Source organism: Cervus canadensis, chromosome 30, assembly GCF_019320065.1.
Source record: "Cervus canadensis isolate Bull #8, Minnesota chromosome 30, ASM1932006v1, whole genome shotgun sequence".
Classification (NCBI taxonomy): Eukaryota; Metazoa; Chordata; class Mammalia; order Artiodactyla; family Cervidae; genus Cervus; species Cervus canadensis.
This window is the reverse complement of record NC_057415.1, coordinates 21101047-21245225: the sequence shown is the minus strand read 5'-3', so window position 1 is coordinate 21245225 and position 144179 is coordinate 21101047.

Below are 144179 nucleotides of genomic sequence, written 5' to 3'. Positions count from 1 at the left end.
CCTATTTCTCTCATTCCCTGCCCCCCCAGCCCCCACCCAATGCCCTAGAAACAACCTGCTTATTCTCTGATCTGTTTTGCTTTGTTTATTTGTTTTGTTTTCTCAGTTTAGTTCAGTTCAGTCGCTTGGTCATGTCCGACTCTTTGCAACCCCATGAACCACAGCATGCCAGGCTTCCCTGTCCATCACCAGCTCCCGGAGTTCACCCAAACTCATGTCCATTGAGTCAGTGATGCCATCTAACCATCTCATCCTTTGTCATCCCCTTCTCCTCCTGCTCTCAATCTATCCCAGCATCAGGATCTTTACTAATGAGTCGGCTCTTTGCATGAGGTGGCCAAAGCATTGGAGTTTCAGTTTCAACATCAGTTCGTCCAATGAACACCCAGGACTGAACTTCTTTAGGATGGACTGGTTGGATTTCCTTGCAGTCCAAGGGACTCTCAAGAGTCTTCTCCAGAACCACAGTTCAAAAGCATCAATTCTTCGGTGCTCAGCTTTCTTTATAGTCCAACTCTCACATCCATACATGACCACTGGAAAAACCATAGCCTTGACTAGATGGACCTTTGTTGACAAAGTAATGTTTCTGCTTTTTAGTATGCTGTCTAGGTTGGTCACAACTTTCCTTCCAAGGAGTAAGTGTCTTTTAATTTCATGGCTACAATCACTATCTGCAGTGATTTTGGAGCCCCCAGAAGTAAAGTCAACCACTGTTTCCACTGTTTCCCCATCTATTTGCCATGAAGTGATGGGACTGGATGCCATGATCTTAGTTTTCTGAATGTTGAGCTTTAAGCCAACTTTTTCAGTCTCCTCTTTCAATTTCATCAAGAGGCTCTTGAGTTCTTCTTCACTTTCTGCCATAAGGGTGGTGTCATCTGCATATCTGAGGTTATTGATATTTCTCCCAGCAATCTTGATTCCAGCTTGTGCTTCCTCCAGCCCAGTGTTTCTCATGATGTACTCTGCATATAAGTTAAATAAGCAGGGTGACAATATACAGCCTTGACGTATTCCTTTTCCTATTTGGAACCAGTCTGTTGTTCCATGTCCAGTTCTAACTGTTGCTTCCTGACCTGCATACAGGTTTCTCAAGAGGCAGGTCAGGTGGTCTGGTATTCCCATCTCTTTCAGAATTTTCCACAGTTTATTGTGATCCACACAGTCAAAAGCTTTGGTATAGTCAATAAAGCAGAAGTAGATGTTTTTCTGGAACTCTCTTGTTTTTTCGATGATCCAGCAGATGCTGGCAATTTGATCTCTGGTTCCTCTGCCTTTCCTAAAACCAGCTTGAACATCTGGAAGTTCATGGTTCACGTATTGCTGAAGCCTGGCTTGGAGAATTTTAAGCATTACTTTACTAGCGTGTGAGATGAGTGCAATTGTGTGGTTGTTTGAACATTCTTTGGGATTGGAATGAAAACTGATCTTTTCCAGTCCTGTAGCCACTGCTGAGTTTTCCACATTTGCTGACATATTGAGTGCAGCACTTTCACAGCATCATCTTTTAGGATTTGAAATAGCTCAACTGGAATTCCATCACCTCCACTAGCTTTGTTCATAGTGATGCTTCTTAAGGCCCACTTGACTACACATTCCAGTATGTCTGGCTCTAGGCGAGTGATCACACCATCATGATTATCTGGGTGGTGAAGATATTTTTTATACAGTTCTTCTGTGTATTCTTGTCACCTCTTCTTAATATCTTTGTTTTTCAGATTTCCCATATAAGTGAAATACACAATATTTCTCTTCCTCTGGCTTCTTTTACTTAGTATAATAAACTCTAGGTCCATCCATATTGTCAAACCAGCAATATTTCAGTGTTGATGACTGAGGAACATTTCATTGTGTGTGAAATATGTATACATATATATACAACACACTCTGGCCTGTGTCCAGAATAAGAAGGACCTTGTCTAGCCTCTAACATCCTCAGGATGCTTGAGCCCCCTACTCAATTGTTTTCAGCCAAGGATTTGTCATCTTCCGGCCACTAAGGTGGTTCTCTCCCTGTGTCTAATACCAGGCTGACCCTCCTGCCATGGTTTGTCCTGTCAGGCCTTAGGGAGCTGAGCAGATGACCCTGCAGGTCTGCTCTGTCTCCTTGCTTTCCAGTTGGCCATGTTCTTGTTCCCTGCTGGCCTGCCTGTCTACATTGGGTGCTTGGGCTGCATGTGTGATGTTTCCTTCATGGCAAGGTGAGCCATGTATTGAGGGTCCATCATGTGCTGTGTATGGCTCAGAAAGCCCTCCCTGTGGCCCCTGTGTTCTGAACCATGAAGGCAGGGAGAGAGCTGTTCCATCCGGGTTGAGAAGACTAGATGACCTTCTTGCAAATGGAACTCTGCTTCTTCTAAATGCAGTGTGAAGTTCCCAGCATCTGCTGGCAATACAAGGATTTCATGTCATTTCAGTATAGTGAGCATAGGTATGCACATTTTTAGAACTGGTCCTAGAAGTTGAGGGGCTTCCCAAGTGGTGCAGTGGTAAAGAATCCTCCTGAATGCAGGAGCCCCAGGAGATGTGGGTTCAATTCTTGGGTCTGGAAGATGTCCTGGAGTAGGAAATGGCAGCCTACACCAGTTTTCTTGCCTGGAAAATTCCATGGTCAAAGGAGCCTGGTGGGCTGCAGTCTATGGGGTCACAGAGTTGGACACAACAGAGTGACTGAGTGTACATACATACACACACAGACATACATACACATACACACAGACACATACACACCACACCTTCTTTATCCATTCATCTATTTGGCAGTTAGGTTGCTTCCATATCTTGGCTCTTGTAAATAGTGGTACAATGAAGATGGGATGCATATGCCTTTTCACACTAGTGTTTCCATTTTCTTTGGATAAATACCCAAAATTGGAATTTCTGGATCACATAACAGTTATATTTTTAATTTTTTGAGGAATCTCCATACTGCTTTCCACAGTGGCTCTATGAAATTACATCTCCACCAACAGTGCACAAGAATTCTCTTTTCTCTATATTTTCAACCACACTTGTTATTTGTTGTCTTTTTGATGATAGCCATCCTGGCAGGTGTGAGGTGATATCTTTTGCTATTTCGATTTGCTTTTCCCTGATGATTACTGATGTTGAGCATCTTTTCATATGCTTATTAGTCATCTGTACTACTTCTTTTGAAGAATATCTATTTAGGTCCTTTGCCCATTTTTTGATAATCAGTTGAATTTAAAATAGAGAGACCATCCTGGGTTATCCAGGTGGCCCAATGCAATCCAGTCCTTATAAGTGGAAGAAGACAAAATAGAGAGAACCAGGGAAATGAGAGCATGAGAGAGATGACCCGACATCACTGTTTTTGAAGATGGAGAAGAGCATCATGAGTCAAAGGATGTGAGTGCCCTCTGGTAGTTGGGAAAGACAGATCATCCCCTAGAACACCCAACAGGAAGGTGAGCCTGCCAACACCTTGATTTTAGCCCAGTGAGACACATTCCAGCCTTCTGGCCTCCAGAAGTGTGAGACTGCAGATTTGTACCCCTGTAGCCACTAAGTATGTAGTTGTTACAGAACCTTAGGAAACTAATATGAGTGTCAAACAGGTGACCTTTGCTTTAACATGAAGAAAGGTAGAAAAAGAAGAGCAAATGGAATGCAAATAAAGGGTAGAAATGAAGCAATGAATATAAGTGGAGAGATCAATTAAATTGAAAGCAGAAAGATAATAGAGAAAATCAATGAAAATAAAATATGTGTTTTATAAAAGTTTAGTTACATTGTTATTAAGCCAATGGACCATTGCTCAGCATTGCTGAGCAATGCTCATTGCTCATGCCACTTTGAGTTGTATATTCTGTTCCTTGCAGCCAAATGCATCTAAATTCAACATATTATGAGACAAATGCCAGCTCTCACAAAGAGGGTATAGAATGTTAACAAGCTATTTCTATGTGTAATACACCCAGGGATACCTTCCCTAGATAAAGTGCTGGGTAACTCTTGCCTCTGATGGGCAAAGCAATCAGGGTTCTTAAAATCTTTGCAACTGAGAATTCACATCTCCCCAAACATTATATTATAAATAGCCATAAAGCATGGTTTAATGAAACCCTGTGTATACAATACACTGAAGCTTCCCCAGTGGCTTACCAGTAAAGAGTCTGCCTGCAATGCAGGAGATAAAGGAGATGTGAGTTTGATCCTGGGTCCAAGTCAGGAAGATACCCTGGAGGAGGGCAAGGCAACCCACTCTAGCATTCTTGCCTGGAGAATCCCATAGATAGAGGAGCCTGGTGGGCTACAGTCCCTTTGGCTGCAAAGAGTTGGACACCACTGAAGTGATTGAGCACATATACAGTGCATTTAAAAAAAAAATTTGCACTAAATCAGAACTCCAGTATTCAAAAAAAAAAAAAAAATCCAGACTCCAATCATCTTGTATTACCCAGTTACTATGCTACAAAGAATTTCAAGTTATAAAATACAGGGTTCTTAGCAAATTTTTGGAATACAATTTATTTTCACTATGTGTAATATTATTAAATGAGAAACACTTTATAGGATTATGACAGAAAGACTCCAAGGAAGAGGCCAGTCCCTCAAGAACAAGGGAAAGAAAGAAACTGATTGCTATCCTAACTTGGTTTGTTGGTGGGAGGGATGATAATCATTCATTAATATTGAGAATTCTGGAAATGATTACATTTTCAGAGAGTTGATGAGTTGAGTGTTGGACAGGTGTTTGCAATGCTGGTGGTATTTAGTGGAGAGTGGGGATAACCAGGACTGGGGCTAGGGGAGAAGGTCTGGACTGAAGATTCACATCTAGACATCATGAGAGTAAGAGGGGTTAAAGATACTAACCAGGGTGTACGTAGAGGACAAGGACTGGACAACTGGGAGAATGTCTTCATTTATGGGGGAAGCAGAGAAAGATGCCAAGGGGACTGAAAAGGAAGTCTAAGAAGGATGACTTCATGCAAGTCAGCAGGAAAGGAATTTTGGGAAGGAAGCAGAGGTGGCAGTGCTGAATGCCAGGGAACATGAATTTCCATGGATTCAGATCAAGGTCTTGGACGGGAAAAAGACAGGTGAGCACAGGTTTCGGGTTGGACATTTGGAGTGGTGTGTGTCTGTGTGTTGGGGAGTGGGGTTTCCATGGTATGTGTGTCCAATGGTTCAGAGTGGAGATCACTCTGGAACCACAGAGAGTACGTGGCAGGGGAGGGAAAGATGTGCTTTGGGCTAGTGTGCAGTGACTGGGCCTGGGAGGTGCTGGGGGACCTGAAGGCTGGGCTGGGCAGGTGACAGAGAGGGTGGGGAGGTGAGGGCATGGAAGACTGAAAGGACAGGCAGTAGAAGGGACAAGCAGGTGGCGAGACCCTGTGTGACATGGTAAGATGGGCAGCCGAGTGGTCTGTGTCAAGAGCAAGGTAGAGAAATTAACTCTGAGCATGGAGGAACTACTCTTTCTTTAAGAAAAGAATGAATATGGGGTATCAGGGATGGTGGCAGACATGGCTTGGGGGTGGCATGGAGGTTTGCTGGCACATTCAAAATAGCTGGCTTTTAGATGCATCTCCCAGAGATTCCCTCCAGACCCTCAGAGGCCTGCGAACGGAAGGGGTCCATGGCGGGCTGGGAGAAGTTGCAGCCCCTCCCTCTCCTCCTGCCAGTTCTGATCCTGAAGTGCTCAGCCATCAGAGTTAATCTCCAATGACAGTCCCTTAGAATCATTCTTGCAGGAAGAATGCTTAGTCGCTTAGTCATCTCCGACTCTTTCCAACCCCATGGACTACAGCCTACCAGGTTCCTCTGTCCATGGGCTTTTCCAGGCAAGAATACTGGAGTGGGTTGCCATTTCCCATTCCAAGGGATCTTCCCGACCAAGGGATTGAATCCTTGTCTCCTGAGTCTCTTGTATTGATAGGTGGATTCCTTACCACTGAGCTACCAGGGAAGCTCCTGCAGGAGGAATAGTTGGTCTGTTCATTTCTGAAACTTCTATTTTTATAGAAGTTTGGGGAGAAACTGAGTCCTGGAGACTTCAGATGACCTATGGGGCAGCCAGGGCTCAGTTTGAGTCATCGTAGGCGCTCCTGACAGATCGCCCGTGTGTACGAACTGCGTTTCCCTGACTCATGTGGCCAGAAGATGACTTCTCCCTGATGTGTGTAAGTGTTTACGCATGTGGGTGCCTGTGTGTATATCTGTGCACATGTGCATGTGTGTGGGTGTGATGGTTATCTTTGTCCTTACGAAGGGCTGAGCCTCTTGTTTCTGTAGCCAGCACAGAGCAGGTGCAGGAAGAAACGCCTACCCAGGTCAGGAAGGTGGTCTCCGTGTCCCCAGACTCCCACTGACCTCCCAGGCATGTGTGAGCTGGGCAGGGGAGCACACAGCTTCTGCAGGAGCTTTTACACTAGTGTGGGTTCACACACATCCCCACTTTGGCCAGAACCACTTGGTTTGGGGGCAGGTTTGCTTTGACAGGTCCAGACCACAGGTTCCAGACTTCATGGCCTGGAGGAGAGGAGATCCTGGTGGATAGGGCAGCTGAGGCATGCAGATCCTTCCCAGGGTCCCAGCAGGTCTGAACTCAGGGCCACTGGTGTCCTGGAAATGCTTTACCCACGGGGGCATTTGCTCTATATTGTGCCAGGGAGACGTGGGCTTTCCCTTTCTGATGTTTTTGGGGCACAAGACTTCTTGCAGAGAATCAAGTCTGATTTTTCTCTATTCGAATACTAACTTTTCTTAGATTATATGTGGACTTTTTTCGTGTCAGGAGTGTGGTAGCGTCGTCCGCCATGCTGAGACCCAGTCCGTTGATACAGGTACACCCCTCAAAACATGCTTCCTTCCCTCTCCCCAAATGAAAACATGTAACTTTAAAAAAATCTTTATTGAATTTGTTACAGTATTGCTTCTGTTTTTTATGTTTTGGTTTTTTGGCTTTGAGACACATGGGATCCCAGCTTCCCGACGAGGGATCAAACCTACACCTCCTGCATTGGAAGGTGGAGTCTTGATCATTGGACCACCAGGGGAGTCCCCACATGTAATTTTTAAGAGAGAAACGTCATCCAGTCTAAGGGAGTCAGCAAAAGGTTGGGGGTATGTAGTGCGCGTGCCTGGCTTTGAGGCTGTGAGAATGGAAGGGCTCTCCAAGGGGGAACCTGTCATCTAGTCCTGGGAGGGGCTGTGGGGATTTCTTCCAGCCCAGAGACCCCACCCCTGCCCCACCCCACTTCCCATGTGCTTCACAGAGGCTGAGAGCAGATTGGGGACTGGTGGGAAACTCCAGAATTCCTATTCTTTGCCACCCTGAAGAGCTGCTGGAGGGACTGGCAACCCTTCCCCATACAGCTGAAAAGTAGCTGATGAGGCCAGGAGGTTAGAGCAGGGATCCTCTAAGCGTGGCTCCTGGACCAGCCACATTGGCTTGTGGGAACTGTTTAGAACTTCGGGACCTCAGGCTGGGTGGAAGCTCCAGCCGTGGAGAGTGCTTTAATAAGTCCTTGGCAGTCCTGAGGCAGCTGCAGTTTAAGCATCACCTTAGGGGCTGAAGTTTGGGCTGGAGCTGTGTCCTCATCAAAAAGCAGAGTGGTGCAGAAAACCTCAGGACTTCCTCTCCCAGGGCCTCTCCTCCCCACCAGTCTCTGCTGGCAGGGCTGTGGGTGGTGGGCAGGCTGGAGGCTGCCCTGCCAGACACTCCAACTGCAAGAACATGTGTCTCTCCTCCTCCAGGCCTCAGAATGCCCATCAAAGTAGACACAAGTTACACTCTGGTGGCGGGGAGGGGGGGTGTCAAACTCCCAAGAGGCCAGCCACCAGCAGAAACCTTTTCTCTCTTTTTGAAGTTTTGTTCATCTTCAATTGTGGGCACATTTCCAATACTCAGTCCAAACACAGGCCTGTATGTGTGGTGTGTAGGTAACACTTGCCTTGATTTGCCACACAGCAGTCCAGGGTGGATACTTGGTTGACGTGCTCATCCCTTGGAGTAGGGATGGCTTTGGGAGAGTCAGGGTCCTCTAGGCCATTTTTTTCCCAGCTGCCTACCTGACTCTTCTGCGTTGAGTGTTTTAGCCTCAGCTATTCCCACCATGCTGTCTACTGAGCACCTACAAAGAGCAGAATCCTTCTAAAGCCTCATTCAAAGGATGGTTAGGGAGTTTGGGATTGACATGTACACACTTCTGTATTTAAAATGGGTAACCAATGAGAACTTACTGTATTGCACAAGGAACTCTGCTCAATGTTATGTGGCAGCCTCGACGGAAGGGGAGTTTGGGGAAGAATGGATATATGCATGTGTGTGGTTGAGTTCCTCTGCAGTCCTCTTCAAAGTATCACAACGTTGCTGATCAGTTATACTCCAATACAAAATAAAAAGTTTTTTTTTTTTTTTTTTTTTTAAGTAAAGCCTCATTTGATTCACTTCTTATGCTTGGTGGGGGTACTGTGAGGTATAGCACAAATGGAGGGCCCAAGTGGAAGAGCCTCTGGCTGACCTTGACTGGTGGTTCCCAGATACAGTCCTAAAAGAACTGGCAGCATCCCTGGAGAATGTGCTAGAAATCGAAATCCTCAGCCTCCTCCTCCTAATGGAGAGAGGAATTCCAGGGTGGGCCCACTAGGCTCAACCCCGAGAAGCACTTGCTGACACCAACGTGTTCAATTCAAAGTTTTCTTTCTCCCACGTGTCAGACACGTGGACCCCCACTTCCCCCTGCCCCAGGGAGCAGCCCTGCGGGATTACAGGTGGGCCTTGCCATCATTACTCAGAAATTGTCCCTTAACAAGTATGGCCCCTCCCGGTCCTGGCCTGTCTTTTTGAGAACTGGGGAAAGAAATACAGGAATGAAGTAAGTGGAAGGGATGGAGGAGGAGAAAACACAGTTCCTGGAGCAATAAAACCTCAAAAACTGCTGTGGGAAAATTACCCAGTCATGGTGGATTAAAAACACGCGTCCAGATGAGCCGCTCTAAGTAGCAAAGAGTGGCTGAGAGCAAAGCGGAACATTAGGAACTCTGGCTGCAGTTGGCCACCAAGGTCTCCTCACACATCTGTCAGGACTCCTGAGTTGATGTGGCCTGCATCCAACCTGCAAACTGCATGTGCACGCCACACACACACACACATGCATACAGACACATAAGCAAACTCACATACAGATGTAGATACACACATGCACACTCAGATATACACAGGCACATACATGTACACACAGAGACACACATGCACACACACGTGCAGGCACACACATATATTCAGATACACACAGGCACACATGCACAGACACATATATACACACACGTGCAGGGACACATACATATACACATGCACACTCAGATACACACAGACACACATATACACACACATGTGCAGGGACACATACATACACACATGCACACTCAGATACACATAGACACACATATACACACATGTGCAGGGACACATACATACACACATGCACACTCAGATACACACAGACACACATATACACACATGTGCAGGGACACATACATACACACATGCACACTCAGATACACACAGACACACATATACACACATGTGCAGGGAAACATACATACACACATGCACACTCAGATACACACACACACATATACACACATGTGCAGGGACACATACATACACACATGCACACTCAGATACACACGGACATACACATATAGACACACACATGTGCAGGCACATATATACACACACTCATACACACAGACACACACACATAGGCACCTACACAGACACACAGATGCACACACACAGACACACAAATGAGCAAAGACCAGATCTGGGGCTCCCTTTCTAGCTCAGCTGAACTGCCTTTTATCAAAGCGAATGCTGCCTCTCTTTGTCCTTCCGTCTTTGCCCAGGCTCTTCAGCACCCAGGGCCACAGGGGTGGGGGTTTACAAGGGAAAATCGAAGCAGGACGCTGTGTGCAGTGTCATCCGTGGGCTTGGTGGCACTCTCTCCAGGAGGTGTGGTGACAGAGGCCAGCTGTCACCGGAACTCAAGAGGCGGCAGGAAAGGTGCCTTGTGTGTGATGAAGCCTGGAGTCCGTCCTTGGGAGCGAGAAATCCTGGAAATTCAGCAGCTTCCAGGGGATTCTGGGTGGTGAAAGAGCCCCACACTTGGGCTGGTCTCTACAGAGCCTAGTGAGGGCATTTGGGTGGCAGGCAGGCTTTTTTGGTGTCTGGGAAGGTGGTGAGCTCACACCTCCTACAGAGCCCATGGGGTGCTCCAGAGCAGAGGTGGCAGCATTTGAAAACTTCAAGAAAGAGCTTCGCGGTTTCACGCAGGCAGCTGGGGTTGACAGTGGTGGGAGTGCATGCTACTTACAGAAGACACAGCAGGCGGTTGAAGCCTGAATTCAGGCCCACGCTTCTATGTATTCCTCTGGTCTCTGTGGTTCTGCATATTAGATTTTAGATTCGTTTAAGTGGATAAAACAAGCAGGCTTAATATTAACTGGGGGTCTTGAAATCCTCCAAAGGTTTCTGTGGGGTGTGACTATCAGTAGCTGACTGTTACAAGGTTGTAATTTTCAGTTCTGTGTGAGGGAATACTCCTTCCCCTTCTGAAGGTTCTGCTCTTCACACAGTGAGGGAACTCTCTGAAGGAGCAGGATGCCACCCTGGCACTATCTAGACTGTGAGGCCATCCCACCCTGAACAAGGGCAGGGCTAGAATTGGTGAGGACCAGGTAGGGTGGCTGAGGGCTCTAGGGTGCCCGGAAGGCCTTGTGAGCTAGAAGCCAGGCCAGGATCTTGAGACCACGGGGTTTTGCTTTCTACTCAATTGATGTTGAAATTTTGGAGAGGATTCCAGAATGAACCATTAAGATTCTTTCTATCTCCTTCAGCCAGAGTTTCCTGTGATAACAGTCATGCCTGTCAGGGGAGTGTATTCTCCTCAGTTCTGTCTCGTCCCAACAAAAATCTGAAGCGACATATGTTAGAGCCCTCGGCGTGTCATAGCTCTCTGATAGACCATGTTATAGCTCTTGGGTCTTGGACAGACCATGTGATAGCTCTTAGACTGATCAGTGTTACAACTCTGTGTTACAGTTCTATTTTATTTAGAAAATAGTGGGAACCCATCCTCGAGGCGCGAGGGCATGCCTACCCAAAGACGCAAAGAGAGTGCGGGAGTGCACTGGGGGGGGACGGGGGAGAGAGAGAGAGACTCCTGGCCCTTTGGCTCCTCTTTTTATATGTCCCCCCGCCCCCCAACCCTCGGGCCTGCCCTATGTAAATTGGGCTAGCCAGGAGTGCTGTTTGTTCTACCTGAGGTTCTCACTCCAGTCCTTGGACCTTCCTTTGTTCTATTTCCATGGGCTTTTCCCTTCCTTATCTTTTAGCCACTGCCATTCTGGACTCCTGTTTCCTATTCTAACTACCTAACATGCCCATGAAAAAAGTGCAAGAAAACAGGGGTCTTGGTTCTCAGAAGCCTGGGGTCTCAGCCTGGCCGTGGCTGTGCTGCTCCATCTCTGAGACAAAGTCTCCAGCTTCTCCTAGTTTTAGAATGTATGGTTCTACAAACACAGGGGTTCCATGGAGCCCCACAACCTCAATTCTTTCTGAAATTCAACTCCTTTATGTGGAGTGTCCAGTAATTGCCCTGGGCAGAGTCTGGGAGGAGTCTTAGTTTTAGTCTTATTCTAAAACTTCAGTTCAGTTGCTCCGTCATGTCCAACTCTTTGTGACCCCATGTACGGCAGCACACCAGGCCTCCCTGTCCATCACCAATTCCCAGAGTTTACTCAAACTCATGTCCATTGAGTTGGTGATGCCAGCCAACCATCTCATCCTCTGTCATCCCCTTCTGCTCCTGCCTTCAATCTTTCCCAGCATCAGGGTCTTTTCAAATGAGTCAGTTCTTTGCATCAGGTGGCCAAAGTATTGGAGTTTCAGCTTCACCATCAGTCCTTCCAATGAATATCCAAGACTGATCTCCTTTAGGATGGACTGGTTGGATCTCCTTGCAGTCCAAGGGACTCTCAAGAGTCTTCTCCAATACCACAGTTCAAAAGCATCAATTCTTCAGCGCTTGGCTTTCTTTATAAGTCCAACTCTCACATCTATACATGACTACTGGAAAAACCATAGCCTTGACTAGACGGACCTTTGTTGGCAAAGTAATGTCTTTGCTTTTTAATACTCTGTCTAGGTTGGTCATAACTTTTCTTCCAAGGAGTAAGTGTCTTTTAATTTCATGGCTGCAGTCACCATCTGCAGTGATTTTGAGTTAGGGTGCTCAATTTGTTTCTTTGACTGCTTTTGTTACTATAATCACACATAATGGCCTGCTTCAGAGAATCCCGCTCCTCTGCCTGACTGTTAAGCTTAAGTGCCTTTGTTCTGAACCCTGAACCCTGAACCCTATCCCCCTGCCTGAGACTTGCCATTCTAGGAGATACTCCCAAGATTAAATGGCCTTTTACTTTGTTTCCTCATCTCCCCTCATCTCTGATCCATAAAATAACTTGACATCCAGACCCCAACAAGATGCTTATTTTAACATTTTAGTCTGCCATCTTCTCTTTCAGCCAGCATTTCAAATAAAGCTGTATTCCTTGCCTCAAAACCTTGCCACTCTGATTCATTAGCCTCTCATGCGGTGAGGAGAGTGAGCTTGGACTCAGTAACATTAAAAGTAAAAATGACTTGAAGAGTCATGGAGTACCCTGAATTTAGTTTTATTACCCACTTGAGATGATGGTTTCCTACCTCACTTTGCTGTTGGGGGCATACGCGCTGGATCATTTAACCCGACTTCTTTGGCCGGAGTCCTCCAGGCTCACACACAGTGCGTGGCTGACTTCAGGGTGGGGGCCGTCAGTCTGCAAGTCATCAGCACAGCAGCTGATGACTCATCCACATGGACATCTTGCTGGGAGAGAAGAAAGGACTCAGCCCGAAGGAGGTCAGTGTTGGGTGGTGGGTCTGCTCTGGTAACTCAGGACTGACTCTGCAGCCTCCTTCAGAGTCTGAAGCAGAATTGGGTGTCCCTGAACTGAGCTGAGGTGGGCCTTCCAGACGCTGCAGGTCTCAGGGCTAGGTGAGCAGAGCGTGTAGTCGCTCAGTGGGCTTCAGGAAAAGCTGAGTCTGATGGGAATCCCAGGGGTGGGTAGTTCTGGCAGGGGTCTGGAGAATGAGAAGTTTGTGCTGCCTTCCCCTTGGTAGATTTTCCTGTTTCTACCAGGCCCGAAGTTCCTCAGGGCCCTCCCTGGGCCATTCTGGAAAGGGGGATGTGTTAGGCTGTCATAGCAAAGCACCACAGATGGTGTGGCTTGAATAACAGAAATGTATTTTCTCAAAGTCCTAAAGTCTGGAAGTTGAGATCAAGGCATCAGCAAGGCTGGCTTCTCCTGAGGCCTCCCTCATTGGCTGAAGACCGCTGTCAACCCCCTGTGTCCTCACATGGTCTTCCCTCTGCATGTCCTCGTCTCCTGTTCTCATAAGGACACCAGACATGCTGGATGAGGGCCCACCCTAATGTCCTCGTTTTACATTAACCCCCTCTGTAAAGGCCCTGTCTCCAGACATAGTCACAGTCTGAGGTCCTGGAAGTGAAGACTCCAACATATGGATTTTGGGGGATGTCCTTTCAGCCCATAATGGTGAGTGGGCCTGTTTGAGAGGGTGCCTGTCCCCTCTCTCTTCCAACATTCAACCCGGCTCTCAGAAACGGCCTGCTCTAAATCTCCCCAGAGAGAGGGAGACAGTGAGAGACAGAGACAGAAAGACAGGAGTGCCAGGCCTCCACCCCGTGCCACGTGCTCAGCAGAAAGCCCGTTTAAAGGGAGGCAGATGCTCCCTGCGCTCCTGATCTCACACCGAGTCTGTTTAATACAATTGACCTTGGCTCGTGCACTCGCCCTTAGCCCACCATGTCACTCAGCCATGGCTGAGGCTCTTACTGATCTGACAGCTCCTCAGAGGGTCCCCAGCAGGACGCAGCTGTGTTGGCTCAGGGCTCTCACCTGCTCTTTCACATCTGCCTCCTGGCCTCTGGCTTTCCTCTCTCTCCTTCCCCACTTCCCCACTTTCCCCAGCATCCAGACTCCTGTCTCAAAGGGTTTTCGGGGAATCCAAACTAAGACGCTGTGGACGCTGTGGACATGTACCCCCATCTTGGCTGTGAACTATGGGGAAGCATTTGTTTATGTCCCTCACTGGTAGTATCCTTTGGCCCCCAGGATACTATCCGTGTATCCATCACTGCTGTGTTAACTGCCTCTGTGCCCTGCTATTGAGGGTGACAGTGAGTGGTCACTGTGGTACTAACTGGAGTTTTAACCCATACGCAGCACACGTGCAAAATGCCCAGAGGGGCCACTGACAGCAAATGAGGCAGAATGTGCTTCCTCTCTTTTCTATTTTCTTTTTTTCCCAATTCATTTTTTAATATCAAAAATGTGATAAAATATACATATCATAAGATTTACCATCTTATGTATACAGTTCAGCAGCACCAAATGCATTCACATTGTTGTGCAATGGGGTGATGGCCACTATTCATCTCTGGAACTCTTTTCATCTTGGAAAACAAACAAGTGTCACCATTAAACACTAACTCCTGACCTACTGTAAATACTCAGTATTTTGTAATAACTTATAAGGGAACAGAATCTGAAAAGGAATTCAGATTCCTTTTGTGTTGTATCCCTGAAACTAGCATGATACTGTAAGTCAATTATATTTCAATTAAAACAAAAATCACTAAATCCTCCTTCCCTCCTCCCCCCAGCCCCTGGCAGCCACCATTCTATTTTCTGTTTCTGTGAACTTGACTATTCTATACCTCTCATATTAGTGGTATCATATAGCATTTGTCCTGTTTCTGGTTTCTTTCCTTAGCATGATGTCCTCAAGCTTCATCTATGTTGGAGCGTGTGTTTTTAAAGCTGAATAATATGCCATTGTGTGGATATACAACATTTTGTTTATTTATTTGTCCTTCAGTGGATGTTGGGGTTGCTTCCCCTTTTTGACTGTTGTGAATAATGCTGCTATGTACACTGGTTGTTCAGAGAGTTCTTTGAAACCCTGCTTTCAATATTTTTTGGTAAATACCTAAAAATAGAAATATTGGCTCATATGGGAGTAAAATGTGCTTTTAATAATTTTCAAAGATTGTAAATATCAACAGTATCTGCTGGGTCACAAATACATCTTCAGATAAAGGATCTGTGGACAGTGGTATAAGAAAAGCCACTTGTCCTGGTTTAGTTTCCCGCAGAAACAAACCCAAGATGGTGGCTTGGGTGCAGAGGTGGGATGTGATCCTGTGACAGTGGAAAAGTAAGCCCCCCACCAGGGAAGGCCCAGAAACGAGGTGGGTGCCCACCACCTGATTACTCTACTGGGTGCAGTCCTGCCTTTGCTCTGAGTTTGGGTGACCTGGGGAGACTTCCTGGGTGACCAAGGAGAGGTGCTTCCCCCAGGCAAGGAGGGCTCTCATTGTCTCCGGGAATCCTAGCAAGACCAACCGTCTGTGGGCTGTTTATTGTCACCATGCACTGAGATTCAAAACAGCGCAGTGACAGATACCGCTCCCCAGAAAAACATGTTTGTTCCAAACAGTGGCTCTGTTTGCTTTTGAATCATAATCATATTGATGCCAAATTGACATGCAATATTACTTATGCTTTAGTCAAAATCATCTTCTACATGGAAGTTAATTTGAAAGATTCCAGTGACACAGATGACCCAACAAACATTTCTTTTAAAGGGAAGCTCATAACGGCCCAGAATCATTTCCATTCCATTCTCCTGAGGTGCATGACTCCCACAGTCATACATGACCTTGTTTTTAAACAGTCGTTTGAAATAAACAATGATAACTCAGTGGTTTAAAAAAAAAAAAAAGACCAAGAATCAGCTCTAGAGTTATCACAGCTTTGTCCTTCTATGGACACTTACAGCAACAGTGAACTCTTGGGTATAAGGGCAGATTTTAGTGGATTTGTTTCATTTCATGATTATGTTTGGTATTTTTATCATAGAAAGTGAAGTGAAGTCGCTCAGTCGTGTCCAACTCTTGGCAACCCCATGGACTGTAGCCCACCAGGCTCCTCCTTCAGTCCATGGGATTTTCCAGGCAAGATTACTGGAGCGGGTTGCCATTTCCTTCTCCAGGGGGATCTTCCCAACCCAGGGATTGAACACAGGTCTCCCGCATTGTAGGCAGATTCTTTTACTTTCTGAGCCACCAGGGAAGTCTTATTATAGAAAACATACCTGTGAATATACATGTTGTCATACCCCTGACTCATGTTCTCACTCTGAAACGGGTCCTGGGCCTGGGCAGAGGTGCCTGGTGTCTGATGTTTTCTCGTGTGGAGGATGAGCTCAAAGCTGCGGCAGCGGGAGGCCTGGCTATTAGCGACGATTGCCTCAGGGTGAGATGAAACCGCCCCTGCCTCGTAAGGACACTTCTCCCTGTCTGTGAAGGCAGATAAGGGGACTGCCTGTGTGAGGGCACCTGGGAGCAAGTCAGGACCCTGACACCCCAGAACTGCCCACCCCAGGGTGGTATTTTGCTGATGATCCAACCCAGATATTTTTATGTGATTATATTTGTTTCTTTGAGAAATGGATTATTTCCTGCCATTCTTGTAAACAAGAATGTCACAGTCATCAGAGACTGCAGCCCTCCAGTGTGAGCCACCTGTATCCTCTTAGGTCACAAACAGTTCTCAGTCACTTTCGGCCGCAAGCACAATTGATCTGGAAAGATCGAGCACGTGTGGCTCAGGATGATTGGACTGTAAACTTGAGGTAGCATCTCATCTGATCCTGGCTAAGCTGATCCTCCGCAACCTCTGAACTTGCTGGAAGGTTCCTGTATCTCCAGGGTAAGGGTGGCTGGAGAGAGAAAATGGATGGAAGAACCCTGCTGGGGTTCGGGGGCTCTCTGCTATTCCATCTCTAGGCCCCCTGAATGTGCTCTGGGTAGATTTGGTTTCCAGGGGCTCCTAGAGCCTCTGCAGTATAGGTGACCTGTGGAATTTCAGGCCTCTGTGCCCCTTCCCTTCCACCAGTGTGGAGGACCGCCCCTCTATCTCTCACCCTGTAAGTTTCCTTGGTGGGGGACTCAGACCCAGGCCACAGGGTCCTGACTGTAGACAACGCTTGTCATGGTCTCAGAGTGGTGCCTCTGGGCCTAGGATCTGGCAGTGTCACTCTCCGTCACCCATCAGGCAGGCCTAGGTCTCCTGGACCAGATCTCTCTGTGCTCAGAGTTGGGGAGAGTCTGCGGTGGCCATGATCCAGCTTCATTACTGCTTCCTTGACTTTGTGGGTAGGTGCTGGGTATGTCTCCTGGCCCATGTGTTTCACACCTCTTACATCCTGATGAATGGGATGAATACTGAAGTGTTACCATCTCATTTTCACAGAGACACCTGGCTGTATGTGAATGATGATACAGAGCAAGAGCCAGGATAGACAACACTTAGTCCTCTGAAAGCATGTGAATAGAGGCAGGACAGTTGGCCTTGGAGATGGGAGGCCCTGGACATGCAGCTGCCTAAAGGAGGGCCCAGCAAAAGGAGGTGGGAACTGAGAACTGTCGGGAGCACTCAGGCCCAGGACCCCAAGGCCGAGGCGGGTTGTTGCAGGGGTGGATGGGTCACAGTGACTTTAGCCCAACAAGGTAACTAGGAGCAAGGCCTGGCTCCTCTGCATGGGTTCTGAACCCTGTGTTTCCCAATGGAATGACTGCAACTTCCTATATTTTTTTTAAAGTTCCTGAGTTATTCTGAGCTCCTCGGAGTAAAGAGGTTACATAAACATAGCACATTCTACTTTTATTGTAGGGATGAAATGGGGTGGACACGCTCATGGGTAGACACCTCAAGGCATTTCAAATTTGACTTCCACAATTTTAATAGCATAAGCCATTTTGGAAAACAAACAAACAAAAAACTTTACCCTTGATCTTCCCTTCCGCTTATTTTTTATTCATTTAATTTTTTTTTTTTTAGAAATCTAGGGAAGGGCTTTGAAGTATCCTAGAGCCTTGAGGTGGGAAGGGGTGGAATTCCTCTGTCTGGGCTCAGCAGGCTTCTCTGTCAGGAGCAGATGGATTGGGGCCCCCGCAACAATAGCAGCAAATGCAGCCCAGTCCTCTCCTTTGATGTGTGAAGATTAAACATCGTGTCAAGTGAGCGCTGGAAGCTGGACTGAAATGTGATAATATGGAAGCCTGATACCTTAGGGCCAAAGCCTTATAAAGATAAAAATCAGATTATTAATGACAGTTTCCAGTTAAGAAAAAAAAAATGTCTTAAGATGTGTTTGATCAGCAGGTTCCAGGCAGACACCCCTGCTTGCAAACACATGCAGACCACATGCTTGCAAATGGAAAGGACCCAGTGTGGAAAGCAAAGGCGTTAGGAGCAGACTGGCCTGGAGAGCTGGGAGTCCTCATCGCCGCCACAGGAGGCTTGGCGAGAAGCCAGGGCCACTACCAAGAGGCCACCCCTCTAGGCTTGTCACTCTCTGAGGGTGCCTGTGCGTTGTTCCCAGCTGTGGGGGAATCTCTGTGCAGAGATCTGGGTCTGGCTGCAGCCCCTGTCTGGAGGCTGTGGGGGGTGAGGGCAAGCATCTCTCACATGGGGAAAGACAGGTTTCTGCAAATCCCCTTCTGTCTGATGTGTTCTTCTAGGAAGTCTATCTGCAGTGGATGGGGGGATTGAGATTTGGGGAATTCCCCACAGGGTGGGGTTTCATTGGCTGCCAGGGACCTAGAAAGCCTGTCCAAGATGTGTTTGCAAGAAGGCATGTTCTGTTCTCCAGCTGAGATGGTTTCAGTTAGGTGCTACATGAGGCACGTGGGGAAAAGGTCTCTGGAACTGTGACGGGGAGGGGTAGACTCCAGACTGGGTGAGGTTCCCAGTGGGCATGTGATGTGGGCCCCAGTTTTCTCAGCTGTAACTGCAGAGGGTCAACCCACATGATGACCCTGGTCCTCTGCCATCATGGCCATTAGTCATCAACACCTCAGTGTACATAGTCCCTAGGATCACTTTTGGGGGGTGAGACTTGGTGCAGACACTCAGATTAAAGAAAGGGATTGGAAGGGAAGTTTCTAAGTACAAGGATCTGCCTGGGCTGCACATTTTTGGGAGCCCTGGTCAGGTAACAGGATGGCAGGAGAGGGGTTGGGAGTGAAAGCACAGGTGTGTGAGATGCGGGAGGTGGTTTCAGGTGTCAGGGTCATTACCATTCTCTGGGTGGGGTGTTTCTCCACTGGAGTTTCACCACAGTCTCAGGGGATATGCACACTCTGTCTTGTTTGTCTTGGATGAGTAAACCGAGGCTCAGAGAGGTTGGATATCTTGAATCAGAATGTGTATCCCAGCCTCTTGAGTCTAAGCTAGGTTTGTGACCACAGAGCATTTAATTTATCACTTGGATCAATCCAATTGCAAAGCCCACTCCTGGTGTTGGCCACTGGCTGCCCTTTTCACTCTTGGTGGTGGTTCAGTCGCTAAGTCGTGTCCGACTCTTGTGACCCCATGGATTGTACCCCAATAGTCTCCTCTCTATCCATGTGATTTCCCAGGCAAGAATATTGCAGTGGGTTGCCATTTCCTCCTCCAGGGAATCTTCCTAACTGAGGGATTTTCACCATTGATGGTGTGCAAAGGCAGCTTGGCCAAATGAGGGATTTGAGAGACTCCTGAACAATCTGTCGGCTTCCCTGGTGGCTCAAATGGTAAAGAATCTGCCTGCAATGCGGGAGACCTGGGTTCAATCCCTGGGTTGGGAAGATCCCACACCAATATTCTGGCCTGGAGAAGTTCATGGACAGAGGAACCTGGTGGGCTACAGTTCATGGGGTCGCAGAGTAGGACATGACTGAGCGACTTTCACTTTCACTGAACAATCCATTCACTCAGAGGAGATGGTACTGGCCTGTCAAGGCCACCTGTGGAGATGTAGGGGCCATGGCAACAGCTGCATGGTGGTTCCAAGGACAGATGATAGGATGCTGCTATGGCATCATGGATCAGACTCAGAGGCTGCTTCCCAGTGTTCAAGCAGGTCTTCCTTCCTCTGTCTCTCCGCTGGTCAGTGAAGGGGGGCAGGGAGCACACTTCCTCTGGAATTGCTGGATGGCTTGAACTAAAGTATGATTGCCGAGTTTCGACCTGATGGCAGAATGCCCTCAAATGGTGGTGGCTACTGAATACCCATCGATTGTATGACAGTTAGTGTGTGGGCTGGAAAGCAGAGAGCAGAGGTGTGGATGTTGGATTAAATGCTTCTTGAGCACAGAGCAGAGCCTTCATACCTTGCAGAATTGTTCTCAGGTGGGTCTTTATTGTGAGTTGGAGGATGATGGGCAGTGGGTGATGGGCACGCCCAGACAGGGTCCTCCATGGAGCCTGGGCAGAAGCAGGCTGGGCATGGATGATCTCTAGCAACTGCCCACACCCGCATGTCACAGGAAGACAGGCTGGTCCTTGAGGATGTAGGAGGGTGCGTGGGGTGGAGAGCCACTTGATCAGCAATGATGACTCATCCTAGGAAGAAATGGGCCAGGGATGGAGGATGGACAGTGTCGGTCATCTGCATCCTCTTGGCTGGAATGTAAGTGATGAGAGTTCAGCCTGCTTATGCACTTGATGACTGTTCTTGTCCCCGTGAAATCACTGTGCAGCTGAGAAAGGGTAGATCTTTTGCTCCTCTGGGGAATCCTGCTGTCAGCTGGACTTGAGAATCTGCTCCACAAATGTGATATTCCAAGTCCTGAAGAAATCTATATTGACCCATTTCTGCCTGTCACTGTCACATTGCATCCTAGCATGCCCCTCTGCACTTACAGCCCTCAAGGTCTCCAATCCACCCTTGAACGCTGGGCCTTGAGCAATCTGGTCCTTTTCAGAGGTCTGGGCTCCCTATGAGGGCTGTGGCTCCTGCATCAGCTCTCTGCCCATATCCTGGCAGTGCTTTCTCAGGAAGTGTTGCTATTTCTGGCCCACGGTGGATCACACATTCCTCCTGGGCAGATGGATGTCACAGGCCTCACTTTAAATGGGCCAGGTTTTATTACTGTATCCCGTGTGTGATGCCGACTTTAGGGAGAGGTCTTCACATCTCTTTTTCAAAGGTGAATGAGGAGGGACTTCCTTGGTGGTCCAGTGGTTAAGACACTGTGCTTCCATTACAGGGGGTACTGGTTCGATTTCTGGTCAGGGAGCTAAGATTCTGCATGCCATGTGTCACAGCCAAAAATAAAAAGGTGAATTAGGAATGTTCGTAAACTCTGATGCCCATTTACCCAGAAACACACACATCAAGCATGGAGATCCATGACTACACAGCAGCTTCACACGGTCTGCACTGTTTTCCCACAAAATGTTCATAAGGAGTGGGGGTCTCAGCCCAGATCCTGGACCTTCTCACAGCACAGGGGAGGGGAGGTGCCTGTCTCTCTGCTTTGCCTGCCTCCAGGTTTTCACATTCGATCTGCAGCCAAGTTTCTTCCTGTGTTGAAGAAGGGCTGAAAAACTATAGCCACAGTCACATTGTCACAATAAATCATAGATGTGGATCATGCCTTGGGACAGGTAAACAGGGCCACAGTTCACACTGGCACTAGAGCTAGCTGGCCCTGGGTGAAGCTTGCATGATGAGACCTGACCTCACCTCCCACCCCACACCTCAGGGTCATCTGATAGGATACTCTCCTCTCATCCGGGCTCTTCCTATCAGGCTACATTTCAAAAATTGTGCTTATACACTTCATTCGATAGCTTCGTCTATAATAAAAAAAAGTGAGGGGTGGGTGGAGAGGAATAAACTAAAATGTAGGGATTGACATACATAATACCATATATAAAATAGATAATTAATGAGAACCTGCTCTATAGCACAGGGAACTCTACTCATTACTCTGTAATGGCCTAAGGGAAAAGAATCTAAAAAAAGGGTGGATATATGTATATTTACAACAGATTCACTTGGCTATATAGCAGAAACTAATATAACACTATGAATCAACTATATTCCAATAAAAATTTTTGTAAAAGTTTTTTAAAAAGTGGATTTCCAAAACTCAGGTCAAATGGACTCAGATGGCCTAAAAATGTGTCTAAGAATGAACAAAACTCCATATTCCTTAGCTATAAAATTCCACCTATCAGCCAAGTTATCCATGTTATTGTTGGTGTTGGAGAAGACTCTTGAGAGTCCCTTGGACTGCAAGGAGATCCAACCAGTCCATCCTAAAGGAGATCAGTCCTGCGTGTTCATTGGAAGGACTGATGTTGAAGCTGAAACTCCAATACTTTGGTCATCTGATGCGAAGAACTGACTCATTTGAAAAGACTCTGAGGCTGGGAAAGATTGAAGGCAGGAGGAGAAGGGGACGACAGAGGATGAGTTGGTTGGATGGCATCACCAACTCAATGAACATGAGTTTGAGCAAACTCTGGGAGTTGGTGATGGACAGGGAGGCGTGGCGTGCTGCAGTCCATGGGGGTCACAGGGTCGGACACGACTGAGCAACTGAACTGAACTGAACTGATGGATAGTAGTCTGCCAGGGTCCTCTGTCCATAAGATTTTCCAGGCAAGAATACTGGAGAGGGTGGCCGTTTCCTTCTCCAGGGGATCTTCCCAGTCCAGGATGGTGCCTGCATTGGCAGCTGGATTCTTTACCATTCAGTCACCTGGGGAGCCATATCCTATAACAAGAAGGTGCTTCCAGGCCAGCCAACCACAGAGCCCTCCACACACTTTCTGCTCCAGTCTGGCTTCTCTTTTTCCTTCTCTAATTTGAGTCTGGTGGGTTAGTTACAGGATCAGTATTGATCACAAAGTCTCTCCTGCTACTAAACTGATGCAATACACTTGCCTCTAACCGTGAAGGGTCTAGTGAAGCATCATTTAATTTCCACTACCCTTATTTGAAAATACCCTGATTCTGGGAATGATTGAAGGCGGGAGGAGAAAGGGACGACAGAGAATGAGATGGTTGGATGGCATCACTGACTCACTGGACATGAGTTTGAGTAAGCTCTGGGAGGTGGTGATGGACAGGGAAGCCTGGTGTGCTGCAGTCCATAGTGTTGCAAAGAGCCAGACACGACTGAGTGACTGAAGTGAACTGAACTGACCCTTACTTCAGTTTAAAATTTTCTGACTTTGACATTTAACATTATTAGATATCAGCTGCAAAACGTATGACCAAAGATAGACTATCTCACGAAATAAAAGATAGCATTCCATGTATTTCAACATAGTAGCATTTGCTCTGTCAACCCATGTTTCTGGCTAAATACAGAAAGAGTGATGTGCTTTGCCAAAGCTGGTTTGGGCATTTGAATAACACTATTCTTGTGATGAGCTTCTGTAAGAACGTGTTCTTCGGTCAGACTGAGCTGCCTGGCTCATGTCTGCACAGCCTTTTCATGTCCAAGTCTGCTGAAGCAATTGGCAAGCACCCTCTTTACTGTGCTCTGAGCAGGAACTGAGGATGGGCTTCCCAGATGAAGGAGCATCAAGAGGGTGGCAGGCTGGTGGTCAGGACGCTGGCCCTGGGGCCGGAGGAAATAAATGCAACCAGAGTCAGAATCACATAGGGGCAGCTTGTGATTGGCTACATAGGGGCACCCTCTCCCTCTGCCTGGGCTCCCTGGGTAATCAAGAGGCAGCTGGAATCAGAGAACTCGCTTGACACTGGGTGGAATCAGAGATTCATGTCCCGGCTTGAGTGCAGAGTGTCCTGTGCAAAGCCTGGGTGGTCACTGGGCATCTCTCCACGGGGCAATGCCATGCTTCCTTTCAAAAGCTAATTAGAGACTCCCCTCTTTTCGAAAGGCATGGAGCTATTTCATGTGCTGTTTTCAATTTGTCCATGATATGCCTCCAAAGAGCCTGTGACTACGAGAGGGTGTGTTTGTGAAACTGAAGGAGTCTCCCAGACCACAGTTCTGTGGACAGCGTCTCACTGGGCTTGGGATGCAGAGGCTGGGAGCAGACAGCAGGGCACTGTTTTCAATTCTCAGCCTGGCTCTGCATCTGAATGCGGGTGGTGTGCACCCTGTTCTAGGAGGAGCTGAAGGTCAACTTTGATGCTGGCTTTTAAGAAATGGGGAAAATCAAATACAGATTCCTGAAATATTAGCAACCCTGGGGCTCTGGGGATTTGGAAAAGAGGATGTGGGAAGACCTTGGACCTGACTATCCTTCTCTTAAAATTGATTAATTTCTCCTCTCTCACTCCTTCTTCCTGCTTTTCCACTAGACACCTGGTCAGGCATCTTTGCTGCCCTGGGGCGGGCAGCGTCACAACAGCAGTTGCCAGTTGGTTAGACCGGTGTGAGTACCGGAGCCCTGGCTCAGTTCCCCCACTGTGCTCCTGCTCTCCTTCTCCCACTACTCCTCTGGGCACCGAGGGAGAGAGTCCTGGGTGCCTGCGTGAGTCTAGATGGCTGCAGACTTCTCTGTTTATTATATTGTATTATATTGCATTGTATTGCGTGTGTGTGCTCAGTCATGTCCGACTGTTTGTGACCCCATGGACTGTAGCCTGCCAGGCTCCTCTGTCCCTGGGTTTCTCCAGGCAAAAATACTGGAGTGGGTTCCCATTTCCTACTCCAGGGGATCTTTCCGACCCAGGCATCAAACCCAGGTCGTTGGGTCTCCTACATAGGCAGGCAGATTCTTTACCACTAGCACCATCTCTTTATGCTGGTGTCCTAATGCTCTAGCCCCACATTCTCCAGGTGTAAACACTGGACAACTTTCTGCCTGTTTTCACTCTCGAATCCCATCACCATAAAAGCCACGACTGCAAGCCACATGGCAGAGCAGTCCTTCTGGGTTCCCTTACCCTCCTGCTGGGCACCTCTTCCTAATAAAGTCTCTTACTTTGTCAGCATGTGTGTCTTCTAGGACAATTCATTTCGAGTGTTACACAAGAGCCCATTCTCAGGCCCTGAAATGGGTCCCCCTTCCTGCAATAGCTCCCCTGCTGCCTCATCTATTTCAATGTCTGCATGGGTGAGTTTGGGATCAGCTACCAAATAATGTGAACAGAGAAGGGTAAGTCAGGATTCAAAGATAAATATTGCCTTTATCCATAGCTATTGTTTGTTTATCTTTACTTGGAGTCACAGTTTTTATTTTTTTTGTTTCTCCTGCTTGCACAAGTGCCTGATACAGTAGGCATTCTCATTAGACACATTTAATTGTTCAAGGAATAGAGGCTCAGACAGGTGGAACTCAGATTCCTTGGGACATTCCACATATCACTGGCCAAGTGAGAGTCAGAATGAGATAGAACTCAAATTCTCACTATTCTTTCAAATGTGTTCTGTAACTGAAAGCAAAGTTCAGACCTTTTCCCTATGCATTTAATACCTTAATTATGATGCCAAGAAGGGGCCTGTGGGGCTCCTGGGAACAAAGACTTTGGTGTCCCCCATTTCTTTGATTATAGGGAAGAGCCTTCATTCAGTCTCCATGACCTTCCTTGAGTTCCAATGGACAGATTCAGGCAACTGCAAACTAGGGGAGGGAGGGGATGCAGAGACAAGAGAGGCAAACAATCAAAAGAAACAACAGTGATGGCTTGGGGCAAGGTCTTGGTTCTCATAAAAGGATATACACAGCAACATTACTCTTCTGCGAATACTGAAACTCCCTCTAGGTGGAAGAAGTTAAAGATCAACAATGGTGTCTGACCATAAGCAGGTAGACCTCCAGACCACCTGGAACCTGAAGGTTGATGATGCTGACTCTTTCCTCACCACCAACCCAGCAGAAGAATGCAAGCCCATCACAGCTTTGATCCTTCTGACCTACCTGCCTTTAAGACCTCTCCCTATTCCCCAGGGAGGGATGACACAGTTCTTGAGGGCCTAACCTACTGTGCTTCCTCTTTGACTGGCAAAAAAATAAAACCACTTTTTCTTTCTTCTCCAAAACTCTGTTTCCATATTTCTGTTCAGGATTGGTGCACAGAGAATCAGGATTTTGGCATCAATTACAGTGATACTTCAGTGTATAACCCAATTCTTAAAATCTATCATAATGCAAAGAGCATATAAGTCATCATCAAGAATCTCAGTGAGTTGATCTGCAATGTTCCCATTTTTGGAAAGATGTAAAGGGCAAAGAAGAAAATTTCCAGTGATATCCCACTCTTGTCATCCACCTCATGCCTTCCAGAGCTCTAAGATTACAAAATGGAGATTTTTTTCTTTCAATGAAGAGGCTCTGGGGTTCCTGCAAGTTCCTTGGATGCCACTGGAAATACATTTAGGTTCAGGACATTCTCTTCTGGCATAGTTTGGAGCTGATTTGGACAGCAAGGATTGAAACAGAGGAGTTTCTGCACAATTTTCAGTTTAAAAACATAATGCATTCCTGGAGTCTGCAACGGTTTGCAATTATAATCAGATCAGCATCAGTTTCTGGAGAACAGCTTTTTGGAGGGAAGTGCTGTTAGGAAGTGCACATATTTTGAGTGTTGTCTTTGCCAGAAGGTGTCATATCTGTTGTGATCTTTTGCTATTTCCCCACGAGACTATAGAGTTCTGCTGTGTTGGCTTTACGGGGCATGTGGAGGTTTTCCTTTGTGGAGTGGCATCAACTGATACCCTTCCATGATGTCTGCTATGGAAGCAGAACTGACTGTGATTCGAAGATTTGATGGAGAATTATACAGCAAAATCTTATTTGTGGTTGATGGCAACAAACCTGAGACATTGGCACATCTTTTATTTCATGGCAAAGATCTGTTATCAAATGCAGGTTTGAGTGCCTGAAACAGTGAAACCAAACAAGTGAAACGTCAGCATTTGGAGCAGAGAAATGTTACTGTAAGACCAAGCAAGGAGAACTGGTGGCTCATGCTCAAAATACCCTGAACACTCTGATGCTTTTCACAGGGTTTTCATAGGCAAAGTTTGGGGCGAAGGGCCACAGGGGTATGTGACTTTCTTCTGATTGGTTGGTGGTAAGGTAACGAGGCAGTGTTCCAGGAATCTTGTGCTCAGCTTGAAGTTACCATCCATCACCTGGGTGGGGGCCTTAGTTCCAGCAGAAGAACTCAAAGATATTGTTATGCATATTATTTCAGGAGGAACCAGGACCCTGCCCCATTTCTGCACTATTGTTTCTTGACCATTCCTCCTTTGTTTCTGCATCTCCTCCCTTCCTTGATTAGCAACTGTTAAAGAATCTGCCCTGCAGAACTCCGAGAAGGTCAAAGAGGCAAAAGAAACCTATAGACAGGAACATGGAAAGGATTTGTACTTAGGAGGGCCTTCACAGTGTCCTGCTGGGTTTCAGATTCATGCTACAAAACAGATTAAAAAGGTGTTTCTAGAGGACAGTTCAGTTCAGTTCAGTTGCTCAGTCATGTCTGACTCTTTGCGACCCCATGAACTGCAGAACGCCAGGCCTCCCTGTCCATCACCAACTCCCGGAGTCTACTCAAACTCATGTCCATCGAGTCGGTGATGTCATCCAACCATCTCATCCTCTGTCGCCCCCTTCTCTTCCTGCCTTCAATCTTTCCCAGCATCAGGGTCTTTTCAAATGAGTCAGCTCTTCGCATCAGGTGGCCAAAGTATTGGAGTTTCAGCTTCAACATCAGTCCTTCCAATGAACACGCAGGACTGATCTCCTTTAGGATGGACTGGTTGGATCTCCTTGCAGTCCAAGGGACTCTCAGGAGTCTTTTGCAACACCGCAGTTCAAAAGCATCAATTCTTCTGTGCTCAGCTTTCTTTATAGTCCAACTCTCACATCCATACATGACTACTGGAAAAACCATAACCTTGACTAGATGGATCTTTGCTGACAAAGTAATGTCTCTGTTTTTTAATATGCTGTCTAGGTTGGTCATAACATTCCTTCCAAGGAGTAAGTGTCTTTTAAAATTTCATGGCTGCAATCACCATCTGCAGTGATTTTGGAGACCCCCCAAAATAAAGTCTGTCACTGTTTCCACTGTTTCCCCATCTATTTGCCATAAAGTGATGGGACCGGATGTCATGATCTGAGTTTTCTGAATGTTGAGCTTTAAGCCAACTTTTTCACTCTCCTCTTTCACTTTCATCAAGAGTCTCTTTAGTTCTTCTTCACTTTCTGCCATAACGGTGGTGTCATCTGCATATCTGAGGTTATTGATATTTCTCCTGGCAATCTTGATTCCAGCTTGTATGTGCTTCATCCAGCCCAGCATTTCTCATGATGTACTCTGCATATAAGTTAAATAAGCAGGGTGACAATATACAGCCTTGACGTACTCCTTTTCCTATTTGGAACCAGTCTGTTGTTCCATGTTCAGTTCTAACTGTTGCTTCCTGATCTGCATACAGGTTTCTCAAGAGGCAGATCAGGTGGTCTGGTATTCCCATCTCTTGAAGAGTTTTCCACAGTTTGTTGTGATCCACACGTCAAAGGCTTTGGCATAGTCAATAAAGCAGAAGTTGATGTTTCTCTGGAACTCTCTTGCTTTTTCGACGATCCAGCAGATAGTGTCAATTTGCTCTTTGGCTCCTGTGCCTTTTTGAAATCCAGCTTGAACATCTGGAAGTTCACAGTTCATGTACTGTTGAAGCCTGACTTGGAGAATTTTGAGCATTACTTTACTAGTGTGTGAGATGAGTGCAATTGTGCGATAGTGAAGGAGGAAACAGACAGAGCTGGACTCCACCTTAGGCCAGGCTGAGAACATTATGCTACACACATGGTCACCCTCCTAATGGACTGTGAACTTTGTGCCCGGTGTCTATAGAAGTGGCATACCGATGGAAAACCAGAGCCCCTGGATAAAAGAGCCTCAGGACTTGTTCTTGGACTCTCCGTTGCCTAAAAGAATATGCTAATTATCTCTGTAAGAGAACAAAGTGGTAAATTCCATTATGTTTTTCGGGATATGACCACAGGCCTTTTGATAAATATCCACTGTTTATCTAGTCTTGTGACACATGAATCATGGGTTAACTTTGATCGTATCTCTCTTTTACCTTGTCCAGACTAGTTTCAAGGGATTTGGGGAGGTGGGTATGAGCAAGTACACTTAGGGTATATAAGGTTTTCACAAAAACTGGTCGGGGTGCCCCGCTAAGAGAAGACTATGCCTTGGGCCCGCCGGTGTAATCTGCACTCCGCTATCTGCATTGTCCTTCTGAGTGAGCTTGTTTCCCGGAATGCATGGCTACAATAGTAGTTTGAGCATTCTTTGGCATTGCCTTTCTTTGGGTTTGGAATGAAAACTGACCTTTTCCAGTCCTGTGGCCACTGCTGAGTTTTCCAAATTTGCTGGCATATTGAGTGCAGCACTTTCACAGCATCCTGTTTTAGGATTCGAAATAGCTCAACTGGAATTCCATCACCTCCACTAGCTTTGTTTGTAGTGATGTTTCTTAAGGCCCATTTGACTTTGCATTCCAGGATGTTTGGCTCTAGGTGAGTGATCATACCATCATGATTATCTGAGTCGTGAAGATCTTTTTTGTATAGTTCTTCTGTATATTCTTGCACCTTTTCTTAACATCTTCTGCTTCTGTTAGGTCCATATCATTTCTGTCCTTTATTGTGGCCATCTTGCATGAAACATTCCCTTGGTATCTCTAATCTTCTTGAAGAGATCTCTAGTCTTTTCCATTCTATTGTTTTCCTCTATTTCTTTGCCCTGATCACTGAGGAAGGCTTTCTTGTCTCTCCTTGCTATTCTTTGGAATTCTGCATTCAAATGGGTATATCTTTCCTTTTCTCCTTTGCCTTTAGCTTCTCTTCTTTTCATCACTATTTGTAAGGCCTCCTCAGACAACCATTTTGCCTTTTTGCACTTCTTTTTCTTGGGGATGGTCTTGATCCCTGCCTCCTGTACAATGTCACAAACCTCTGTCCATAGTTCTTCAGGCACTCTATCAGATCTAATCCCTTAAATCTATTTCTCACTTCTACTGTATAATTGTAAGGGATTTGATTTAGGTCATAGATGAATGGTCTAATGGTTTTCCCTACTTTCTTCAATCTAAGCCTGAATTTTGCAATAAGGAGTTCATGATCTGAGCCACAGTCAGCTCCTGGTCTTGTTTTTGCTGACTGTATAGAGCTTCTCCATCTTTGACTGCAAAGAATATAATCAATCTGATTTCAGTATTGACCATCTGGTGATGTCCATGTGTCAAGTCTTCTCTTTTGTTGTTGGAAGAGGGTGTTTGCTATGAACAGTGCATTCTCTTGGCAAAACTCTATTAGTCTTTGTCCTGCTTCATTCTGTACTCCAAGGCCAAATTTGTCAAATTTGTTTCTTGACTTCCTACTTTTGCATTCCAGTCCCCTATAATGAAAAGGACGTCTTTTTTGGGTGTTAGTTCTAGAAGGTACTGTATGTCTTTATAGAACCATTCAACTTCAGCTTCTTCAGCATTACTGGTCGGAGCACAGACTTGGATTACTCTGATATTGATTGGTTTGCCTTGGAAATGAACAGAGATTATTTTGTCCTTTTTGAGATTGCATCCAAGTACTGCATTTCCCTGAGAGACTCATAGCCTTCATAGCTCTGAGAGACTGCTCCAAAGTGGCTGTGGGGGAAGGTCAACGTATAAGATTTTGCTGAAGAGGGAGGTCAATACCATGAAGCACTCATTTTACAAAAGTTTTTTTGTTATTCATGAGGATCTGATGTCATTAAGGAATTTAATGCTTCTCTAGATATGAGGAGATGCAAGGATCGAGATCATAAAATCTTTTCCTAAAAACATCCAACTATCTAAAGACCTGTCCCACCGGATTCCCTGGAGCACAGAGTGCCTCATTCCACCTCAAACTTCCTCAGGGGTTGTTGAAGGTCAGCAGCTATAGCAGCATGGGGTTCAATCTCCATAGAGTCAGATGGCAAATGCCTTTGTTGGTCAGTCAGCAGCAATGCTCTTGCTAAGTGCCAATTTGTAGTTGACTAGCTGTTGAGCTTGAAACCTGAAATCTGTTGTACAGCAGATTTGACTCAACTTTGTCCCTGGTTCTTGGAACGTATCTGCTAAATCCTTGGAATTTCCAATGTCCTTCTTATTTGAGGTGGGCCTCCAAGCACTCTTTCAATTATGCTAATAAGATGACTCAGGATGGGGGATGGTCACACTTGGAAGAACCACTATACCATAGGATTAGAGCACTGGGGCTTTGAGCCTGATCTAGTGAAACTCTGTATTTTAGGCTGGGACTTGAACCCATATGCCTGTTCTTTTAACTAAGATCACATACCTGGTCTCAGGACTTAATGAGTCACAGGTTCTTGATGTTTCATTGCAGAAAGAATTCAGTGCGAGACAAAGTGATAGATGAAAAGTGGATTTATTTAGAGAGAAACACCCATGACAGACACGGTGTGGGCCATCTCAGAAGGTGAGAGCAGGACCAGGGTATGTGACTGTCAGTTTTTATAGGGGTGGGTAAGTTCATAGGCTAATCAGTTATTTTGGACAAGGGGTCAGAATTTCTAGGAATTGGAAGACCACCCACTTTTTGGTCTTTGATGTTGGCCTCAGAACTGTCATGGCACATGTGGGTGTGTCATTTAGCTTGCTGATGCATTACAGTGAGTGTATACTGAGGCTCAAGGCCTAGTGGAAGTTAACTCATCTGCCATCTTGGACCTATTGGTTCTAATCAGTTTATGTTGTGTCCTCAGGCTATGAAATTAAAAGATGCTTGCTCCTTGAAAGAAAAGCTATGGCAAACCTAGACAGCATATTAAAAGGCAGAGACATCACATTGCCAACAAAGGTCCATATGGTCAAAGCTACTTTTTTTCCAGTAGTTATGTATAAATGTGAGAGTTGGACCATAAAGAAGGCTGATTGCTGAAGAATTGATGCTTTCAAACTACAGTGCTGGAGAAGACTCTTGAGAGTCTCTTGGACAGCAAGGAGATCAAACCAGTCAATCATAAAGGAAATCTACTCTGAATATTCATTGGAAGGACTGAGGCTGAAGCTGAAGCTCCAATACTTTAGTCACCTGATGTGAAGAGTTGATTCATTGAAAAGACCCTGATGCTGGGAAATGTTGAGGGCAGGAGAAGGGGGCAACAGAGGATGAGACAGTTGGATGGCATTACCGACTCAATGGACATGAGTTTGAGCAAACTCCAGGAGAATGTAAAGAACAGGGAAGCCTGGTGTGCTGCAGCCCATGGGGTTGCAAAGAATCAGACACGACTGAGCTACTAAAAAACAACTTCCGGCTATATCATTCTTTTAGAGGTTATGCTCTGCCCCATTCCCTCCTGTTTCACTAGCAACCCAACCTTTGGGAATAGAGGCAGATGGAGATTGACTCAACCTCTGGGCCATTCATGCAATTAAACCTACATGCAGAGACTCCAGTAGAAAATACTCACCTGAAGTTGGATCCTGCTTCCATGTGCTGGGAAGGGATGGATCCTGAAAACATGGAAGCCTTCTGTCTGGGAGACCTCACCACAGGCCTTGTACATTTTCTCCTTTGACTGATCTTGAGCCACACCTTTTGTAAGAAAATGGCAATCCTAATAGAGTGCTGTCCTGAATTCTGCAAGTTGTTCTGGTAAAGCATTGAAATTGAGTGTGAGGCTGCCAGGGCTAACACCATGACAGGCGGCCCAGACCTAAGTTTAGATTTCCCCCGAAATGGTAAGATTCCCTACCCCCATCAGGCCACCTGGAGCCAGCCAATCAATATGCGCCCAGTAAGAAAAAGGGAACCTATCAGGGGAAAGCTGAAAAGCCCGCGAAGTTTGAAAAGTTTGAAAAAAGCCCAGGAAGGTTTGAGCCAATAAGATTACTTTGCAAACATGTAACCAGTCCGCTTAAGCCAGCTACCAACTGCTTATGCTCACCCTATAAATTTGTGTAACAGCTTGGGCTCAGCGCTTTCTGAACCTGCACCACTGCGTTGGTTGCGGCAGTAAGCCCTGACTCGAGTCAGCAATAAACTTCCCTTTTTTGCGAGTTGCATTGTCTTGGAAGCCTTCTCTCTTCCCGCTCGGGGATTCAGACATTGGGCAGAACATGAGGGTGCCAAAGGAACTCCTGAATCTGTAGCAGGCTGGTCACAACAGCAAGGGCCCTGGAAGCCCCTGAGTTTTCAGCTGCCAATGGCAGGGAAGGCAGTTGTATAGAGGATGGTGTTTCAGTTGGTAAAGTCTGACCTCATGCTGGTAGCCAGTGGGTCACAATTGCACTGCAGCCTAGGATCTCTCAGGGTCAAGAAGCCATGGCCAAAAACTGTCTCTTAAAATGCTCTTCATCAGGTTATTTAAGTCTGTAGGTTAAATTGCTAGAAACTGTAAATATATATACAGTAAGAGAAAACATGGTGTTGATAGTAATCTATACGTTGTTGATGAGCCTCAGATTCTAAGATAAGCACTGTGGGGATTTGGCATCGGTACTAGACCACCCATATTGGATTCTATTGTCTCTCCCCAGAACTCCTTCTGTGCTTGTTGACTCCTGTGTTAGAACCCTCATCACACCTTACATGCACCTTCCTTTTATCCCCAACCTCTGCTGCAGAGGGTGGAGGACAGGTTTTGTTTACCTTAGTAACCCTGCTAAAAACATCGAACTGTATGCAAGTGGGTGTGGTTCTGCAAAAACTCCACCAACAATGCAGCTTGCCCAGAAAGGAATCCCACTTCATAGAGCCAACACTGTAGTTTACCATTGTGTGTGCTGCTGAACCCCTCAAGAATCTTAGCACCTCACCTCTGAAAGCTCAATAAACCTGAGGCAGGTGGGGTCTGGGCTTGGTCTTGCACCCCTGCAACCTATGCTGGTGGGTCACTTCCTGACAGAGGAATCACAGGGAGTTCTTTGTGGCTCTGGGTCATTGTTCAAAGCCCTTTAAAGAATGCAGGATTTCAAAGGGGAAGGGAAAGATAGCACTGGGGGTTAAGAAGTACAAACTACTATGTATAAAATAAGTTTCAAGGATATATTATAAAACATAGGGAATATAGCCAATATTTTATAATAACTATAAATGGGGTATGGGGGTCTCCCTGGTGGCTCAGACTATAAAGAATCTGCCTGCAATACGGCAGACCTGGGTTTGATCCCTAGGTTGGAAAGATACCCTAGAGAAGGGCATGGCAACCCACTCCAGCATTCTTGCCTGGAGCATCCCATGGACAGAGGAGCCTGGTGGGTTACAGTCCATGGGGTTGCAAAGAGTCAGATGCAACTGAGTGACTAACAAACACACACACACATAAATGGAGTATAAGCTTTAAAATTTGTGAACCATCTTGTTGTACACCTGAAACTTGTATCATATTGCACAGCCATCGTACCTCAATAAAAAATAAAAAAGAACGGAGGGTTTTAGCCTTACCGCCCCTGCATTCCTGCCCTTTTTATTTCTGCTCCTAGTCAGCATCCTGCTGAAGCTGACAGTTCAGGAAGAGAGGCGATTAGATACAAGTGTTTTTCCTGCCAACGCCTCCCGGGGAACGTTCATGAATATCCTTAGCCAGACGACCTCCCTTCTGTGGCTGCAGATTGTTTTCTGCTATCAAATGTTCAGCCAGCTGTGGCAGCTGGAGTTCAAAGCTGTCCCCTTGCAACAGAGGGTGTCCTTGGTGGACTTTCTGGAGAGCAGATTAATGCCTGGCAGTATGTGGCTCTCCAGGCAGCAGCCCTGTGTTGGCTTTTTCAAGGCAAATAAAAATCTACCAGAAAGAGTGATAAATCCCCCCTGGCACCAAGCCCTCAACCTTGGTTTTCACAGACTTGCTTCTGTAGAGTGGGGAGTCATAATCTGAGTGCTCACCCAGAGCTATTCCTCTGCAGTGGACCCAGACAGGGCCAAGTGTAGTGTGCCCTGTGCAAGACCCAGGCTTCTGACCTCAGCAGCTTTCAAGAAGACTTAATGTGGTTGTTATCTGTCTGCCTGTGTACTTGATCCTATAAACTGACAGTCGGTATGGAATGACCCTCGCATTGGAGCTGGGGGACACGGTGAGCTGTCAGAATGGAATTATATAGATATAATAATGGCCAGATATAAAAGTGAAAAGCGCAACTAAGTGGTTGGGCAGAAAAGTCTTGTCACCAGGGATTGGACTTTTCCAGATCATTCGGGTATGGCCAGCATGCACGGAACTTCACAGGAGGTGGGCCTGGGGCCTTGAGACATGCCAGCCCACCCTCCTGCTCCACACCCTGTAAAAAAGGTTGGCAACAATTCCAGCTGATGGGCTGATGCAGACAGAACAACTCAGCCCAGAGCCAGCTTCTGTATGGCGGCAGACGCAGCTCCCGCCACAGGTCATCACTGGCCTCTCTCAGTGGATGGCAAGCCTTGATGAGCCATTTCCTCCAAACTGACCTGGAGTTTGCTAAAACCATGTGCCAAATATCACTCCTGATGACTTGTGCGCTACACTGGCAGGAATCCTGATTTACCGGCTGCTGTCCTCAGCCAAGAGACGGTCAGGCATGACTGACAGAGGGCACCTAGAAGGCCTGGTATTGTTCTTCCTTTTTAAAAATTCTGGACATGAATCTTAGAGAAAGCACAAAAGCAATCCTAAGAAAGAACTCAGGTGAAGCCCTCTTAATTGGGTGAAATCAAAGCAATTGTTTTCTTGACTCAGAGGCTGGGATTCCTAACTAGACATGGAAGGAAACGAAGGAAGACTTGATAGGCTCTGTGACTGTACAGTGCTGACTGAAGAGGGTGGAATGCTCAGTAACACCTGCCTTCCAGTCTTCCTGATAGATCATGTTTTCCAGAAATGCTCACACCTCTCTACATCCCACCCTCCACTGGTTTCTTACTACAGGACATGGGGTTCTGCATGAAGGAATGCCCTCTGTGTTCCCTCTCTTTGGATCCCACAAGTCTTCGTAACTGTTTCCACTAATAGAACATGGTGGAGGTGGCACAGGGCATCTTTGGAAATCAGATCATAAAAGTCCTAACGGTTTCTGCTTGGGTCCCTTAGCTCCCTTGCTCTTGGGACACTTGCTCTAGAAACCTCTCCACCATCATGGGAGGAAGCTGGGGCCACATGCAGAGGCCACGTGCGGGGGTTCCAACAGAAAGCCCCATTGTGCCTGCCTGGACTGCCAGACCTAGAAGGGAATGGTCTTCAGGTGGCCCCTTCCTCGATCTGACTCCCCAGCAGAGGCCCCAGACACCACGGGACCGAGACAAGCTGCCTGCTGCTCCCTGTTTGAACTCCTGACCCACAGAAACGAGGAGAGGTAATAAAGGATTACTGTTGTTTTAAATCACTAAAGTGACTCAGTCAACCATCTTATCTGAAATAGTGGAAACTGACTGGGCACGGGCCCTAGCGTGACCCCCTCCATGACCCCTTCTCATCATCCTTTAAAGGAGGATGCGTGAGAGCCTGGTGTGTGGAGGGGACGCAGGGAACAGGAATCACATGACTGTCACCAAAGACAGCAGGGCTCTGCTCCTGGGCATGTCCTCCTGCTGCTAGTTTTAGCTCCACGGTGATTTGTCAAATCTGTTTATAGCGATGGTCAGGCCCGCCTCTAGGAATAACAAAGAAAAGGTGAATGGCTGGAGGAAGGAAAGTTTGGCAAGAAATACAGATATATGGGTTCCATAGGAATTCACAGACATGCAGGAATCCATACGAACCCTCACCTTTAAAAAAAAAAAAAGTTTTGCTGTGGACCATTTAAAATTCTTTATTGAATTTGAACCCTTATCTTTCTTTAAGTGGCTTTCCTGTGCTGTGCTGTGCTTAGTCGTGTCTGACTGTGACCCCATGGACTGTAGGCTCCTCTATCCATGCAGATTCTCCAGACAAGAATACTATAGTGTGTTGCCTTGCCTCTCTCCAGGGGATATTCTCAACCTAGGGATTGAACCCAAGTCTCCCACATTGCAGGCTGATTCTTAACCATCTGAGCCGCCAGGGAAGGCCAAGAATACTGGAGTGGGAAGCCTATCTCTTCTCCAGGGGATCTGCCCTACCCAGGAATAGAATCAGGGTCTCCTGCATTGCAGGTGGATTCTTTACCAGCTGAGCTACTAGGGAAGCCCATGCAATTTTCCTAGATCCCAAGTAATTCTTAGCCCACTACGTCCATCACCACATTCCTAGGCATTCTGTATCTGCCGCCCTAGCCCCCCACCCAGGATACCAAGATAAAGAGTGAAAAAGCTTCATTTTTCTGAGGCAGGGGCTGACTGCTGTGTCCTTCTTGCAGCACGTGGTGTCAGCAGCACGCCAGGGGTTTCCTTGGAGTGTGTCCTGGAAATGTGAGAAAGCATGCGAGGCATCTGACACCCCATTACCTAGAACTGAGTGTTTTCATGACATTCGCCCAGCTGTACCTTTATATAGTCATAGGGCACGGATATTATGCAGGTTCAAAGAGATTAAGCTTCCTTCCCCACCCAGCTGCCGGGGCATGATGCCTGGCATATGGAAGATGGATAGGGTTACTCACTCTGAAGGGTGCTAGGAAACCTGTCTTGATTTTATTTTAGATTTTTAATAAGTAGCTCAGATCATCGGCCATGCTTTGGGGTGGGATGGCAGGCATCTGAAAGACAAATCCCACGTGTGGCGCCAGCTGGGGTGATCTGGGAGCAGGGAGTCTTGTTTGTTCAGCCACATTTAGCATCTCCAGTCAGGTGGGGGGTGGTGTCCCTGCTCCCTTGAATTGGGACACATATTTGATTCCCTGTGGGAGGCCTGTTTCTTTGCTGGGGAGTCACGCACAGGCCTGCCTCCCCTCTGCTCCCTTGTGTGGGGTCTTGAGCACATGGCCGCTCCCCCCTGGCTCTGGCTCCCTTCCTCTGGAGTTGCTCCATGAAGACTGGAACTCAAGTGAGTCTTGAAACTGGATGCACTGTCCCTTGAAACATCTCTGGCAGCTCCTGGATTCCAGGAAGAGGCCTCCTCTCCCAGGGCTGCAGGGCTGAGTTGAAGGGGCCGCTTATGGGCCTGGCCTCTAGGGGAGGAGGGTTCTGTGGGGACGTGACCTTGCTCCAGGGAGGCAGCCAGGAGCCAGGCAGGAGCTGGCCATGGAGGGACCTGCAGCTTGGCTTGGGGTGTGTGGGATAGAGGGACACTCAGTGGGAAGGGCCAGTTCCAGGTCTTACTTTCGAGGGTAGACACAGAGGTTGGGTGGCCCTCTCATTGGGGTTGTTGACTGCAGAGATGACATGGGTCCTGATGACTCCATAGTGCCCATTTCAGAGCATGAGCTAGACTGGCCTTGGGGACATTCAGGGATCCCAAGATGTGGGCGCAGCACAGCCTTTCTTTCCCAGCAGTCTTGCCACTGTGGCTGGCAGGGAACCCAATAGAGTGGAATTGAGAGGTGAGAGAGGTGGAATGGGGCGGGGGATATGGAGTAGAGGAGATGAGGATTGTGGGGGAAGTGGATGGAAGGGGGAGCTGGGGGAGGTGATGGGGTGGGATGGGGGTGGAAAAGATGGGATGGGATGGGGGAGGTAAGAGTGGGAAGGAGGGCAAGGTGGGGGCATTTCTAGTCCCAGGTGAGACAGCCCTATCTAGGACAGGTCCCACAATCTCCATTTCCTTTCTGCCCTGATGTTCTGTGACTTAAACAGCAATTAGGAAAGCTGATGCAGAACTCTCAGGACAGCGCAGAAGGAAACCAAATTTCACATTCATTGACAGCTGAGGCCCAGGTGAGGCAGTGACACCATGGGGTGGAGGCTCTGGGCTGGGCCCCCTCTCTCCAGAAAGCCCACCTACCTTGGCCCATGTGCCCCTGCAGCATCCAGACCCGGCGGGTTTCGGGCACAGGCTCTGTAGGTGGCCCTGACACTTGGGGGTGCTTTTCACGGCACAAGAGCTGTCTGAGGCCATGGCCCAGCTCTGTGGTTCTGCTCTGACCTCACACCCTGCCGGAGGACAGGGCTCCTACCCCTCTGCACAAATGGACGAGAAGGTGCCCCTCCTGCCCTGACAGAAAGCAGGTTGGCCTCTGGGATGGAAGAGAGTCCTTGGTGTCTTTCTCAAATTCATCCCCCTTTGGGATGAAACTTCCGAGATTTGGGAAAGCCATGCTGCCTCTTGGATTGTGGGGTTTTCCTGGTGGCTCAGACAGTAAAGAGTCTGCCTGCAACACAGGAGACCTGGGTTCAATTCCTGAGTTTGGGAGATTCCTTGGAGAAGGGAATGGCAACCCACTGTAGTATTCCTGCCTGGAGAATTCCCATGAACAGAGGAGCCTGGTGGGCTACAGTTCATGGGGTTGCAAAGAGTCAGACACAGCTGAGCAACTAACACTTTTCACTTCCTAGGTTTGGGAAAGCCATACCGCCTCTTGGATTTTGTCTGTCTCCTTTGCTGCATACATATCACTCCTTAGTTGGATGTGGAGGGTGTGGATCCTCTAAGGAATCTAGGGTGCTGACATCATTATCCATCTGGTAACTTGTAGGATGGGCCCTGAGAGGTCTGTGCTAGGAGAGGACTGGGAGGTTGAGCATCTTCAAGCAGAGTGGAGGAGAGCGTCTCTCAAGCCCAGTTCAGGCTTGATGTTTCCAGGGCCACCAGGGCTGGGCATAGGGGAGGAAGCGGGTGGCCGTGTTCGGGTTCTGATGGGGCTGAGTTTTGGCCTCTGAGTTGAGCCGAGCCCCTGGGATCCCAGTGCTGACGTGGGCTACAGTCACATTGGGGAGAAGCGTGGCTCAGAACAACACCTGGTAACGCAAGCACTCCTGGCCTGTCTCCAGTGAACGTGTTGGGAAATCTGTGTCAGTGTAGCTGGGCCTGGGTGAGGCGGCCGTGGTTATGGGACTGCCGCTTTGAGAGCACTGTCTGGGGCCGTGTACTTTTGGCCTTTTGCCCCCTTACCAGAGTCTGCAGCACCGAATACACCCGCTGCCTTCAGTTGTCCAACAACCCCTACCACCCTGCCCTGGGCAGGGCATCTGGGAGCCTCTTGTGATTTCTCACTTACAGTTAGTCTCATGTGTTAATTTAACTGGACCAGGGGTGCCCGTATGCTTTGTCAGACATGATCCTGGGTGTATCTCGGAGAGTATTTCTGGATAAGATTAGCATTTGAATCTATAGACTGAATAAAGCAGATTACTTCTCCAGTATGGTGGGCTTTGTCCAATCAGTGGAAGACCTGAGTAGAACAGAAGGGCAAAGTAATAGAGACTTTTTTCGTCCTGATTATTGGGCTGGGGCATCAGTCTTTCTCTTTGGACTCAGGCTGAAATATTGGTTCTTCTTGGGTCTCAAGTCTTCCAGCCTTCAGACTGGAACTTCCACCATCACTTTTCCTGGGATTCAATCCAGAACGACAGCGTCAGCTCTCCTGGGTTTCTAGCTAGCTGTCTGCAGATCTCGGGTCTTGTCAGCCTCAATTCCTTATAACAAAACTCTTTCTGCATATATGTCTATACCCTATAGGTTTCATTTCTCTGAAGATCCCTGGCTAATCCACTCATTATTCTTCATCACTAAATTCATGGCCCTCATGCCTGCTCCCTGCTAGGACTTGGGACAAAGATGCAAAGCTGCCCTCTATGCTCAAGTGTTAGGAAGGGACAGTGGACTGGCCTGGTCACCCCATAACAAGGCATAGCTTTATGTGGGAGGCTGCTGCAGTCCCAGTCACGGCAGAGGCAATATTCAGCAGATATCCCTGCATGTCTAAGGGCTTACAAAAACTTATAAATCCTAGCAAAGACATCTTTGCTATATGATGGCCTAAAGTTAATTTGGATTTCTTGGGAAAAGCCTGATAGAGCTTTTCCCAAGATATGATAGAGGAGTTTAGATGTATTTTGGATAGAAAGCTGAGAGTCCTTTTACTCCGACACAATTTGAGTCTCAGATAGTGTTATTTACATTATTTCCTGAGTGTGGGAGGTTGGGGAAGGGAATAAAAAACTTTACTTTAAAGAAGTGCTAACCTACTGCATGAGTTTGACACAAGATCTGTCTGAAGGCAAAGGAAGCAAAATAAAATTTTAAAAAGCATATTTAAACTGGGAAGTTGGAGTTGTGGGGCTGGCAGGTCCAGTAGCATTCCCATTTAGAAAGAGTGCTTGGAAATCCTTTAAGGAGGAGCTGTATGAGAGGTTATAGCACACACATACATACACACACACACACACACACACACGGAAATATGCATGCACAGCCACACATATACAGCCCACCTATGCTACTTACGTATTGATGCTGCCTTTCTGAAAGCAATTTGAAATTTGCTGGCATGTGGTGATGTAAGTCTAGGAACTTGTAACAGGCCCTTCTACGAAAGCATGTTTATGACACTGCAGATGACAGAGTGAGAGATGGGAGACTTCTTTTTATTCTTTTTTTTTTAAATTTATTTTTAATTGGAGGATAATTGTTTTACAGTGTTAATGTTGGTTTCTTTCATACAATGAGAATCAGTCATAACTATATAACTATATAACTATATATATATATCCCCCCCTCTTGGGCCTCCCTCCCATCCTCTCCACTCCCCACCCCATCCTACCCCTTCAGGTTGTCACAGAGCACTGGGCTGGGCTTCCTGTGTTACACGGCAGTTTCCCACTAGCTATCTGTTTTACACAAGATAGTGTATATATGCAAATGCTACTCTCTCAATTCCCCCTACCCCCTCCTTCCCACGCTGTGTCCACAGTCTGTTCTGTCCACATCTGCATCTCACTTCTGATGAAACCACTGCCAACTGAGGAAAGTGAGCCCAAGAACCAGCAGGACAAATGCAAAAGTCAAAGGGAGAGCTGAGGGCCGGCTGTATCTGCAGCCAGATCAGGATGGAAAGCTCTGGGCATTTCCAGGCTCAGACTTGTGGCTTTAGTGCTGGTGATCAGAGCAGAGGGCCACCCCCATGCTCAAAGTGGCTTCCTGTCCTCCCTCAGTCACTGAGTCCATTCTCATTGACCCAGAGCTAAAATGCCCCTTGCCTTAAATATAACAAGAGGGAGACATGACTTTGGCCTTGGTTGTGCCCTTCTGGCCACTTCCTCCAGCCACGAGCAAAGCTCCCGTTTTGTGAGGCTGATGGTTCCAGCTGTGAGATGAGTCTCACTGAATAGTTTATGAGAAATGGCTATTTTTATGTGAGCAGAAAAGGTCAGTTCCTGGAAAGCTGGGGCAGCTGTAATGTTAGTGAATGAAACAATCGCTCCAGGAAGCTGCTGCCCTGGGGCTGGTCCTCACTTCACTGAAGCCACTGCCCAACCACTGGGAGACACGGCTCAGGGCAGCAGCTTCTGTTGAAAGAAGGCGACGTATCTCCAGTCCACATTCGCTGCTTTTCGTGTTCTGGCATTTAAGAAGGAAATCCTAAACTGGAGAGGAGACTGGAGAGGAGCTTTTGATGCGGTGTGGTTTAAATTGGTTCTTAAAGTGGCTCCCTGGAAACTGGTTAGAAATACATGTTTTTGGACCCATCCACCTGCTGAGTGGGAACCTCAGGGGTGGGGCTGTGACCTTCTAAGTCCAGAACACCCCTGCCCCTCACACACCAACCCTTTTACTGAGCAGGCCTGACTTGCTCCCTATCACTACATTCTTTATTTCTTTGATAGGACTGATCACAATCTGTATTCATTTTCCCTGGTAAATGCATTGATTCTCACCTATAAGCTCATCAGCTTGAAGGCCAGTAGGGCTGTCTTTCAGTTGCCAGTGTTACATCCTGCCAGGCGCAGATTGTAGGCTCATATTTTGAGTATGAATGTGTACTTGAATTTTCTTAGCTTCTCATTCACAATTTGGAGGTAGACTCTGCTTCAAAAATCTGTGGCTAGGATGAGGGCAGGCAGCACCTGTAACTCACCTAGCCTGCGTTCCTCCTATTAAAGACCTCTAATAAATGCTAGTGACCTTCCTTTACATCACACAAGGAAGGGGAAAAAAAAATGAGTGGGATAAAAGGCAGATGGCAGCCTGCTGGGTAGTAGTTCTTGCTCTGTCCCTAGGGAATTGCAGATGCAAACACTGGATTACTGAAAAGTGGTAGACTTGCAAGTTCAGAGACTACAGTTTGGATCCCTAACCCACCATTTCCAAGGTTGCCCCTTGGGTGTTTCACTGAACCACTCTGACCTTCAATTGATTTCCTCATCTGTAAAACATGGTAATAAGAAATGTTTCCCTTAAAAAAAAAATTCATACACAGAGAATAAACACATGGATACCAAAGGGGAAGGGGAAATGGGATGGATTGGGAGACTGGGATTATACACACTCTTATGTATAAAATAGTTAACTATTGAGAACTTACTGCATAATACAGGGAACTATTTCATTGCTCTGTGGTGAACTAATTGGAAAGGAAATCCAAAAAAGAGAGGATATATGTATACATGGTCTTCCCTGGTGGCTCAAATGGTTAAGAATCTGCCTGCAATGTAGGAGACCCGGGTTCGATCCCTGGATTGGGAAGATCCCCTGGAGAAAGGAATGGCAACCCATTCCAGTACTCCTGTTTGGAGAATTCCATGGTCAGAAGAGTCTGGTAGGCTATAGTTGAACAGGTGTCAAAGGGTTGGACACGACTACAGTAGAAGAGTAGAAACAGTAGTTATAGTAGAAACAGTAAACACAACATTGTAAATCAAGGATATTCCAATAAAAATTAAAAAACATTAAAAAATCTCACATAGATTTACATTAGTAGGCCCCTTCCCTGGATTAGAGATGGGGAGAGGCTGGAATTTGTATCTTTAAATCAAGCACCCCAGTGGATTCTTCTGGCAAGTTTGGCAAATACTGACACCAGATGCTTGCTAAGGTCTGGCTCTACACTATGATCTATACATTTAGATAAGTAATTCTTGAGAAAGAAGGTGAGGCATGATAATGATTTTAAAATGATATGCCTTGTATTTACTGAATATTGTTCATTGTGACCCTTAATTTTCATGTGTAATCACTTGAGGGACACAGTTTGTATTTTCCTTCAAATGAAAACCTCTCCTAGGAGCTGCTCCTCTGTGGCCTTGGCCACCGTGACAGGTAAGAAAATCTTATGTCAAAGGCACGATGTGTGTTTTAAAGGGAGGTTGATTCCAAAGCATGTGGTACAGAAGGAAACTGGATCAGGATTCCAGAAATGGAAAGACCTATGGTGACTCAGATGGTAAAGAATCTTCATGCAATGTAGGAGACCCAGGTTTGATCCCCTGGAAAAGGGAATGGGAACCCACTCCAGTATTCTTGCCTGGAGAATCCCATGGACAGAGGAGCCTAGCAGACTACAGTCCATGGGCTTGCAAAGAGTTGGACAAGATTAAAACAACTTAGCATGGATGCACACATAGACTGACATACAAACTAGTCCTTGAAGGCCAAGGAAGGTTTGTACAAGGAGGACAGTGAAGAGGAAAAAGGACCCAAAAGTGATAGGAGGAAATTCCTATACTAAGCAAGAATCTGGGTGAAAGCATGCTATGGGCTGATTGGGCTATAAAGGCACCATCGTTTTTGCGGGACAGGGCATGTGTCAGGGTTGTTGGGAAGACAGGGCTCTTGGAGGGACACTGGGACCACGGTTTGTGCCTTACTTAAATGATACAGCAGAGTTCTCAGAAGTTAGTGATTTAGGCTGTTGGCAGATGGGGCACGTGTACCAGGGTGAGCTCTGGTGGGGAGGGTGGTTCAGTCTGGCAGATGTGGTCTTGGTGAAGCAGTGGGAATACTGAGGGAGTGTTGTTGGAGTGAACCTTCAGGAAAATAAAGGACAGACTTTGGCATCTGTGGAAACAGGAGTAGGAGGGACTGAAGCTGTAGGAAGATTCCAGAGGGTGACCTCGGGGCCACAGGGTGACGGTGAGCTGGAGCTGACGTGGGAGCAGTGGGAACTTGTGTTGAGATCAGGGTAGGCTGCGCCGGTGTGGGCTGAATGTAGACAATGGTAAAACTGGATTTGACTTACAAGAAGAAATCAGGGTTCATGATAGAGAATTCTGGAGTCTCTTGCGTTGAGTCTGCACTTCAGTTTGGGGAGAGTCATCATAGTAAGCATGTCCTGAGAATCTGACATATTTCTTGTTTATTTAGATTTTCTTTAATTTATTTCAGCAATACTTCATCTCTTTTAGTTTTCTTTTCAAAATACCATGGGCATGTTTTAATTTGATTAAGTAAGACTTTAAAATAGTGTTTGAGAGAGGTAACTTGAGTGCTCACTCAGTCGTGTCTGACTCTTTGTGACCCCAGGGACTGTAACCCTCCAGGCTCCTCTGTCCATGGGGATTCTCCAGGCAATTGGATGAGACTAATTTGCTGGAAAAGCTCAGCAGTCTCTGTAGAAGATACCGCAATATTTAGTTCTGATCATATGAAATGCATCCTCCTCCCGGGACCATCCCTTTGTTTAGCACATACCGGATCACGCTGACCCCTTTGTTGGGGACCCCCACGCCCAAGTGAACAAGTTGCTATGACGAGGTCCAGGAATGTGTGAAGTGACATGGACATGTTGGGGCCATGGAGTCCAGGCCCCGCCTGAACTTGGCTGTGCCAACAGTGCCAGCATGGTGGCTTAGAGTCGGTGAGGAGGGAGGTGGTATGAGGAGGTGGGAGTTGTGGGCAGAGTCCCCAGTTGGGACCACAGGAGCAGCCTGGTAACATCGATCCCAGGCACTTCGTATGGATCCAGGCAGAGGAGCCCCAGCCTACTGCTAGTGGATCAATTGTTCCCCCTGGGAACTTCTCAGCCACGTCAGATTCTGAATCTTATTCTGAATGGATTTTAGTGGGATGTGCTCTGACTCAGATGTTCACAGTGTCTCTTGTTGAGCTGAAGCAGGGGCCATGGGGACCCCGCATTGGACGTCCTCATCTCCCCAAGGAGTGAACACTGAGGAAGTGGGCGTGCTCAGGGAGAGGCATTTGTGTGTCTGACTGTCAAATTTGGGCTCACTCTTAAAAATCATACAGAACCCCTTGAGACTTTTGTGTAGGTGCATCTAACAGTATTTACTACATAAGCTATCAAAATTGAAACAGTCTTAAAACACAAGTTCATTTGCACAGACGTGGTTGCCGGAGTGATGGGCTTGCTAATGCTTCACGTGGCCTCCAGAAATGTCCACTGCCCACCTCTGCATACTCACTGGGGAATGAGAATGAAAGGGGAACATCACGTAGTATTATTATGCAAACAATCTTGACTTTACGTGGCCCTGAGAGGGGTTCGGGGAACTCCCAGGGTCTCCCAGGCCACACTTGAGCACTGCAGACTCAGGCCATGCATCCTGCTTCTCAGGAGGTGTCTTGGGGGTTAGGATGAGGGCCTCTCCTGCTGCGGCCAGGGGGTAGCTCCAGCCAACTCCCTGCACTCTGCAGAGGAGGGCCAGGGACTCCGCCTGCTTGGGAGGTAGTGAAAGTGAGGGACCCACCCTCCTCTCTATTCAGGTTCTGAAATTGAGAAGCCACAGCTGATGGGAATCTCACTGCCATATTCCTCCTGACAGAGGCTATGATAGGGACACCGCGTGTGGTGTTAGCCTGGGAACCTCCAATGGGCCCTAGCCTTGGGCAGACCTGCTGGGCTCCTGTGGGTGGGGCCAGGCTTCCCTGTGCAGCAGGCAGGCCCCACCTGGATCGAGGCAGGATGCAGAGGGCCTGGCCTGCAAGTGCCCCCCGTTATATCCCCTCACCCTCGACTCCGGGGACAGCTGCGGAGAAGACAGCATGTCTGTCTTGCCCTCTGTGTCCCTCGCATCAGTTGACAGCTAACTGAAGCCCAGCTGTCCTCTCAGGTACCAGATTCATTTTCTTCCCAGTGAAGGTCTGCGGTTTTAGTCTTGGGCTTCAGCCTGCCTGTGATGCGGTGCAGCGAGGAGGTGCCTCTGTTTTGCTGACGGTGCGGTGGTCATCCTTTCAGTGACAACAGCTTCTGCGGCCTGCCTATGCTCCAGTGTGGGGCATCCCCGGCTCATCACACTCAACCCTGTGTCCCTCGTCCTCTGGGGAATTTCTCACAGTTCAAGTCCAACTGGAGGACCCTCTACATGTTTTCCAAGGGTGTGTGTGTGTGTGTGTGGTCTCACAATGCTCATTTTACCATCTTGGTGTAGTTTCTGAGTTGAGTATTTTTTAAGTAAAATATATTTCCTAAAAAATAAAAAATATATATGTTTTTAGTTTTCTTGAGCTCCAATATCACTGTGGACAGTGACTGCAGCCATAAAACGAAAAGATGCTTGCTCCTTGGAAGAAAAGCTATTACAACCTAGACAATGTATTAAAAAGCAGAGACATCATTTTGCTGACTAAGGTCTGTATAGTCCAAGCTATGGTTTTTGCAGTAGTCATGTGTGGATGTGAGAATTGCACCAATAAAGCAAGCTGAGCACAGAAGAATCAATGCTTTCAAATTGTGGTTCTGGAAAAGACTCTTGAGAGTCCCTTGGACTGCAAAGAGATCAAACCAGTCCATCCTAAAGGAAATCAACACTGAGTATTCATTGGAAGGACTGAAGCTGAAGCTGAAGCTCCAATACTTTGGCCACCTGATGCTAACAGCTGACTCTTTGGAAAAGATCTTCATGCTGGGAAAGATTGAAGACAGGAGGAGAGGGAGGCGATAGAAGACAAGATGGTTGGATGGCATCACTGACTCAATGGACATGAGTTTGAGTAAACTCTAGGAGATCGTGAAGGATAGGGAAGCCTGGTGTGCTGTAGTCCGTGAAGTTGCAAAGAGTTAGACACGACTTTGCGACTGAACAACAACAGCAACAAAATTTCCTGGAAGAGATGGGTCTCATTCTCACAGGTTGTAAATGACCCTAATGAATGAGCTGGTCATTTCTTCCAAGGGCAGCTTTACCCAAAATATATGGGATGGAATCGGAGGAGAGCAGATGGATTCAGGGACCTGGGTTGAGGGACCTGCAGAGGGGCGTGTCATCCTGTCAAAAGCAAGAGTTGTCTCCTGGGCAGTTACAGGGGCAGGGGAGGGGGCTGTTCTGGGTCATCCCCTATCCTTGAGCCTTTCCCTATGGGTGAAATGACTTTGGTTCTCTTTTCTTACTGACCTTTAGTCCTTATGACTGAAATAGCCCAAGTTCTGGTTTGGGAAGCCCAAGTCTCCCTAAGAGACTGTCATTTCTCATCAGGACAACAGACCTGAAGACTTTCTTTCTGCTGAGACTCTGAATGGCCCCTCATGAGCTCAGTACAGTCTGGCAGTGTGGTCCCTTTCTCATCACTGAGAATGCCTGCCTTTCAGGACATGGCCGTCTTGGTCACTATCAGGTGTTAAAAGATAAAATAAATTTCATGCTCCTTATAACTCCAGAAGCAGCAGTGATTCCCATGAAGGATACATGAGCATCTTTGTCACTCCTTAAGCTCACATATGCCATTGCCAGAGGAAGTTACTGTTTAGTATATAGCACTTGGGGGACGCCTCAATCTGTATGTGTTATGCACTTTTGCACAGATGGAAGCCATAAGTGGGTACTGTTTTGCTTTCAGTGTATGTATGTTTTACATCACATTATATTCTGGACATGATTCTGCGTCAGCACATGTTGATTCACCTGATTTTTTTAAGAGACCACAGTGTATTCCACAGTATGGATTGGGACTTATTTAACCAGTCTTCCCTGAAAGGATGTCTGTCTACTTGTCTCCAGCAGAAATGTAATATATTGACAATAAGATCACAAAATTGTATTGAAGCAAGGAAATGCCACCAGATGGTAACTCAGATCCACAGGAACAAATGCAGAAATCTGAGATGAGAACTGGAAGGTTAATAACTCCATTACTGTGTACACGCTCTCCTTTCTTCTTATAAAGACATTAAGCAATCAAATTTAAAAAACAGCAAAGGATCTGACAAAATATTTCTCCAGGGAAGATATAAAAATGGCCAATAAACACATGAAAAGATGCTCAACATCATTAGCTAACAAGGAAATGCAAATCAAAATTACAATGAGCTATCACTTCACACCCAGGAGGATGACTGTCATCAAAAAGACAAACAATAACAAATGTTGGTGAGGACAAACACCAAATAGAAGAGAAATGGAATCCTTATTCCCTGCTAGTGTAACTGGAAAACAGTCTGAGAGTTCTTCAAAGGGTTGAACATAGGTTAATATGTGACTAGTCAATTTCGCTTCTGAGGCTACAAGCAAGAATAAAGAAGCACATGTCCACACAAAAACGGACATGCCCATCTTGGTAGCAGAATTATTCAGAATAGACAAAAATGGGAAGTAATGAATGGAAAAGTAAAATGTGGCACACACATACAATGGAGTATTATTCAGAAATGAAATTTAATGAAACTCTAGTATACACTACAGCATGGATGAGCCCTGAAAATACAGTAAGTGAAAGAAATTAGTCCAAAAAGGCCACATAGATAATTCAGTTGATATGAAATATCCAGGACAGGTGACTCTAAAGAGTCAGAAAATAGAATAATGGTTGTCTAGGGCTGGGCTGGGAGAGTTTAGGGCAATATGGGCAATGACTGCTGATGGATGTGGGATTTCTTTTTGGGATAATGAAAATGTTCTAAAGGTGATTGTGATTATGTTTATACCAGTCTGTGAATATATTAAAAACCACTGAACTGTTCAGTTAAAATGCAAGAATTATAAATATGTCCAATTAAAATGCATGATTTACAACAAGTTGACTCAGTGGGTAAAGAGTCTTCCAGCAATATAGGAGACAAGGGTTCAATCCCTGAGTTGGGAAGGTCCCCTGGAGGAGGAAATGACGATTCACTCCAGTATTCTTGCCTGAAAAATCCCATTGACAGAGGAACCTGCCTGGCTACAGTCCATTGGGTCCCTAAGAGTCAGACATGACTGAACATTCACACTGGTTTGACTGGTTAGACGTATATAACTAATAATAATAGACTGATCTATCGTTTATCTATTTCTGCCTATCAGTGTTCTATCTATTCATCTCATGTCAACTTTGGCCTCATGACCGATTGGTGAAATTAGGACTGTTTGGATGGCTTATATTTAAGCATGTTAACCAATTTTCCTCTGCTATTTTCCCACTACTGTTTTATTTAGGGTATGTTATTGATGTTAACACTGCAGTTTAGTCCTTAGATTATTCCAGGATACCGAGCAGGGGTTTTTATGGAACTAGGTGAGGAGAAAACAGCTCTCAGCTGTAGATCCAGTGACAGATGAGATCCGGGTCTTCACTTCCTGGAAGAGGTGGGTGTGTTCCTTGGAGGTGGGGAGGGTTGCATTTTGAAGGCGGAGCAGATCGGGGCTGTTTTGGGGGCATGATTACTATGAGAAAGGCATGGAGGAATGTTGAGAAGTCGCAGGAGGGCTCATAGGATATGATGGCTCCACTCTCCCCTCCTAGATGGCCTTCCTGCATTGCAGTGACAGGAAAGCTCAAATGCATGATTCTCAGACTCCTTTCAAGTTGGGCTTCTGTATTCCATTTAGGTTTAAAAGTCAGATGACCTAGCCTGAGATTTGCAAGGCAGAGGGCCAAGAGGGCTGTACTTCGACTGCAACTATTGTTTCTGCTCACAAACACGGCAGTGGAGACGCTGACTTGCTGGTGAAGGGATGAGCAGAGGAGAGCAAGTCCAGTTTCTGGGGTTGCGAAGCCCGACCCGCAGGACACAGGGCACCCATTCGATGGGTCACAGCAGGGTGGTGTGACCCTGGAGCCGGCAGTGGTCTTTCCAGTCAGACCTTCCTGATTCCAGTGGCTTTCTGATGGAGGCAGTTTCTTGGCTGTGGCCTTCTCCGTGTTGGCAGTGTCAGGGTGGTGCTGGAGAGCCAGTGGGTTTCTAATTGAAGAGGGAGAAGCTGCCCCTTCCCGGCTGCTTTGGGAGCTTTTCTCAAAAGCCCATCCTGGTGTCTGTTTCTCTGGCCCTGTCTGGACTTCTGTGAGCCACTCAACAGTCCACAATGAATCTCTTTCTGTTCTAAACCAGCTAGAGAGGATTCTGGTTTTTGTAGCTGAACCCTGACCGATACAGTGAATTACATCAATGGGTTTCTTAACACTGAACAGTTTTGCATTACTGGAATGAACTCAACTTGGGTAGAGGGTGTTCTCCTTCTAAAACACTATTAAAGTTATATTTGCTAATTCTTTACAAAGATGTTGACATTGCTTTCTCATGTAAGGCTGGTCTATTTCTATTTAATATTAGTTAAGTACTAGTGTCTTGCTGACCTTGCAAAAAAACAAGAATCTGGATGATTTCTTTGCTGTATTCTTGAATAAGTTGTGTTAATAGTTATTTACTCCTTGAAAATTTTGAAGATTTTCCACATAAAACTATCTAGATGAGGCATTTGGGGATCAAAGTAGCTTTTATTTCTGCAAATTCTTCCATTGTTATTGATTTGTTAGATTTCCTATTTCTTTTTAGGTCGATTTGTCAAATATATATTTGTTGTTGTTATTGTTCAGTTGCTAAGTTGTGTCCAATTTCTCGACCCCACGGAGCCTACTAGGCTCCTCTGTTTACAGGATTTTCCAGGCAAGAATACTGGAGTGGGTTGCCATTTCCTTCTCCAAAATATATGTTTACTTATATAATATTCTATTTTAGATTAAACTGAGCCATCTCATTAAAATTATTTCTTGTTTAGTAATATAAATATGAATGGTTAGCAAGTTTTTCTCTGAATATTATTTTGTATGCTTCTTTTTGTAACACATAGTTGGATTTTATTTAATAATCTATTCTGAATTTCTTTCTATTTTAAGCAAATAAGGTTATATCACATTTATGAATATATCAAATCAATGTGGTCTTTTTAACTGGTATCTACTGTTTATTTAAAAATATTTCTCTTGCTTTTGTTCTGTAGTCATTTACTTTTTGTTTACTTTGGTAATTTAGATACTTTTTTTCTCATTTTGGTTTTCTTTAAATAATACCAAAATGTCCAAATTTTGAATTATCATTGTTAGAAACATCAATAAGAGCAGCAACACTATTTATTGAAATCTCACTAAAAAGCAAGAGCAAGTTAGCTCACCTTTACCTCCTCTCATCTTTCATTCCTCCATCATGTGTGGACATTTTTCCCTGTTCCAGTATGGGAAGGTACAATGGGGATCAATTTTGAAAGCATGAATGAGATTTAAAAATATCTACTAGTTAATATTAGTAAAACTAATAATTCTTATTAATCATTTTCTCTTGTAGCCTTTACACATGAATTTTAACCCATGTTTTTTCACTGGGAAAGAAGAGCATTGCTTTGAGAGCATGGCATAGACAAGTTTCCCGATGCCAGAAAGAAGAATCAGATAGACCTGACTCCAGACAGACCTGATTTGTGAGGGAAAAGGGAGGGCAGTTGGTCAGCTGTGTGTTTTCTGGCTCTGTTCTTTCCAGACAAAAATGATGCATGTGAGAGACTCCCAGAAGGGTGGAATCCAATTCCTTTTGGTCTCTTGGAGGATATCACTCAATGAGGGCCTTGCATAAAGCAAGGAAAGCTTCCTTCTCCAGGGGAAATATCAGTGTTGCATATTTAGATGCATCAGATGCACCACATCCCACCCACCCTCTCCTGCCCACTGTACCCTTGACCTCAGCATCATGAGTGAGTTGTAGAAGTTTCTCATTCATCTCACTGAGAACAGAGAGAGCAGCTTAGAACTGGAAGTCAGCAGCCTATGATGGGGTGACATAGTGAAAGGCAAGATGACCTGGTGATACACACATGTTTTTGAAATATGCTTTAAAAATTTTAGATATTAGGATATTTTCTGTTATCTTATTGTTATTGATTTCTGACTTTGCCATCTGATAAAGAATGTGGTTTACATGATATTGATTTTGAAGCATGGGTTGAGACTTCTTTTGTGGCCCGGTGGGTGGTCTCTTTTAGAAAACACTCCAGGCATACTAGAAATGCACAGTTGCAATTTCCATTTGTTGGATGCAGGGTTTTGCAAATGACTCCTAGATAGGTATACTCAACAGGATTCAAAACAAAATCCTAAGTTTTTCTTTTTGCATTTTCCAGGAGAGTAATATAATCTCTTAGTATGATTTCATATTTTTCACTTTCTCTGGGAAATTATGTTAGATTTTGTTTTAATTCTTTTGATGCTATGCTGTTAGTTCTTCCCAAAGATAATAGCATTATAAATTCTTGGAAAGTCATTCTTTCTATCATTAAGTTATGATTTTCTTTGTTTCTCTTTTGTCTTGATATCTGTTGTGTCTGAGCTACTCAGTGTGTGGTATTCTGTTATAACAGCCCAAGCAGTTTCATATAACGATGCTTAACTTTGTAAGAAAATGCTAAACTGTCTCCCAAAGTGGCTGTGCCATTTTGCGTTCCCACCAGCAATGGATGAGAGTTTCTGTTGTTCCACATCCTCACCAGCATTTGGTGCGGTCTGTTTTTGGATTTTTGTTATTTTAATAGGTGTGTTGTCATACCTCATCGCTATTTTTTAAAAATTCTCTTTTTTTTTTTCTTTTTTTTTTTGATTTGGCTGTGCTGGGTCTTAGTTACTGCATGTGGAATATGGTTCCCTGGCCAGGGATGAAACCCAGGTCCCCTGCACTGGGAGCATGGAGTCTTAGCCAGTGGACTAGGGAAGTTCATCATTGTTATTTTAATTTGTAATTCTTTAACAACAAATTATGCTCACCATCTTTTCATGTGCTTATTTGTCATTTATATATATTTCTTTATGAGATGTCTATCCAGATTTTGTAGTTCTTTTAAAGCAAGTAGTTTTTTAATTAATAGTGAATTTTTAGAGTATTTTTGGATATACAAGCATGCCTCATCTTATTGTGCTTTGCTTTAGCAAGATTTGCAGATACTGTGTTCTTTACAAATTGAAGGTTTGTGGCAACTGGGGGTCAAGGAAGTCTGTTGGTATAATTTTTCCAATGGCATCTGCTCACTTCATGCGCCTGTGTCACATTTTAGTAATTGTTGCAATATTTCAAGCTTTTTCATCACTATTATATTTGTTACAGTTACCTGTGATCAGAGGTTTTTGATATTAATGTTGCAAAAAGATTATCACTCACTAATGTTTCAAATGATGGTATTTTTAACCAGAAAGTATTTTTAATTAAAGTATGCATATTTTTTATTCAGACATAAAAATACTATACACTTTTTGCTAGTTGCTCAGTCATGTCTGACTCTTTGTGACCGGAGAGACTACAGTCCGCCAGCCTTCTTTGTCCATTTAATTCTCCAGGCAAGAATACTGGAGTGGGTAGCCATTTCCTTCTCCAGGGGATCTTCCTGACACAGGGGTTGAGCCTGGGTCTCCTGCGTTGCAGGCAGATTCTTTACCATCTGAGCCACCAGGGAAGCCCGATTAACACTCTTAATAGACTACGTAACTTTTATGTGCACTGGAAACCAAAGAATTAATGTGATTCACTTTATTGTTATATTTGCTTTATTGATATGATCTGGAACTGAACTTGTAATATTTCCAAGATATGCCTGTGTTTTGGGTATGAGTCCTTTACCAAACATGTCTTTTACATATTTTTCTTCCAGTTCATGGCTTTTCTGTTACTCTCTTGACAATGTCTTTTTCAGAGCAGAAGTTTTAAACTTTAATATAGTCTAAATTTTTCTTTCATGGATTGTGCTTTTGGTCTGTATGAAAACTCATTGTCAAACCCCAAATCACCTAGAGTATTTTTCTTTTCTTCTAGAAATTTTAGAGTCTTACATTTTAGGTTTTTGATCTTTGTGTTAGTTTTTGTGACAGGTGTAAGGTATATGTTATGTTCATCTTTTTTTTTTTTGGCATGTTAGATTTCATTAAGAATATCCAGTTGTTCCAGCACCATTAAAAAAAAAATGGCTATTGAGAATTCCCTGGTGGTTTATTGGTTAGGACTCCACACTTTCACTGCTGAGGGCCTAGATTCAATTGATCAGGGAACTAAGATCCCACAAGCTGCTCGGCATGGCCAAATTAAAAGACAAACAAACAAACAAAAATAAACATGCTATCATTTCTCCACTAAATTACCTCTGCTAATTGATTAAAGGGCTTCCCTGGCTGCTCAGTGATAAAGAATCTGCCTGCAACTCAGGAGATGTGTGCAAGAGACACAAATTTGATCCCTGAGTTGGGAATAACCCACTCCAGTATTCTTGCATGGCTTTCCTGGTGGCTCAGACAGTAAAGAATCCGCCTGCCATGTAGGAGACCTGGGTTTGATCCCTGGGTTGGGAAGATCCTCTGGAGAAGGGAATGGCAACCCACTCCAGTATTCTTGCCTGGAGAATCCCATGGACAGAGGAGCAGCCTGGAGGGCTATAGTCCATGGGGTAGTGAAACAGTCAGACATGACTTAGTGACTAAACAATAAACCAACAACATTTTACTGAAGATGAGTTGACTATATTCATGTCAGGTGATTCTAGGCTCTATTCTGTTCCATTGTTTCTGTCTGATCTTTCATCACTGCTATGTTGCCTTGATTACTGTAGCTCTATAGTAAGTGTTTAAGTGAAATAATATCAGTTCTTCACCTTTGTTCTTCTGCTTCTTTCTCCTCTTTTTTTTTTCCAATACTGTTTTGGATATTTTAGATCTTTGACTATTCCATATAAACTTTAAACTCAGAAAATTCAGTTTGCTGACATTTAATTGCAATTTCATTGAATCTTTAACCAAGTTGAGAAGAACTGATTTCTTAACAATATTGAGTCTTCCAATCATAATCTTTGATTTTTTCCCCTAATAATTTGTCATTTTCTGCATATATATCCTGTGTATTTCTGGTTAGATTTATACATAAATTCATTTTTGGTGCTATTGTAAATGACACTGTGTTTTTAATTTCAGATTTCAATTGCTCATTACCAGGATAGGAAAGCAATCGACTTTTTATATTAACCTGTATACTGCAATCTTTCTATGCTTGATTATTAATTCCAAGATGTGTTTTGTTGTTGTTCATTCTTTGGGATTTTCTATGTAGTCAATTATGTTATCTGTGAGTAAAATCAGTGTTATTTCTTCTTTCCTAATTCATTCTTTTATTTCCTTTCTTCTTGTATTGCACTAGTTAGCACTTCTAATACAACACCTAGTAGGAGTGGTAAGAGGAGACATCTTTGACTTATTTCACCTCTTGGGGGAAAGCATCTACTTTCTTACCATTAATTAACTATGATATTAGCTATAGCAACTTTCTTGTTTTGTGTGTGTGTGTAGGAGGGTATATGTTCTTCTCAAGGTGAAGAAGTTCTACTCTATTCCTACAAGCCAATTTTTTATTTTTTACCCTAGATAAGTGTATTTTTTAAAATGCTTTCTCTACATCAATTGATATGACAGTATAATTTTTCTTCTTTTGCCTGTTGATGTGATAGATTACGTTAATTGATTTTCAAATATTGAATCAGTCCTGTGTACCTCACAATCCCACTTACTCATGTTGTATAATTACATTTTTTATTAATTATTTGAATGACTGTTTAGATAAGGTCCGTATAGTTAAAACTATGGTTTTTACAGTAGTCATGTATGGATGTGAGAGTTGGACCATAAAGAAAGCTAAGCACTGAAGAATTGATACTTTTGAACTGTGGTGTTGGAGAAGACTCTTGAGAGTCCCTTGGACTGCAAGGAGATCAAACCAGTCAACCCTAAAGGAAATCAATCCTGAATATTCATTGGAAAGACTGATGCTAAAGCTAAAGCTCCAATACTTTGGCCACCTGATGTGAAGAGCCAACTCATTAGAAAAGATCCTAATGCTGGGAAAGATTGGAGGCAGGAGGAAAAGGGGATGATAGAGGATGAGATGGTTGGATGGCATGAGTTTGAGCAAGCTCCGGGAAATGGTGAAGGACAGTGACGCCTGGTGTGCTGCAGTCCATGTGATCTCAGAGTTGGACATGACTGTCAACTGAAAAACCACAGCATTTAGATAAGATTCTTATATTGGAAAAGATTGCTATGCCTTATAACTCTCTTTTAATCTGTGACTTCCCTCTTTATCTTTCTGGCTTATTTTCTCAAATTCAGTCATTTGCCTTATAGAATTCCCAACTATTTGGATCTTGTTGATTTCCTCCCTATATTTTTATTTAACTTACTTGTCCCTCTGTCTTCGGTATTTCTTACAAACTATTAGTTGAATTCAGAGACTTATTTTGCATTTAGATTGAATTGATTGATGGATTTGTTTGGGGGCAAGACTGTTTCATGGATGGTATGTACTTCCATCAGACAGTATAGAATATCTGCTTGTCTGTCTTTGTGATGTCAAAAGCCACTGATGTTCATTTCCCCAATACATAATCTCATTAGCAGTACAAAATTTAGATTTCTAGTTCCAGAATTTTTTCATCATTTAGTAGCTGGAATATTGTTATGAAGAGAAAATTTTCTCTCATTAGCTACCCAGTGAAAGAGTTTATTTAGGGAAACCAGGATACATCTTTGATGCTTTCTCTTTATTTGCCAGTTTTCAAAACAATGAGATCATTCCTATAATAACTTTTGAAGAAAGTACTATTATGTACTCAATGATTTAAATATCTTCTTTTGTTTTTACATGCTGCTGTGTCCATATGATCTTTGGTGTTGCTCTTACTGTTCCTTCTATGGTGATTAGGTCCCATTTTCAGCGGCTCCTGATTTCCTTTTTGCAGTAACCTCATGTTTTATTAGTGTCCTTGCTTTCAGATCAGAGCAATTGTTCCCCTTGTGTCTTTTACACTTTCTGCCCCAGGTGCAGAGTCAGCCATTCCTTAAGGAGCCTTGGTCCCTTTTTGTGGGAAATTCAGAGATTGCAATCTGCACGCTTAGCAGAGTTTTAACAAGAAATTGGAAATGGCATGTGGAGACCAAGCCTTGAGCAGACTGGGGGCCCGAATCACGTGTGGGAGGACTGAGTCACGTGTATCCTGAGTTGTGAAAATATTCCCACGGAATGACTTTGTTTTTCTTCTTCTGGGGGGCCCAGAGGTTTCACCCGTCCAGGACAAGTTTTCACATTCATTTCTTGGCTTAACATCCCCCAAACCATATGAACAGTGCAGATTTTGAATCCTTACTTGCATGTGGTACAGCCTGAGGTTTTGATTTCTCATGGGAAACCTTTTTCTTCTCATTCAGGGCCCCAGGCAGATGGCAATCCTGCCTGACACATCCCAGGACTGGCAGCTGGAATTCCTCTAGCCTCCTCTTTTCACAGGGAGGGATATGGGCAGCCCTTCCGTTCTCACAGTTGGGCACTGGGATCTCAGTTGCCTGAGTGGGTCCGTGTCCTGCCTCCCACCCAGAATGTCACTGTGCCTATTTCCAGGTGGTAGGGCCTTGGGGAACATAGCTTTTTGTTCCTGTTTTGCTTCATTTCTTGTATCTAACAACTGACTCTTCTCTCTTCAGAGCCTGGTTAGAGGTTTTTAAGACAGTCATGTGAAGTGAGAGTTGCTTAGTCATGTCTGACTCTTTGTGACTCCATGGATAGTCCATGGAATTCTCCAGGCCAGAATACTGGAGTGGGTACCTGTTCTCTTCTCCAGGGGATCTTTCCAACCCAGGGATCGAACCCAGGTCTCCTGCATTGCAGGCGGATTCTTTACCATCTGAGCCACCAGGGAAGCCTAAGGATACTGGAGTGGGTAGCTTATCCCTTCTCAAGTGGATCTTTCTGGCCCAGAAATCAAATAGGGTCTCCTGCTTTGCAGGCGGATTTTTTACCAGCTGAGCTTCCAGGGAAGCTTTAGGACAGTCATATTCAGCATTTAAAAACCTGTTCCCTTTTCCACCTTCTTGTTAACCTGGGCACCATAAAATTGTATGTTCTCTTTTTCCATCTCTGGGGGGTTGCATTTTATCCATGAGAGTGGGGCATGGGTAACAGCTCTTTCTCTTGGAATGCTGGCTCCCAGCTGGATTCTCTGTGCCCATAGCTGGAGGTTTTGATGTCTGTGATATTTAATGTATCAGGTGCAGTCACCTGCATGGACCTTCTCCTGCCTCTTGGAGGCTGGGTGGGTGACATGTGTCCATTGCTCAAACACCTGTCTCAGAGTGATGTGGGCTCCTGGTGTGTGGTGTTGCCCTCATGGATGGAGAGATATGTCTCCTGGGCACTTGCCAGGTGTTTTGGCCAGAGCCTCCTCTGCCATCTTCCTGTTCTTTACCAGGTCGCTTTTTAAAAAAGACTTTTTTTAAGAACATTACCACTAAATACCTCACGTTTTCTTATCATCAGACTCTGTTTTCCTCTGAAGGAATCACAGGCCCTGTCTTCAGAGATATCAGTGCCAAGTGGTGCCCGGAAGGCATCTGGGATAACACTTGACCGACTAGTGAAGCTGGGTGGATGGAGCAATGATGCTCTCTGGGAACCTTCCCAGACACGAACACAAAGGCTGATATTCTTTTCCTTTCACTGTGTGCTGTTTCCTCTGACATGTTTTAGTACTGATTAGGGACTGGTGGGTCCCTTTGTTCTTAATTAAAAGTGAATGTCTGTAAATGTTCTACCTTTCTATTTTGTTTTCCTGCAAACTTAAAAAGGCAGAGGCCCAAGAAGACATACTCAGAATCTTGTATCACAGTCCATACTTCCCCCTGAGAGCAAGAGCCACTTAAGTGGGACTTTTGCAGCTCACATTTATTCTAATTTTAATGGTACAAAGGTCTTCTCAAAGGTAGTGATCAGGTATCAAGGGACTGTGCATCCCCACAGTGGATACTGGTGTGTCCTATGGTATGTCCATAGTGGATCCAGTGTAAGGTTTCTCAGGAGCCAGCTGGTGATGCATTCATCACAGGTTTGTATAAATGGTGTATCTGCAAGAAAAAATGTGAGATTTTCTGACCTAGTAACTGTTGCTTAGAAACTGTTGTCCACAAAACCTAGAATTCAGGAAAGGGCATTGGTGAAAGGGAACAAACTCTAGACCTAGATACAAAAGATGCAGGTGAAAATCCTTGTCCCAGTAGTGGGATGTGACCCTGGTACATTTGTTTGAATTTATCACAGCTTGTCTCATCAGCAGGCCAGCTCAGGATCCAGGGATACCTACGTTGTGGGAAATGCTGTGGATCCAGGGATACCACCAGGAGAAGAGATGGGCATCTGCTTAGCATCCAACACTTGAGGCTGACCATGAACCTGACAGCAGGTTAAGACTCAGAATATTTGTTTAAGACAGGCTCTGTGGTCCCAAGCAGCATCGTCCTTGTACTAACAGCTCTCCTCCGTGCTGGGCTCTTTAGGATTCACCTCTATTTCCATCCCATGTGGTACTTTCTAGTTCTCAGTAAAGGCTTGTTCACGGGCAAGTAAGGGGTCTGATGAAAAATATGAATGTGACCAGCATGACTTTGTTCCTTTTTGTTCGATACAAGAATCACTGTGTTGAAGCTGACGATGTGCTGATCGATGCAGGCAAGCAACCCAGACGTCTCTGTGCGTGGAAAGTTATCTTCTTTCTTCCTCAGCGTCTACACCTGTGCCTTCCACTCAATGTGGACAGTTCTGTCCTTCAGGGGCCAATAATATCGGTTCCTGCTTTGATACTGCAGTTTGGATGGTGAGGGATACTGTCTCCTGATCACTTTTGCCAGACTACTTTTCTGCTGCTGGAAATGGAGACACAAAAGATGGGTTCGAACTCTCCCAGGACTGCAGCTTGAAACTTCCGACTACACTCCAGGGATCCTGCAGGAATATTGGTCAGTGGTTCCCTTTGGGAAGAGATGAACACAAATGAATTTATTTTGCCAAAAGCTTGTTTCTGGATCACGGTGGAAATACTGTTGGATTTCAACTCAAAAAGACCAAACCGCAAATTCGTGTTTGCTTAGCCCAGAGCAAGCTCCTTGCATCTCACAAGCCTCATTTTTTTCATCTGTAAATTAGGGATGGGAACCTACCCTGACGAGGTTGCTTGCTGGGTTGGCTGAAATGACAGTACTGGAATGACAGGATTGCTCATCTGTTCCACATTATTGGGTTGACACCAGATGGATTTGTTTCACCACAGTTGTCCAGCTTCCCTGAAGTGCCATTTCCCGTGGGACAGGAAGCTGGGGCCATCTTAACGTATGTTCCTCTGAAGTTAGGTCCTGCTACACTGAAAGTCATTTTGTTCAATTCCCACTTCACAGGCTCCCAGTTTTCCGTGAATGGAGACTTCATGTATTTTTTTTATCTCTGACTAGAAAACTTCCAAGTCCCAAATAAGGACCTTTAGTGAAAACTCAAGAGATTTTAGCTTAAAATCCAGAAACAGTTAAATTAGCCAATGTGATAACCGCACTTTGTCCCAGAATGTTGAATGTCACAGGCTTCAGAGTTTGCCTGCAAGAGGTATGTAATTAGGTCAGCAGAGGAGTGGAAATGCTGGTTAATTGCTTCAATCTTTTTCTCCTTCATTCTTCTAAATGCATTTCAATTGACTATTAACTGGAATGTTTTTCTTCCCAGAAACAGTGAGTGTCTCAGAGGTTCCTATTGGGTACCCTGTGTTTGGGAGTGTGCAGAAGTTCTGGGGGCACTCTGCAATTGGGGATAAGCAGAGGATCTGAAGGGGCATCATGTATTTGAAGGGCACCCTGTGATGGCTCAGATGGTAAGGAATATGCCTGCAATGCAGGAGACCTGGTTCAATCCCTGGGTAGGGAAGATCCCCTGGAGAAGGGAATGGCAACCCACTCCAGTATTCTTGCCTGGGAAATCCCATGGACAGAGGGGTCTGGCGAGCTACAGTCCATGGGGTCGCAAAGAGTTGGACACAATTGAGCGACTAACACTTCCACACTTCCACAGTGTTTGTGCAGAGCTGCAGGAACTTATAAATTCCTCCTTCCTGTCACCCAGGCAGGACTGCTTTTCCTACAAAAAGGACTGATACTAGCGTGGGTTTTAACCGCCAGCAAATACGAGGAACTTGTGCCTTAAGCTTTCTCTGGAAATGTGTCATTCCCGGTATGGGTGTGGAGCTGCTGTATCTGTTTACAGCTCTCCTTCGCTGGTTCCTCGGAAATCACCAGGGTCACTCTGGCATCCACCACTCAAGGCTACGGCAAGATTTGTCTCGATGCTGCTTTACACTGAAAAGCCCAGCTGCCTGCTTACTGACACGAGCTCATTGTGTTAGCAGTACATACCATTAATTCCTTGTAGTGCTTTCAATTTCTGAGTGAGGCAGGCTCACTGCCTGAACGTGTGCCTTGCTCAAGCCTACAATTTATCTCCCCTGATGGCCATTCTCTCCTCCTCCTTAGTAACAAGAGCTCCAAGTTTTAGCTGGGATCATTATGGCAATCAGTGCCCCATGTCCTTTCTCATTTATGGCTAGCTATAGCCATGCTCCTACATCCCCCTCCTTGAGATGTGGCCCTGAGCACTGTGTGGACTCTGGAAGCATCATGTGCTTCCCTGGGCAACAGCCTGAAAAGTGGATGCACAGAGACTTCATTGGGAGGTATCATCCCAGAGCAGCAGGGGTCAGGAAAAGGGACTCTGGCAGGAGAGACAGAGATGCCTCACTGAGTTGTTCAAAACTTCCCAGAGAAATGTGTCAGTTTCCTCGGTCATCCGGAACTCCTCTCCAACGTAACAGTCCATCTGGGGGAGAGGGGGAGGGAAACCAGTGTATATGCCAGCATCCTGTCTCAAACCTCTTGTTTTTCAATTTTTAAACCATAGGGTATGACCTCCCCACTTCTCCTGTTTCCATCACTTCTGAGGTAGCCTTGGGAAAGGCCAGGTCCCACCCCCAATGATGTGGGGTCTCATCTGAGCCCAGGAGTGAGGGGAAGTGTCAGAGCCTTCATGGGTACCAGAGTTGCTATCATGCTGTCTGGTGGGAGCAATAGAGTCTGTAATGCAGCCTGCCTTCACCCCAGAGATGCTGAGATAGCCAGTCTAGGAGAGGAGGTGACAGAGAAGCGGCCAAGCCCTAGCAATCTAGGGAAGGACAAAAACTGGGTTTAGTACATGTCCTTAAAAGGAGTGGGTGTGCACTGGAATGCAGATGTGATGGCTGGAGCTCTGGTAGCCATTTGGAAGCTCAAGGAAGAAGCAAAATGCTTATAATGGTTGGGTATAATCTAGAATAAAGCTCATGTTCCTGATAGTATTTTGAATCTACTCTGCTAGTTAACCACACTGGTGACCGCCACACTTCTTTTACAGGTCTTGTTGTCTTTTACAAAAAAAGAGAAACAGACTTCTATTTTGTTAAAGCTAATGGGCTTCCCTGGTGGCTCAGATGGTAAAGAATCTGCCTGCGATGCTGGAGACCTGGGTTTGATCCCTGGGTCGGGAAGATCCTTAGAGAAGGGGATGACTATCCACTCCAGTATTCTTGCCTGGAGAATTCCATGGACAGAGAAGCCTACAGGCTACAGTCCATGTGTTCCCAAAGAGTTGGACATGACAAAGAGACTAACATATTTCTTTGTATTTAAAGGTAAAACAAATTTCAACTACCATAGCACATGATAACAGTTTGTTGGATGAATGAATAAATACCCTGGTTGATTAATGCTTGTCATATATCCAGAATAGTAGGTTTACTGCAGTCTATTTGACACCAGTGTTTGTCCTCTGCACCTGTGTGAATGCTGCCTGTCCCTAAGGCTGGGGAAAGTCCTGATCCAGCAAATGTTGAAGGTCCTTGCATTAAAGCACTTTCATTTCTTCCTGTTTCCATGTTTCCCTACATTTTCTTTTCTTAAATATGAACCCAACACCTCCACCTACATCCACTCAGCAAATTCTTCCTCTTCGTATAAAATTCCCTGTAAATGTCACCTCCTTGTGAAGCCTTTCAGCATCCTCCTGGGCAGGGAGCACTCACCCATGTTCCTCCAGCCTTCAGAGCACACACAGTTCCTGCCTCTGCGTCCCTGCCTGGCTCCCTGAAGTTTCTACATCATCCCTCTTCTGTCCTCACAACTTCCACCCTTCCTTTCCCTTCCCACTCTTTACTGAAGACATGACTTACATCTTCCACAGAGAAAGCACAAGCCTCCAGATATGAATCTGCTCTCCACATCAGTCAGCTTCCATGTGCAGCCGTGGGCACTGCCCCGTCTCCTGGTGATGTGTCAGCCTCCTGCAGGGTGAAGACAGCCTTCACCACTGGCAGAGCCATCAGCACTCCTACAGAAAGATAGAGGCTCCTTCATCCCCCACACGCATTGGCTCTCCTTAACTTTGTTGTAGCAATTTCCCCTCTTCTTTTGCACCATCAATTCTTCTATCTACAGAATCATTCTCATTAGAATTACATATGCTGTAATAAATCTCTATCCACTCTTTCCATCTGCTGCCTCATTTCTCTGCTCTTCTTTTTTTTTCCATTTATTTTTATTAGTTGGAGGCTAATTACTTTACAATATTGTAGTGGTTTTTGCCATACACTGACATGAATCAGCCATGGATTTACATGTGTTCCCCATCCTGGTCCCCCCTCCCGCCTCCCTCTCCATCCCATCCCTCTGGGTCTTCCCAGTGCACCAGCCCTGAGCACTTGTCTCATGCATCCAGCCTGGGGCTGGTGATCTGTTTCACCCTTGATAGTATACTTGTTTCAATGCTATTCTCTCAGATCATCCCACCCTCGCCTTCTCCCACAGAGTCTAAAAGTCTGTACTGTACATCTGTGTCTCTTTTTCTGTTTTGCATATAGGGTTATCGTTATCATCTTTTTAAATTCCATATATATGCTTCAGTATACTGTGTTGGTCTATCTTTCTGGCTTACTTCACTCTGTATAATGGGCTCAAGTTTCATCCATCTCATTAGAACTGATTCAAATGAATTCTTTTTAATGGCTGAGTAATATTCCATAGTGAATATGTACCACAGCTTCTTTATCCATTCATCTGCTGATGGGCATGTAGGTTGCTTCCGTGTCCTGGCTATTATAAACAGTGCTGTGATGAACATTGGGGTACACATGTCTCTTTCAGATCTGGTTTCCTTGGTGTGTATGCCCAAGAGTGGGATTGCTGGGTCATATGGTAGTTCTATTTCCAGTTTTTTAAGAAATCTCCACACTGTTCTCCATAGTGGCTATACTAGTCTGCATTCCCACCAACAGTGTAAGAGGGTTCCCTTTTCTCCACACCCTCTCCAGCATTTATTGCTTGTAGACTTTTGGATAGCAGCCATTCTGACTGGCGTGTAATGGTACCTCACTGAGGTTTTGATTTGCATTTCTCTGATAATGAGTGACATTGAGCATCTTTTCATGTTTGTTAGCCATCTGTATGTCTTCTTTGGAGAAATGTCTGTTTAGATTTTTGGCCCATTTTTTGACTGGGTCATTTATTTTTCTGGAATTGAGCTGCAGGAGTTGCTTGTATATTTTTGAGATTGATCCTTTGTCTGTTTCTTCATTTGCTATTATTTTCTCCCATTCTGAAGGCTGTCTTTTCACCTTGCTTATGGTTTCCTTTGTTGTGCAAAAGCTTTTAAGTTTCATTAGGTCCCATTTGTTTATTTTTGCTTTTATTTCCAATATTCTGGGAGGTGGGTCATAGAAGATCTTGCTGTGATTTATGTCAGAGAGTCTCGCTCTTCTTTACAGCAAAACTCCTTGAACAATTCTCTGTTTTCATTTCTCGCCCTATTCTCCTTTGAGTCTATTCCAGTCCAATTTTTCTCCCCTCCAAGGTCACCATTGACCTTAACAAAGCTAAAGCCAGTGTTCATTCCTGGCTCCAGCTATCCATCACTGCATGACAAAGGTGCCCCCCCCCACCCCGTCCCTAATTTAAGTAACAATATATTGTGATGAATCATGGTTTCGTTGGGTGACTGGGCCCAGCTGGATGGTTCTAGCTGGGCTTCTCATTGCTGTCACATGGTTTCCGGGGCTGGAGTCACATGAAGGCAAGACTGGGCTGTGCATCCAAGATGGCGCACTCACCCTACCAGTGGATGGTGTTGCCTGTGGGCTGGGAGCTAGGCATGACCTTGATAACAGAACCTGCCCATGGCCTCGCCATGTGGCTTGGACTTCTCATTGAGTGATGTTGGGTTCTAAGAGAGAGCATTTCAAAGGTGAACATTCAGGAGACAAAAAGCAGAATCTACCAGGTTACTTACATCTCCTTCTAGAGCAGGTGTGGGCTCCTTCTTCTGGGTTGTGACAGTCAAGGTGTCATGGACTCGACAAGGAGCTTGAGAAATGGTTTGCCTCCGTCGAGGGAGTGACAAAGTCACATTGCAGAACAGCCTTTGGCACAGGGAGTCCCTCCATCCCCCTTGAGACATGGTCTTCAGTGTTTTCCTAGAGGCACTTTCTGCATCTCCCATTTCGCTAGCTGCTTATTCTCAGCACCTTTCCTGGATCTTTCCACTTCTACACATTAGCACTTCCCAGGGCATCATCCTTGCCCATTTTTGTTCAACCCTTTTCTTGATCATCTGTCTAGTACCATGATTTAGAGTGGTGAGCCTGGGGTCATAGTTGCCATGAGGTGATGCTATGGGGGGTACACCCTTAAGTAACTGTTCTGTGGTTCATATGGATGGGGCTCCTTCCCTGAAGGATTTCAGAGGGGTCTGCACCCCAGGGCTGTCTCTCTAAAGTTAAAGAACAGTGGAATGACCCCATGGCAGTTCTCTCTGCTGTGCCCAAACATGAGCTCCACATTGTACTTGCCTGAGAGAGTGGTACCCCTGGCCTCCTGAATTTACTGTTATCAGTGGAACATGAAGGGCATTGATGTGTCCCTTCTAGGCCAGAAAGTACTTATTTACTGGTGCTAGTCTGTCTTCCTTTTCTGCCTCCCTGACTGATGAAGACTATATTGATACGGACACACTGGAGGTGACTCAGAATGCCAGTCCGATAGGTGAAGGAATAACTGGTTCCCTGGTGGACGTGAGATGACTGCAAGATGAACGCTGGCTGTGCTAAACCACTGAGACATAAGCTGGGCCATTATCACAGTGTAATTGGCCTGTTATGATGTATGAACACCTAACAGAGCTGTCCAGAAAAATAGGGGGTATTTCTTTCTTCCCCCCTCAATCTAAGCAGATAAGAACCTTCCCACACTCTCAGACCTCCAGCTGCCCAAGTTCAAAACAATAGAAAATGAAGATCCTGAGTTCCTAAACATTCTGGATGTGACCTCTAAAGCACTGAAGATTCACTAACATTTGATCTCTGTCTGCAGGTGTCTATCATATATCCAACACTTGTCTCACCTACGAACATGATTATGGAGGTTCAAAGCAGAGTACAGCCCTGTCTCTAGCTGAGATAAGATGAACACAAACAAAGTCATCTCATACGCAGTTAGGGAAGAGCTGCAGGCAATCAGATCCTAGCATTTGTTGAATACTGATCCACAGGTTGGGCATGTGAACATAAATGAGACATTGTCTGCTTTCTAGAAGTCCCTGATACAATGGGGCCTGTGATATGGTCGGTCATTCACTCAGAAGTTTTTACTGACAATCTGCTATGTTCAGGCTCCATTTCGGGCACGTGGGAAACAGCAGGCAACAGAATTGATTGAATGAGGTCTCTGTCCTGAAGCTCTCACTTCCTGGGTGGGATATGGGACAGTCAACATTACCTGGCATATGGTGATAAGAGCTATGAGGAAGAGTGACAAACGGCAGAGGGGGATCAGTGTATGGTCTGAGATGCCTCGTGAAAGGAGATATTTGGATAGATATCATAAGTAACATGAGTGGGACAGCCAAGAGGGTCTCCAAGATGAGAGTGCTCCAGGCAGAGACTGGAGAATGCAAAGGCCTTGAGATGGAAACTTCTTGGAATGTTGGAGAAACAGCAGAGATTCTCTGGGACTCTGGAGCATGATGGGTGGAGTGGCAGGAGGCAGGAAGAGGCTGGGGGCCCCTGTTTGGACTTAGGTTTACAGCCCAGCCTGTGAACATTGCACCATGGATGCCCTGACACTTGCCTGACCCTGTAGGAACAGGAGGCCGACTGCATGTTGAACTCTGAAGGAGAAGAATTGATTGGTTCTTTAAAAATGCTTGTAATACAAACATCAACAAAATGCTGGGTAAAAATGGAGAAAAAGCCTCATCTCTTTGTAAGTGTCTTAAGAGTCACATAGCTTTATTCACGTCCTCAAATATTTAAACACAGTTTAGAGATTCAAATGACATTTTTTTTGTCTTCTTAAAGCATCCAGGATCTCCTAGTTCCTGCTCCACATGGTTTGAGCTGTTCTCTTGAAATGTTTTTTTCATATCTGACTTCCTGGAATTGGTTTGCTTAAGGAAATCAGTTTTGAGAGTTTGCCTTTAGTCCTGGCACGCTTGTGGGAACCTTGTTACAGAAGTCGGCATATCCTATGAGAACCCAAACTTCAGGGTTTTTTTTTGTGGCCCCTGAGACTGCTGGCCTGTTCACTTGACCCCTGGCAAGAGGGAAACTCCCTTTACTGTTTGAAGGGTGAGCACCCATGGCTCAATTCTAGTCCCTTGGGAAGACAGAGACAGGAATCTAAGGTTTCAGAGCAAAATAATGATTTGAAAAAGATGCTTTCATCAGAAGTCAGTTCCCAGTTACTGAGGATATTGTTGCTGCTCTCCATTTTAAATTGGATTTTCACTTGAGGATGTGGTATTTAAAAGTAAATCATCATCCACGTAGGTTTCTATGGAAGCTCCCTGGTTCCTTGTGGTGAAATTAAATCAGACAAAGAAATGAAGGGAGGAGCAGATGGGCCCGGTTTCCAATTTGGGCTCAAGTGGGTCTCAAGGAGAAGTACAAGGGCAATTCAAAAGAATCTAAAATGTCATCTTCAGAGAATGCTCTGATTGGTGTCCAGGGAAAGAGCTGGCTTTCCTTTGTCATCACATTCCTGTGATGAAATGAACTCACTACCGGGCTGCACTTCATTTGGTTTGGGTTAAGGAAAGGTAGTGAGGGCATCTCATGTGGTATCATGAACTGAACTATGTGCCCCCCAAACTCATCTGGGAACCCCTGGTGGCTCAGCAGTAAAGAACCTGCTTGTAATGCAGGAGCTGCAGGAGATGTGGGCTCGATCCCTGGGTCGGGAAGATCCCTAGGAGGAGGGCATGGCAACCCACTCCAGTATTCTTGCCTGGAGAATCCCATGGACAGAGGAGCCTGTCGGGCTACAGTCCATGGGTCACAAACAGTTAGTTGGACACAACTGAAGTGACTTAGCATGCAGGCACATACAAACTCATCTGGTGAAGCCCTAACCTCCAATGTAACTGTATTTAGATACAGGGCTTTAAGGATGTAATTAGGGTTAAATGAGGTCATAAGGGTGGGGCCCTAATCCGTGAGGAATGATGGCCCTATGAGAAGAGACCAAGTCAGCCAGCTCTCTCCCTCTGTGCCTGTGCAAGAGGCATGGCCATGTGAGGACAGCAGGAAGGTGGCCATCTGCAAACCAGAAACAGGGCTCACACTGGATCTGCTGGTACCTTGATCTCAGACTTCCAGCTTCCAGAATTGTGAGAAGTGAATGTCTGCTGGTTAAACTGTCTTCAGTTCAGTTCAGTTCAGTCGCTCAGTCGTGTCCGACTCTTTGCGACCCCATGAACCGTCTTACCCTGTGGCATTTCTTAAGGTCGCCAGAGTTGACTAAGACGTGGAATCAAATGTTAATGCAAGACCAAGTGGATAAAGGGGTGAGGGGCAGTGAGGCTGTTTATCAGCTTCCACTGACCACCAACACTGGGCTCACATCCACATGATGCAGGCCCATGGCCAGTTGCCCCAGCCCTGGCTGAGCAGCCCTGTGGACCGTCACCCTCTTGGGCAGGTGCTGGATGTTCTCTCTCTCATCAAGGCTTTTGTCCTGCTCAAGAAGCATTTCTTCCCATCGCTTTCCACTTACTCACTCACTACCTCACCTACGAGTCCATTCAGACCAGTGACGCATTTGTCCAGCGCCAACTTGTGGATCACCACAGGGGCCAAGACCTGTGGCGGGCACGTGCTGAGCTCTCACTGAGGACGCGGTCGGTTGTTGGTTTGGCATGGGGAGTGGATGACGAAAAAAACAGTTTCGGGATCATAGCTCAACTATTTGACAGATAAGACAAAAGGTCACGCACACAACAGTCCGAATACTGGCATCATAAGTAATAGTTTTTATTTTCTTGGGCTCCAAAATCCCCGTGGATAGTGATTGCAGCCATGAAATTAAAAGACACTTGCTCTTTGGAAGAAAAGTTATGACAAACCTAGACAGTGCATTAAAAAGCAGAGACACCACTTTGCCAACAAAGGTCAAAACTATGGTTTTTCCAGCAGTCATGTATGGATGTGAGAGTTGGACCGTAAAGAAGGCTGAGTTCTGAAGAATTGATGCTTTCTAACTGTGGTGCTGGAGAAGACTCTTGAGAGTCCTGTGAACTGCAAGGAAATCAAACCAGTCAATCCTAAATGAAATCAACCCTCAATGTTCACTGGAAGGACTGGTGCTAATGTTCCAGTACCTTGGCCACCTTATGTGAAGAGCTGACTCCTTGGGAAATACCCTGATGCGGAAAAGATGAAAGGCAAAAGGAGAAGGGGTCCGCAGGGAATGAGTTGGTTAGACAGCATCACCGACTCAATGAGCACAAGTCTGAGCAAACTCTGGGAGAAGCTGAAGGGCAGGGAAGCCTGCCGTGCTACAGTCCATGGGCTCCCAGAGTTGGGTACAACTTAAAGACTAAACAACAGCAAAAAACAACAAGTCTAAGTAATAAATGAGGCAATAGATGCCGGTCCGGACACTCAGGAAATGGACTCACTCACCTGTGGCCAGGCCTCACTGGGCACCAGCTGTCCCCCCAGTGCTTGTGAAGGGGGCACAGATCAGATCATTGCTCTCTGCCAACAGGGCTCCTAACACAAAGTATTCCTAGCTTCTTTCCAAGTAAAATCCCTCACCCTCCCTTCGAAGGTGTGAGTCAGGAGAGATGGAGAGTCGCCAAGAGTGTCAGCCTGGGTGCAACTCCCTTCCCGTGGGAGGAAGCTTCAGGAAAAGGAAACAGCACCAGTTTCCCTGCACAGTCTAATTAAGGGCACAGAAGGGAAACAAGTGAAAAAGCAAATCAATCAAGGCAATTACAGCTAGTGATAAGCAGTGCAAACAAAGAAAACAGTACACAGGGAAGGAGGAGGGTCATTGGAGAGCCTGTGCTTCACCAGGGGAGTCCAGGAGACATTTAGGCTGATGGTTCGGGACCCACCATTGAAAAGGAAAGTGATGAGGGGCAGGGAACAACACGTGCAGAGCCTTGCAGTGAGACGGAGTGGGGCGTGTGCTGGAAACAGAAAGCAAGCCAAGACCATAGCAGAGTGAACGAGGGAAGGATGGAGGAGAGGCTGGCGAGATGGAGCAGGCTCATCCCACGCGGAGCTGGGGGAGAAGAGGCCAGGAAGGAGGGAGCTGGGGGAGGCCAGTCAGGGTGCTGACATGTGGCCTGGGCGGGGCAGAGGAGTTTGTATTTTGGCAATGGGATTGGAGAGCTGGGGGCAGGTCTGAGACATGGTTTGAAGGTAGAGATGGCTGCTTCGCTGATGGACTTTGCATATGGAAAAGGGACAGGTAAGAACCAGGGAAAATCTGGTATTGGAGTGGCACACATTTGACTCTTGGTGAAGATTCTTGTGAACAATGGCCAGAGCATCTCAAAGATCACAACAGATGTGCATAAAAGTTCCTTGAATGATGATTGCAGGGGCTTCCCTTGAACTTCAGAGAACTCAAAACTGAGGGATTTAATTAAAAAAATTTGTTGGAATGGAAGCTAGTGAGGAGATATGGGAAGAGGATCACATTGAAGGGCAAAAGGTAAACCACGGTATTGATTCATCTTTCTGGTGTCTCCTCTCATTGCTCCCAAGGATCCAGGCATTGATCCATGTCTCAGAGCCATTATAAAATATTAATAGATACACACTTTTTATTTCCATTTTACTTTTCTGGAAATATCTATTTTAAGGAGGACTTGAGAGGCTTCCAAGTCCAAGGAAATCTAGTCATTCCTTAATCCACTGAGCAGGTGCCTTCCAAGCAGCTGCAGAGAAAGAGTGTTTCCACAGTGCCTGCCAGCCAGCTCAGCTGTTGTCCAGGAGACGAGTGCTCCATGGACCTCTCCCAGTCTCTTCCTTGCTTTTAACTCTGCATGTGGAACGTCAAACTGTCAGGAGATTAAAGTGCTCACTTGTACCTCTAGCTGGAGTTACTGAAGGATTTTAAGGAAATAGTGATTCCCCAATAAATGTGTAGACTGATCCAAATCACCATTTTACTTGGCATTTATTTATTACAGTTGGCTGAATAATGGCTCCCCAAAGATGTTCACATTCCTAATACCCAGAGCCTGCCGCTATGTTACATTACACAGCAAAAACTCCTCTGAAGATGGAATTAACTTAAGAATCTTGAGATAGAGAGATTATCCTGGAATATCCAAGTGAATCCAATATCATCACCAGGTTTCTTATCAGAGAGAAGTAGGAGGGTCAGAGGTGGAGCTGGAGAGAAAAGTTATAAGGATGGAAGCAGAGGTTGGAGCAATGTGATTTGATGATGGAGGAAGGGCCATGAGCCAATGAATGCAAGAACCTCTGAAGCTGGAAAAGGCAAGGAAACAGGTATTCCCCTGGAGCCTTCAGAAGGAAGGCAGGTTGGTTTGCACCTAGAGACTAACCCAGAGAAATGGACTTAGGGCTTTGGACCTCCAGAATAATACATTCATGTTGTTTAAAGTCACATAGCTTATGACAATTTGTTATAGCAGCAAGAGGAACCTAAGATGCCTAGCACATCAGTTCTGCAATCATCTAATTGCATGGGTTGAACATTTAACTATGTGTTCTCATAGAATTCACCACTCTATGCCATCCTATACCCCTGTCCTTAGTTCATCTAGGCTGATTTTGATACTTGGCCAGATTAAGCATTTATGTCCTTTCCCCAGAAGAAAGAGAGGATAGTAGCTGATTTCCATTGTTTGGAATGAGCATGAAATTAGAATCCAAAGTCACCTGACTACTTGGATATCTGCATGGTGGTCATAAAGTCTGGAAACAATGATGAAGTTATTTTTTACTACTTAAATCATAATATTTATCAATACTTTATTAATTATTTTCTCTATCTTGATAGGGATCTTCTAATGTTAAAATTTGGAAGACTGGTAATGTGAATATTTCAAAGCTATATGAATTTTCATGTCTACTGCTAATGTATTATAAAGATAATTTTCACTCCACAGAAAAATTTAAAACAATATTATATTTTAAAGTAAATCCCAATATAATCTTTTAAAATTTCCTGACAACAAAGGATGACTTGTAAGACATAAAAATTTATATGATGAAGAAAAATGCCAAGATGAAACTTTAAATCCATCTTCAATGTATAGAAGAGGGAAAACAAGACAAAACAAAAACCCCAAACCTCTTCCTGCCTCAATATTAGAGTTTTTTTGTGGGCTAATATATTTAGTTTTAAGCAAATAAAAAATTGATTCTGGAAATCCACAGTTTGTAAGTTTGACATTTGTCCATGGCACAAACAGATGATTTTGAACGATTTTTGGGAGGTGAAGGAGGGAAGTGACAGTCACTAGATGGAACCATTAGTTTATTTGGAATAAGCAAGACCAAGTTCACCTCTCTTTGGTTTTTTTGTATTTTCATTTGTTTAAACAAACCATATCATTCACAATAAAAAACTATATTGGTGAATATTGCTTTAATAGCTTGTTTTACATATAAAAGGTTATATTAACTTTATTTTAACTGTAAAGTTATTCATTCAATCTGTTTTTAGGATGACTTAATAGACGTAGGGGTCCCAGGTGACACTAGTGGTAAAGAATTGACCTGTCAATGCAGGTGATGCAGGAAACATGGGCTCTGTCCCTGGGTCGGAAGATTCCCTGCAGTAGGAAATGGCAATCTACTCCAGTATTCTTGCCTGGAAAATCCCATGGACAGAGAAGCCTGACAGGCTGCAGTTCATGGCATCACAAAGAGTCAGACATGACTGAGAATGCACACACATACACACACACACACAGATGTAGAATTGCTACTCAAAAGTATATGCATGTTTAAAAATATATGCCCTTTTAAAATCTTAATAAATATTGTTACTAAGATCATTGTATCTGATCCCATCATTTCATGGCAGATAGATGGAGAAAAAGTGGAAACGTTGGCAGATTTTATGTTTTTGGGCTCCAAAATCACTTTGGACGGTGACTGCAGCCATGAAATTAAAAGATGCTTGCTCCTTGGAAGAAAAGCTATGACCAACCAAGATAGCATATTAAGAAACAGACATCACTTTGTTGACAAACTTCCGTATAGTCAAAGCTATGGTTTTTCCAGTAGTCATGTACAGATGTGAAAGTTGGACTGTAAAGAAAGCTGAGTGCCAAAGAATGCATGCTTTTGAACTGTGGTGCTGGAGAAGACTCCTGAGACTCCATTATATTGCAAGGAGATCAAACCAGTCAATCCTAAAGGAAATCAACCCTGAATATTCATTGGAAGAACTGATGCTGAAGTTGAACCTTTGATCATCTAAGAGTTGAATCACTGGAGAAGACCCTGATGCTAGGAAATATTGAGGGCAGGAGGAGAAGGGGGCAACAGAGGATGAGATGGTTGGATGGTATCATCGACTTGATGGACACGAGTTTGAGCAAACTCAGGCAGATAGTGAAAGACAGGGAAGCCTGGCAGGCTGCAGTCCATGGGGATGCAAAGACTTGGACATGACTTAGCAACTGAACAACAACAACAACAATAATGTGTGTCTGAGGATGTATGAGTATATGTGAGTGCATGTGAATGTGTGTGTTTAAAATGTACTGGTTGGCTGTCAAGTTTCACCCTAAGGGTATGACATCCTTCTATGACAGCTGAGATCACTTGTCTCTTGGCCATGGCTGGTCCTCAGCCCCTGGGCCCTGACTCAGGACAGTGAGTGCTCAGTTGCTCAGTTGTGTCTGACTCTTTGTGGCCCCATCGACTGTAGCCCACCAGGCTCCTCTGTCCGTGGGATTCTCCAGGCGACAATACTGAAGTGGGTTGCCATGCCCTCCTCCAGGGGATCTTCCGACCCAGGGATTGAACCTATGTCTCTTATTTCTCCTGCAATGGCAGGCAGATTCTTTTACCACCAGCAGCCATGTGGGAAGCCCAAAGGAACAAATTATATTGTGGGATGCCTGACCCAGTGGACAAGAGGGAAGCCTCTACTCAGAGTTCAGTGTGAACTATTTGCTTTCTCTGTTTTTCAGGCTGTTTTAATACCTTTTCATTAGAAGACTTCCCTCCTTGCATCTGCACTCATAAAGCTCCCCTAGTGGTTCTGGATGGTCACCTCTGGGCTCTGCACCCACCCAGACCTGCTTCCTCGGGTCTCCTCTTCAGGAGGCTTGGTTCTGTTCCTTTCCCACCCCGCCCCAATCCCCCACTTGCAGTACTTTCATAGCAGACGACATGTGCCCTCCTGGAGGACCAGGGGGTTGCACTGTGAAATCATAAGTCGTTATGATCTAAGCAATTAAGGTTTTCCATAGGACCATATGCTAATTGAGGTTAGAGACAATGTGTGTCTCATTTGCTGCTGTACCCTTATAGGACAGCCCAATTCCTTTCTATCCTTCTATCCTTGATCGTCAATAAATATCTGTTGAATGAATACAATATTATAAGTGCTGAGAAATATGACTTTTTTCTATGCAAAGTTTTTTGAATAGAGGGTTTCCATCAAATTGAGGACAAGATGTGTGCATATGTAATGTATGTGTGTATAGGTATTGATACATTATTGAGGGCTTCCCTGGTGGTTCAGAGGGTAAAGAGTGCCGTGCAGGAGACCTGGGTTTGATCCCTGAATTGGGAAGAGCCCCTAGAGAAGGGCATGGCAACACACTCCAGTATTCCTGCCTGAAGAATTTCCATGGACAGAGGAGCCTGGTGGACCACAGTCCATGGGGTCACAGAGAGTCGGACACAACTGAGTGACTAAGCATACACACACACACACTGATAGATTGAATATGCAGTGATATATTGAGTATGCAAACAGACAATGGCCAGACCACATCTGGCAACAGAATTCTGACTCAGAATTTCCCTAGTAACCAGTCCAGGATTGTCAAAACTTAGTCGATGACCATTGGCTTCCCTTTTTCTTGTCCTGTTTCCAACACTGGACCAGCCAGAGAAAGTAAAAGTAACCAATCAGATGGGATGCCTCCTTGTCGGCCCATCTCCAGCTTCCCCAGGCCCACCACCTCCACTCAGCACACTTAACACCTTCTCTTCTTGTCGTCTATGAAGGTTTGAGTCTCCAGTAAAGGATAGGAATGGTGGTCGATTCCTAGGCTACAGCAAACTTTAAATAATTGCATTTGGTCCTTCTCATTTGGGTAGACTTCATTTATTTTATACACACAGACACATACATTTTGGGCTTTGGTTTTAATGATAACTTACAAAGGTTAATAGAGGCATATCAAGAATGACCAAGATGTCCATCACACAGACATGCACTGTGATCTCTTTATCTGCATTTGCATATTGACTCATGGTGTTTGTCCCACTAAATAAAGGCCAAAGGCCAGGGAAGTGAATACTTGACAAGAATTTAGCAAGAAGAGTGGTGGGGAATGGATTCTGCACATGGCACATGCTGAGGTGGGAATAACTAGATCAGGGGCCACTGTCCAAGGGTTGAAGCTGGGTCTACTTCCCCATCTCTGGCAGGTGGTCAAGGTAGAGGAAATTCAAGATGGGCAGGGCTGAGTCCCTAAGCCACTGTATGCAGGAGGTCTACCTGCCCATTGGAACGATCATTTTTGATTTTGAGAACAAACCAGTCAATCCTAAAGGAAATCAACCCTGAATATTCATTGGAAGGACTGAGGCTGAAGCTGAAACTCCAATACTTTGGTCATCTGATGTGAACAGTCGACTCATTGGAAAGGACTCTGATGCTGGGAAAGATTGGGGGCAAGAGAAGTGGATGACAAAGGATGAGACGGTTGCATGGTTGGATGCCATCACTGAGTCAATGGACATGAACTTGGGCAAACTCTGGGAGATAGTGAGGGACAGGGAAGCCTGGCATGCTGCAGTCCATAGGGTTACAAAAAGTCAGACACAATTTGGCAACTGGACAACAACAAAGTAAACTTTAATTGCATCTGACTAAGCCATGAGATTTTGGGGCTTATTACAGAAACTTGCATTGCCTAAATGAATGTGTGGGTGCTCAATTGCTTAGTCAGGTCCGACTCTTTGCAACCCTATGGACTGTAGCCCACCAGGCTCCTCTGTCCATAGAATTTTCCAGGTAAGAATATAGGAGTGGGTGGTCATTTCCAGGGATTTCCAGGGAATCTTCCTCATCCAAGGATCAACCCGCATCTCCTGCATTAGCAGGAGGGTTCTTTACAACTGTGCCACCTGGGAAGCCCCACCTACATGACCACCTTCCCCCAAACACAAAGAAATGAAGACACACAGTAGCAGAGAGCATCAAGTGCTACATAGACCTTGGTGAGCTGGGGAGTGTCTAGCCATGTGGGTGTTACTGTCACCTCTTCTAGGAGGCAGCCTGAAGCTGACACAAGTTTGAAGGGAGCCTTCCAGGTCGAGACTTGGGCTGGAGTAAGGGTTCGAGGTCTGAGGTGCCTAGAGAGTTTGAGAAGTAGAAAGAGGCCAGGGTTATGCTGCATCAGCCAAAGTGGACAGAACAGTACCTAACAATGATGGAGTAGTTGGCAGTGATCAGAGTATGGGGGCCGGGTAGAACGAAGAAGAGAGTGGATTTTATTCCAAGTGTACAATGGGAATACTACAGCCTGCTGGAGGGCAGTGTTCTTTTTATTTTTTCAGGAAAAGAAAAATGTTTATTTTGGTAGTGTCCTTATGACAGTAATTACTGCACTTTTTCAGAAAAAGGGTTATCCATTTAACAAACATTTATTGCCTGCCTACTCAAATGGCTAAACAATGCACTCATTTACTTCTTATTCAGACAACGTGTATAGAATGCTTACTGTACTCAGCGCTAATGTCATGGGGTAGATGTTCAGGGGTGAACAAAAGAGATGGAGCCTCTCCCTCCATGAAGCTGATACCCTAATGAGAGACAAGCTTTTGGTAAGTGTTCCCAAGTAAACTGAGAAAGACATCTTCAATGGGTGCCATGAAGGAAAAGAACATGGAGTGTTGGGAGCCAATACTAGGGAGACCTTCTTCAGATGGGGGGATAGAGAAATCAGGAAAGCTGAGTGCTGAGGATGAAACATGAAGCCTGGGGATGGGGAGGAGCTGCTGCCAGGGGGAACTGCATGGGTGAAGATCCTGAGGTGGGACCGAGCTTTATGTGTCGAAGAAACTAGAAGATGGTGAAAGGCAGAGAAGATGGCGGGTAGGGCCAGATCCCATGGGGCTCCCACAAGAATAGCACTGCAGGGCAGTATTCTGTTTACACATGTGAGGGTGGATCAGGTGTGGGTGGACAGAGGAGCAGACAGGGCCGTGGTCCAGCCAAAGGATGGCAGAAGATGGATGTGGAGATGTTGGGATGTATTCTGAAAAGGGAGCTGTTGGGACTTGTCTAGTATTAAATGAGGGCAGAAATGACTACCTGGATCGTTGACTGAAGACCTAAGACAGAAGTGTTTCCAGAGAGACTGAGCCTGGGCTTGGAAGAATGGGCCATCCTGAGCCAGCAAACAAAGCCTAGGAGTTATTAATATCCTCAAAACAGCATTGTTATGGGAGAGACATCCCCTGTATTTGCTTTATTCAAATTAAAATCCAGAAATATTATCTATAAAATGAGCCCTGAGGAGACCACCTCCTGTTCTAAGCTCAATACCGGCAAATTAGTTTCTGCAAAATGACATCATTTGTCACATTACATTAATGTGACCTATTTATATTTTATTGGGTCTGCAGTTTTATAGTAAAAGATTCGAAAATTATTTTGTTTTATAGTTATATAAAATCTGAAAAGCTCACAAAATGTATATCTAAATATATGCATATTTAATTCACATTATGATAAGAATAATAAATAATAAAGACAGGAGATCCATGATAAATTTTTTTCTTTTAAAGGGAATGTTGTTTTGGTCAGGTTTGACAAACATTGCTTCGGTGACTTGCTGAAAAACGCTGTGTGAGTCTGCGGTGGGAACACAAAGATGGCCGAGTTGGTCTCTGTATATGGAAGGAGGGGATTCTGCTAAGTGACAGGCCCGTCACCTGCCCTGTCTCCATGGGGACATCTCCATGTGTTCATCACACTTGTAGGATGGTGGTTCTCCTGGGAAAGAGCTGTGACTCCCGCATTGTCTACATGTGACTGTCCATCATTGGGGGAGGTTACAGAATGCCAAGGTCTAGATAATAAACCTACAGATACAGATTTAACTCACTGGGGATCCAGCCTGGGCATTGGCGGATTAGAAACTTAACCACATGATGGAAATGCACAGTCAGGCTAGAATGCAGAACCATCTGGAACTGTGATCTGGTTGGTGAACCCATCTCATCAGTGCTAGTCAGATGCTTTGGGAAAGATGAACAGATGATGTGAAAGTCAACAGATAGCCACTGTTGGAACAGGAGGAATGCTGGACACCCCCTGGAAATAATGCCATAAAACAGAGACCTCAGTCTCCCCACAGCGTGTGTTTTGACTGAGGAATAAGAAAGGGAAAATGCAATATAAGAAATTATAAAACAGACAGGAAATAGGAAATTCACCTTCCTGGCTTTGAACAAACATATTTTTATTAAATCCCCTGATCTAGCAGGCACCTCAGAATGAAGTGTATTTCTGAGAAGACAGCAAAGCAAATGGGCAGATGCTGTCTCTGTATGCTTGGAGTCAGACTGTCCACGGCAGGGAATGATGGGGTGGGTCTGAGCTGCCCTGGGGCTGGTCCAGGCGTCTTTGTGACCAGCATCCCCAGCATCTTCATGCATCTGGTCCAGGCTGGAAGCTGTGCTGTCCAGAGCTTCTCTCTGATTTCACGTCTTTGTGGAAACAAATGTGAACTTCTCATTCGTGTGTCTCGCTCACACTTTTACTGGTGTGCTTCTCGTGGTTTTCTGAACACATCTACTTATGTTCTCCCTCCTTTGTAGACTTGGAGCGGGGTGGTCCTCAGAACATCAGACTCCTCTCTGGTCCCTTAACACTTACTTCAGTGCTTTTATATAGTTGGCATCCACACACCAAACCAATTCAAGATTTCACTTTTCCCTAGAGATCTTCTACTTTTGTTTCCATTTTTCCATGTTACAGTCATTAGTATGGGTGGTGGTTGACCCTTCTAGAGGTTAGTAATGATGACTGTCTATTGTTGGAGGCCATTAGGAAGCTGGAAGTTGTGTGGCGCTTGGATGGGACTTGTCCTGGAACTAGCCACAGCAGCTCTAGGTAAAATTGGGGGTGGTGATAAAAAGTGACTCAGAGATTTTAAAGATGATTTCTTTATCTCATACTTTCTACTTGAGCATCTATCACACAGATGGCTTGGAAGAGGCCATCCTCAGGCTCTTGAAGTGAGGTGAGAGGACGAGTAGCTGATGGTCCCACAGGATATACTGAATCACAACTCTGCCTTTCCACAAGCTCTCTAGGGGATCTGATGCACACTAAAGTTTGAGAACAACTGACCTAGCATTACTTCCAGTTTTTCATTCTGTCCTTTGCATTTAATCTTTGAATGCATATTTGTTAAGCTTCCACATGGCAGAAGCATTATGCTAGGTGCTAGAGAGACAAATTCCTTGACTTTGAAAATTTCACAGTCTTGGCAGGGTGGCAAATACACCTACTCTTGTTGTGAGGGGTCAGGGCTGTGAATGAGGACTGTTGGTACAGATGAAACAAAGGGAAAAGAAGTACACATCTCAGGGAGCAACATGATGGGGATGTACAGCCATCTTTTCCCCCATAAAATCCCAGCAGCTCAGCAAAGTGGTTCCCATTGCCCTGTTTCATAGCTCACCACTTTGATGCAGAGGCCATGTAGCCATCTGTAGAGGAGGGGACATCTGAGCAGAATTTTGGAGTGTCTGGCATGAAGTAAGTGAGAAAAGATGTTAGATACTACTCTTTTATCTAGCATTTCATCAAGTGTGGGCAACAGCAACATAATCTCAAGGCTATATTTCTTGAAAACTTTAGTGGCAGCTCACATATCAATGGCAGCCTGTACTACATTATTTTTCAGAGTTGTCTGGTTAAGCATCACCTAGGGCACTAATTAAAAATATCTGGGCTCACCTGAAATAGCCTGACCCAGATTCAGAAGGAGATGATCCTGAGAATCAATTTCCAGCAAGCCCAAAGGGATTCTCAAACTTAGGTAAGGAAGAAAAAGTATTCTCAAACAAAATGAGGCATGTGTTAAGAAAAAGATGTGGTCACAGGGCTCTAGGGATCAAATGTATGTGTGTGTGTGTGTGTGTGTGTGTGTGTGTGTGTTCAGTCATGTCCGACTCTTTGTGACCCCATGGGCCATAGCCCACCAGGCTCTTCTGTCCATGGGGGGTTCTCCAGGCAAGAATCCTGGAATGGATTGCCATTTCCTACTCCAGGGGGATCTTCCTGACTCAGGGGTCAAACCAGGGTCTTCCTGCATCTCCTTCATTGGCAGGCAGCTTCCTTACCACTGAGCCATCTGTGATCAGAGGGTGAAGGTTAAATGCCAAGGGAGAAACAGGGCAATATTTGATTTAATAAAAATGAAGAGCTATGTGGGATCAATGTCAGCAAGATGGCAGACTAGAAAGTTGTAAGTCCTCACTCTTCTATAGAAATATGAAGTAAATGACATGCAGACCAAAAGCAAATTTGTGGGAACTCTAGAAACCAGTTAAAGACTCACTTTAGATTTAAGGACATACATAGCCTGGAAGTGAAAGGTTGGAAAAAAATACTTCATGTAATACCCAAATGACATCAGACAAAACTGTCTTTAAGTCAAAAACTATTATAAGAGATAAAGAAGTGTATTATATAATGACAAAAAGTCAATTCATCACAACAAAACAATTATGAATATATATGCACCACACATCAGATTTCCTAAATATAGGAAGCAACCTTTGACAGAATTGAATAGAGAAACAGACAGATCACAATAATAGTGGAAAGCATCAATATCTCACTTTCGGTACTGGATAGAAGAACCAAACAAAGATCAATAAGGGAGAGAAGACTTGACAATAATATAAAACAATTGGATCTCACAGACACATGCAGAATATTTCATCAAAAGTAGCCGGATATATGTATTTTTTCTCAAGTGTATATAGAACATTCCTTAGAATAGACCATATGTTAGATCACAAAATAAGTCTTAATACATTTAAAAGGGTTAAACTCCTACAAACTATTTTTTCCAACTACAATGGAGTAAAACAAAACATCAACTTTGTTTTTTAGTCACTAAGTCATGTCTGACTGTTTTGGAACTCCATGGACTATAGCCCACCATGCTCCTCTGTCCATGAGATTTCCCAGGCAAGAATACTGGAGTGAACTGCCATTTCCTTCTCCAAGGGATCTTCCAGACCCAGGGATTGAACCCACATCTCCTGCATTGGCAGCTGGGTTCTTTACCACTGAGCCACCAGGGAAGCCCCAAACATCAATAGCAGAAGGAAAATTAGAAAATCACAAATACAGGGAAGTTAAGCAGTGCACTCTGAAAATACCAATGAATCAAAGAAGAAATCATAGTAGAAGTTAGAAAATAAATTGAGACAAACAAAAATGAAAGGGCAGCATCCAAAACTTATGGGATGCAGCAAAAACAGTGCCAACAGGGAAATTTATAGCTGCAAAGGCTTACATTTTAAAAGAGAAAAAGCTCAAACCAACAATCTAAATTTACACTTTAAGGAACTAGAATAAGAAGGACAAACTAAATCAAAAGTTAGCAGAAAGAAGGAAATAATAAATATTAGAGCAGAGATAAAATAGAAAATAGGAAAACAGCAGAGAGCTCAATGAAACCAAGAGTCTTCAAAGAGATCAATGAATTTGAGAAACTTTTAGCTAGACTGACTAAAGAAAAAAGAAGACTCAAATAACTAAAAATGGAAATAAAAACAGACACTTCACAGTTAATCTTATAGAAATAAAAAGGATTATGTGGGAAAATTGTAAACAACTGTATGCCAACAAACTGCATAACCTAGACGAAATGGACGAATTTCTAGAAACACAAAACCTACCAAGATTGAATCATAAAGAAATGGAAAATCTGAGCAGACCTATATCTAGTAAGGAGAGTGAATCAGTAATCACAAATCTTCCAACAACAACAACAAAAAAGCCCAGGACTAGATGGTTCTACTGATGAAGTCTACCAAACATCTGAGGAAGAATTAACATCAATCCTCTTCAAATTCTTCTAAAATATTCAAGAGGAAGGAAGATTTCCAAATTCAATCTGTGAGGCCAGAATTACCCTGTTATCACAGTCAGATGAAAACACTACAAGAAAAAAAGAAAACCACAGACCAATATCCTATGTGGATATTGATGCAAAAATTCTCAACAAAATACTAGCAAACCTTCAAAAGCACAATAAAAATAAGTATACACCATGAAAATGTGGAGTTGATTCTTGAAATGCAAGAATGATTTTAATGAATGAAAATCAATCAATATAAGACACTGTATTAACAGAATGAAGGAAGAAACATGGTCATCTCAATTGATACAGAAATAGCATCAGATAAAATTCAAAACCCTTTCATAATAATTAAAAAAACACCAACAAACTAGGAATAGATGGAAACTAGCTCAAAATAACTGGTGGAGGAAATGGCAACCCAACTCCACTATTCTTTCTGATGGACAGAGGAGCCTGTTGGGCTATGGTCTATGGGATCACAAAGAGTAGGACATGACTGAGCGTCTGAGCATAATACTTCAAAATAATAAAAATCATATATGAAAAGCTCACACTTAACATATTATCACTGGTGAAAGACTGAAATCTTTTTCTCAGGAAAAAAGATAAGGAGGACTGCTTTCACTATTTCTACTCAACATAGTACTAGAAGTTCTAGACAGAGTAATTAAATAAGAAAAGGAAATAAAAAGCAAATCGAAAAGGAAGAAGCAAAATGATCTGTTCTCATATGAGTTACATGTAGAAAACTTTGCACTTATACATAGAAAATCTTAAAAATACCACAAAACTCTTAGAACTAATAAATAAATTCAACAAAGTTTCTAAATGTAAAATTTGCCTACAAAAATCAGTTGTATTTCCACACAGGAACAACAAACCATCCGAAAGGAAATTAGGAAAACCATCCCTTTTACAAAAGCATTATTAAAAAGATAAAAACTACTTAGGAATAAACTTAACCAAGGAGGTAAAAGACTTGTACATTAAAGCCCACAAAATATTTATTCAAAATACTGTTGAATAAATCTAAAGAAGACACCAATAAATAGAAAGATATCCTTTGTTCATGGATTGCAAGATGCAATCTCATTAAAATATCAACACTATCCAAAACTACCTATAGATTTAGAGCAATCCATATGAAAAATTCCAATGAAATTTTTTGCATAAATAGAAGAGTCCATCCCCAAATTCATATGGAATAAATCTCAAGGAAATCTCACTGTTTTGATTTCCTTTAGGATTGACTGCTTTGACCTCCTTGTAGTCCAAGGGACTCTCAAGAGTCTTTTCCGGTGCCACAGTTCAAAAGCATCACTTCTTTGGCACTCAGCTTTCTTTATGGTTCAACTTTCACATCCATACATGACTATTGGAAAAACCATGGCTTTGACTAAACGGACCTGTGTTGACAAAGTAATGTCTCTGCTTTTTAGTATGCTGTCTAAGTTTGTCATAGCTTTTCTCCCAAGGAGCAAGAGTCCTTTAATTCCGTGGTTGCAGTCACTATCTGCAGTGATTCTGGAGCTCAAGAAAATAAAGTCTCTCACTGTTTCCATTGTTTCCCCATCTATTTGCCATGAAGTGATGGGACTGGATGCTAGGATCTTAGTTTTTTGAATGCTGAGTGGGACCTTACCTTGTACCATACAAAAATAAACTCCAAGTAGATCAAAGACCTAAATGTGAGACTTAAAACTATAAAAACACTAGAGGAAAACACAGGGGAAAAACATCACAACATTGGATTTGGCAATGATTTCTCAAGTATAACACCAAAAGAGTAGGCAATAAAAGAAAAATGGAAAAATTGGACTACATCAAAATAAAAACTTCTATGCACCAAAGGACACAATTGACAGGTGAAAAGGTAAACTGAAGAAGGGAGGAAAATATTTGCAAATCATATTTCTGAAAAGGGATTAATATCTAGAATATATGAAAAACACTATAACCCAAGGACACAAAAACAAACAACTTGATTTTAAAAAATGGGCAAAAGACTTTAATAGACATTTCTTCAAGGAAGTTACATAATACAAAATGACGCTTATCATCTTTAACCATTAGGGAAATGCAAATCTAATCCACAATGAGATGCTACTTCATTTCAGCTAGAATAGCTGTTATTCAAAAATAGACAGTAAGTGTTGGTAGAATATGGGACTATTGGAACCCTTGTACATTGCAGGTAGGAATGTAAAGTGGTACAGTTCCAGTGGAAAATAGTATGGCATTCTTAAAAAAATTTAAAGAGAATTACCATATGATTCAGCAATTCTACTTTGGAGTATATAGTTTAAAAAATTGAATTCTTAATTCAATGATATTGAATATCATTGTGATATTTATAACATCCATGTTCATAACAGCACTATTCACAACAGTCAAAAGGTAGAAAGAAACTCAGTGTATATCACTGACTGAATGGATAAACAAAACAAAATGTGGTACACATATGAAATGCATGTGCATGCGATCGAATATTATGCAGCTTCAGAAAGAAATCTGACCCATGCTAGGACATGCATAGATGAATCTGGAGACATTATGCTAAGTGAAATAAGCCAGCCACAAAAGACATCCAGTGTATAATTCCACTCATATGAGGGACCCAAAGTAGTCAAATTCATAGAGATATTAATAGAAAGTAGCATGGTGGTTGCCAGATGTTGCAGAAAGAGGAGAATGGGGAATTGTTAAATGCATACAGACTTTCACTTTTCCGAGAAGAAAAAGAGTTCTAGAGATAGATGATGGCTACTCTTTATACAACAAAGTGAATGTACTTAATACTACTGAAACTTACACTTAAAAATGGTCAGAAAAGTAAATTTTGTTATGTGCATTTTACTGCCACTAAAAAAAAAAAACCAAAAACCAAAAAACAATTGAAGGGTCATGAAAACCCTGGGGTGAGGGAATTTATCAAGGAAGCAATGGAAAGCCCTCCAGAAGCCAAGCGAGGGAATGATTTGGTCATTGAGGTTTGGAATTGTTGCATGTGGGTGTGTGCTAAGTTGCCTTGGTCATGTCCAACTCTTTGAGACCCATGGCCTGTGGTCCACCAGTCTCCTCTGCCCTTGGAATTCTCCCTGCAAGAATACTGGAGTGGGTAATGCTCTCCTCCAGAGGATCTTCCCGACCCAGGGATCAAACCCGCTGCTCCTACGTCTCCTGCATTGCAGACAGGTTCTTTACTACTAGTGCCACTTGGGAAGCCTTTGGGAGTGGTAATCCTACCCATCCACCCATCTTTGTATGTAGACAGCATGGTTTAAAGGAAGGACTCTTTGGGATCAGAGAACCAGTTAGGAGTTAGCCTAGAGATCTATGATTCTTAACTGTTCAGGAACATCAGACTGGCTGGAGAGCTCATTTAGGGTGTAGGCATAGGCTGTCCTCACACACTCATATTCAGTGGGTCTAGGGAGAACCTGAGACTGTACATTTCTAACAAGCTCACAGGTTATACTGAAGGGGCTGGTCTAGGACCCTGCTTTAAGTATCACTGTTACAGGGAAGAGGCAGAGGGGGCTATCAAGAAGTACTAGAAGCAAAGTGAGCAGCCAGCCCACAGCGGGCAGGGTGATGACTGAGACCATCGTTGGGTCTGGACACCTGGTCTGATCTGTTTACACTTGGGCTGCAAGGTTTACAAGAAGCCACCTGAGGTGGATTTACTACCCACTCATAAGAACAGCCTCTTTGAATAAACAACCCCAAACGATCCATTTCCTGGCCATTCCCTCCCCGCGTGCCCCAAGTTCAGCAAAACTGAAACCACCTGTCTTTCTGAGAAAAGCTTCCTTATACTTTATTACCCACTTTTATGGGCTTCGTGATATGAGTTCTGGCATCAGTGATCATGTTCTCGTTTATCACGTGGCCTGGCAAGATAGCGGTCTGCACACTCTGAGCTCCATGCTTTGATGCTCTTTAGGGCCGAAGGCAAGCGGCTGCTTTTAAAAACACAGAGTTAATAATTCTCCAAGCCGGAAGCCAGGATTTGCACCCTGGAGAGGGTTGGCTTTGTGTTGGGAAGTCTGCTTCAACATCTGGCCCTTGACAGGGTCTCTAGGAGATGCAGGCAGCTGCTGCTTCCTTCTTTCCCACCTGGGAAAAAATGCGATTGCAACAACCTCCACAGTGGCTGGGAAGATAGCAGAGTGTGTTCTGGGGTCTTCTACTGTCACAGCATGCTCTGGACAGAATATTGGGACTGGGATTCTAGAGCTAGTCTTTTCTGGCCTTGGCTCTGGTGCCCAGATCTTGGCATTCTCTGGGCCTCTATCAAGTTGGGGAGATTCTAGCTCCCAGTTTGTGTGTAGCAGTTCCCTTTGATTCTCAGCACTGGGGAGCTTGCAGGTACACTCCACCTTCTCAAATAAGACTGTCTTATCCAAAGCTGATCATGAACCCATGGGCATCCAGAGAGCAGTGCAAAGTTTTGACTTTTTGACCCTGCCTCTTACCAGCAGGTGCATCCCGGTCCCTATGGAGTTGGCCTTGAGCTTCTGGGGAGCCAAGGGTCCCTCCTCCCTGGTTTCCTTCTTGTTCTCCCACTGTTGCTGGCCCTTGTGCCAAAGCCATGAGGATGCGTCTTTCTATTCCTAATGGCACTATCTTGGCCTGATGCGTGTGTTTCCCCATGGTCCTCTGCAGGGTATGGACTCTCATGAAGAAAAAGAAACAATGTTAAACCTATAAGATCTGGGTCTAGCAGCATGTGAATGAACCCCAGATCCGGAAAACATCTTGGTTACATGACTCTCCTCCTCTGGACAGAATCACCCCTCTAGGGAGTGGTGTGTCATCACAGAAGAACACCCAGTGCCTGGCATACTGCAGGCACTCAGGAAACATCTATTATCATCACTATTATGACACCATGGTCTAGGGAGCTCTCTGGCCCTTCCCCAGGCTCCTCTGAGCTCCTTGCAAGACTAAAAGTTGCATCCATGCCTTTGGGGAGCTCATTGGAAGAAATAATCACCTGCTTTCTCTTGGGAGTACCCGAGACACTCCTCAAGTGGGATGAATATGAGTGAAGTTAAGGGTCAGGAGGGCAGAATGTGACTTTGTTTCCTGGGGGTGGGGGGGATGGGGCACAGTTTTCCATTCCTTGGTGGCATCAGGAAAACAGTATGAATACTTCTTGACCATAAACAAATAACTGAGCCCTGGGAAAGGTGGTTTGGAGAGAGGGTGACTGCTCCAAATTGCTCTTTGAAAAGAACAGGCTTTCTTGGCCGACAGTGAATCAAACGTGATGAAATACAATGCGTCTGGCACTGTCTCCTCGTGGAAACTGCCCTGCCTCGGGGGAGATGGAAAATAGATGACAAAGCTGTGGACAGAGGACTAAGGTGTCACAGATTCTGGATTGTCTCTCAACGTGCAAGTCTCCACAGGGAAAAGGAGGTGCCTGGGTGGCGCATGGCCTCAGGCACTGTGACAGAGCTCCTGACTGCCAAGTGTCTCTGTGCAGGGTGTCACGCAAGGCCCCACCTCTGGACAGACCTGCCTGAGTGGGAGGCAGGTGCTCAGGGCAAGGCCATCTCCAGAACGGGAGGATGGAGCTCAGGGCCCTGCAAGAGTTGCCACCACGACGGGGTGGTTGCTTCAGATCAAGGGAGCATGCCCTCCACCCCTCTCTTTCCACTGCATAGGAGATTGGGGTGTGTGTGTGTGTGTGTGTCTGGGGAGCTGTATAGGGCTGTGTAAAGTAGTAGAATATGCACAGTGAGGGGAAGGTGCTGAATGCCGAGCATGGTAAATTCAGTCTTCAGTCTTCATTAGGATGGAAACTACTCAAAGATATGTGCTTGAGTGCTAAGTTGCTTCAGTCGTATCCAACTCTTTGAGACCCTATGGATTGTAGCCCTCCAGGGTCCTCTGTCTGTGGGATTCTGCAGGCAAGAATACTAGAATGGGGTTGCCATTTCCTCCTCCAGGGGATCTTCCTGGCCTAGGGATCGAACCTATGTCTCTTACATTTCTAGCGTTGGCAGGCGGGTTCTTTACCACTACAGTCACCTGGGAAGCCCGACTCAAATGTATACTTGGAGTATAAAAAAGTACACATAGAATCTTAGCTTTGTATTTATGAAAAGCAAAGAAATTGAATACTTGGGGATGATGTTTCAATGCACCAATGTGTAAATATTCAAATATGTGTGGAAATGCATTTTCAGTAAACTTATACCTTGGAATTGCTCTATATTTAAATCCTGAAGGCATGAAATAAATAAATATACTTTTGTCTCAGGGGACAATGTCATAAAATGAAGCTGTGAAAAATTCTTTTGACAATTTTAGGTTATTGTTCAAGGCACAATTTTTATTTGAGATTTCACAGTTTATGGTGGATCATTTTTAGTATCACTTTGTAAGTAAATTTTAGATTTTTAAATTGGCTATGCATTTATTTCTGGAGTTGTAACTGCCCTTCAGAGGAAAGCAGAGGGCTTGAGTTTATATAAATCTGTCCAGAGAACCTGTATGTAGAAAACTATGGCACCACATCATGCTGCGATGTCACTACTGCTGCTAAGTCACTTCAGTCGTGTCTGACTCTATGCGACCCCATAGACGGCAGCCCACTAGGCTTCCCCGTCCCTGGGATTCTCCAGGCAAGAACACTGGAGTGGGTTGCCATTTCCTTCTCCAATGCATGAAAGTGAAAAGTAAAGTGAAGTCGCTCAGTCGTATCTGACTCTTAGCAACCCCATGGACTGCAGCCTACCAGGCTCCTCCGTTCATGGGATTTTCCAGGCAAGAGTACTGGAGTGTGATGTCACAGTTTACAAAATTCCTCCTTCAATAACAGCCCAAGTCAGGAATCAAGTTCTGTGCAGCAAATAGCAATAAGAGAAAGTAAGATAACAAAACAGACTGAGAGGAAATTGCCCTAGAGTTGGGCAGGAAGCATCCGGTCTGGCTATTAAGAGCTTTGTGACACTGATGTGCTGAGAAGGCTGCAGAGGGGCCTGTGACGAGGGTTCAGGCAGTTTTCCTTCACGGGAAGACCAGCAAGGACAAAATTGGGAGTGGACTGGCAAGTGAGTACCCAGGCTTTTGCTGGCCATCCATGTCATCCTTTAGGAATGTGGCTTAGGTGTTATTTCCCTGACCCTCTGGATAAAGTAGGGGGTCTGGTTCACACTCCCTTAGTTTCTTCCACAGATCCCCCCAGATGTGCTTGCGAACGGCACCAGAACTCCTTGTTGAAGTCCCTGCCTGCACGAGCCTGTCCTTTTTGTGCTCATTTCTTCTGGCTCTGAGCTGGATGCCTCCTGCATCTCCTCCCGGACACACGCGTTTTATGAATATGAAAGGTGTGCACTGTCCTTCCTCCAGCTGGAGTTAGCAATGGTTACTCTGCTTGGGGGCATTGTGCTTCAGATGAAGAAGTACTGGATGCAAAGATATTCCTAAGTTTTCATTTCCACCATCAAGAGGCAAGTAAAGTACATCATGATGGCTAGGTGGGGCAGATGGCTAGGTGGGGCAGATGTCTTGGACTCTGATCCAGGGGCCACCATATTCCTCATGTAGGGTGGAGATGGAGCTGTTAGCTTGGACCTAAGGCCAGTTCTGGGATGGGTGAGCATGCCCTGAAGGGCAGCTCGTCACCAAGTCTGGCTATCCATCTATCCATCCATCTACCTACCCAGCACCCTTCCAACCATCTACCCATCCATCTACCCACACACCCACCCTCCCACCCATCCACCCATCCATCCATCCATCCATCCATCCATCCACTTGTGTCTGAAGGCCCTTCCATCTCCAAGGTGCCTCCTCTCAACAAGGGTGCCTCCTCTCTGCCCTCCCCACCACTGGGTTTTTCCTACTTTTTAAATACAATTAAGAGTCTCCTTTTAAACAACTACTCACCGTCACCCAGTCTGCCCATGTGTATTTCCCATCTCTTCTCTCTCATTCTCAAGAGATTCATGAGAGAATGGACTTTCTCAGTGCCCCCTCCCCACCCCACTCTCACCCTCAAGAGAGGACACACTCAGTCACCTGGGGCTTCATGCATCTGCCAAATAGGCACTTTCAGGGCATCCCTGAGTCCCCCTGTTTTCACTATGCACTTTCTCTTAGGAACCCTTCCGGCCACCACCCTGGCTTTAAAAGTGTAGTGGTTACGTATTTCCCAAACAATTGAATCATTCCAAAGGCCAACAGGTTATTCTCTTTTTTTGTGGCAGGAAGGATACATTTTTCACAACATTTATCTACTCAGGTTAGGTTGGAGGAGTATTGCAGCTACAAACTTAAATGGCAGGAGATGGACCTCATCTGCCTTTCCCCTTCCAAGGAGGGGTGGTTCCCAGGGGACTTCCTGGCAGAGCCTCAAGTGCAAGCTGGAGCGACCTTCCTGGAAGCAGAGCTGCCTGGGGGCTGGTGGCAGGTGCGTAGAGTCCTGGGCAATGTCCAGGCTGGGGCACTGGTTTCTGGACACTCCTCTCCTGGCATCTGCATCCTCACTCCCCGCTCAAATGTGCGGGTGGAAGGAGAGAGGCTGCAGTGTGTGAGTGCACATGACCTCCTGGTCCTGATGGTGCCCCCAGGGGAGGGCAACCACCTGGAATGCCTCTCCCTCTAGGACCACATACCAAAGAGGAAATCAGTATCCATTGAGTGATCCAAACAAGGCTGAGATTTCCCAAGGTGACATCTGAAGGAATAAGCTCTGTGATGTGGCCTGCTGGCGTTGCAAGGTCTCGTGGAGTCAGGGATCTCTTCTACCTGGCCATGTCAAAACACTGGAGGGCAGACATTCTGGACCGGGAGACATTTTGTCATCAGAGAACATTAGACGATGCTGGAGACCCATCTGGTTGTCAGAACTGGTAGGGAGCCAGGAAGCTGCCAAGTGTTCTGTGGTACAAAGAAGCAACCCCACGAAAATCACCCGGTCCCAAAAGTCCATGCTGCCGAGGTTGAGAAACTCCATTCTGCGTGACTGCCTGGAGGACTGGTTCTACTTGGTAGACTGAGAGCTTCCAAGTGGCCAGTGCCCTGAGGTTCTGAGGAGGAGGGGTGTCCCACCAAGCCCTCTAGGATTGGCTCACTGGCCCCAGAAGCTGCCCTTCCTTCCTGTGTCCCCAGAGATGGAACCCCACATGTCAGAAAGCTCCAGGCACAGTAAATGTTTGGGTCTGCCCTGGGAGCTGTTCTGGTTTAATGGGGTGAAGGGGGACCTTGACATCAGTCTGACATGAGCTAGATATAGTGTGAGACAGCAAGGGTGCTCCTGGTTATCTCCTGAATGACACTGGCAGAACCCAGAGACTAGAGAGAGTTTGTTAGATCTTATGGATATTGTAGGTCAGTGATCCTGGCTGGGCATGGCTGGATGATTTTCCAGCTCCAGGTAGCATGGGCTGAGTTCAGTTGGTGGTTAGCCACTGGCAAATGGCTGTCTGGTGGTCCAAGCTCTTGGCTCCCGTATCTGGCACATTGGCAGGGGTGGCTGCAGGCTGAACCTGGCTGGGGTGATGGTTCAGAGTGCTTCCTCAGAGCACCCAAGGGTGGCTGGCTGTCTAATGGTGGCTTCAGGATTACCCAAGAGGGTCCATGAGTTTGGAAAAGATTGCAGCTCTTTCATAATGCCTGAGCCCAGAATTTGGCACCATGTTCTGTCCTGTCTGCTATACTTTATTGGTGAAAGGAGACCCAGATCCACCTGCATTCAAGAGGGAGGGGACATTGGCAACCTGCCTTCTATGGGGTGTGTGGGTGTCAAAAAAAGGGCAACCATATTTAATCGCCCCCACTCCAGCTTCATCCTAGAGGATATGTGAGGCATGTTAGAGGTGATAAAGCCCAGACACTGAGCCAGATGTGCCACCCTCCTCTTTGAGGACAGCCAAATTCCAAGGGAAGCAGTGTCAGGATGTCAGCAGCGTAGGAATGACCTGGAGATGAAGATCATGATGTTGGTGACTGGGATGGCTCCACGCAGTCCCTCCTCTATGGCAGGTGGCCTCACCATTCCTTTCTTCCTGGCAACCACCCACTATCCCTCGCCCCACATTAATGCACAGATTTCCTGACTACAGAATATTTGGTAGAGCAGAAGCTGGTCCTCAGAGTCCATGGTGACATGGCTCGCTGGCTCAGATTATTTTTACCAAGTGTTGATTTGGTAAGAACAATTCTGCCTGAATTCCCAGTGGGGAGCATGGAGGGAGGGAGAATTTTCTAGAACAAGCAACTTTGCACGAGCAGCTCCTGCTTGCTCATGACGGATCCTTGGCATTTCATGGAAACAGGACAGTTGAGAAGACTCATGGGGACTCAGTAAGGGCCAAATAAGGAAGCCAGTAAATGCAGGCAGGAAGGCCGATGGTTCCTGTTTAACCCCTCGTGTTAAATCTATGTGATCTGAGGTGTGTTGATATCAGATGCCCCTTCAAAGAGGAGCCTGTTGCCTTCCCGTTTCTCCTGAGCATGAAGATTTCTTAGGACTCTGCTGGTGACTTTAGTCTCTGCCCTGGGGGTCATCTCTCTTCTCTCTTCCTCCTCTTCCCCAATATGCTTGGGCTCCCAGGTGAACTGCACTGTCCCTAAAGACCGATCTTGGAAGTGAACCTATTTCTGGCTATTTAAATCACTTCCCACGAGGCCAATGACCATCTTCTGAAGAGAGATTAGAGGTGAAGAGAAGCAGCACAAAGATGTGAAGATGCCTGCAGAGCTAGTTGAAGCTCCCAGTTATTAACAGATGTTTAGGAGATGCTGGGGATGGTTGGAAGAAAGGCATCCTTCCAGATGTTATTTCAAATGTGATGCTGGTAAGGCAAAGTGCCTCACAAAGAGAAAACATTCGATGAATTTTAGCTACTTAAAAAAAACTATTTTATGTTTCTTTTGATAATTGCATTTTAGAATAATTTTCTCAAACAGTAATGTATTAATAACTTTCTGTCCTGTCCATCCAGGTGGTGACTATGGTTCAGACTTCTGCATTGCACATGTAATCTATTAAGAAAGGCCCCCTTCCCTGGCATTCCAGTAGGTAATCTGTATGAAAATGTCTGTGGTTAAAGATATTTAATAAAAGTGAGATGGTAATGATGGAGCATCTTTCTGTTTTTGAAGCAGAACTTGAATGATCCTTTCGTGAAGTTGCTCAGTAGCGTGAAACTCTTTGCGACCCCATGGATTATAGTCTGCCAGGCTCCTCCATCCATGAGATTTTCCAGGCAAGAATACTGGGGTGGGTGGCCATTTCCTTCTCCAGGGGATCTTCCCAACCCAGAGATTGAACTTGGGTCTCTGGTATTACAGGCAGACTCTTTACTGTCTGAGCCACCGGGTATAAAGTAATAAGCAAATTGATTTTTTTTCCCTTTTGGCTTTGATTCATCTTGGAAGGTAGGCCATGGTACCCTGGACATCCAATTCCCTCTCTGTGTCATTCAGATGCTCAGGAAATGTTAGTTGAGATACCAGCTCCTTCACAGGAAGAAGGGACTGGTGGTGTTGGTCTGGGATCGCCCACCTCCTTCCAACCCTTTGCCTTTCTGTAGGGGATAAATTAGCCCAGTTGTGCTTGTGTTCTGTTTTATGAATGTGTAGGCATCATCCTATATGTTTGAAAACATCAAAGAAGAAGGAGAAAACAGCTCTCTATATGACCTTAAAAACCAACCCAAGTCCTGCTGATTTTGCATGCAGGCCACAGCCCCTTGAATTGTTCAGAATGGGAGCCTTCCCGAGGGTCAGAGATAAATGACTTTGCAGAGAACCGTGCACCGGACTCCCCTGTCTTCCTCCTGTATTGTGGCAGGTGCTGTATTTACTTAGCTATTCTCTCCTCAGCAGAAAGCACGTCAAAAGTCGCCGATTTATTTACTTAAGGGCTACCACAGAAATCGTGCAGAAAACTCCTTGCATTGTGTGAGATCTTGTGTCTGTTTCCTTGGAATGTATATTCTACTGAAAAGGAAATCCACGAACCGGACCCTTGGGGAATACGAGGAATTGGAAGTCTGTGTGTATTCTCAGACCTGCACAATGAGCGGGGTGTTCTTGTTCTGCAGGACCTGCTCAGTGAGGGTCTCAGCGCCTCCTTACTTGAGTAGTCGGGCACTAGGCTCTACTGGCCCAGATACACTTACTGCCTGGGTGGGCCGCCAGGGTCTCCATCACCTGCCTTGGAGCTGCACCAGAAAGCATGCACAGTCAGGGAAATGCAACAGGAGGTGAGAAAATCTGGCGAGCCCTCACAGGGACACCTTTCAACCACTCTTGCTCTGTGAACTGTCTCCTCCTTCAAGGTCTTGTGGTGAAGGGCAGTAACCCAGGAGAGGACCCTGAGGTGGGCCTGGCAAGTGGGCCCCTGACTGAGGGCAAGGAATTCTGTGTTGACCTTTCAAGGCTTCAGTGGCAGTGAGGTTGGAGATGTCTCTCTGGTCACCATGCTTATATGGAGGGACCAGCTGTCTGAGAAGGCATTAAAGTGAGGATGCTTGCGGGATATGCCAGCAAGCTGAGTGAGGCGGGGAGTCCAGTGAGTCTAAGTCTTGAGTGCTAAGTCGCTTCAGTCACGTCTGACTCTGTGTGACCCTATGGACGGCTGCCTGCCAGTCTCTGCTGCCCATGGGATTCCCTAGGCAAGAACACTGGAATGGGTTGCCATGCCCTCCTCCAGGGGAATCTTCCTGACCCAGGGATTGAACCGGAGTCTCCTACAGAGAGAAATGAGTGCTTGAATCCACAACACATGAATTCAAGTGTCTGTAGCACAAACTGTGGTCCTTCCACACAGCGGAATAGACTCTGGCCATAAAAGGAGTGAAGTGCTGACACTACCACATGGATGAATCTGGACAGCGTGATGCTCAATGAAAGAAGCTGACACAAAAATGCCATATTCTCTGATTGCATCGATGTGAACCTCCTAGACTAGGTAAACTCACAGAGACAGAATTCAGATTGGTGGTTTCCAAAGAGGGTGAGGAGGGTAGGGAGAAACTGCTTACTGAGTAAGGGGTTTTACTTCAGAGTGATGGAAATGTTTTGGGACTAGACAAGGTTGAAGAATGCAAAGTACTATGATGGTACTAAATGTTACTGAATTGATCATTTAAAAATACATAATGTGTATTTCATAATGTGAATTTCACTTGAATAAATTTAAAAAAATGTAAATTAAAAAAACTGCCAGTATCAGCTTTATTAATATTGATATTAGTCTCACGCTGGAAATAACCCAAATATCCACCACTCTCTGAATAAAGTGCTTTTATCTACATGCTAGTATCCTTCACAGCAAGGACAAAAATTCACAGCAAGGATATAAATTCAAACATGGGCGCATCTCACCAACCTCGTGCTGGGGCATAGGATGTTCACAGTTTAAGTCCATTCATATGAAGGTCAAGAACATGCAAGAACAACCACTGGTGGTGGAAGTCAGAACAGTGGTCATCTCTGGAGGGAATTTCTGGGGTGGGAAAATGTTTCATACTTTGAAGTGGGGGTCATGACACAAGTGTATACAATTGTCAAGACTAAACTGCGCTCTTAAGATAAGTGCTCAGTTCCATATAAATAATAATCCCAAGAGAAGAGAAAAATCAATTTAGAGAAATAGAAACATTAACCTTTGTATACGGAACTCACCAGCTCCAGGCTTGCCAGATTGTTCACAGGAGGCTGGTCACCTGTCCGGTCCTTCTCTGTGTGCGGCAACACCTGAGGCCAGCTTGGCCCCTCTGCTTTCCATTGTCATTTCCTGCTTTGCGCATCCGTCTCCAGCAGGTCTCACTCCCCATGGGGAGCCTGGCCTGGAGCCAGGTAGGAGTTTTATGAAGTGTTGTGGAGGGACCCATGAGCTAGACGCTCTCTGGGTGTGTAGGGGCAGGGAGGCAGAAGGAGACCCCATGCTCACAGTGACCTCAGGTGTCCCAGCACCGATGGCAGGCATCCACAGTTCTGCTTGGCATCCGGCCCACATCTGGACAGGAGCCCCGAGGAGATGTCTGGACCAGATTCCCAGTGCTCTATCCAAGGAGAGCTACTTCCGGGTCTCATTCAGCCAACTCACAGTCCTCTGTGGCTGCAGGAAGTCCCTTCACCGAAGAAGCAGCCCTGTGTGCTGAGATCTCAACCATAGGAGGACTCCCACAGAACCCTCAGCCCTGCCCTGGCATTTGGGGCAGGCCTCCAGGAGCTTGGAGCAGAGCTTCTCAGACTTTCCTGGACACTGAGACACCCAGGGCCCTGGGAACAAGCAGACTCTGACTCAGAGGGTCTGGGGGCAGTGATGCTGATGTTCTGGTCTGGAAAATCTGGAGGGGAAATAAAACTTGGTAAAAAATGATGAACATGCATGTCTATATACATACTAGCTAGCTCCTACTCACAGCAGCATATCCAGACCTAAACATAGAATTTAAAGGACCATCAATCAGTGAACCCATGGGTAACATAAATGAGGTAAGCTCCCACACCCAAGTCCTGAGTCCTTTCCCATCACAACACCCCGCTACACTCCACCCGGATTTTTTGCATCTTTCTCTGTCTGGAGGTCTGCTGGGGGTCAGATGCAGCTTACTCTGGTGGGGAGGCTGTGTGGGAACCACCCTGCCTGGACTCGCCAGGAACTTCTGCCACACCTCCCATTTCCACAGAGCTATTTTTAGAATCCTATTTTTAAATTGTCTGAAGTTCACATTGACTTCACCGCCTAATTGGAAAGGTCACCTCCCTGGAATTGTCTGTTGTACACTCCACCCTGTGGACAGTGCAGAGCGGAAATGATCAAATATCCCTGGTTGGGGCCACATGCTGGCGGCATCCATCCCCGCTAGGGTGCAGGCGAGGTGGCGCTGGAGCCCGGCCCCCAGGCCAGCTCAGGTGTGGGTCAATTCCGGGTTCTCTCTTTCAGCTTCCACCTGTGCTGACCTGCCAGGCATGTAGACCCTGAGGTGGATGCCGCCCTGTTCTCACCGCAGCCCAAGGTGAGGCTGAGGGTAGGGTTTGTGTGGGTATTGCACAGGCTACATCTTTCCTTTTTAGGAATGCTCTGCCCCAGCTTCATGGACTATTCTTCCAGAGCACCTGCCCTTCTCACCTGGAGGAGTGTAACAGACCCTGGAGGACTTATAACCACACAGACCAGTGGGCCCACCCTATTGTCTCAGACTGAGTAGATCCGGTGTGGAGACTGGGGCTTACATGTCTCATCTGGTGTTGCAGGTCTGGATACCAGGCTTTGAGAACTATGGGCCTGTGCCAAAGGTGTCAGAGGCTGTTGGGGAAATGCAAAGTCTCCTGGCAGCTGTGGGCCATGTCTGTGTCTTCTGAGAGCGCAGAGTGTGGACTGCGGTGCCCAAGACACCTGGGCTCCAGTCTCTTAAGTATCCTTTTCTGGGAGATGAAAGCAGGTCATTTAATTCCACTAAACCTTAGTTTTCCAATCTGTAAAATGGGTCGACATCTCTTCTCTCATAGGGGTGTGGCCTGGTAGGGACCAGTGGGCCTCCCAGTGTGTTCTCTGGAGCTTCAGCTTGACCCCAGGGTGGGCTGAGAGCGGCTCCTTGGGGCCGAGCTCTCACGGGGCACTGGCTGTGCGCCCTTGATTGTGTGCCCCTGAGCTTTGCCTGGACCATTGTGAACTAGGCTTCTGTCTGCGAAATGAGAGAATACCTCTCCTCCGGGCTTATCTTGCCGCTCAGAGGCAATTTCAGGTGGTAAATTGAGTGAATGCCTGGATGGGCAGGGAGCAGTTCTCTGGGAACCCACGGCTTTAATACTGTGAAGGCTCTAGAGGTCCGATGCTCTGCCAAACCAGCTGAACTCAGGCCACCCCAGTCCTGCCTGCAGGCTCCCCAGGCCTCTGGGAATGAGTTCTGCAGAATTCATTGGCCTGAACGCTGACCCGGAGCTGCCAGTTCAGAAGAACTACTTGAATTTGCCTTGGCACGGGGGCTGCCTGGGTTTGCCTTGCCTCCTCTGGGCTCCTCTTGGTCGCTAACGCCTCCCTTCTCTGAAACTGGGCACTTTCTGCCTGGCACCGCCTTCCTCCGTTCTCCCACTCCTGTGCAAACAGCCGCAGAGCCGGGACTGCTTCTCCCCCAGGGCACATCCCCTGCAGTTCCTACACCCTCTTCCGCTAACCAAGTGCGGGAGGAACAGAGGCTGAATGCAGTGCAAAGTCCGCACCTCCTACCCAATCCTGCCTTCTGCTGAGGGCTTTCCCGGAACTCTCCTCCCCCCGCCCCCTTCCCCTCCGGGAAGCCGCTGGCAGAGGGATGCGGGCGGCGAGGCGGGCCGGATCCTTGGATCCTGGAGTCAGCCAGCTCCGGGCAGACCTGGAGAGAGCAAAGGGCAGAATGTGTTGCAAAGGCAGGAGGCATCGGCGTGGGGAGAAAGTGAAGCCAGGACGGGTGGTGGTGTCTCCTCCGGGTGTTTGCAGCCCGAACGCTACAATTCAAAAGACACAGCAGACAGCCAGGTTGGGGCATGCCCCTTTGTTGTGTAAATCCCGGAGTCTGAGTTCCCAGGGCCCAGAGCTCCGACTTGGGACTGCCAAGTTTGTGTTGGGATTGGGCATGACCTCCCTCAACCCCAGGCTTGTTTAGGTTTATTTGGGGATCGTTGCCAGCAGGGGCCTCCCGGAGCCACCTGGGTAGAGAGATGTGGGCCGGCCAGCTCCCAGCCCTGGGCGCCCAGCCCCTCTTTGCTGCTGAAGCTGGGGCCCAACTCAGCACCTGCTCCCAGCCCAGCGAGAGCATCGTGGTGACTGAAGATTCCTTCCCTGTGCCCCACATCCAGCTTATAATAGAAACTCTTCCCTCTTCTCTGTTCAAACATGGAGAAAAGCTGCTGAGCAGCTTCTACTCAGATCTTTTTGGGGGCTCCGCTCCTTTTATTTCTTTTATCTCTTTCCATTAAGAGTGGTACAGGCTCCAGTTCACAGAGTAGCAAAAGAGTCAGACAGGGCTGAAGCGACTTTGCATGCATGCATACTCCTTTTATTTCTTTAATCTCTTTCCATTAAGAAGCAGCCAGCAGCCCTGAGAGTCAAGCTGCCTGCAGAGCTGTTACCTCCAAGAGACATCAGATTTTGGTTTAAGAACCTCAGCCGACTGGATTTCCTGTCTGATGGCAGACAAAGAAATTCAGCCTAGAGTCCCCCAAAGCAGTGTCACAATTGCTGCTTCTGTGAAGGAAGGTTGGGGTCTTCCCATGCTAATGTTTTGTGGTCTCTAAGGGGTTCACCCAACTTCACAGCAGGAAGCACCCTGTGGGGGACACCTCCCTCTGGTCTGACTGTGGACAGTGGGCATGTTAGGGTGCTGCAGTGTGTCCTTGGAGGTTCAGTGCTGGGCACCCGGGCACCCATGCTGTTACAATGGGTGTGGAGGGAGGGTGGCTGTCACCTGGGTGAGGTGACAGCTCAGAAGCCCTGGGGCCAGAGAGGAACAAAAGGCTCTCAGGCCAACTGACCAGGGTGCCAGCAGGGCCCCTAAGTACTAGTACGACAATAACCAGAGGGAAGCAGCCATGTGGCAAAGATTAAAATAACAACAATAAATAACAACAACAACAATAATAAACACAAGTTAAAAAACAAATAGAAAACCACCGGCTCCTGCAATAGAAAGTCAAGTCCCTTGGGAGTGAACTCTCCTTCCCTCTTGGCAGTCTGGGACCAAGCCCTCCAGGGCAGCACACGTGTTCCAGTGGGGTCTGCAGTCATATCAGGAGGGACGCCCCCTGCCTGACTGCAGCCCTACACAGTTGCTACCCAGCTCCTCTCTCTAGTCAGGTCACACTTTTCTGCTTCAGTTTCCCTACCTTTAAAATGGAGATCAGTATAGTGGTTAGCACCCGAGGTGCTGGATCCATCACTTCATGGCAAATAGATGGGGAAACAGTGGAAACAGTGACAGACTGTATTTGGGGGGCTGGGCTCTGAAATCACTGCAGCTGGTGACTGCAGCCATGAAATTAAAAGATGCTTGCTCCTTGGAAGAAAAGTTATGACCAACCTAGATAGCATATTAAAAAGCGGAGACATTATTTTACCAACAAAGGTCCATCTAGTCAAAGCTATGGTTCTTCCAGTAGTCATGTATGGATGTGAGAGTTGGACTATAAAGACAGCTGAGCGCTGAAGAATTGATGCTTTTGAACTGTGGTGTTGGAGAAGACTCTTGAGAATCCCTTGGACTGCAAGGAGATCCAACCAGTCCATCCTAAAGGAGATCGATCAGTCCTGGGTGTTCATTGGAAGGACTGATGCTGAAGTTGAAACTCCAGTACTTTGGCTACCTGATGGGAAGAGCTGACTCATTTGAAAAGACCCTGATCCTGGGAAAGATTGAAGGCAGAAGGAGAAAGGGATGAAGAGGATGAGATGTTTGGGTGGCATCACCAACTTGATGGACATGAGTTTGAGTAAGCTCTGGGAGTTGGTGATAGACAGGGAAGCCTGACGATCTGTAGTTCATGGGGTCACAAAGAGTCAGACACGACTGGGTGACTGAGCTGAACTGAACCCAAGGTGCCATGAACACTTGATGGCTTGGTCTTGACAGGGTCCAGCACATCCTGGAGCCCAGCGACTCTTGGCTCTGTTACTGACTGTTCTTTTTTAAAATTAGGGTATAATTGATTTACATTGTTGTGTTAGTTTCAAGTATACAGTAAAGTCAGATATATATACATGCATTCTTTTTCAGATTCTTTACCCAGATAGGTTATTACAAGATACTGAGTAAAGTTCCCTGTGCTATACAGTAGGTCCTTATGAGTTATCTATTTTTTATATAGTATTGTGTCTGTGTTCATGTGAAAGTGTTAGTTGCTCAGTCATGTCTGACTCTTTGTGACCCCATGGACTGTAGCCCACCAGGCTCCTCTATCCATGGAAGTTTCCAGACAAGAATACTGGAGTGGGTAGCCGTTCCCTTCTCCAGGAGATCTTCCTGATCCAGGGATCAAACCCAGGTCTCCTGCGTTGCAGGCAGCTTCCTTACCATCCAGGCCACTAGGGAAGCCCTTCTGTGTTCATCCCAAGCTCCTAATTGATTCCTCCCTAACGTTTGATAGCAGTGCCTGTGGGGGAAGAGACACTCCCTCCAGGCTTCTATGGAGGTATCACAGGGCCGTCTGGCGCCTTCTTCTGCCACCATTGGTCACCAAAGCTTTCAGTGACTATCCTCTTGTGTGGGACTCTTCATGAAATATCTTCACAATTAAAGGGTTTTTTTTTTTTTTTCTTTTTTTGGTAAAACTGGTGTCATACTCCATATAGTGTCCGTAGACTCTTCAGTCTAAAGTTGGAAGAAGCTAGACGGCATTTAGTATCACTTTTGTCACTGCACTAAAGCTGTCCACACCCTCCTCCTCAAAGTCTGGTGCACAGTCTGGATGTTTGGTGCCTGTGGCCTGTGCCCCGAGTGATGGGTCATCGGGGGGTTGGGGGTGGCACATCTGCAGAACTCCCAGGGGTGATGGCCTTTCACAACCTTGACCCGGCTGATTGGTGTGATCATCTTAAATTTCAGACAGCCTTTTCTTACAGGCCCCTGTTCTTCTAAGAAGTCACAGAGAAAGGGAAAAAAATGGAACTTGTGATGTAAAATATCATTTATGACAGAGAAGAGGGCTACTTGAATGATGAGGGGCTAGAAGATAGCACTAGTCATAAAGAACCCACCTGCCAATGCAGGAGACATAATGCAGGGTTGGATCCCTGGGTTGGGACGATCCCCTGGAGGAATACATGCAACCCACTCCAGTATTCTTGCCTGGAGAATCCCATGGACAGAGGAGCCTGAAGTGGTACAGTCCATAGAGTCGCACAGAGTTGGACCTGACTGAAATGACTTAGCACACACAGAAATAGCACACACAGAAAACATTTTACTTACTAGATTACTGGTTTATTTAAAAACCTGTTTACTCTAAAGCAGAGATTAGGAGTAGGCTTAAAAGTTGTCAGTGATCAAATATCAAAAAAGTCTGACTCCTCATTGTAACCTCTTGCAGCCACATCTGCAGCAGCATTCTTCACAATAGCCCCCAAGTGGAAACATCTTAAATGCCCACAGATAGATGAATGGATAAACAAAGTGTGGTATATCCACACAATGGAACACGCAAGGATATTCAGCAATGAAGCATGTGGAAACATGGAAGAACCTTGAAAACACTATGCCAAGTGAAAGAAGCCGGATACAAAAGGACAAGTATCACACGATTCTATTTATAGGGAAAGTCCAGACTAGGCAAACCTGTAAAGATAGAAAAGAGATTAGTGGCTGCCCAGGGCTGAGAGGGTAAGATTATTAAGGATGATGCCTAAGAGTTATGTGGTTTCTCTTTGGGGTGATGAAAGTGTTCTAAAATTAGGTAGTGGTGGAGGTTTCACACCTCTGTGAATATGCTGAAAACCATAGCATGGTACACTTCATAAAGGTGAATTGTATGGCACGTGAATTAAATCTTGATAAAGCTGTTATGCAATGCAGGAGACCCCGGTTCTATCCCTGCATCAGGAAGATCCCCTGGAGAAGGGAATGGCAACCCACTCCAGTGTTCTGGCCTGGAGAATTCCATGGACAGAAAAGCCTGGTGGGCTACAGTCTCTGGGGTTGCAAAGAGTTGGACTGAGCACCTAACACTTTCACACACTTTCACAAAGCTGTTACCTGAAAGAAACAAGGGGTTAGACTAGATTAGCATTCATCTGCAGGGAGTCTTGGAATGCTAACCCAGGTGGTGCTCCATACAAAGGTGTTTATCTTCTCAGAAAGCTCTGGGCGGCCAGCCCGGACAGCCTTCTTTAGTGCATTAGCTATTAAATGTTCTGAAATATCCTGCAGTGAAGAAACTGGCTTACTTTATTTAATCCTGCATTCTCTAAGCTTTGAAGCCCTGTACTAGGGCAGCACCTGAAAACACTACACTGAAGTCTGTAGTACCTTGTCTTCTTCACTGGAGTTCTAGAACTTGACTCCTGCTGAGATGCTCCAATGCCTGAACAGTCCATACGTCTGCAGGTCTGCAGCCAGGGTGTCGATTTGCACATGTATCTGAGAGCAGTGTACAGCAAGGGGACTGTCCAAGAGCCCAGGTTCTTTCCTAGATCCATCCCTGTGACTTTCCACCTGAACAGCCCTCCTCTGGGTCTCCATGTTTTATGTAACACGTCCCTTGTGGCAGCAGAGGCAGTCAGTGGCCATGTACCCATCAGAGAAGCAGAGGGCGTCCAAGTCCTGGAAACCAGGGAGATGAAATACCACCGAGGAGCCTGTGAAGTCTGCCCTGTTTGTTCAGGCAGGGCCCTCGCAAGGTGAGACTGGCAATTGCTTTTGAAGTGGCTCTCAGACCTGGGCAGGTGTACACATACTTTGCCTGCCCCTGACCTACCTCTCTGATTTGCAAGCTCAGTTGTCTGGGTGCTATGAGTCAGGGCAGACTCTGTAAAGTTATATAGGGGAAAAAACTCAGGTTTTCCTTCCTATTTGTAGGTAACAGCCCAGCTCTTCTGCACTGTTTCTTCCCTTGGAGTCTCCTTTATTGTGCTGTGCTTCAGTTGTTTCTGACTCATTGCAACCCTGTGGACTGTAGCCCACCAGGCTCCTCTGTCCATGAGATTCTCCAGGCAAGAATACTGGAGTAGGTAGCCATGCCCTCCTCCAGGGGATCTTCCTGACCCGGGGATCAAACCTGTGTCTCTTACATCTCCTGCACTGGCCGGCGGGTTGTTTACCACTAACGCCACCTGGGAAGCCTGCCTCCTTTATTCAGTCAGCCAGTTCAGTTGCTCAGTCGTGTCTGACTCTGCGACCCCATGGGCTGCAGCATGCCAGGCCTCCCTGTCCGTCACCAACTCCCGGAGTTTACTCAAACTCATGTCCATTGAGTTGGTGATGCCATCCAGCCATCTCATCCTCTGCCGTCCCCTTCTCCTCCCACCTTCAGTCTTTCCTAGCATTAGGGTCTTTTCCAATGAGTCAGTTCTCCACATCAGGTAACCACAGTATTGGAGTGTCAGCTTCAACATCAGTCCTTCCAATGAATATTCACTGATTTCCTTTAGGATGGACTGGTTGGATCTCCTTGCAGTCCAAGGGATTCTCAAGAGTCTTCTCCAACACCACAGTTCACAAGCATCAATTCTTCAGCGCTCAGCTTTCTTTATAGTCCAACTCTCACATCCATACATGACTACTGGAAAAACCATAGCTTTGACTAGACGGATCTTTGTTGGCAAAGTAATGTCTCTGCTTTTTAATATGCTGTCTAGGTTGGTCATAACTTTTCTTCCAAGGAGCAAGTGTCTTTTATTTTCATGGTTGCAATGATTCATCTGCAGTGATTTTGGAGCCCCCCAAAATAAAGTCTATCGCTCTTTCCATTGTTTCCCCATCTATTTGCCATGAAGTGATGGGACCAGATGCCATGATCTTAGTTTTCTGAATGTTGAGTTTTAACCCAACTTTTTCACTCTCCTCTTTCACTTTCATCAAAAGGCTCCTTAGTTCTTCTTTGCTTTCTGCCATAAGGATGGTGTCATCTGCATATCTGAGGTTATTGATATTTCTCCTGGCAATCTTGATTTCAGCTTGTGCTTCATCCAGCCCATCATTCCTCATGATGTACTCCACATATAAGTTAAATAAGCAGGGTGACAATATATAGCCTTGACACATTCCTTTCCTTATTTGGAACCAGTCTGTTGTTCCATGTCTAATTCTAACTGTTGTTTCCTGACCTGCATACAGATTTCTCAAGAGGCAGGTCAGGTGGTCTGGTATTCCCATCTCTTTAAGAATTTTCCAGAGTTCGTTGTGGTCCACACAGTCAAAGGTTTTGGCATAGTCTCTTTTATTACTCACAATGAACTCTTCACTTTTGGTCACCAAATACGTAGAGGTTTTTCTCTGCACCGACAAGCCATTCAAGGGTACCAGCAGTGTATCTAAGAATTTAGCTTGATTCTGATACTCTCTCCTTGGATAGCATCAGATCCCACAGGTCAAGGGCTCAGTCCTACAAGACCACCCTCTCCCAGGACTTTAGATGCCAGTTGAAAGTCCAAGTTATCACCTGTATGTCTGACTGACCAGCTACCCATTGGAGGTTCCACTAACCTCCTTCTTGAATTCAATTAATTTGTGAGAACCCCTTACAGAGCTCAGAGAAACATTTTACTTACTAGATTACTGGTTTATTTTGTTAAAGAACCCAACTCAGAGTCACCTCATGAGAACAAAAGACACTCCTATCACCCAGGAAATGTTGTCTCAAGAGCTCTGTTAGAAATCAGAGTTAAAGACCAAATATTAGAATAAAAGGTGTTTGTGGGGCTGTCCTTCTGCATTTCTTCTCCAAAACCACCTGTGTTTCTCACACATGAAAGCATGGTGTCCTCAGAGTCAGATATACAAGTGACTCTCAAATCGCATTGTGTTATGAGCTGAACTGAGTCCTCCCCAAATTCTTCTGCTGAAGACCTATCCCTTGGAACCTCAGAATGCAACCGTATTTGGAGATAGAGTCATGGCAGATATAATTATCTAAGATGAAATTTTGGGGGTCAACCTTAATCCAGTCTGAATGGTGCCCTTACAGGAAGAGGAGGTTAGGACACAGGCCCAGAGGGATGGCCGTGTGAAGACACAGGGAGAAGATGGCTGTCTGCAAGGCAAGGAGAGAGGCATTGGAAGAAACCAACTCCTGACACCTTGAGCTTGGATTTCTGGCCTCCAGCACTGTGAGGAAATACATTTATGTCTTTAGGTCTGTTGGTCTTTGCTGCTGTGTTCTGGCAGCTAGAACAAACCAATACAAACAGGATGCTTTCTTCTTAGGGGAAAATCTCTACCTATCAACCTTTGCCACATGCTGGGAAAATGAAGAAGGAGTAGACAGTTCCTCCACAGGCCTGAGCCACTCATGCCGAGGCTGCCTCACCTGGGTAACTGGGGCCCCTTCACTAGTTTGCCCTCATTTAGGTGGGCCTTCATCTGTGGTCAGGATTCCTCAGGGAGAAGGCCCCTCCATGGTCCTGCCCCCTCACCTCAGGTCCCACCTCAGCATCCCCCTTGGATTGTTGATCTACTTCTTCCTTATCAATAAGTTATTTCATAAGGAGCCAGAGTAAGTTTCAAATGCCCTTGCATGGAAAATGGGGATGGAGCCAAGTCCTCACTGGGCCAGCTACTGGCTTGTCATTGCTTTGTGGCGGTGGGGTTCTCAGCTTCCCTGATGCCATTATAAACCCGTGTCCAGTCTTCCATGGGGGCAAGTGTGTGTCACAGCCCTGAGAAGCCAGAGAGGAGAAGGAAACGAAGTGATGGTGACAAGAAAAATCCACCTGAAGGGAAAATCATCGCTGCAGGGTTGCGTCTCTACAGCAGACAAGGAATTGGGTTTGAGGAACTGTTTGGTGAGTTTTACCACTGTAGGAAAGCAAGCCAAGGATTCCAAGGACAAGAATCAGTTTCCCTTTTTACTGTACCTGTGTACCAAGAGCTGTCCTGATTGCCAAGTGATTCAACAGTCTATGGAGCAGAAGCTCTGATTTAGGAGGAGATGGGGCTCCAGGGAGAACAGAGCTGGGGCAGTCAGGAGGATCATGGCCTGGGAATGAGGCCCATGTGTCAGTGGTCAGTAGAGGGCCATGTGCTGGAGGCTGTTAGAATGAGGACCCAGGGCAGCGGGTGTGGAGAGAGAGGAGAGGATCAGGGGTGACATGGAAGCCCTGTTTCACAGGAAGAGTCATTTCAGAGGACAGGGACAGTGTGTGCAGGAACATGGGGTCCTGGGAGCAGGCTGGCATGACGCCTGCCCACGTGTGCCATTGCGCTGCATGAACTTTAAGGATTTACCCTACAGGGACAGCTAGGAGGGGTATGGAAGGTCCTTGGCTGAGACCCCACTTTGCCTTCCCTGGAAAGCAGCCGTGGGCTATGGTTATTCCCTAGTGCCTTCACAGCAGACAGAGCACAAGAGCCCTGCAGTCTTTGGGTCCTCCAGCTTTCTGGGCCTCAGACACATTGTGGGTGACACATTGTGGGGGTATGTACACACCCCTTTGAGCTCTCCACACTCCCCTTTGAGCTCTCCCACCATGCATTTGCCAACAATCCTACCAACCAGGGCTGTTCAGGGATGCTGGCTGGGAGGAGCAGTGGATCCATCCATTTCAGGCCCATCCTCTGGTTCTCAGTCCTCCCATATATGTCTTCCCTCCAGGGGTGCTCCAACTGGACCAGACATCAGAACCCCCAGATGGCTGGTTAAAAGATAGGTTCTGGCTCCATCCACCTAATTTTTGAGTTAGTAGGTTTGAATGGGGCCTGCATTTTACTTTGCACAGAGAGAGAGAGAGTTCCAGGTGATGATGATGGTGCTGGTTTGGGACCATGTTTTGCAGAACCATCGTTGTGAAGCATGACAATTCATGTAAAACAGCAGAAGAACCTGTGCACCAGGGTTGGCCTCAGGCTGTTGTAACAGACTATCACACAGTGGGTGGCCGAAAGCAACAAAAATTTATTCTCTCCAGTTCTGGAGGCCAGACATTCTAAATCAAGGTGTGCGCAGGGCCATGCTCCCTCCAATGTTTCTATGAGGAAATCCTCCCTCTCCTCTTCTAACTCCTGGTGTTGTCAGCAATCCTTGGTGTTCCTTGGCTTGTGGGAGCATCACTCCATTCATGAGGCTGCCTCCTTCCTATGTCTTCTCATTGTCTTCCCTCTGTGCATGTCTGTCTCTGAGTTCAAATCTCCCCTTTTTATAAGGGCACTGGTTATTTTGAATCATGGCCCACCCTCATGATCTCAATTTTAACCTTAATTACCTCTGTAAAAAAAGTACATCTAAATAAAGCCACGTTGTGAGGTGCTGGGTGTTAGGACTTGAACATATTCAACCTGTAACCGTGCCCTTGGGAGCAGTCAGGTGATGTTCACATCCACAGGTGGGTCTGGACACAGGATTGGGCTGCAAGTAAACCCAACAAATTCTCCCTGTTTTGCTACACCTTAGCCTATTCCTACAGACACTCACTCCTCAGAAGATGAAGAAGATTCTTTTTTTTTTTTTCTGCTGCCTTTGAAGCCTCAGCAGTGGCCACACCTTCCCGAGTTGAGACCTCCAAAAGTCCAGTGCAGGCTGTTCATTGTCCACAAATATAAAAGGGAGGGTGCCACCCAGCTGCTCTGCAGACTAGGAAGCAATCTAGGACCCTAAGGGCATTAACCATCTGGGAAGAAGAGTCAAGAGAAACATAGGGCTATATTTTTCAAGGAGTCCAAGGGTGAGGAGGGTAGATTCCCAAACAGGTCCTATGCAAGACAGCAAACAGTTCTCACAGCATAGACCCATGTGCTCAACTGTGATACAATGACCTCATAACATGATAGATGAGACAGGCTCTGTCTTCCCACCTTGACTGTATAGTCATCTGCTCAGGTTGCTATAACAGTACACCGCTGACAGGGTGACTTAAACCCCAGATATTTATTGCTGGCAGTTCTGGAGGCTGGAAGTCCAAGATCAAGTTGCTGACTGAACTGGTCCCACCTGAAAGTTCACTTTCTGGCTTGTAGAGGACACCTTCTCACTGTGTTTGCATGTGGTGGAAAGAGATTGACCTCTTTTCCTCTCCTTGTATGCATGTGTGCTAAGTCACTTCACTTCTGTCTGACTCTTTGAGACCCTATGGGCTGTAACCTGCCAGGCTTCTCCGTCCATGGGATTCTCCAGGCAAGAATACTGGAGTGGGTTGTCATGCCCTCCTTCAGGGGCTCTTCCTGGCCCAGGTATTGAATCCATGCCTCTTGCATTGGCAGGTGGATTCTTTATCACTTGTGTCACCTGGAAAGCCCTTTCTTCTGCTTATAAGGGCATTAATCCCATCATAAGCCCCCACTTACATGACCTCATCTAAACCTAGTGCATGCAAGTATGCTCAGTCATGTCCTACTGTTTGCAATCCCATGGACTGTAGCCCACCAAGCTCTTCTGTCCATGGGATTTCCCAGGCAAGAATACTGAATCGGGTTGCCATTTCCTCCTCCAGGGGATCTTCCCCATCCAGGGATGGAACCTACATCTGTTGCGTTGGCATGCAGATTCTTTACCCCTGAGCCCCCTGGGAATTCCCCATCTAAACCTAATCACCTCCCCAAAACCCCAGCTCCAAATATCATCACATAAGGGGTTAGGGCTCCAGTATATGAATTTGGCAGGGACACATTCAGTCCATAACAATAACACACTGTAAATATGGCCTGGAAGTTGTTATTCTTGGATTCCTCAGACCCCCCTGGTCATCCTGCTGGAACATGGTGGCGTAGGGACTTCCTGTCTCTAGATTTGAGCCTTGGATCTGATCTCTGCAGCCCTCACCACGGGGCACCTTATGGGAGCATCCAAGCTCTGACTATACCCCTGGAAATAGCTTCCTCTTGATCACCCAGTGGGTCTGCAATCGTACATGCCCAAGGCACGTTTGAACAGAGACAAGGCCTGAACAGGCTAGGAAGCAGCCAGAGAGCATTTACGCAGACTGAATGGGGCCCTCTGAACCACAAGCAGGGCACCACCCTCCTTAAGGTTTAGGGAAAGTGAGAAACAGGACTCTCTCCCATTTCTGTGGTTCGCTGAGCTTCCCAGGGGGTGACTGTGACATTTACCTCAGGCTGCAGTGGAAGGCTTTGGAGCTTGAGTGTAGCCCTCAAAACCTGCCAGGGGTTTGTTGAAGCTCCGACTCTAGTCCCAGCACACAGTAGTTCTGTTTGCAGGTATGGCCTGGGGCTTGGGCAGTGTTCTTTGGACTAGCAGCCATGATGCAGTAGCCTGTGGTCAGAGAACTAGGATGGGGGAGTAGGGGTGTCCAGGCTGTCCTTGAAATCCTTAGCATCAATTTGCACAAAGCCCGTTTTGACAACATGGGGAATCAGAAATGTGTTCAGAGCACAAGTATTTCTGGCAAGGTTTCAGATTTCTCATTCACATGCAGGGGATTATGGCAATGTGTGTGTGTATGTGTATGTGTGCACAGATATACACATGTATACAAACATATGTATGTGTGTGTGTGTGTGTGTGTGTGTGTGTGTATAATTTATTTAAACAGTGTATCAACATAGTTGGTGAAAAAGAGGGAGTTTAAAGGTATCATCCTAAAGAGAGATAATCTGTTTATAGGGGGAAGTTTTTTGAAGTTACAGTCAGTTTCCCACATTCTTGACCATGAGAACATAAAGTCACAGGCTTGCAGGGAGTGACTGAGGTCTGTGAAAGCAGTTGTAACCAGAGCAGCAGTGCCTCAAGCTAGGAGCTCGGCCTGGCTCTGCCAGAGGAAGGTATCCCCTGGGATGGATAACAGAGATGATTTTGAGGATGGGACAGGAAGAACTGCTTCCCCTTCAGCGCTTGAATTTAAAAGAACTGCTGGAGTCATCCAATGTGTTCAGAAAAGAAGCTTAGTAATTTATTCACCAACACACACACACACATACACACACACACACACACACACACACACTCACTCACAGGAAGTTTGCATTAGACTGTGACGTGTGAGAGATGGGGCATAACATACAAATTCTGTCCTGTATTTCATGTGCCTATGTCCATGTAGATATTAAAAAAGGGACGATATTGACACTGTAGGCATACCCACCTTTATAAAATATGCACTGGTGGCTCAGACGGTAAAGAATCTTCCTGCAATGTAGAAGATCTTCCCAATGTTGGGAAGGTCCCCTGGAGGAGGGCCTGGCAACCCACTCTAGTATTCTCGCCTGGAGAATCCCCACGGACAGATAAGCCTGATGGGCTACAGTCCACAGGGTCGCAAAGAGTCAGACACGACTGAACGACTAAGTGCAGCTCGTGTAGGGGACTTATTGTAACTTGGGAAGCCCTGAACAGCATTGCCCAGGGAAAGCAGGAGCAAAGTCCTGCCAATCGAAATAACAGCCTTCCTCCTGGCCCTGTTCCCTGTGGGCAGGCAGGCGGTTGATCCCTCCCACCTCTAGAATAGATGGGCAGCATGCATTTCTGCTCCTTTACTTGGTATCTTAACTGATGCTCTCTATTTTTTCACTGGGTCCTTACACATGGGAAAACTGCTGTGGGTTGCAGGGACAGAGTGGGAATGCAGTCGTGGTCCCAACAAAGTCCCGATTCCTCATGGAAGCCTGGTGCACCTAGGAGGCTCTGGAGGGCCCTGAAGGCCCCCACTGCCAGTCACTCATGTGGGATTAAAGACACACCCAGGACGTTTGGTTCTTTGTGAACTGCTAAGACACAGTCTCTCCCAGGGAGGTGAGTGGAACAGCAGCTTGGAAACCCCTTGTGCTCTGGATGCGGCTGACAGAGGAAGGGGGCTACACCCACAGCAGGGTTAATAGCGAGGCTGAATAAAGGCTGAGCATGAGCGTGAGCAGGCCTAGTGGAAGCTGTGTCTGAAAACACCGAACTGGACGACGTGTTCCCGAGGCCTGCTGGCTGCTTCGCCTGATGCAGTAACGGCTGAAGAATCTGAAGAAGAGCCAGTTCTGCCAGCAGCCTGCTCCCTGGCTTTTCCCAGCACTGGTCACCATCCCTCCAGACAAGGGAGAATGTTCTGTGGCAGCCAGCAACTGACACCTCAAGCCCCAGGCTCCTCTCCCCACCAGGGCCTGCTGGACCAGTCCTGCAAGGTCAAGGTCATGAGCCTGGGGGCTGGAACCTGCAGGTCTGAAGTGAAGCCCTGCCTGTTGCTGATGTGGGGAGGGAGAACCAGGTCGTTCTGGAAGGGGGAGGGTGGGAGCTGATGACTGCCTGGTTCTCAGAAGTGGGAATGAGTGGCAGAACCAGCTTCTGTTTCTAGACTTTATGCCAGAGAGGTGAGACTACGGACCTGTACCTTAATGGGTGCTGTGACCCTGTCTGGAGATGGTGTCAGTCTGCCTTCCCTTGGGGGATTGAGGCGTGATCCTCTGTGTTTGCTTGGGGACCCAGGACGTGACTTCTCATGTGCTTTTGATACTCGGGATTTCTGTGATTAAAAGTCACGTACAGGAGTGCCAACTTGAGATAAGAAGAGCAGCCACAAACCCAACCAGAATTGGACATGTAAAACTCAAGGGAACCTTTGCCCGTAAGAGCCTTGTAGTCTGAATTCCTCTGCCCTGCTGTTGTGGGCTGGTGCTGACACATGCCCGGCATTGCCCGTGAGCTGGGAGCCGAGGGGGCAGAAGTTCTGTAATCAGTTGCCTTCAGGGATAGGGCTGGGGGATCCAACAGCTCGTGGCTTCCTGGGGAACCCGGAAGCCCTGCATTACTATTTATTGGTGTTTTGGCTTCCTTAACTATGAGAGAAAATGAACAAAAGGTAAAATACAGAAAGGTTGTTATTTGGTCCCATTTACAGATTTAGTTGGGCTTCCCTGGTGGCTCAGAGGTTAAAGCATCTGCCTGTAGCGTGGGAGACCTGGGTTCGATCCCTGGGTCGGGAAGATCCCCTGGAGAAGGAAATGGCAACCCACTCCAGTATTCTTGCCTAGAGAATCCCATGGACAGAGGAGGCTGGTGGGCTACAGTCCACAGGGTTGCCAAGAGTCGGACACGACTGAACGACTTAACTTCTACAGATTTAATTGATTCTTCTGATTGTGTGGATAGTACAGTCTAATTTGCTAGATCTTCTCATTTTCTTTTGGGGGAGGGTTTATATTGAGATATATTTTACATTAACTTTATATTACTTTCAGGTGTACAAAAATAATTGGATACATTTATATATTGTGAAGTGATCACCACAATAAATTTAGTGGCAACCATGACCACATACATTTTCTTTTCTTCTGATGATAGGTCCTTTTTTTAAAGCTTCTATTTTTGTAAGGATAATTCAGAAGCAAGGGATATCCATTGGAGTATGGCTTTCAAACTCAATGGCTTGTGATATCAATTAAGTAAAGTTTGAAGTGTGATTAGCGTTTTTAAAAAATGTGAAATAGGAATGGAATAGGAGACAGCAGAGAACACTGAATCCTCTATTTATTTTCTTTCTAACTTCACACCCAAGATGTGATGCATTCCCATCAGGTCCTGATGCTCAGGCCGTGTCTGCCTCTTCCAATGTCAATAGCCCCTCACACCTCCCTCCCTGCCCTCCATCCACCCTGACCCCCTTGCTTTGTTTCCTATGTGTGGGGAACTTTTCCTCCACTCAGATTAATGCCCAGAAATCAGTTTCTCTTAAATGTCACTCCTGACCCTGCTCCTTTCATCTGGACCTTAACCCTGCTTCATCCTTCTTTGAGATCTCATCACTATCTGATGTCATGGTAAAGCTATGTGATTTTCACTGTGGTCTGTCTCTGTCTTTAGATTATCAACTCCATCTGGAAGGGATATTGTCTAGCTCCCTGCCATCTTCCCAGCAGCTAGAACGAATCCTGGGATACAATGGATGCTCAATAAATATTTGTTATTTTTGAAGGAATGAATGAAAAATGAAATGGATTGCCTTCCTTATGTCATTCAGTTGTGATGAGATCAAATGAAAGAATACAAACCCTAAGCCCCTAAGATAGTTAGCACTCAATAAATGCTATGCATTATACAGTTTTACTTTCTCTGCATTTTCAGGCCGTTCATTACTCTTGACATTTTAAAATATGTGTCCCTGGAAAAGAAATATATCCTGTATTCCCCAATGAGTGAGAGTTTCTGAGATGAAAACATGGTTCTTTTAAAAGATGAAATTGAAAATGTTAAGTGTCCTGAGAATACACGAGTTGATGGAAGGTGTTCATGCAGTTTCCAAAAGCATGCACGGCCAGGATCCCAAGAGGGATTTCAGTGCAGTTGGCACTTCTGCATGTTCAGTGGTCATGAGAGTTTCATATTTCAGAGTTCACAGTTCTTTCTGAATACCGAAGGCCAAAGGTATTTCGAGTATGCATTGAATATTTCCAAATCCACACATTCTTTGGGGTCCCTTTGGCTCAATTTTAGAGCGCTGCTAGTTCCCTATTTGGAAAGGATTTGGGGAAAGGAGTCCCTGGATGCCAGGAGCTAATAGATGTCATCAGAGAAATATTTCTCTCTTGTGATGGTTTAATAATAGAAGTGCTTTTCATTCACACATTCATGCTAAACTTAACTATGCAGTCATGACTTGGTCTCTAAAGATGAGGCATTTTACCTGTGAAGGAGCTGGGTAGAAACAAAGGTATCTGAGGAATGCATTAGAGGTGCCCCAGCACACTCCTGGCACTCTGTGCAGGAACATTTGGTACCATGCATCATCAGGCCAAACCATGTCCTAAAATAAGCTTACTGTGTGGTTCTCTGAGCTAAATGAGGTCAGTCTGAGAGTTTAGACAGAAAACATTTCTCAGGTTGCTCTCTTGAATGTGTGTGGCAGACAGACTGTGTGGCAGTGTATCAAGGTAGACTGCATGTCAATCAATATATTGTCTGCATCCTGTTACTATGAGAACAATCATGCATATAGACCTACATGGTCCATGCATATTTCTGTCTGTGTAAGTGTCAGCCAGCAGGACAAAACTCAACTATTTACTTCTACTTTGCCTTGTTAGAACTTTTGGGAAAAAAGCTCTTAAGACATTTAGAAAATAAACTTCTTTCTTTTATGCTGAAGTATTTTTTGCCTGTATGCCCCCCTTGTCCTGTTCACCAGCTTTCACATATGTTTGGTATTGATTGATCCTATGTGCCAGGCACCTGTGTTAAGTGCTTACATGTTCTGCTGTTGCTAATTCTCCCAAGAGTCTATGAAGTCTGTATTATCAAGTTCGTTTTACGAACGTGAACAGTGAGGTTTTCCTGTGGGTCTTCTTCCTATGGAAGAATGAGAACCAGTGTTCCCACTCAGGTGTCCAACGTTGGAAGGCCCACTTGCAGCCTCACTTCTACAGAACCTCCTCCTAGGGAAGTGATGGGAAACTCTGCAGGACCCAGCCATCCTGTCTGGACCACATCCACATCCCACTTCCTGGACGCTGAGTGTCGACACCAGTCAGGGGAACTGCTGCTTTTGCCCACTCTCTCCTCTTCCTCTTGTCTGTGTCTTGAGTGTGCCCAAAGGCTCCTGGAACCAGAGGACATCAGAATTTATTTTGCAATTGCACTTTGGGGAATTACGGGCTGCTTGAGGCTATTCCTGGGAATTGATTTGCAGCTGCACAACTGTGCCAGTGGATGGATGTGTGTTGGGGGGATGTTGGTACAGCAGTGGTGTGTCCCAGCCTCCCTAAAAATGGAAAGGCATCCTTAAGAATTCTGACTCCACCTGGGATCAAGAGGGGTCAGGTCCACTCAAACCTAGAGATGGCTGTGGGTCAGGGAGGACAGAGACCTGCATTTCCCAGGCACAGTGGGGGTGGTGACAAGTCCTAAGGACACTGGGAGACTGTGATTTTAGGAAGAAAACAGGGGAATCTTACTCTTAGGTGGGAAGAATGTTGGTCAGGCACCTTGTTGCAAGTGCTTGATCAGGTCGATCATGTGGCCAACATCTTTCACACTTTGATCTGGATTCTAAGATGTATCGTAGAACATACTGAATATAGCCAACATCACTGTGTGTCAGAGGCCAAAAAGGCAGTGGGGGGGTGTGCTGATGATCATGGGTGTAAAGGGTCCTCTCTGCTAAGTGAAACAGAAAGTTTCAACAGAAGACGCTGTGGGCAAAGCCCCTGAGGGTAGTTGGGAAAAAGGAAGCAATGACAGTCCTTCCTGACTGAAAGAGCAACTCACTCTTGCTGTGGTCTTGCTGGACACAAAGGATGACTATCAGCCTGATGCATTGTATTGGGTTGTTCCAAGGCTTTCTAGGGCTGGACTCTCCTGGTGGCTCAGACAGTAAAGAATCTGCCTGCAATGTAGGAGACCCAGGTTTGATTCCTTGGTCAGGAAGATTCCCTGGAGAAGGGACTGGCTACTCACTCCAGTATTCTTGCCTGCAAAATCCCCTGGACAGGAGAGCCTGGCGGTCTATAGTTTGCATACTGCAAAGAGTCAGACATGACTGAGCAACTAACACTTTCACTTTCCAGGGCTTGACTTCATCACAACTTCAGTTCCTTGAGCATGGGTTCACCCGTTCATCCAAGAAGCATTGCTTCAGCCCTCCTGGGTGACATGCAGAGCTGTAGGTGTTGAGGACACAGCTCCAAGCAGAAGACAAAAGCCCCTGCCAGAGGGAGCTGACTTCTACTGTGGGGTTGGCACATGTTTTCATACACATTTTAAGCTTCGGGCTACATGTGATCTCTGTTGCATCTGTTCAACTCTGCAAAACATCCACAGACACAACACTCATGCAGTGGGGTGGCCACATCCCAGTACAGAGTTGTTTACAAAACCAGGTGCCCAGCTTGCCCTGGGGATTTGGCCCAAGCAGTAGTTTGTTGATCCCTGCTCTAGTGAAGAAGATTAGAAAAGGCTCTTTAGGGTTCAGTTCAGTTGCTCAGTCATGTCCAACTCTTTGTGACCCCATGGACCACAGTACGCCAGGCCTCCCTGTCCATCACCAACTTCCGGAGTCTACTCAAACTCATCTCCATTGAGTCAGTGATGCCTTCCAACCATCTCTTTAGGATTAAGTTCTGCCAAATTCATTTTTCTCTTAATGCCTTCGTAAGCTACTCCACACTTGAGTTGGTTTTAGAATATCCTGTGCCAGTCCCTGGCACCTCGTCACCTTGCTGGAGAGGTCAAGACAGCAGAGGTGCTGCCGGAAGACACCTTCTGTTATGGGCTGAGTCATGTCCCCCAAATTTATATGTTGAAGTCTTAATCACCAGGACCTCAGAATGTGACTGTATTGGGAGACAGGGCCTTCAAAGAAGCGATTAAAATAAAATGAGGTCATTAGGGTGGGCCTGGTGTCCTTATAAGAAGAGATTAGGGCACAGACATGCATGAAAGGAAGACCATGTGAGGACAGAGGGAAGAGACGGCCAACTACAAACCAAGGTGAGAGGCCTCCAGAGGAACCAACCCTCCTAACTAACACCTTGATCTTGGACATCTAGCCTCTAGCACTGAGAGAAAATAGATCAGTGCTGTTTAAACCACCCAGTCTGGGGCATTGATGTGGCCCCCAAACAAGCTAGTAGACCTGCCCTGTCCCACATGTAGGAGACTCCAAACTGTCAGGGCAGAGGAAGGGATGGATGCTCATCACCAGATGCTCTTACAACAGATGAGGAAGCCCCAAACCTCCTTCCTCTTTGTTTTTCTTTCCTTGCCTTGAATGGGCAGCTACCATACGGTCTTATCAGCTCCTTCTGAGAAGGTGATGCCTGGGTGGTGAAAACAAACAATTCAGAGAGAGGATAAGTGTTTGTAGAGATGAAACTGAGAAAAACACCCCTCCCAGCCTCCACAAGGTGGAAAATATGCATTAAAACCATTGGGTGAGAGGAAACCCATTCATCTTTCACTGGAGTTGCTTTCTCAAGGAACGCCCCAGGTTGGGTGAGAGTCTTGGTCATTGGCTCGGGTGGCAGGCGTCCTACAGGAGAAGGGCTGGAGCTGGGTCTTGGCATCAGAGAATCTGATTGTCCGAACCCTGGAGTCATTAGAAGAGCAAACAGCAGACCGCTGAGGTATGTGCTGTGCAGACCTCCAGCCTAGGCGTTCACGTGAGCAGTTCAAGAGATAATAACCCAATCAGTGCTCCAGGATTGTGATGTTTTTGAGAGTCAAACATATGAGCTGCTCTTGCAAGCCGAGAATCAAGAGCCTCTGAAAGGCCCAATTCCCAAACCAGGAGCCCCTCTAGGTGTCTGTCTCTGAGGCTACCAGGGCCCAGGCAAGAGTGCCTGCTCCATTCCAAGTGGAGAGCCCTGCCAGCCACAGCATGGTCCTTCCCAATGCCCCAACCCCTGCTAGGGCTTCAGCCAAGCCTTTGGCCATATCTAGGCAGGATGGCTTGAATGCCCCACTGAGATGACTATGCAGTGGGAAAGAACAAGTTGGTCATATTTGATCACTCATAAACTGGAATATGGCAAGGCTGTATATTGTCACCCTGCTTATTTAACTTATATGCTGCTGTTGCTGCTAAGTTGCTTCAGTCATGTCCAGCTCTGTGCGACCCCATAGAAGGGAGCCCACCAGGCTCCCCCATCCCTAGGATTCTCCAGGCAAGAACACTGGAGTGGTTTGCCATTTCCTTCTCCAATGCATGAAAGTGAAAAGTGAAAGTGAAGTCGCTCAGTCGTGTCCGACTCTTTGTGACCCCAAGGACTGCAGCCTACCAGGCTCCTCCGCCTATGGGATTTTCCAGGCAAGAGTACTGGAGTGGGTTGCCATTGCCTTCTCTGGAACTTATATGCAGAATACATCATTTGAAATGCTGAGCTGGATGAATCACAGGCTAGAAGCAAGATTGCCGGGAGAATAGCAACAACCTCAGATACATAAATGATAGCACTCTAATGGTAGAAAGTAAAGAGGAACTAAAGAACCTCTTGATGAGGGTGAAAGAGGAGAGTGAAAAGCCTGGCTTAATACTCAACATTCCAAAAACTAAGATCAAAGCATCCGGTCCCATCATTTCACAGCTAATAGGTGGGGAAAACATGGAAATAGTGACAGATTTTATTTTCTTGGGCTCCAAAATCACTGCTAGTGGTGACTGCCACCAAGAAATAAAAAGATGCTTGCTCCTGGAAAGGAAAGCTGTGACAAACCTAGACAGCTTATTAAAAAGCAGAGACATCACTTTGTCAACAAAGGTATATAGTCAAAGCTGTGTTTTTCTCAGTAGTCATGTATGGATGTGAGTGTTGGGCCACAAAGAAGCCTGAATGCTGAAGAATTGATGTTTTCAAATTGTGGTGTTGGAGAAGACTCTTGAGAATCCCGGACTACAAAGAAATCAAACTAGTCAATCCTAAAGGAAATCAACATTGACTATCCTTTGGAAAGACTGTTTTTGAAGCTGCAACTCCAATACTTCGGCCACCCAATGTGAAGAGACAACTTATTGGAAAAAACCCTAATGCTGAGAAAGATTGAGGATAAAAGGAGAAGCAGGTGGCAGAGGATGAGATGATTAGATAGCATCATTGACTCAATGGACATAAATTTGAGCAAACTTTGGGAGATAGTGGATGACAGAGGAAGCTGGTGTGCCATTAGTCCATGGAGTCGCAAAGAATCGGACATGAATTAGTGACTGAACAACAACAAACTAGTTCCATCTGGTTAATGTCACACATCCTGAGGCCTGGAAACCACATGACTCCAGGTTCAACCCCTCAGTCTATCCTGGCATTTGGAGCTTTGTGGGTCCCATGGCTCTAGGAATGGCAGGACAGGGCAGGCAGCTTGTACCCAGGTGTTAGGTACACTGTGTGTTAGGGAATGGCATCCACAGTCATGGTGAAAGCCCTGATAGAGTCATGACCTGCACAGTGGTAAGTGGCCTTGGTGGTTGTTAGGGAAGGGAATGATTGTCAAATGCCAAGCACTTCTACAAAGTGTTATTAGAAAATCTGAGTCCAAAATGAAATGCAAGCTTTCCTATTTTAAGATTTGGTATTTCAAGTAAAAATTATTCGTGGAACTCCATAATAGTTGCTTTCTTTGGCTTGTCATGATAGCAGGAGGGTTTCAGCACTGGATTGTTCATAGGGCTTTGCTTCACTAGGGGCCCACAGGGATGGGGAGGAAGGCGGAGGGGAGGCCTAGCCTAAGAAGCATTGCCTTATGACTTGCTCCTACCACCAAGCTGGCCAGGGGAGACAGGCACGGTTCCAGCCTCTTGGGAGATTAGGTGGAGGCCACAGTCTGTCCATATAGTTGGAGAGAAGGCTGTGGGCAGGGGTTGAATGGGGCCTCAAGGCTTTGGAAATCTTTGGAGAAGCTTCGGGTTGGGGTAGGCATGACCCATTGGCCCAAAGGTTTGGTTATGATCATCGGGCTCCTGGGGAAAGGTAAGCTCAGGGGGCAGTATTTGCCAAGGTTTTGGATGGGTTTGTGACAGAGGACGGTTCCAGAGCCTGAGGACCAGGACTCAGTGGGCAGGCAGCTCACGTTGTCCCTGCCTCCCAAGGCCCCTTTAGCCGTTATGCTAAGCAAGTCACTGCACTTGGCTAAGAGCTGTGTACAGGGAGAGTGAGCCAGAACACATTTTTTTGTAGCTTTTTCCTTCAGAGTTTTGTGGAAATAAGTTTCTACGGACAGGCCTGGCCAGGGACAGAGGTCTGTTTTGTGTAGGAACAATGACTACATTTTCCCCTGGAAACAACATGGGGATCCCAGGCAGCTTAGCTTTGGCAGGGCCCCTGTCCATGGGCAGATGTGCCCACATGCCTGGTTTCACACCAGGCTGTCTGTCCAGCAGACAGTGAGGAAGGGAAAGACAGTGAGGCAGGCCTGCCTGCCCACTGTGTATGGGTCCACAGTGAAGTCTGTGACTCAAGCCACAGACCCTGGCTGCCTGGCTCCACTCCCTGGAGACAGCAGATCCTCTGAGTCCCTAAGAGTGAGCAGCACCAACATCCAGAAAGAGGCTGGGGTGCAGGGTCAGAAACCACTCAGCATCTTAGCCTTTCTCTAACTGCTAGAAATCCCCAAGAGGAAACACTGTTGCCAGGACTAAATGGGAAGCACCCAGAGTAAGGAGCAGACTGGGAAGAACACAATGGTGCCTGCAACCCTTCCTGGGAGTTGGCAGGGTCAAGATGACGAGATAGTGGGGGCCTGACAGCAGATGGGCAGTCGAGGCAGAAGCTGGTCCTCAATTTATTTGGATCCACCAGTCTCTGTTTCTTTTCTCTATTTTTACCAAAGTGATACATGCTCACGGTTGCAAAAAGAAGAAAAGAGGGGAATTCCCTGGCAGTCTAGTGGTTAAGACTCCATGCTTCTGCTGCAGGCAGCATGAGCTCAATCCTGGTCGGGGAAGTAAGATCCCACAAACTACGTGGTGTGGGATACCCTGGGGGCTCCTAGTAGAGAATCCGCCTGCTAATGCAAGAGGTGCAGGTTTGATCTCTAGGTCAGGAAGATCTCCTGGAGAAGGAAATGGCAACCCAGTCCAGTATTCTTGCCTGGAAAACCCCCATGGACAGAGGAGACTGGCGGACTACAGTCCATGGGGTCACAAGAGGACTTCTCGATGAAACAACAACAATCTAGGTGGTATAGCCAAACAAAACAAAGCAAAACCCCAAACAAACAAAAATAGGGAATGATGAAAGCAAGAAAGGGGAAAAGGATCTTAAAATGGAAGCAGTGTCTTTCCTGCCTGACCCGTTACCTCAGCTCCACCCAGAAGTGACCTCTAGAGAGGCTTCTGGCTTTATTTCTCTCACTGCCCTGCCACCACAGGACAGTCAGTTATTTTCTCTTTATCTGTAGGTTAAGGCATTATCATTTTTTTCATCAGTTCATTAAGAGGTTTTTTCTGGTTTTATATTTTACCCTATTTATCTCTAACTCCTTACTTATATTTCAAGCCGCCCTCGAGAGTCACAGGTTCTTGTTTGCCTCGTGCCTGAAAAACAGAGGTGTGTTTGTGCAATGTTTTGTGTTTTTATGTTTATTTTTAATCCATGTCAAATGTGTGGGCTAGATTCTTGTTCCATCTCGCTTTTTAGGCAGTCAGTGTTGGGGAGAGCTCTCTTCTCCAGGCTGCATGTCAGCCTTAATGTTACCAGCTGTAGACTCTGACCTTCCACACCCTACAAATTCACTGATCACAGAAACCCAGTCATGAAAATCCTTGGACCTCCAGGCAGGGATTTGCTGGTGACATCTCTGGGGTACATCCTTAAAAGTGGAACTGATGGCTTGTCGGTTATAAAAAAGCTGAACTTTACTAAACAATGCTTGGATGCTTTCAGCACATTTGGGCAAGGTCACTAGTGGTCTTTGCACAAGAGTATGACGGTTCCCATCTCCCCAGATCTTTCATCGATGTCACTCAGTTTGCTAGTCTGCTAATCCGAGGTACACATATATAAGAACCATATATATGTATACACACACACACATGTATATGTATGTGTATATATATGGATAGATAGATAGAGGTAATATAGCTCTCACCACTATTATTATTTGGATATGTCTGATTGATAGCAAATTGGAGCATCTCTGCATATATTGGCAGGGCTTCCCTGATAGCTCAATTGGTAAAGAATCAACCTGCAATGCAGGAGACCCTGGTTCAATTCCTGGGTTGGGGAGATCTGCTGGAGAAGGAATAAGATACCCATTCCAGTATTCTTGGGCTTCCCTTGTGGCTCAGCTGGTAAAGAATTCACACACAACGCAGGAGACCTGGGTTCGATGTCTGGGTTGGGAAGATCCCCTGGAGAAGGGAAAGGCTGCCCTCTCCAGTATTCTGGCCTCCATATATTGTTTATCATGTGTTCCTCCATTTATGAACTGCCTACTTGTATCTTTTGCTCATTTGTAGAAGCCCCTTGTATATTCCAGGTACACATGGTCAGTGTTACATTTTGCTAATACCTTCTGCCATCTGTTTCCCACAGATAGACAATTAGAGTAAATACACTCCATGAGGGCACTGAATACAAGGTGGATAAAAGCGAACAAAAAATACCTTTTTTTTTTGTTGCCATTAATATACATTCTATATGTAACTACAAGCTTGAGCTAGTCATTGTATTATTCAACTTATTTCAGTTCATTTCAGTCACTCAGTCATGTCCAACTCTTTGCAACTCCATGGACTGCAGCACGCTAGGCTTCCCTGTCCATCACCAAGAGATACCTGGAGTAACAGACAGGTTTGGCCTTGGAGTACAAAGTGAAACAGGGCAAAGGCCAACATAGTTTTGACAAGAGAATGCACTGGTCATAGCAAACATCCTCTTCCAATAACACAAGAGACGACTCTACACTTGGACATCACCAGATGATCAACACTGAAATCAAATTATGTTCTTTGCAGCCAAAGATGGAGAAACTCTATACAGTCAGCAAAAACGAGACTTGGAGCTGACTGTGGATCAGATCATGAACTCCTTATTACAAAATTTAGACTTAAAGAAAATAGGAAAAACCACTAGACCATTCAGATATGACCTAAATCAAATCCCTTGCGATTATACAGTGGAAGTGACAAATAGATTCAAGGGATTAGAGCTGATAGACAGGGTGTCTGAAGAACCATGGACAGAGGTTCATAACATTGTACAGGAGATGGTAATCAAAACCATTTACAAGAAGAAAAAATGCAAAAAGGCAAAATGGTTGTCTGAGGAGGCCTTACAAAAATAGTTGAGAAAAAAAGAGAAACTATAGGCAAAGGAGAAAAGGAAAGATATATCCATCTGACTGCAGAGTTCCAAAGAATAGCAAGGAGAGATAAGAAAGCCTTCCTAAGTTATCAATGCAAAAAAATAGAGGAAAACAATAGAACAGGAAAGACTAGGGATCTCTTTAAGAAAATTAGAGATACCAAGGGAACATTTCATGCAAAGATGGGTACAATAAAGGATAGAAACTGTATGGACCTAGCATAAGCAGAATATATCAATCAAGAAGAGGTGGCAAGAATACACAGAAGAACTATACAGAAAAAGATCTTAATGACCCAGATAACCATGATCACTCACCTAGAGCCAGACATCTTGGAATGTGAAGTCAAGTGGGCCTTAGAAAGCATCACTATGAACAAAGCTAGTGGAGGTGATGGAATTCCAGCTGAGCTATTACAAATCTGAAAAGAAAATGCTGTGAAAGTGCTGCACTCAATATATCAGCAAATTTGGAAAACTCAGCAGTGGCCACAGGACTGGAAAAGGTCAGTTTTCATTCCAATCCCAGAGAAAGGCAATGCCAAAGAATGTTCAGACTACTGCACAGCTCAAGTCATATATCTTTGCTTTTTATATGAATCATAATTCTATGTGTTATAAGAATGGCATTATATTAATTTAGTTATATAGCCACATATTTTTGAGGCTACATTCCTATTTCTTTAAATGCCTATATTCTTATTTCTTTAGCTTGTTATTTTGAGATAATTTAGATTGATAAGAAGTTATAAGAGTTAATAGATTCCCATATACTTTTATAGATTCCCTGATAGCTCAGTTGGTAAAGAATCCTCCTGCAATGCAGGAGACACAGGAGACTTGGGCTTGATCCCTGGATCAAGAAGATCCCCTGAAGAAGGAAATGGCAACCCACCCCAGTATTGTTGCCTGCGAAATCCCATGGACAGAGTAGCCCGGCGGGCTATAGTTCATAGGGTTGCACAGAGTCGGACACGACTGAGCACACATCTTTCTCCCTTCCTGACTTCATGTTTCCCTGGCAACCCTAATCTGTTCTTCATTTCTGTAATTTTGTCGAGTCAAGATTGATATCTAATTGAATCAGATAATATGTATGCTTTTGATATTGGTTTTTTTTCAATTAACATAAATCCCTTGAGATCCATCCAAATATTTTTGTGTTCTTTCTCTTGTAATACTCCATTGCATGGATGGACCACCACTTCACCCACTCAGGGGCATCTGAGTTGTTCCCAGTTTGGGGCTATTACAAATAAAACTGTCGTTTGTGTACAGGTTTTAGTGTGAACAGAGCTTTTCGCTTGTCAGTAGTAAATGTCCAAGAACATAATTGCTGAGCAGTAAGTGCATGTTTAGTTTTTTTTTTTTTTTGCATGTTTAGTTTTATGAGAAATTGCTGTGCTTGTTTTCAGAGTGGTGGTATTTACTTACATGAATGATCCCACTTTTCCACGTCTTCACTAGCAATTGGTGTTAATCTCTATTTTAAAATATGTGTCCTGTTGAATGTGGAGGGCTCTCTTATTGCAGTTTTAACTTGCGCTTCCCTAAGGCCTAATACTAATATCAGTTTTTGCTTCTTGTACTTTGATATTCTGCTTTTTGGCACATACATACTTAGAATCATTTGTCAATCAATAGTGGATCGATCCTTTTATCATTTTGTAACATCTCTATTTGTCTCTAGTAATTTTGTTTCCTTTAATATGCCTTATCTGATATTAATATGAACACTCCTGACTTTTTAAATCTATATGTTTGTGTTTGAAGTGAGTTTCTTGTAGAAAGCATTAAGTTTTTTTTTTCCACTCCACTCTACTGAGCTTTTCATTGTGATTTCATTTCATTTCATTGTGTTTTCATTATTGTTATTTAGTTCATTTATATTTAAGGAACTATTGATATGTTAGTATTGCCATTTTATTTTGTTATTTAATTTCTGTTCGTTTCCTCTGTTTTTCCTTTGTCTGTCTTTATTTACTTTCCCTTGGGTTACTCGAACATTTTTCTAGGATTTAATCTTGATTCATTTAAGGTGTTTTTGAGTGTATCTCTATATATAGTTGTATCATCTCTTAGTGATGGCTCCATGTATTACAATATGCATTAATAACAACATAATCTGCTTGTGTTGATGTTTTACCACTTTATATGAAATGTAGGAAACTTATTTCCATTCAGGTCCCTTTACTCTGCCCCCTTTTTAGTATAATTCTCTTATATATTACATGAATAATCTAATGTGAACCCTATGTTTGCTTCCACTACCAAATATAATTTAAGAAACTTACAAGAAAAATAGACTCTTACATTTGTACTTACTTTTACCGACTCTGATGGTTTTTATTTTTTCTTAAGTTCCAAGCTTTTCTCTGTTATTATTTCCTTTTTGTTTAGAAAATTCCTTTAGCCATTCTTTAAATGTAGGGATCCCAGCAAAAAATTCCTTTAGTTTTCCTATGCTTGTGAATATTCTTCATTACTATAGGATGTTTTCACCAGACAGAGAATTTGGGGTTGAAAGGTTTTTTTATTTCCTTTTGGTTCTTAAGAAACACGATGTCACTTCCCTCTTGCTTCTGTGGTTTCAGGTGAAAAATCCATTATCATTTAATTGTACTTTCCTAGAAGAAATGTGCTGTTTCCCTCTGATTTTAAAGACTTTTGTCTCTAGTTGCCCCAAGTTTAATTATAGTATGTATTAATGTGTATTTTGGGGGGTTTATTCTGCTTGGGGTTTACGAAGCCCCTTGAATTTGTACACTTGCATCATTTAGTAAATTGGGAAATTTTTAGTCATTATTTTTCAAAAACTTTTTCAGTTCTATTCTTTGCCTTCTTTCTTTCTTTCTGGGATTCTGATATCATTAGTTATTTTATTTTTGATCTCTAGATCTTTGAAATTGCTGATTTTTTTTTCAGTCTATTTTTAAATTTCCTTTTTAAAATTGAAATATAGTTCCTGTATATTATACGTCACAGGTGTGCATGCATGCTCAGTTGTTCAGCAGTGTCTATTAGCAGCTCCTGTGGACTGTAGCCCACCAGGCTCCTCTGTCCCTAGGATTCTCCAGGCAAGAATAGTGGAGTGGTTTGCCATTTCCTCCTCCAGGGCATCTTCATGACCCAGGGATCGTACCTACATTTTCTGCTTGGCAGGTGGATTCTTTATCTTTGAGCTGCCTGGCAATTCCTTATTCTACTTATGTTGTTATAAAATAGTCTATATTCCCCGTGTTGCACAACACATCCTTCTAACTTCCTTTATACCTAATAGTTTGTATTTCTTACTCCCCTACCTCTGCATGCTAGTTTTGTTCTCTATATTTGTGAGTCTATTGCTTTTTTGCTATATTCACTAGTTTGTTTTATTTTTTAGATTCCACATGTAAGTGATATCATACAGTATTTATCTCTCTCTGTCTGACTTATTTCACTTAGCATAATACTCTTCGAGTGCACCCATGTTGATGCAAATGGAAAAATTTCCATTTTTGCAATGTATGAATAGCATTACATCATATATACACCATACTTTATCCATTCATCTTATGATGGACACTTCGGTTGCTTCCATATCTTGGCAATTGTAAATAATGCTGCTATGAATATTGGGGTGTATGTATTGCTTCAAATTAGTGGGGTTTCTTTGGATAAATACTCAGGGGTGGAAATACTGGGTCACGTGGTAGTTTTTAGTTTTTTGAGAAACCCCCATATTGTTTTTACCAGGAGCTGCATCACTTTACATTCCCTTTCCTCCACATCTGTGCCAACCTTTGTTTTTTGTGTTCTATTTGTTGATAACTATTCTAACAGGTGTCATGTGATATCTCATCATGGTTTTGATTTGCGTTTCCCTGATGATTGGCAATGTTCAGCAACAGTCATATACCTGTTGGTTATCTGCATTTCCTCTTTGGAGAAATGTCTATTCAGTTCTTCTGTTCATTTTTCACTTGAATTGTTCATTTTCCTAAGGTTGAGCTGTGTGAGCTGTTTATATATGTTGGATATTTATCTGTATCGGTCATATCATTTGAAAATATTTTCTCGGAGTTAGTAGATTGTCTTTTTGTTTTGTTGTTGGTTTCCTTTGCTGTGCAAAAGCTTTTAAGTTTAATTAGGTCCAATTTGCTTATTTTTGCTTTTATTTCCTTTACTTTAGGAGATAAATTAAAAAGTACTGCTGTGATTTATGTCAAAAAGTGCTCTCCCTGTGTTTTCTTCTAGCAGCTTTATAGTATTCTGTATTACATTTAAGTCTTTAATCCATTTTGAGTTTCTTTTTTGTTGTGGTGTTAAGGAATGTTCTAATTTCATTATTTTACATATAGCTGTCTAGTTTTCCCAAAACCGTTTATTGAAGAGACTGTCTTTTCTCCACTGTGTATTCTTATCTCCTGTGTCGTAGATTATTTGACCATAAGTGCATGGGTTTATTTCTGGGCTTCCTATCTTTTTCCATTGATCTATGTGTCTGTTTTTGTGCCAGTATCATACTGTTTTGAGTCTATTTACTTTCTGCTGTGCAGACTGAGTAAATTCTATTGATCTATCATCAAGTTCCCTGATTCACTTCTTTGTCATATCTGCCCTGCTATTAGACTCCTTCTGCTGAGTTTTTTATTTTGGTGATTGCCTATTTCAGATCTAGAAATTCTACTTGGTTCTTTGTATCTTTGAATCTTTGTTGATATATTCTGTTTTCTCATTTGTTTTAAGAGGACTCATAATTTCTTATTGCAATATTTTTAGGATGGCTGCTTTAAAATCTTTGTAGGAATTTCAATAAAATAAACAGGAGATTCATTTTAGTGCCGATGTCTATTGATTGATTTTTCTTATTCAAGTTGTGATTTTCCTGGGTTTTGCCATAATGAGTGGTTTTCAGTTGTATCCTAGACATTTTAGATATTTTATGATGAGACTCGGGGACCTGGGTAATCCGGAGCTAGCCCCATGGTGAGGTGTGCATGAGAACTGGGTGGATGTGTATTTCCAGCTTCCTTCAGGGTTCAGCTAACACCATTCTGGCAAAAATGGGATGCCAATTTACACTTCTTCTTTGTAGAATGATGGGCTGAAAGCTCATCTTGTCTTTGGGCCCCACTGACCAATGTGGGCCCTGACTAGCACCACCTCTTAAGTGCTCAGCTCCCACTAGACTCTGCTGACACCAGGTATAGGGGTACATGGAGAGCTGAGTCCCACCACTTTGCTGCTCCACAGGCAAAACCCTCATCAGCTCCTTGATGGACTCTGCAGACCCCAAGGGTTACCAACCAGCTCCATTCTCCCTTCATTTCACCTCAATGGAGCTGGATGAGGGCAGAGACCCAGTTCTCCACTTGAGCCTACTGAGACCACAGTGGGTGGGAGAAAATGGTATGCTGGCTGGGCCCCACTTGGTCTGGCTGATGCTAGGGGTGGAGGTTCAATTTTGCTGGACTCTTCTCTTCTTCCTGCCCCACCCCACCATCCTGGTGAGGGAGTCAGAGCATCACCTGCTTCTGCCTGGTGTGGGATGAAAGATCAGCTGCCTCTCAGTCTTGCTGCTTCCACCCACTAGGAAATCAAAGTGCCACCAGCTGCTTCTGCTGAGCAGGAAATGGGCCATAGGCCCAGCCCTCTAGACACTGCTGAGCGGGAGAGCTGGGTTGCTGCCTCATGCTTCTGTATGATGGAGGTGAGGCAAGGTGGAAGACTGGCTGCCAGTTTGACCTGCTGAAACCACAGGGACCATGGCCTGTTGCAGTGACAGCCTACAATCAAGTATCTCTTGATTGTAGTTTGGGAATATCAAAGGTAATCTTTTCTTGTGTGCCCAGTTTATTAGAAAACAACAATTTCATTGCTATTTCCTCAGTGTTACTTCTCTTTACAACCTTGTTTCTTCCTGGATTCATTCTTCATTTAACAATAATTTAGCTGAACATAAAATTCTAGTTTTGATCTTCTTTTCTTAGGATGTCACTCTACTCTCTTCTTATTCTTCATGTTATTATTAAAACACGAGTGACATTCAGTTCTGATTTTTTTCTTTTGGAAATTATTAATCCCTTATTAGCTGAACATTTTTGAAGATTTATTTGACTCTGATATTACTAGATATCTCTATAGTGTTTCAACTCTAGATTTTTCCTCATCTATCTTTTTTCATTAGACATGTCAACTTGAAGACTTTCCTCTTTTTTTTTTAATTTAGTAAAATTTAATTTCCTATTTCTGCTAATAATTCTTCCTCTCTGTTTTGTGAATATTATTTTGTGAATATTATATATTTTGTGAATAGTATATAACCATCACACTTATTAACTTTTTGCTTAGATTTTCCATCCTTTTGTTCCTTCTTGATGGCCCTGGAAGAAGTTCTTCACCTGTTCTTTCAGCTCACACATTCCTTTTCTGGCTATACCCATTCAACAATTAATCCCATATATGACTTTTAAAAAAATTATTTTTTCATGCCCAATATTTTTACTTACTTCTTAGCAACTTCTCTGTTTCATGACAGCAATTTCCTCTTTTATCTCTTCAAGAATATTTATTATAGCTCAGATGATAAAAAAATCTACCTGCAATGCAGGAGACCCCAGTTCAGCCCCTGGGTCTGGAAGAGCCCCTGGAGAAGGGAATGGCAGCTTATTCCAGTATTCTTGCCTAGAAAATTCCAGGCACAGACCATGGGTTCGCAAAAACTCGGACACGACTAAGTGACTAACACTTTACTTTTACTGTCTGCCTTAGTCTATTAACATGCCTTCATCTGATGTAGATTGTACAATTTATTACTTTTATTATTGCTATTCTCCTCAGTTGTCTCCTCTCCCCAACTTTGTGAGCTCAGATTTTGAGGGACCAACTACCCTGACTGAGAGTATTTGGCTCAGAGAATGAGAAGAGGCCCAGGTTTTAGTTTCTGCCAGTCCTGGTGATTTTAAAAAGGAGCTAACATTCTCTTGTGGGGAGAGGATCTGGCATCCAAGGGTGGACTTGAGTTTAGATAACCCTGCCTACCAAAGAAAACTGCCTCTGCCCCTGCCCCTGGATCTGTATTTTGACTGTGATCCTTGAAGCATAATAGGTAGGATGGGGAAAAGACAGTCCCTTGGGGTCACCTGACTCCTTTGTACTTTACTTGTACTTCTAGCCATAAACTCTTACTCCATAGTATCTGATGCTGCCTTAAGATTAGCTTCTATCCTACAATGGGGTGCAAGCAGAGATATTATGATTATTAAGGATTTGCAGCATGAACAAGGCAAGATCTGATTCACTCTGGACAGTGAGGCAAGTCTGTCACCCGGATGATTCTCTGACCTTGGTGCCTGGTTTCTTGTCATGGATGATCTGTTCTCACACATTAGGCCACTGCCACCTTCTAAATGCCTAGGACTTTCTCCCAGTTTTCACATTAGAATATCTCACTGTCAGAGAGGTGCAGAGCCCAGAAGACCTGGGGTTCTAAACTGTACTGTAAGACATTGGACGAAAATGATTTCAGAAGATGGACTTTGTTCATTTGGGTTGTTTGAATCCTGATTATCCATGTCAGCTCAATAGGCTGCAGTTGAACAGTGGTCATTGCTGTTGAGAGTACCTCTCTAAGGGCTGCTCCCTGAGGACAGACAGGACATGGGAAGTCAGTGTCTCTGAGTCCCAGTTATATGGGGCTTGTCTACTCTGAGTGTGGGCCAGCCTAGAGCTCTTTGCGGCGTGTAGCATACCAACACTAATATGAATACTTTATGGATCAGACAGAAGAGAAGCAATGTACTTCCGTCCTGACTCTCATCTATCTATATTTTCCCCATATATTTTGGAATGCCTTTGAATTTTTCTTTGCTGAGGGATCGAGCCTCTCCCAGATCAGGGCAGAAGCATATTAGCAGAGAGTGAGGCCTTTCCTTTGCTTCCTCATCTATCATGTGGCAGCTGCTTGCTTCCTCCAGCACATACCAGAGATGCCAGAGAGTGGCAAATGGTGTCCTCAGGCTACTCAGAGTGAGGAGTCCCCAGCTCTGATGTTCTCATGGAGACTGAGCATGCTTTCATGAATGCACCATCATGCTTTGAGTGTCTTCACTCATTCCCACAGAACAGAGGCAGTTTAATTTCCAGCAAATTTGACAAGGTTATCATCTTTTCTATAGTTAAGTGTGAGCTTCGAAAACTCAGATTGTGGCAGACTTAATCTCACAGAGACCGTGAGATATACTCATGTAAAAACTATGAGTAAGTCTTGGAGAGTCCTTCATTTATCCAGTTAGCAAAAATGTAATAATCATAAGCCCATTCTTAGACACTGGAAAACAGCAGTAAGAAACAAACAGACAATGATGTTTACTTTCTAGTGGAGGGAAATTGATAATTAACATCTAAGGTTGTTAATAAAGATGACTATTTCAGACAAATGCAAAGGAGGAAATAACAGTAGATTGAAGGGATACCAAGCTGGATTGGTTAACTTGTCAATACCAGTCATTAGGAATGCCCATGTTAGAAATTTATGTGTATTCTGAGCTTTGCAAGATAAGGAAGGACAGACTGTGAAACAGCCAGAGGGAAGCACTCTTGGCAGTAGGAAGAGAAAGCACTAATTCTTGAGTTGTGATCATGCTAGGTCTACTTGCCCAGTAGACAAGGGCCAGTGTGTTAGGAACCTGGTGAGCAAAAGGGAGATTAAGTGATGAGCAATGAGAAGTGGGCAGCCATAAGCCATGCAAGAGAAAGTATTCACTCTGTTCCCATGGGCAGGGCAAATCCTCTGGGGATTTAATCAGGTGTTTTTTCTGCTTTGATTTTAAAACCTCTCTGGGTTATTGCAGATTATAGATTATAGGGTGAAGAATAAACGTAGGGAGGTCAATTAGGTGATTGCAGTACTGTATACAGGAGATGATGGTAACTGGGTTCTGGTTGTAGCAGTGTAAGTGGAATGAGGAATTCAAACTATGCTGTGGAGATGAGGTTGATGAACTTTTCCACTGATGAATAAACTGGACGCCTTCAGGGTTTGGCGATGAGCTAATTGAATGAGCTTATTATTGCCTAAAATGGTGACGGTCAGGAAGTAACAGATTAGATGGGTGGAAATCCAGAGTTTCAATTCTGGATTGTACTTGATGTGTCTTTCAGTAGAGAATAGTTTTCAGGACTGGCCTCAAGAGGGAAGCAAAATGGTTTGAGGATGAAGTTGAGCAGAAGAAAGTGGAGACAGCAAATCTTTTAAGGTCCTGGAGTGGTCTAGGGTGGAGGAATGATGTAGGTTGGACTTGCAGGAGAGGTGGAGGAGTATGCTGGTGGGAGGTATGAAGAGAAGGGGATAGAGTGTCGAGCTACGTTAAGATGTCAACTTTCAGAATGCTTGTTGCTTGGGCTAAGGGGCAGTAGGGAAAACGAGGTGTTTTGGCTTAACTTAGTGGGTGAAAGAATAATCACTGAAGTAAAAGGACTTGGAGAGAGTCAGGATTGGGAAGAGCAAGGATGATTTTGACTTCAGGCAAGTTGAGTTCAAAACATGTCTTCTGGCACTTTCAGGAGTTGTACATTATTGTGGTACTAAGCCCAGACTAGGGGTGAGGTCTTATTTCTACATATCTATCTCTCTTTTACAAAACAGCATGTATTATTTTTCTAGTCTTAGAAACAATACATAGTTATCATAAGTCATTTGAAAAATCCAAAAAAAAAAGAAAAAAATAACTCAAATCTGACTACCCATAAACAGTAAATAATAATATTTGAGGTCTCATAGACATATACACATTGTACACTTTATACATTTTTATACTTTTGTTGGGTTTTTTAAACTTAGTATATAGTGTGTATTTTCCAACGTTGTTAAAAATTCCTCGAAATAATTCTATGTAATGGTGTCATTCTCTTTCCTAAAGCTTAGAAAGTGGAAACTCAGAAGTACACTCCATCTACACCCCCATCCCTCTCACCCCACCACCCCCTACCCTTAGCCTTGTTCTGGGGCTGCATCGTGTGCTTCTTGATCCCTTACTTATTTTATGAGATGTGGTGACATTTTCTACTTGGGAAAGATATGGTTCTACTCAAGTATCCAGGCCACATGACCAAAATTACAATTCAAGGAAACTAACAGCCTGAGAAAATGTTCTTGGAAATAGGCTGCGGTCTTTAGGCGAGAGTGACGTGTGATTAATGATCGCTGACCTGCAATTACCTCACCCTGGTGTTAGTCTCTCCCCCTCTGCTCATTTGTTCTTTTTCGCTTTTATTTCCTCACTAAATGTTTAGAGGCTTAACAATAAATGGGAAAAAGAAAGGTGAGTGTAGAATAGAAATCGGTGTTGCCCAGGAAGAATCAGACTGTCCTATGAACCCTGGGGCTGAACTCTTTTTCGAGCAGGGCTGAGTTTTATGTTTTTCCTGCCCAGCTGGGGATGGAGAGCTCTTGTCTGGCTCTGGGCGATGTGGAGGAGCCTGAGACGAGGCCCTGAGAGCAGTGGTGGGAGAGGAGGGTAGGCCGGAAAGGATGGAGAGAGAGTGTGGGGTGGGGGATGACTCATCCCTTCCCACTCCCTCATCCCTTTGCTCTGGGAGGCGTTCAGGTGGGCCCCTTGAAGTGTGAAGTCACCCAGCTTCACAGCACAGTGACGCAGGAAATTGGGGTTACTATGGCTGTTGTAAATATGAGTGTGTCCTCTGTTCACAATATGAGTGGGAAGGCACCATGAGAAAGAGGACAGACAGAGCTATGATTTAATGTGATGCATTTTGTGAGTAACAATATATAATCTTTTACAGAAAGTTATTTGGCTGGAAAAGTCTTAGTTGAAGCATGCATGGCCTTTAGTTGTGGCATGTGAACACTTAGTTGTGGCATTTGGGATCTGCTACCCTGACCAGAGATCGAGCCTGGGCCTCCTGCTTTGGGAGCATGGAATTTTAGCCACTGGTCTACCAAGGAAGTCCCATAACATATGACCTTTATTAGTTAGGTTTGGTCAGAGAAACAAAAGTGCTTGGAGTGATATGGAATAAGAAGTATGTGTGTTTCTATGTACAGAGCATTGGATGTTAGGCAGCTGAAGGAGACACTGAGGAAAGAATAATAATCTAGGAGAGGCCGGTTTGAGGATCAGAAAACTAAATGGGGACCACAGGGAAGAAGTCTGTGCTCCCACGTCACTTCTGTGGCTCAGATTGGTAGCCACAGGTCTTTTGAAGGAACAGCTTAAAACATGGTTAGAGGGAGAATAAGACACATTGGAACCTATGAGAGGAAACTCAGGGACCCCTTGGAAAAACACTGAGACCCATGAGGGCAAAGTGGACACCCATGCCTCTCTTTTATTGCATCTGACTCCCAAGGATCAAGGTGATCCCCAGAAGGTACTGGAGTCCTTTGCTGTGAGCCTACCGACCCACCTAGCCCCATGCTCTCATATTTTACAAATCAAGAAAGAGCTTGTAGGAGATTATTTAGTTATAGATGTGACCACCGATAAGAGTAAGTGTGTGTTCGTCACTCAGTCATGCCCGACTTTTTGTGACCCCATGGACTTTAGCCACGAGGCTCCTCTGTCCATGGAATTCTCCAGGCAAAAATAATGGAGTGGGTTGCCATTTCCTTCTCCAGATAAGATTTAAAACTATGTGTAAAATTTGAGGAGACTCTCAGACATACACAGGCACACATGGCCATTGGATAATACTGAATCACATCTCACCTGGATTTTCTTTTGGGGTGCCAAAATACCATTGAAAAAGCAATGCGTATAGCCATTGTATGTCTAAAGAGGCATAACTGCTGTTGCTGCTAGTCCCTTCAGTCGTGTCTGATTCTGTGCGACCCCATAGACGGCAGCCCACCAGGCTCCCCCGTCCCTGGGATTCTCCAGGCAAGAACACTGGAGTGGGTTGCCATGTCCTTCTCCGATGCATCAAAGTGAAGAGTGAAAGTGAAGTCGCCCAGTCGTGTCCGACTCTCAGCGACCCCATGGACTGCAGCCCACCAGGCTCCTCCGTCCATGGGATTTTCCAGGCAAGAGTACTGGAGTGGGTTGCCATTGCCTTCTCTGAAAGAGGCACAGATGAACGTTTAAAACTAAACAACTGGAAATCAAAGACACATGCTATTGTGCGCGTAGGATATAATTCAGGGTAACATTTTTGGAAGAGCATTCTTCAATAGCTATCAAATCTAAGAATGTGTGCTACTTTAATCCTGCAGATTCCATGAGTTAAAACACATTTGAAAACTATCTGACTGCAAATCCTTCTCCTCCTGAAACTCTGTATTTAAGTGTAAGGATGGTTTTTTTCATAATTTTTTGGAAAATTAGATTCTGGAAACTGTCAAAATGTCCATGTGTAAGGGATTGATGAAATAAATTATTACATCCATAAAATGAAATATTAGCAATTTTTAAAAAGAAGCATAGATCTTTTTGTGTTAATTTGGAAAATGCTTAAGATGTAATATTAATTAAAGTGCAAAGTTGAACAGTATGGATTATATTTAACCAAATACTTAATATTTTAAAGAATGTGCATGTAAGGATTGCATAATGTGTTTTTTATAAAAAGACTCACAGGAAAATATTAATGATTTTTTACCTAAGAGGAAAGAAGAGTTTAATCTTTCATTTTACAATATGTACCTTTTGAATTTTTGACAACCAGTATTTAGTGCTTTTGAAAGCCATGATAGCAAATATAGCAGAAAACATAATGGGCTTGGAAGTGATTGACATAAGTGATATTTTCAATCTATAACAAGTGTCTTTCCAGCTGCATGCCGTGAAAAGTGTGATGCATTTTCCTTCCACAGCTTTTTTGCACACTAAAGACTACCTATCTATTGATTGACCATCTATAACCACCATCAAGCTATCACTTACCTATCAATCTGTCTTTTTATACACCTATCTTCTTGTTGTTCAGTCGCTAGTCGTTTCCGACTCTTTGCGACTCCATGGACTGCAGCACGCCAGGCTTCCCTGCCCTTCTCTCTTTCCCGGAGTTTGCTCAAACTCATGTCCTTTGAGTCCATAATGTCATCCAACCATCTTATCCTCTATCACCCGCTTCTCCTCCTGTCTTCAGTCTTTCCAAGCAGTCTTTCCTCTATCACCCGCTTCTCCTCCTGTCTTCAGTCTGTTCCAGTGTTTCTGCTCTTCACTTCAGGTGGCCAAAGTATTGGAAATTCAGGTTGAGCATCAGTCCTTCCAATGAATATTCAGGGTTGATTTCCTTTAGGATTGACTGGTTTGATCTCCTTACAGTCCAAGGGACTCTCTAGAGTCTTCTCCAGCACCACAATTCAAATATATCAATTCTTCAGCACTCAGCTTTCTTTATGGTCCAGCTCTCACATTTGTACATGACTACCTATCTATCCTCAAACAAAACGATAGTGCCCATGCTGTTCAACAAACCTCTTTTGTCAATAAACAATGGACCTTTAATATCTTCCTAGTCTCTTCAAGCACATCTTATCTATTTCAGTGTCTGCCTGGGATTTTCAGTATGATGGTAGAAGGATATATTCTTGGTAATACTGGAAATGTTCTTGATGAAAGAACAGTGAATGGTGACTTTGACATTGCTTTCCAATGCAAAGCTGAACTGAGGGTTGGTGCTCTGGGCTAGTGGGGTCCCAGGTGAGAAATCTGAGTGGAGTATTGTTCTGAGCCAAGCTGGTAACCCTGTCACCCTTGGGTTCCCCGTTGCCTGGTGTGGGGTCCTGAGAAACACCTTTCCTGCTTCTCTCCAAATGCTCCTCTTCACTGTCTCCCCGAGAACCATGTAGGGTGGGGAAGGAGGAAGTTGAAATAACTGTTAGGTAAGTGATGGGTCAGTTGGTAAAGAACCTGCCTGCAATGCAGGAGACCTGGGTTCAATTTCTGGGGTTGGGAAGATCCCCTGGAGAAGGGAAAGGCTACCCACTCCAGTATTCTGGCCTGGAGAATTCAGGCCAGAATTCAGCCTATACAGTCCATGGGGTTTCAAAGAGTCAGACATGACTGAGCAACTTTCACTTTCACTTTCAAGTGATGGGAAAGCCTTTCTTTGAGTCTAGTTGCCCCATGGGAAGAAGGAAGGAGGAGACTGGATAGGGACCCAGAGGGAAGAGACAGACTCTGCAGCCACTGGAGATGATTACTTTGATACAAGCGTGAGTTGCTTCCGACACTTTTGTCTGCTGCTGTAGACCAGATCTCACAGCCAGCAGCCACTGAGCGCTTGTTCATTCTTCCTGTGGAGTTTAAGTGGACTGGAGGTGCCAGGCAGAACCTCTGCAAGTCACATATGCCTAGGTAACCAGTACTGCTTAGGAAGTTTCACCCACAACTGTGTGAGAGCTGGACATGGGGGCAGATCTCAGCCAGGGAACACAGTCCCTCCTCCCCTCTGTGACACTGGGGTCACCAATAACCAGGTCACAGTTCAACAGGTCACATCAGGGCCCCTTCCTGGGGTTTACTCCCTGTCCATCAACACCTCTTCCTGTTGGGGTCACCCCTCTCATTCATGTTAGTTCCTGTTTTCATTTTTTATCTTTATCTTGCCCAGCTCTAAAAATAAGGACTTTTCTCAGCTCATTGACTCTCACTTTGCATTCTGCTGGGAAGGAAGAGAAGGAGTCACGGCTGGGGGTCAGGAGGACCTCACAGCAGGGAAGCTGGAGATTCAGGAAGGAAGAAGAGAGAAGCTTAATTCCTCCTGGTTGGTGTTATCAGACTGAGAAAAGAGGAGGAAATAGGCTATCCTCCTGGGGACTCTGTATGCTTGCTGGAGCCTGTCTGTGTGCCCCCTGGGAGGGCAGGACCACTCTGCTGCTCTGACCTCATTTCCCACCTCCTGAAATGACTTGTAGTCATGGAATGTGGGGATTTCCTAGGTAAGCAGGCTGTTTATTCGGTTGTTTCTTTTCTTTTTAAAAAATTTAATTTACTTCTGGCTGTGCTAGGTCTTTGTCGCTGTGCGGGCTTTTCTCTAGTTGCGGTGAGTGGGGGCTACTCTCTAGCTGCAGTGACCGGATTTATGGTGGTGGCTGCTCTTGCTGCAAAGCCTGAGCTCTAGGGTATAGAGCAGTGGCAGCTCCTGGGCTCCAGAGCACAGACTCAGCAGTTGTGGTGCACCGGCTCAGCTGTCCCGGGTCATATGGGATCTTCCTGGACCAGAGACAAGGAATCAAACTGGAGTCTCCTACATTGGCAGATAGACTCTTTACCACTCAGCCACCAGAGAAGCGCTGTTTGGTTGTTGTTTAATCTTATGTGCTACGGTATTTATTCTAATATTCAGCATTGTTTGTTTGGTGAGGATTTTACCACCAGATTCCCCCCGTGTCCCTTCTTTACAATTGTATCTTGTTGTTGTTCAGTCACTCAGTTGTGTCTGACTCCTTGAGACCCCATGGACTGCATTATGCCAGGCTTCCCTGTCCTTCACCATCTCCCAGAATTTGCTCAAACTCCTGTCCATTAAATTGGTGATGCCGTCCAACCATCTCATCCTCTGTTGTCCCCTTCTCCCACCTTTAACCTTTCCCAGCATCAGGGTCTTTTCCAATGAGTCAGTCCTTCACATCAAGTGAATAGTCTCAATTTGGCCTATCTGACCACCATATTCCTCCATGCTGTCAACGTCAGTGGTTATGTGGTTGCCAAGGAGACTGATACCACCTCTCTAGAATGGCTCAGTTGACCTTTGATTCTGTAGTCAGAATCATTTCTGTCATCACAGTCAAAACTTCTTCTGTCATCCCACCTTTTACTGGTACTGATGGCTCATGTATAAAGCATGTATTTAAATGAAGAAAGTGGGCACTGACAATGTGCAGCAAATTCCTCAAAGGGATTGCCATGTAGGAAAGGACCTGGTGTAGGCTGGGGGAAGCATGGAGGGATTTACTGCAGTCACTATGGGCTAACTCCTGAGAACCCTCCAGGATCAACCTTGACAACACATGAATTTATTTCTTGCTCACATGAAGTTGTGTTCTGCCATTTTGAACACTTGCCTTCCAAGGACATGTCAGAAGATGTGCAAGAGAAATCTGTGTAGAGGCTCTCACTGGACCAGTCCTAAGAGTAGCAATTACACGCCTATTCATATTCCAGACTGCAAAAGGGGCCTGGGAAGGTGGTCTGACCAGGTCTGGTGGCAGGAGACTTTTTGGGTAACTATATCTCTCCAAGTCTTATTTCTTAGGCTGCTGAACACGAAGAACTGGACTGGACAGCCTTTAGGTTCATTCCTGGTTCCTTTCTCTATAAGCATTCTCTCTTAGTAGGAGGACTGCTTTTCAAAAATCTGCTAATTTTCTACTCTCAGATGATGTTCTCAAGCTAGCTCAATCTTTAGTCAGCCCAAATGTGCTGCAGCAGGTGAAGACTACTGCAAAAGTTTTGAGGATGGTGCAAAATATTTCCAATCAGTACAGAAAAAGCCTTCCTTACTCTTTTTTCCTGATTTAATAATATCACATCATGAGTTGTCATTAATTCCTTCAACCATCTTTCTATCAATGGCCATTGAGGTGTTGCAAGATCATCCTTGCATCCATGATGGCTAGTGCAGTTAATGGAGTATTTGTACTGCCTCAGGGACTCTGCTGACTGTTCTTCACTCACTTTTCCTTATTAATATTGTAAGAATGAATTATCAGAGCGCCAACTCTCTGTTCAATGTACAAGAGTTTCAGGCCAGTTAAAAAAAATATTTTATTGATTGTTGTTTTTGGTATAAAGAATTATGAAAATGCTGAATCTTTAATTATTAAAATTTTATATTAAAAAATTGTCAAGTTTTTTCCTACATGGCTCCTGGGTTTCCTGCCATATTTAGGAAAGCTCTCCCATCATGTATTTTTTGATCTTAGCTTGTAACGCCCAACCTGATTCTGAGTTCCTGCGGTGCTCTAGGCATTCACTGTCCAGCTTCTCAGAAACATCTGCATGGTCCACACAAGGACAGTGGAGCTCAGGACAGGGGTGTACACCTAGGAGATTGTTCTCTGCAACTGCACCTACGATGGCCAAATCAGGGTGTGACCTCATTCTTCCTTTGAATTTTCTTTCCACAGGACCAAGTCACTGGGTGTGCCTGCTCCTTCCACTGTTGAACTCTTCCAGGCATTGCACAAATAAAAGAGTTTACAGAACAGGTTCCTGTACTGAGAGTGTTTGGAAAATTTTATGGACTTTTTTGGGTAGGCATTTTAGCATGCTTTTCTTTTTCTAAATAAGGAAAACAAGATGCCAGAATTGTTCATCCAGGCGAGGTTCTCACACAATATGCAGATCCCTTCTTTCAACTTTTTCCTTTTCTTCAGTAGGATGGTGGAGTTTGGTGATAGCATGAATATAAGTCTGGATCACCTCTGCATCCTGCCCCATGGGGGTGGCTCCTAGTGGCCCCCGCCATGTCCTCTATGCCATGGCACCAGGACTATTTCCCATTGGCAGCCCCATCCCAGGCCCCACTCCCATCTTCAAAGGTGACTCTGCCAGATCAGAGATTGGGTGCTTTCCTTTTAGGGTCACATGCTTCGGGGTAGGAAGCCTGCACTATTTTCCACTATTTTAGGCTCAGAAAAAAAATGTGAGGGTCAGTATTTCAAATTTTTTTTGGAGTGAAAATCTCCTGTTAACTTGCTGTCGTGTGATCGACAGTGACACATTGCCTTTCGAGACCATGCTGCAATGGAGCAGGTATTCTCATGGCGGAACCCTCACAGCGTGAGAGCTCGGAGTTTGGGTCCTGTTAGCTCTGTGCCCTAATCCCAGAGCAGTGCCTGTCACGTGGTGGGTGGCCAGCACGTACTATGGCATGAATGACTGAAGAGGAGTGGATAAGGCCCCTCTCACAGGATGTGAGGTTCAGCAAGGTGACACCTGTGAAGAGTCCAGCATCGGCCTGGGTGGAGTGTGTCTGAGCATCACAGAATGTTGATGGAGAGACAGACCACAGAGGTCACAGTTCTCATGTCCAGAATTCTTTTTTTTTTTTTTTTACATTGTCACTAAAAATTCAATTCATTCTAATTTTTAAAAATTGAAGTGTAGTTGATTTACAATTTCATGCTAGTTTCAGGCACATAGCATAGTGATTCAATCATACATAGATATACCAATTTATTCTAATTTTTAATTGTCATAAAATATTACTCTTCTTTTGATTTTTTCAACTATTTATTTAAATTTCTTTTTTTGTTGAAATATAGTTGATTAACAATGTTGTATTAGTTTCAGGTATTCAGCATGGTGGTTCAGTTTTATATATGTATATATAGAAAGAGAAGTCGTTCAGTCATGTCTGATTCTTTGTGACCCCATGGACTGTAGCCTACCAGGCTCCTCCATCCATGGGATTTTCAAGGCAAGAGTACTGGAGTGGGTTGCCATTTCCTTCTCCAGAGGATCTTCCCAACGCAGGGATAGAACCTGGGTCTCCCACATTATAGGTGGACGCTTTTAGCATCTGAGCCACCAAGGAAGTCCAATATATATAGATACACACACACACACACACACATATATGGAATACACACACACATATATATATAAATACAAGGTATCTGAAAAATAATATATATACATATATAGTATGTATTCTTTTCCTTATACATTATTACAAAGTATTGAGTATAGTTCCTGGTGCCATATACAGTAGGTCTGAGACATTTTTAATGGAAAAGCTCTTCAGGCCCCTCACATTCATCATCTCTTTCCCTAACCACCCCTTCATTCCCCTGATAAATCACCACCAGCCGCACCAGGCCGGGGAGACCCCTCCTTCTCCTTTCTCTATCAGCTGCAGAGCCCATCTGTGTCAGCCCCTCGTATCTCACATATCCACTCCTCTTTCCTTAACCAGGGGGGATCACTCAAGAGAAGTTCAGAATTCAAGCTTTAGAGCTAGTTCCTAGCTCCCCACTACCAGTGGTGGGTGTGGGTTACAGGAGTAACTGTCAGACTCGGTGCCCCTCCCCACCCCACTGTTATGGTGGAGAGAGGGAGAGTTCTATACTGAATGCGGAGACTTCCAAAGAGGACTGACTGATGTGAGTGTGTGTCCAGCACACAGAAGAACTCCATCAACAGCAAGCAGTAAGTATTAGGATCAGGGTCCAGCTGACCCTAAGGGGGTTCAGAGGAGGAAGGGAGGACCTCCTCTGCATACCCTCGAACCCCCACCAAGCCTCCACACCAAGCAGCAGTCAGAGTGCAGAGGAGAGTCCCAAAATGAACAGGATCGCACCACACCTCTCCTGGGGTCTTGCCGCCTCTGTAGTTAGTCTGAAATCCAGCCCAGTGCACTTGGGCCCCTCATTTCCCACTTTCCTGGGCTATCACATGAGCCTTGCCTTTTCCCCACCCTTCAGCACACATCCTTCACTCCAATCCCTTTCCTGAATGGACACGCTATCCAT